This window comes from Diceros bicornis, chromosome 1 (genome assembly GCF_020826845.1).
Source record: "Diceros bicornis minor isolate mBicDic1 chromosome 1, mDicBic1.mat.cur, whole genome shotgun sequence".
In the NCBI taxonomy this organism is placed as follows: Eukaryota; Metazoa; Chordata; class Mammalia; order Perissodactyla; family Rhinocerotidae; genus Diceros; species Diceros bicornis.
This window is the reverse complement of record NC_080740.1, coordinates 89696541-89803495: the sequence shown is the minus strand read 5'-3', so window position 1 is coordinate 89803495 and position 106955 is coordinate 89696541. Positions and strand designations below refer to the sequence as shown.

The 106955-nt window shown below is 44.0% G+C and overlaps 3 protein-coding genes across 9 annotated transcripts; 1 reads left to right on the top strand and 2 right to left on the bottom strand.

Annotated features, from left to right (window-relative positions):
- Positions 1-5975: 5975 nt before the first annotated feature.
- On the top strand, positions 5976-22419 carry RNF44 (ring finger protein 44). 6 transcript variants are annotated; one of them, XM_058546369.1, is made up of 11 exons: positions 5976-6074; positions 16883-17034; positions 17221-17410; positions 17796-17981; positions 18400-18573; positions 18663-18824; positions 18904-19028; positions 19295-19382; positions 19470-19591; positions 19726-19825; positions 20021-22419. In XM_058546369.1, the coding sequence occupies exons 2-11, from the start codon at positions 16928-16930 to the stop codon at positions 20081-20083; spliced, it is 1317 nt and encodes a 438-aa protein (XP_058402352.1). In that variant the 5' UTR covers positions 5976-6074; positions 16883-16927; the 3' UTR covers positions 20084-22419. The 6 variants fall into 6 exon arrangements, with proteins under 6 accessions (XP_058402352.1, XP_058402346.1, XP_058402358.1 ...); XM_058546363.1 differs by lacking the exon at positions 5976-6074 and adding an exon at positions 10249-11935; XM_058546375.1 differs by lacking the exon at positions 5976-6074 and adding an exon at positions 12269-12708 and having other exon boundaries at positions 18409-18573.
- Positions 22420-24759: 2340 nt separating this feature from the next.
- On the bottom strand, positions 24760-25980 carry LOC131412147 (mitochondrial import receptor subunit TOM7 homolog). The gene is given in 3 exon segments (XM_058551708.1): positions 24760-25014; positions 25016-25071; positions 25927-25980. Coding segments are annotated over 3 exon segments (204 nt in total). The 3' UTR covers positions 24760-24920.
- A 10874-nt stretch (positions 25981-36854) lies between these two features.
- Positions 36855-106574, bottom strand: FAF2 (Fas associated factor family member 2). 2 transcript variants are annotated; one of them, XM_058546342.1, is made up of 11 exons: positions 106459-106574; positions 62897-62965; positions 55768-55902; positions 53958-54034; positions 51271-51409; positions 49571-49656; positions 49165-49256; positions 47564-47741; positions 44362-44533; positions 42767-42910; positions 36855-37703 (listed from the first exon to the last, which is right to left on the bottom strand). In XM_058546342.1, the coding sequence occupies exons 1-11, from the start codon at positions 106519-106521 to the stop codon at positions 37521-37523; spliced, it is 1338 nt and encodes a 445-aa protein (XP_058402325.1). In that variant the 5' UTR covers positions 106522-106574; the 3' UTR covers positions 36855-37520. The 2 variants fall into 2 exon arrangements, with proteins under 2 accessions (XP_058402325.1, XP_058402331.1); XM_058546348.1 differs by lacking the exon at positions 106459-106574 and adding an exon at positions 105721-106394.
- Between the last annotated feature and the right edge of the window lie 381 nt (positions 106575-106955).

Here is a 106955-nt window from a genome sequence, read left to right as displayed (position 1 = left end):
CTCTGGATGTAGCCATGCCTGAAAACCTCCACCACCAGACTCTTCAGTTATTAAATCAATACATTCCTTTTTCTGCTAGGCCTGGTTGAATTGGTCTGTCCTGACTACAATCTGCCTCAAGATGGGAAGTCCCCCATCCCTACACCACCAAACCCACATGCTAAGGAAGGGGCACAGACAGAGTTGAGGTAAACAGGCTGCAGTTTGAACTTGGCTGGGCCATCTCCTAGCTGTTAAGCTTCTTGAAGTCCCCACCTCTCCCTGTAGCATAATATCAGACATCCACATTCACAACTTGGAGAAAATAATATTATTTACTTTGTGGGATTCTTGTGAGGATAAAACCAGATAATTCAGATACCATTCCTGGCACGTAGCATAGAACCCCCCACCCCCACCCTGCCACTTGTCCAGGCTCCCAGGGCAGCGAATCCATAGCTTTCCCAGGGCACGTGCCCACAGTCCTATCATAACCCTGAGCGGCCTCTCCAGACTCACACTCAGTAGATATACATCGAGTGGTTACAAAGGCCAGGCCCTTTAACAGAGAAGTTTGTTCCCCAACCTCCCCAATTTAAAACAGATTATCAAAATATATATGTTGTGTGTACACCTATGTTCGTAGAAGCGTTATTCACAGTAGCTACAACATAGAAGCAACCCGAGTCTATTGACAGATGGATGGACAAATAAAATGTGGCATATACATACAATGGAATGTTAGCCTTAAAAAGAAAGATCATTTTGACACACGCTACGACACGCATGAACCTTGAGGACATTATGCTGAGTGAAATAAGCCAGACACAAAGGACAAATCCTGTATGATTCCACTTACATAAGGTATTTAGAGCAGTCGAAATCACAGAGACAGAAAGTAGAATGGCGGTTGCCAGGGGCTGCGGGAGGTGGGATGGGGAGTTGTGGTTTAATGGGCACAGAGTTTCAGTTTTACAAGATGAAATGAGTTCTGGAGATGGATGGTGGTGATGGTTGCACAATATTATGAATGTACTTAATACCTCTAAACTGCACACTTGGAAATGGTTGTTAGTAAATTTTATGTTATGTATACTTTACCACAATAAAAAAAATTGCAAAAAATATATGCTACAACAAGCTCAAAAGGAACCTGGATTAAGGGAAAACAAATGAGAAAAACGAGGAGAATTTAGATCGGAATAAAGTCCATAAAATATTTAAATATTTGCCTTGAAATTCTAGGTAATTGTCAGAGGTGGGCCATGAATTAGATTCTGAGTTTCCTAGCAGGTGAGGCAAAGAGAGAAACAGGATCCATTAAGTCTAGCATCCAGCACCCATCCATTTAAAAAGGTATATATACAAGCACACACACACATACAGAGAGAGAGCCAGGATCTGGGAGCCATGGTGCAATTCTGAGTTCTGATACCTGAGAGGAGTTTTCTCCTGTGTGTCTCCAGGGAGAGGATGCTGCAGGAGGTGGACGGCACTTGACATAACTATTACGATGTAGTCGTTGAGAGACAGGGCTCAGGGGTCAGGAGCTGAGTTCAATTGTGGTGGAGCAAGTTACAGAACCTCTCTCAGCCTGTTTCCTCATCTGTAAATTGGGGATAATGGATGAAACCTACTCAGAAGGTGGTGGTGAGAATGAAATGAAGTCATGCGTTTCAAGTCTCGAGCACAGGGCCCGACACAGAGTCAAGTCTCAGCGCGTGCTAGTTTTTGCAGTGGCGTGGGGGAACTGCTGGTGGACTAACTGTAGGAGGAGAAGCAGGCGACTCTGCCCGAGGCTCCAGGCTCCAGGTCTGCCCCAAACCCAGGGAACCAGCCTGGTCTCTCTGCCCAGCCCTCCTCTCTGTCCCTGCTCTGACTGCTGGGGCCAACAGCTCTGAGTCACTGTTCTGGCCCCCGGAGGGCGTGTGCTGGCCTGCCCAGACCTTTGGACAGCATCTGGACGAGCCATGTGTGACCAGATGGTGCCCTGCCCATCTCAAGGGGCACCTGTCTACCTACCACAAGGCAGCCTGAGCAGGTCACTGGGCTCTGGGCTGTGATGATCCAGGTCTGAGTAACAGGCCAGGCCTGGGGTCAGCCTCAGCGAGCAGCGGGTTGCCAGGCAGAAAGTGGGGCTAAGAGGCCAGGATGTGAACTTAGATGACCTGAGTTCTAATCTCTTCCCCACCACTTACTAGATGGGGGCCTTGGACAAGGTAGCTCATCTCCCTGAGCCTCAATGTCCTCATCTATAAAATGGGCATAACAGCAAAACCCGACTCACAGATTTGTTATAGACATTGACACAGGGAGGTGATGCAGTAAAGCCCTTAGCACAGGGCAAGGGATAGAGAGATGTGCACATGAGGAAGTGATTCAGAGCCACTGTGTTAGGCGTGTGGTTTTTAAAAATTTTGATCAGAAAAAGTTCTCATTGCCTGTCTTTGCTAGCAACCTACTGTGTGCACCACCACATGCCCAGACATTGATCAAGCTGAAACCAAGTCCTCAGTTTCCTCTGACTAGCTGTGTAACATCAGGCAAGTCACTCGTCTCGGAGCTGCCACTTCTGCAATCTGGAGACCTCCCCTCCCCCCACCAGTGTGTGGCTCCAGAGGTGACCTGGGGAGCCCGGGCTGAGGGGGGGGTCTTTGCTGTGAATGTGTCCAGTCCCTCCTCAACTTTTCATCATTCCTCCACGTTGCAATGGCTTTGCAGAGTACAAGCTGCCTTCATTGCTGTTTTATAGCTGAGGGACCAGCCCAAGAACAGCCCCTTGGTGTCAGAGACTCACAGCCCCCCACCCTAGAAAGAACTTGGAGACCCACAAGACCGATTCCTCCTCATCCCCCAGTCCCCTGAGCCCCTTCTCAGAGCACACATTCCCTCTAAAGGACCCCTTCCAAGTGGTTGGCTGTTCTGCCATGGCTTGCACACCTCCAGTGATGGGGAGCTCACCTCCTCCCCATGGCCTCCACTCCATGGCCCCAGCTGTCTGTGTTTTATTGAGTTGAGAGCTGCCCCGGCCACTTCCACCGGTCCTGACTTCCAGGAGCACCAGACCCTGCTTCCTCTCTCTGCTCTGGGATGGCTCCCCCAGGGCCTTCCCTTAGGTTCTTCCAATCACTCCCCACCACCACCATCACAGGCAGGCACTGCAGCCGGGCAGACATAGATTCACAGTCCAGCTCTGTCCCTTCCTGGCTGTGTCACCTAAGGCGAACCACTCTCCATCTCTGAGCCTCAGCGTCCACATCAGGAAAATAGGGAGAAGTCAAATAATCATGTGGCTGTTTTCTTTCAGTCCAGTTAGTGGACCTCTGAGATGGAACATAATGCCTCTGAGCCCTCTAGGAATGTGACCTGATGCCACAAGGCCCTCCTGGGCCCTCTGCCACTTGTATGTTCATTCAACAGACAGCGACTGAATGCTGACTTTGTGCCGGGCACTGTGCTTGGCTCTGAGCACTGGTGGGGGGGGGTGGACACGCCTGCCCCCACAGAGGGAGACTGTGTGAGAGACCCGGCCAAGAGCAAGGAAAAGGAAGCCCAGGCAGAGGACACACTGTGTCCAAAGCCCCACTCTGGGAAGAGCCCGGCCCTTGGGGGAACTGAAAGACCAAAGCAGCTAGAGCTCAGACATCATTTATTCAGAGGATTGGGTTTCAAAAACTATCGTACATTCATACAATGGAATACTATTCAGCAATAAAAAGGCACCCCCCCACATTAACTGCAGCATTATTCACAAAAGCCAAGACAAGGAAACAATGGATGCATAGATAAAGAAAATGTGGTAGAGCCAGCCTGGTGGCGCAAGCAGTTAAGTGGTCGTGCTCTGCTTTGGCAGCCTGGGGTTCGCGGGTTCGGATCCCGGGCACACAGTGACACACGGGTTGTCAAGCCATGCTGTGGCAGCGTCCCATATAAAACAGAGGAAGATGAGCATGGATGTTACCTCAGGGCCAATCTTCCTCACAAAAAAAAAAAGAGAAAAGAAAATGTGGTAATATATATACAATGGAATATTATTCAGCCATAAAAAAGATGAAATCTTTTTTTTTTTTTTTTGCGACAACATGGACAGACCTAGAGGGCATCTTGCTAAGTGAAATAAGCCAGACAGAGAAAGATAAATACTATATGATCTCACTTATACATGGAATCTAAAAAAAGAAAAGTCAAATACATAGAAACAGATTGTACAATGGTGGTTGCCACCATCTGGGGGGTGGGAAAACGGGGAGATGTTGGTCAAAAGGCACAAACTTTCAATTATAAGATGAATGAGTTCCGGGGATCTAACGTACAGCAAGGCCACTGTAGTTAACAATATTGTATCTTATACCAGAAAGTTACTATGAGAGTAGAGCTTTAATGTTCTCACCAAGACAATAACAACAAAATGGTAATTATGTAGGTGAAGGATCTGCTGACTAACCTTATTGTGGTAAACATTTTGCAATATATACATATATGAAATCATTACATTGCACACCTTAAACTTACACAATGTTATATGTCAATTATATCTTAATAAAGCTGGGGGGAAAAAGGACAGACTACTAATACACACAACAGGTTGGATCTCAAAAACATGATGCTGAGGGAAAGAAGGCAGCATTTACACAGCCAGCCATTCCACTGACACGAAGTCTAAACTGTAAAACTAATCTATAATGACAGGAACCAGACAATAGCTATGTCTGGAGGGGACTGACTTATAGGGGGCAAGAAAGAACTTTCTGGAGTGATGAAAATTTTCCAGATCTTGATCACAGTTTTAGTTATACGGAGGTAAACATTTATGAAAAATTCCCTAAGCTATACACATAAGATTTGGGCATTTTACTGTATATCTGTAAAGTATACCCTAAATTAGGCCTTAACGTAGTTCTGATAAACAACAAAATACCCCACATGTGTGTTGAAGGATGAACCAGAGTGAGGCAGAAGGCAGGCTCTAGATGTCAACCCTGAGTAGGAATCCTGGGCCCCGCCACTTCCTAGCAAAATCCCTTCACCTTACTATGCCTCAGTTTTCAATAATTTTCCCTCTCCGGTTGTTAGACTTTAAGGAATAACCAAGTTAATCCATGTTAAGCACTTAGTATACTGCTTGGCACATGGTAACAGCTCAACAATGGAAGCTTTAAAAAATAAGTCAGCTTCGAGGCAGGGGCCTAACCAGCCCTCCGCAGACAGGCCAACGCCCGGACTGAGAGAAGGTGTCCTCTGCGGGCAGCCTCAGGGAGGGTAAGTGTGGAGGGACTACAACTCCCGGCATGACCCGGCCGGAGCGGGGCACGCTGGGAGTTGTAGTCCTCGCTAGCCTAACAAGCCAAGGGATGCGGAGAGGCGAAGATGCCTTCTGGGCCTGGGGATGCCTGGGCGGAGCAGGTATCGACCATGCTCTGGTCCAGGCTGGCCCTAGCGATGGGCAAACGCGTCCTCTTGTCACTGTAGTCTCTCAACCTCCCGAAGGAGTTATCATTGCTCCCATTTCGCAGACGAGGAAACTAAGGCTCAGAAAACGGCCCAAAGAGGGGAACCAAGATCTGCTGACCCAGTCTTTGCCTTTGCATATCGATCCCTGGCCCCTAATCCGAGGCTGGGGGAGGGAGACAAACTCTCCAGGAAGCAAAGTTTCTTTGAACGGCCACGGAGTCGTATTATTTTCCCAATTTCACAGACGAGGAGACGGAGTGAGTCACTTGTCCAAGGTCACGCGGGCAGTAAGCCGGCGACTCGGAAGCCAGGCCAGGGCGCTTCGCCCTTGTGCGCCCTTTGCCGCCGGACGCTGCGTGGGCGTGGCCGAAAGACGCTCCGCCCCTTCCACCCTCCGCTCCAGGGCGCTTGGTGCAGTCCTGGTAGTTCCGTACGCTCGCGGGAGCTGGGGGTGAGGCTGCGCAGTCAGCGTGGGCCCCGCGCGGTGAGGTCCGCGGACGGTTCCACTGCGCGAGGCCGGGGGGAGCGGGGGGGGCGGGGGCCGCGGCAGGCGGCGCTCGGGCCGCAGCGGGACCGGGACCCCGGCTGCAGCGGGAGCGACGCGCCGGCCGCCCGGTGGGGGTGGAGCCCCGCCGCGGCCCCAGGTAACGCTCGACCCAGACCCTGCGCCGGGCGCCGCAGGTGCAGGGCCAGCGAGGACGGAACGACAGGGTGGGCCGCGGACTGGCAGAGTAGCGCAGGGACTTCCAGCGACGCCTCTGCCTGCGTCGGCAGGGCCGTACCTCGCTGTCCCGGGACCCGGAGCCAGAGCCGCTCCGCTTACCTGTTCACCCGCTGGGTCCAAGTGCCCCAGTTTGGGCAACCCCGGGGAACTACAAGTCCCAGCGTGCCCCGCGCCCCGCGCATGCTCCAATCGCAAGCCCCCTCGGGTCCGGGCTTCAGCTGGGGCCCAGGCGTCGCGCGCAGAGACTCGGAGAGGTGCTGCAGTCTTTTGGCCTCGTCACGTCCGTCCCAAACATTTTCCAGCGCTCCTTGTGCCAGCTTCTGGGGAGCCAGAGTGCCCTGGGCCCTGCCCTGAAGCGGCTGTGGGTCCGGGAAACAGACCACTGCACCCCAGCGCTGTCGTTACTGCTTTCAGGATGTCAGAACGCCGCGGGGTCCAGAGAGGGTCTGTGTCTTGCCCAAGGTCAGACAGCTACAGTTGCCTGAGGGCCACTAAGCCCGAGTCGAGCTGGTGCCGGGGGTCAGGAGGGCGATGTGGGCAGGAGGAGCGTCAGGAAGCTGGCCCTCGAGTAGGAGAGACACTTAAGATGGAGGGAACATGGGGAATCTGGTTGGGCTCATGTCCCTGGGTCGGCTAGGTGCCGCGCTCCTGCAGGCCCCGGTTTTCATCTCTGGACGGTACCTGCTCCCTCCCCTGCAGACCCTGGGAGTTCCAGTGGTGAGAACTGCAGGAGGGAGGGATTCAGAAAGGGGAGCTCCTCCGAATGCCACACCCACAACGCTCACACGACCTAGTGCAAGAACCAGACCCGGACAGTCGGGCGGGTTCTCCCAAAGATGCACACGGTGAGAGCACTGCGGATTCGCCGGAGTAGGTGCTCCCCCGTTCTACCCCTGGACCAGCAGCCTCGCAGAGGTGGTGACTTCCTCCAGGTCACAGAGCTAGTGAGAGGCGGAGCCGGGGTCCCAGCCCCGGCAGGCTGGCCTCAGGGTCTGTGTTTAACCGTCGGTGTATTCCTTCCCCTCCGTGGCCCAGGGGAGACAACAGCAGTGCTGCGCACTCAGAGCTCAGGAAGCATGTCTGTCAGCTGCGTCGTTATCTGGTCCTGGTTTTAGAGGAGAGACAGGCGGAGAGAGGCCAAACACCTGACCCACGGTCTCAGAGCTGGAGCCAGGGCACTGCAGACCTGAGTCCCAGACCTGGGACACCTTTACAGACACCCTGCCCTCCCCATGCGCACAAACACAGCTGCTGCTTTTTAGGGGAGCCAAAGCTTGGGGCTCAGATGCAAGGGTGGTGTGTTCAGGCCTGCCCTGAGCAGAGAGGACTTGGCAGGGGGCCTGTCAACACCCTGCTCCCTAGTGGTAGGCTCTGTGGTAGCTGGGAGGTCTGACTCCTGAGCTGGCTCCACCGGGATGTGCTGTACATCCCTGGTTGGTCCCTCAATCTCTGTGTTCTGCCTGGAAGGCTACTGGGCCCTGCCTTTTTGAAGGAGAGTTTGAGGGGTCTTAGAAGCAAGGAGTGGGGTACTCTCTGACCCTGAGGGGTAGAGGGTGGCAGCAGCTGTCCAGGCTCGTGGGTAGGTGGATGGAGCAGGGCGGGGCCCCAGTGGAACAGGTGACCCTGCCTTCTTCCTGCCCAAGCAGAATCCCTCCCACCTCCTGCAGCGGTGGCCTTGGGGGGAAGCCGGAATGTAGCATCCAGTGCTTTGCACTTGGAGGAGCCAGGACTCGAATCCCTCTCTGCCACTCATCACCCTGTGGTCTGGAGCCACCCACTAGTCCCTGAGCCTCTGTGGTCTTTCTCCTCTTGCCCTGGGGATGTCTGTGCTTTGGATTATTGGGCAGCTCTTGGGGACCCTGTGTTGGGCTTTGCATTGCATGAACCAAGCTTAATGTGAGATTAGAATGTGATCCCAGGTTTGCTCCTGGATGGCTGTGTGATGGTAGGTGAGTCATAGCCCTTCTCGCCTGAGTATCCTCGTCTGTACAATGGGGCACATGCTGGTACCTAGCTCTTAGGTCATTGGGAGGACCAGTGAGACGATGATCAGGTTGGGATTTGCCCAGACAATGCAGGAGACTCTAGAACCCCGTTTTGTCCACAGAACTTCACAGCAGATGCCTAGGCAATGGTAAGCTACCCCAACCTGTGGTTTCTGGAGCCCACTGGGCCACACTTCCGGGATCTGTGGGAAGTCACTTCCTGAGCCACTTCCCTCTGTCAGATGAAAGTAACAGCCTGCCTTCGAGGGGACAGGGCTTGGGGTGAGGTGGGGTGGCCTGATGAGGAGCAGGCACACGGGAGGTGTGCAGGCCACATTCCCACATTGAGGCTCTAAGGCCTAAGACTTGGTGAACCTTAGAGGGGATTTCACAGGCAAGTCCAGATTTCTGGCTTCTCTGGAAAATTGGATAAAATTGAGCCTCCTTCCCACTTGCTCCAGAATGATTCTGCACATGCCCAGGAAGGTTTTTCAGGTCAGAAGAGATGTGCTGTCGGCCTCTGGTTCTGGGGGATCCCTGAGGGGCTGTGGGGATTTGCTAACAGCTTCCCAGGGGAGTAAAGCAGAGGGGCATGCATGAGAGAAGACAGGGCAGGAATTTCTTGGCCCTGTAGCATCTGGGGTGAGAGGCAAACCCAGAGCCCCTTACTTGGGCGTCCACCACCCAGTGTGAGCCAGGCCCCGTGGGGGCGCGGGAGCAGACTATGGGGATACGTGCTGCTGTCCGGAGGCAGTGGGGTAACAGTCCTGCTTGTACTGAAGAAGCCAGAGCAGCGGACCGCCAGAGGACAGGTCAGGGAGGCTCGAGGAGGTGGCCTGTGAGCTCAGCCCCAGCAGTTGTGCAGGGTTTTGCCAGAAGTGAATAGGGGGTGTTGAGGATGTTTTAGGCAGAAAGAAAGGTACAGTCAGAGGCTTGGTAACTGGATTGTGGCTGAAGAGTCACTTTCTGAGGGTGGGGAGTGGTAAGGTACTGTTCTCACTGTGTGGCCTCAGATCCTCACCTGTAAAATGAGGCTGGTAACCCCTGTGGTGTTTGCTTCCCTGTGAAGGCTGGACGATAGTGCATTCAAAAATGCTGAATCCCCCAGGCCAGGAGGGATTTATTGAGACGTGGAACGATTGTGACAGGGCTGTGTGCAAATTAAATGACATGAAGTGAAGATCGGGGTACATCTAGCCCTGTGTTCAGAGTTGGGGGAGTTCAGTACAAGCTGAAGACTTCACAAACAGCTTCCTGTAAGAGGTGAGATGGGAGCAGAGCCTCAAACAGCGGAGAAGAGGAATGGACTGGTAGAAAGGAAGAGAGAGGGCATCCCAGGCAGGCAGTCCAGCTGAGCAAAGGCAGGAAGGTGGCAGGCAGGGAAGGCTGGAGGGAGCACCGCCATGATTGTGGGAGAGGGGCTGGGGAGAGGTGAGCCTGAAAAGTTTGGTGGGGGAAGCTTGTTAAGTGCAGCCCCCAAGGCCAGGCAGTAGGGAGCTGTTGCAGGTTTTATCCCTACACAGGCGAGCATGGGGTGGTCTTAAAAATGTAGGCACCTTTGAATGTGGGGAGGATTTTCTAATTGTTTTTACATAGTGGGAAAAATAAAAGGTTGGAAGGCATATAGGATATATAAGGAGAGGCTTAGAGAAAGGCGTCACCGGTACATCCCTATTTATTCTCAGGCACACGTAGTTTTAACTGTGATGGGTAGACTTTGGCATTCCCGGTAACATCTGTAGCGCTGCATCATGAACTTGATCTCCTGTGCCTGGAGATCTGCAGACAACCCCTGGGTACCATCTTCAGTCACTGTGTGTTGCTGCCACACAGCCACAGTGCAGTGTCAGATTGTTGCTGGGCTAAACAACACTCTGATGGCATGTGTGTTCCTCAACTTCCTTCTGGATTGGTTGCATTGGATATCTTTCCTGAATGGGGATTTTTGACTCTAAGGGAACAGAAGTTTTTATGGCTCAAAAGACTTAAAACATACTCTTTTACAGTAATTTTCTTTAGAATTTTCAGTAGTTTATATGGTATAGAGTTTTTTTGTTTTGCTTTGTTTTGTTTTGTGAGGAAGATCAGCCCTGAACTAACATGCCAGTCCTCCTCTTTTTGCTGAGGAAGGCTGGCCCTGAGCTAATATCCATGCCCATCTTCCTCCACTTCATGTGGGGTGCCGCCACAGCATGGCCTGACAAGCGGTGCGTTGGTGCGCGGCCAGGATCCGAACCCCGGGCCGCCAGCAGCGGAGCATGCACACTTAACCGCTACAGCACGGGGCCAGCCCCCAGTATAGAGTTTTTTAAAAAGAGCAAATGTAGGGCCGGTCCGGTGGTGTAGTGGTTAAGTTCTCGCGTTCTGCTTCTGCAGCCTGGCGTTCACAGGTTCAGATCCCAGCCTCGGACCTATGCACGGCTCATCGAGCCATGGTGTGGCAGGCATCCTACATATCAAGTAGAGGAAGATGGGCACGGATGTTAGCCCAGGGCCAATCTTACTCAGCAAAAAGAGGAGAATTGGCAACAGATGTTAGCTCAGGGCTAATCTTCCTCACCAAAAAAAAAAAAAAAAGTACAAAAGCATATACAATAAAAAGTCTATCCTCCTGATCCACTGCTCTCTTCCAGTTCTCCCTGAGGACATTTGTTAATCAGTTTCCTGTATATCCTTCCAGAAATATTCTATGCACATATTGTGTATATCCAGTTTTTTAAAAAATTGAAACATACTGTTACACTCTGTTCAGCATCTTGCTTTCAATTTTTATGTTTAAATTTGGGATTATATAATATACCAAAGAAACATAGAAAATGACACCACCCCCAGCAGCCCACTACACAGATTTAACAAATAGTTAACATTTTGCACTGGCATCTTGTTTAGGACTGTCGTGAAGGTAGCCTTGTGTCAGTGCAGCTCGGTACAGAGGAGTCCAGTTATTGATTATATGCATACACCATTCTTTATTTGGCCTGTTCCCAGCTCTTGGATATTTAGCGTATTACTGATGTTTTTTTGCTTAAATTATCGATGTGGAGGTAATATCTTACTTGTATAATGTCTGCCCAAGGAGGCATCGAGGCAAAGGGGAACGAAGCTCGGCTTTGGCTTGAGTTCAAATACCTGCTCAGCCACACTTCCTAGCTGTATGACCTGGGGTGAGTGACCCCCTCTTGATCCTCTTTACCTGTCTGTAAAATGGGCAGGTTGTAGTAATCCCTCTGTCTCCTAGCTGCTGGGAGGAGTACAGTAGAAAACTAAAGACTTCATGGGGCTTAGTTCCCCAATCCCCCTAGGCAGGGAGCTCTCCACGGGGACGCCAAACTCCCCAAGGCCCGGCCGAGACCAACTGCAGCGCCAGGAGCGCGGGACCACTGCAGCTCAAGCCTCAAAGTGTTCCCCGCCCCTCTCCAGGGCCACGCTGGGGGCGGGGCGGTTAAATGCCTCTGTGACGTCAGCCCGCGCAGGACCAATCCCCCTGTCCGGCAGGCGTTAACGCCTTTGCAGCTTGCCCGCTATTGGTCCGTTGGCAATCCAGGCTGTCCCAGCTTTTTAAAGCCGCCGCGTAGTATAAACACGGAGATGCGGGCGGCCAGGGCATGAAGTCATCGCGGCTCAGTAAGCTTTGGGGCTGACGTCATCTCCGGGGAGGTTGCCGGCCCAGGCTGTTAGAGCCTTCCTAACCATTCGGGCTGGCTTAAGAGGCCGCCCCCGCCCCGTCGAAGGTCAGCCCCATTGCACTTCAGTGTCCCAGGCGGCGCCCCGTCCCCGAGGAGGGGACCGAGACACAGTAAGTCCGGGCTGCGGCTCTCCCAGTGGGACCCAATTATCCGGCAGAGAAACTGAGCCTCAGAGGTGCGAGTGGTTCGCGATCCTGCATAGCAAGTTCGAGTTACCCCCGATAGGTCTTGCCCATCCCAGGGTCTCCCATCTTTAGGTCAGGCCATGTGGCCCCGCCCCTTGCCTATTATGGCTGCAGTCGCTTTAAGTGCGAAGGTGGGGGCACGAAGGAGGTTTAAAAAAAAAAGTCTGCCTTCCAATATGGCGGCCCACTAATCACGTGCTTAGTCGCGGCGAATGATTGGCTCTCAGGCCCGCACGGGGCGGGGCAGCCGCCAGCTACTGTTTGCCGGAACCTCCGGGCGCGCTCCCGCGAGCCCCCCTCCCGCCCGACGCGCGACCCCGCCGCTTCGAATGTTGTGAATCAAATGTGGGGTTTGTTACATTCCGCTGCCGCCGCGGACAGTTCTTAAAGGGCCAGCTGCAGGCAGCTGCGCAAACCTAGCTGCGTCCTGCGCCGCCTCCCGCTCCCAGAGGGCCTGGGCCGAGAGAGGCTGACCGCGCGTGGGCCTCGCGAGGCAGACAGCGGCGGACAGACAACAAAGAGAGAGGGCCCCAGAAGGAGCTGGACTGCCCCCGGACCAGGGGGTGGGGAGGGGAGCACATTGTTCCGCAAGGCGGGGGCTCTTAAAGGGTCCTGGCAGCTCCCCGCTCAGCCCCCTGCTCAGCTTGGCCGTCCTAGATCGGGAACAAAGGAGTCAACGTGTGGCCAGGAGGCTGAAGGTGAGTCGGGGCCAGAGCCCCCAACTCCCGATTTCCGCATCCCTGGAACTCCTGCCTCCCTCCCCTGGGACAGGGGGCTGTGATCTTAGAGCTGGCTCCGCAGGGGTTAATGGCGGGCGGTCCGGAGAGGGACGGCGAGACCTCTAGAATCGGGACATCCCCCCCCCCCCCGGCGCCCCCCAAGGCCAGGCCGAGTCTCCCTGCTCCGGAGGCTGAGCGCTGCGGTTGGAGAGGAAGGAGCCGCCCTCTCCCCCTGCTGCCGCCACTTCCTTTGTTGTTGCTTTTGTCTCACGCCGAGCACATGGTCCGGGATCCTCGGCTCTTAAAGTCACAGCACTCTGGCCCCGAAGCCGAAGTCCGGCCTCCCGCCCCCCGTGTCCCTCCGAGCGCGGCACAAAGGAGTGAGAGGGAGAGGGGGGAGGCCCCTCTCCGGGCTGACGCCCGCACCTCGGCTCCCCGTCCCCATCCCCCGGGAGGGGTGGCTGAGGAATCTCCCCAGAGTCCCGCAACCTGCGCCTGGCCCGCGTGGAGGAGGAGCCTGCCCCTCAGGGACACTGGTTTTCTTCCCCACTAATGTGACCACCTGCTTTCTTGCGTCGTGTCTCTTATGGCTTTATTTGGGCGCTCTGGGAAGGAGAGGCTTCCACCCCCATTTTACAGTGGTGGCAACTGAGGCTCACAGAAGCAGAGAGATTTCCTTGACCAAGGTCACTTGGAGACTCTGGACTAGCCAAGGACTCCTAGCTCTGAGCCCAGCAGTCCTGCCCTCACCTACCTCCAAGCATCATAGGTTGGGGAGCTCTGCATGCCCACCAGGCAGTGCTGGGCCTAGCCTGCCTCTTTTTGGGAGGGAGGGAGAGGAGGAAGTAGGGAGGTGGGCTTCTTATCCTGCCTGAGTCTACTCATGCTCTCAGGGGCTGACTTTGCTTATCTGGGAAAACAGCCCCTGCTGCAGCAGACAGCCTCCAGGTCTAAATGATGTGGCAGGGGCACCCTGCACCGCGATGGGGATAGTGCTTCGGGCACTGGAAATAGCGAGTTGGCTGTCTCCTGGGGGAGGGGGAGGGGCAAGGTACTGAGATTGGGTTTACACAGAGCTCCTGGAGAGCACACCACAGAGGAGTGTGGACAGCCAGAGCAGTTAGGGGTGGCCACCTGGCCACCCTTGCTGTTTGACCTTGAGCAAGTTGCTAGCTTCAACTCTGGGCCTCACTTGCTTCTCTCCATAATAGGGCTAGTCACGGGTGCCTGAAAGTTAGTTCTCCCCATTTCCTTTAGGACCTGGAATAGAGAGTTGGGATTAGGTAGTTCTTGGGGCTATTGATGCTAATGAGAGAGTCAGGGGTTGGCGGAATCTGGGCCTAGGGGGCCAGCCAGGACCAATTCAATCCCTCTCTGGCTTTGTGGTTTAGAGCAAGTTACTTCCTTTCTCTGGGTCTGTTTCCTCAACTGTGAAGTGGGTGTGACCCCTCTGTGCCACTTCTATGCCTAGTAGGACTTCGAGAACCAGGGGCCCCTCCCTTGCCAGCTGGGGTATTCCCCTGGGAAGGCGTATTTCCTAGCTGCCTCCTGCAGAGCTTGAAGTGGCACCTAGTTTCTGGTTGGGAGGTGGGGTTGGAGGTCAGCCTATCTTATTTTCCAACAATGATCAGTCACACCTAAGCTTTCCAGATCCCTTCTGCCGTGGTCTTTGAGCATCTTCGCCGGTCCACTGGGAGGTGGGTGTTGGGCTGTTCACATTTTACAGATGAAGGAGCTGAGGCATAGAGAGGGGAAGTGACGTGCCCATCTTCAGCCGCGACTCTGGCCAGAAGTCAGGGTGTCACGTGTGAGAATGCAGGGTTGACGCCGTCACCGTTGGCACCATCCTTCACAGCCGGAGGTCCTTCTGTCCGCTGGTTCGCTTTCGCAGCTCTTTGCCACTTCCCTTTCCTGTGGAGTGGGTGTCTCTGAAGGGGCTGGCCACAGAGCAGATTCCCATGGGCCTGGGTCTCTGTGGGGTCTGCACCCCCAAACCTTGACACTCCCCAGACTTCAGCAAGACAGCCTGGCACAAGAGGAGCGTTGAGGCCATTGCCTGGGTCGTGTCCCAGTGCCCTCACAGCTCCTGCTGACTGGCCTTGGACCTCACCTCCCTGACCCCCAGTGTCCCTACTTCTGAGAGCTGCTGTGAGGGCTCATCAGGATGGCACAAGGGAAGTATTGTGGTTGTTAATATTCCTCATGGGCAGGACCGTGGGCTCCCGGGACCTCTGAGGGCAGATGGAGCAGAGGTTCCCAAGCCTGGCTGGCTGTGCTATAGAAACTGCTGGGGATTGGGTAAAAATGCAGGTGCCCTTGTTCTCCAGCTCTCCAAAGATTCCGCTCCAGAGAGTCTGAGTGGGCCAGGAGTGTCTTGTTTAGTATTTGGGGGTTTCCTCTGAGTCTCTCTTGGCCCTTGTTTGCTGGGCTGGGTTGTCAGCAGGAATCAGGGAGGCTGTATGTGTACACATGTGTGTAAGGATGTGCCCTTGGCCCATGCCAGGGATCACAAACCCAGTCACCTCTGGTGGGCGGGCGGGAGTGGGCCTAGGGTGGCCTGGAAAGGAAGCTCGTGCTCCTAGTGACGGGGGCCAAGCAGAAACAAGATCCCAGTGGGAGCAGACTCCTGCTTTTCCCTCTCCCCAGGAAAAGCCAGATTTTATGTAATCTCTCATCTTTTAATCATGGGCACTAACTTCAGTGCTGTCAGACTGTGGCTTTGAGTCTATGTGATCAGCTCTCCAGCGCGCATTTACCACATCAGGCCTGCCCTGTGCTGGACACAAGCTGGTCAGTGGGCCCTGCCCACCCCACTGCCAAGTGCCCAAGCCTAAGTTGGGTGGGATAAGTGTGAATTCCGGCCCTTACATTTCCTGTGTGGCCTTGGCCGGCGCTGTCCGAGTGGAGAAGGGCCTCTGTTGCAGGCTTGTTTGAGCATTAGGGCCCAGGCTTGTAAGGCCCAGCACAGAGGAAATGTTCTTGCCACTGTTAGCAGGAAGGAACAAGGTGTTAAGGAGACAGTGTGCTGGCTCCCTGGCTGTGTCTTCAGGAGCCTACTCTTTTTAAAGCTGGGTATCAAGATGCGTAGGAACTTTGTCCGATGGAGAAGGGTTGGAGGGGGGCCTCCCTGTGGCAGGAACAGCAAAGGGCTGGTCCTGTTTGATGCACCCTTCAGCTTTGCTGGGCCTGACAGGTTCCAGAGCTTTCCCTGCCAGGGCCTCATCCCAACCTCTCGAGTTAATGAACGGTCCCCCAACTTCCCCCACCTGGACCCCCAGCTCCTAGCTGGGGGGAGACCTGCCCTGCCCCATTTCCACTCAACTTTCTCCCTGAGGTTCTTGCTTCCCCTTTCTTCTCAGCAAGCCTCGTCCCCTTGGGGGCTGTGCTGATTGTGTCCAGCAGTGGCCAGCTTCCTTCATGGACTCCCGTGAAGCCCTTGTGGTGGACCCCCTTCCTGTCGGTAACGGGACAGTGGAGGCTGTGGTCAGCCCAGCTCCCAGCTTTGACACTTGGGCAAGTCTCTTCTCTCTGAGCCTCAGTTTCCTCTTCTGTAAAATGAAGCTAACAGTATCTTCCTTGAAGAGTAGATGATGTGACACTTGGGTCGGCACTGTGGGAACAGGTTATAGAAAGAAAGAATTCTGACTTGGCTTGGGCTGTAACCCCCCGAGGGCAAGAACCAGGTCAGAACCTCTTACCTGGCAATAGTGGAAAGAGAGCTGGGCCCCAGGCCTGATTGGAGTCCCCCCAGAATCCCCATCTGCCTGGAGGCCAAAGTTTAGACCCCCACCCCAGGACAGGGTGCCCTGGGGACCCCACCCTGAGGGAGGCTTACCGGAGCCACCTTGCCCGAAATGGCCAGCCCTCTGAACTCACCACAGCCCTCAGGGGGAACTTGATCCCATTTCACAGAGCAGGAAACTGAGACCTGGGCTCCCTGCAAGGCAAGCCTATCCCTGGTCTGTCAGCCCTGAACCCCAGTGCCGAGAAGGCCATACCCAGAGTGCATGCTGCCCATGGGGCGAGGGAGCGTGGTGGACATCAGTGGCCCCTGGCATCAGACTGAAGAGGTTTGATTCTGTCTCCTGATCCCTAATGAGGCAAGTGACTGGACTGCTCTCTGCCCCACTTTCTTTGTCTGTTTACCTCCTAGGGTTGTGAGCCCCAGCCCAGCCCCTCCACCCCTCTGCCACCCCGGATGCGACCATGGGCTCTGGCAGTGACTAGGTGGCCACCCTCTGCCCCTGTGGGTCAGTGGCGATTCTCTGCAGGACCCGGCAGCACCCCAGGCCAGCTCCGGGGAAGGTAGGAAGGAACCTCCCAGTCCTGTGGAGCCCAGAGACCCTGGTGCGGGGGCTGTCAGCTTGGGCTGGGCACAGGGCCCTGAGTTGTTTTCCTTCCCCCAGCGGGTAGCGACTTTGGCCTCTCTCCATGCTCTGTGAGTGAGTGGCCCCCCCTCAGTCCTACCGGGGCTTCCTCTCTGTGGTGCAGCCCCGGCCGCGAGGGCCCCCTGGCCGGCCCACCTGCCCAGGATGAGCGCTTACCCTCCCAGCAGCCGCCGCCCCGGCCACCACACCTCCCCGTAGAGGAGCGCCGAGCCTCGGCTCCTGCCGGCGGGAGCCCACGAATGCTGCACCCAGCCTCCCAACAGAGCCCGTTCATGGTTGATCTCCACGAGCAGGTAGGCAGCACACGGCCCCCCCGCCCCGCGGCATCCCCCCGGCTCTGGCAGGCCAGTCTTCGAAACCAAGGCGCTAGATTCCTGATTTCCCCGTGGTTAACTCACTGCATGCTCAGGAAGGCATTATTAGCCCTCTTTTACAAGTTGGTAAATTGAGGCCCAGAAAAGGGAAGGATCTTCCCTGGGGCCACATAGTAGATGAGAGGTAGAGCTGAAAGCTCCTTCCAGGTTCCCAGAGGTTCTCTCTACCCTCTGGGGCCTGGGGCAGGAGGACAGCCAGGTCTGTACCTCAGTAGGCCCCAGCTAGAGTGACGGGAGCTGGCCCGGCAGGACTTTCTCACCTGGGGGCAGCCGCGTGGCCGGGCATCCTTTCTACAGTTGCCAGGTCTCTCTCTGCCCACAGGTGCACCAGGGGCCTGTCCCTCTGTCCTACACAGTCACCACAGTGACAACCCAAGGCTTCCCCTTGCCTACAAGCCAACACATCCCTGGCTGCAGTGCCCAGCAGCTCCCAGCATGCTCCGTGATGTTCAGTGGGCAGCACTACCCCCTCTGCTGCCTTCCGCCGCCGGTGAGTGAGCGCCTCCGCCTCCTACCCAGCCCGGCCGAAAGCCCCAGGCATGGGTCAGCGGCAGAACCGAGCCCAGCTTATGACCCCCATCCAGGCTGTCAGAGTGCCTCCCCAGCTCCAGGCCACACCCCTGCCCAGAAGAGCATGCGTGCATTCACTGCATTCCTGTACAGTGAGGGAACATTTCAGGGTTCAGGGACCTCCCTGCACCGCAGTGCCTTATGGCTTAGAGTCGTAATGGTGGTCTTCAAGAGCATAATGTCCTGCCTGGGTGGCCTAGGCCAGGGGTGGGACAGTCCAGAGGACTTCATTGGGGACCTTTTGCTGGATGGAGTGGCCCCTGGCCCTCACCATAAGCATAGGCCCAGCCCAGAGCCCAGAAGAACATTCTCCAGCCCCCTGCCCCCTCTCTCGGCAGCTGATCCAGGCGTGTACCATGCAGCAGCTCCCCGTGCCCTATCAGGCCTACCCCCACCTCATCTCCAGTGACCACTACATCCTGCACCCCCCACCGCCAGCCCCACACCCCCAGCCCACCCACATGGCGCCTCTTGGGCAGTTTGTGTCTCTGCAGACCCAGCACCCGCGTATGGTGAGTCTCGGTCATGGGTCCGATGCTGGGGAATGGGGGGGGGCTTCCCTGGTCACTGACTCTGGCTGACCCGCCTCTGCCTCTTCTAGCCCCTGCAGCGGCTCGACAACGACGTGGACCTGCGGGGGGACCAGCACCCCCTGGGGAGCTTCACCTACTCCACCTCTGCCCCAGGCCCAGCCCTGTCCCCGTCCGTGCCTCTGCACTACCTGCCCCACGATCCGCTGCCCCGGGAGGTGTCCTTCGGTGTGGTGAGTGCCACCCCCACCCAGGCTCTGGGACCTTCGTGAGACAGGCCCACCTGACCTGCACCTGGTCCCCCTCTCGCAGCCGTATTCGCACATGATGCCGCGGAGACTGAGCGCCCAGAGATACCGCCTGCAACAGCCGCTGCCCCCGCCGCCCCCACCGCCGCCCCCGCCCCCGTATTACCCCAGCTTCCTGCCCTACTTCCTGTAAGTACCAGACATCTGCCCCGGAGCTCGGGTGCTGCCCTCCTGGGGCCTGTCAAGCCATCTGGCACCCCCCAGACCACACACACACTCTCTCATACTCCGCTGGGCTCCCCGCCCTCCTGCCACATCCTGGGACAAGCCCTGGGCTCCCACGTGTGAACGGTGCAGGGCTCTGGGCGTTGTTTCATGGGGGGAGTCAGGAGAGCAGCTCTGTGCCCCCTGCGCCTACTGACCTGGACCCTGGGCCCCATACCTGTCTCCCTCAGCTCGATGCTGCCAATGTCACCAACAGCAGTGGGGCCCACCATCAGCCTGGATCTCGACGTGGATGACGTGGAGATGGAGAACTATGAGGTCCCATGGAGCCCTGTCCTGGGAGGTGGGGACTTGGGGGACCTCAGGCCCTGGGCGCTGCTGACCCTCCCTCCTGCCCGTGTCTAGGCCCTCCTGAACCTGGCGGAGCGGCTGGGAGACGCCAAGCCCCGTGGCCTCACCAAAGCGGACATCGAGCAGCTGCCGTCGTACCGCTTCAACCCCGATAGCCGGCAGTCGGAGCAGACGCTGTGAGTGCTGGCCCAGCTCCTGCCCTCCGAGTGCGCAGACAGCTGCAGGGGCCCTGCTTGAGGGGACCTGCGCTCTGCAGTGGGCCTCCCCTTAGCCGTCCGCATGGAGGTGACGCTTTGTGCCCTCCTCCCAGGTGTGTCGTCTGCTTCAGCGACTTCGAGGCGCGGCAGCTGCTGCGAGTGCTCCCCTGCAGCCACGAGTTCCACACCAAGTGTGTCGACAAGTGGTTGAAGGTAACGCAGCCAGGCCGCTCCCGGGGCTCCTCTTGAGGGGGAGGGCGGGCCTGGAGGGTGTCCCTCCTCATCCTTGTCAGCCTCTAGAAGTTCTGGCCCCATTCAGGGGGCTGAGTCCTTACCAGCCAGTGGAACAGAGTGAGGTGGGCAGGGGAACAGGTCAGGGTGGAGCTTGATATGTGGTTGCCCCCCCAGGCCAACCGGACGTGTCCCATTTGCCGGGCTGACGCCTCCGAGGTGCCCAGGGAGGCTGAGTGAGGCCCACAGCTGCCCAGGAGAACCCTGCCCGAAGCTCTGGAAATGGGGACCCAGGGAGGACGGGGAGGGAGCAGCCCAGGCCTGCTCCGTCTTTCTGCCTGCATCTCCAGCGCTGGTGCCAGGGTCAGCCCCGAGGAGGCCCCTGCAATAAGCCCCTGCGTTTGCCAAGCTCCAAAGACTCCTCTCCCAGTCTGCCTGCCAGTCCACCGCCACGGAGCTGCCTGTGTGTCACTGACTCGCTCTCCCTCCTGTCCGCCCACGGGTCTCTCTCCTGTCCTGCCCGCACCGGGAGCCAGGGGTCCGCTCTCCCGGTGTGGCTGGTGGAGATCCTTGGCCCCAGGATGGGCAAAGGGAGCACTGTCTCGGGTGGCCTGGTCTCTTGCACTAAAATGGTGTGCTCTCTGCCCGGGTGGCACTGACAGGCACGTGGACAGATGGTGGCATGAGGCCATTGCCTGAGCTCCAGGCCTGGGTCCTCCTGCCTTGACCCCCAACAGACTCAGGCAGCCAGTCCCGCCCAGGCTGCTGTGAGGGGTGGCTCTGGCTGCCTAAGGAACCCTCACCCTAGACACAACATTCCAGCCGCCCCGCCCCCCCCACCCAGGCTGGAGGGCATCAGAGCCAGCCCCCCGAGCAGATGGGCGGCAGGCCCTGCGCTGGGCAGCATGCATCCTAAGGGCCTGGGCCATGCTGAGGAGAGCGACCTCCGTGCTCCTGGTGGCCACCCCTCCCTGGCAGTGGCGGGGCCAGACCCAGGCCTGATCTCCCCTCCCTGTCGTTTTGCATGAACGTGAGGAACAGCGGTTTTTGTTTATTCATTTGGCCCAAAATTGCGTGTAGGATTTGGGGGTGTGGATTTTTAAACAACTTGTTTTCTTTTGGTTTAAATGGGGGAGGGTCTAGGGACCAACCAGGACCAAGTGCCCTGGGGGCCAGGAACGGTCCGGTGGTGCCGCCTGGTCCGCATGCATGTGCGTGGCTGGGGCTGGGCCGGGCGGCTGGCAGTCAGGGGCGGGATTGGGGGGTCTGTGCTCAGCTGATAACTGCCATGCACTGTACTGCACACATCCCCAGAGCCTACCAGGATCTACGCTTTTCAGGGCATTTCTCCCTCTCCAGCCAGGGCCCGGCTCCCACCAGCCTGGGCGAGTCGCCTCCAAGGAAGTCCCGGGAGGACAGGGACCAGGGCGGGCGTGGACTCCACCTCCAGAGGCCTCCTCCCAGCCTGAGCCCTGCTCTCCAAGGTCTGGAGGAGTCCGCTGCAGGATCTGGCTGAACTCGAACCCTCTCCCTCCCTGGTCCCATTCCTTTCCTTCCCCATCCCCAGCTGGGGTTGCTGCCCGAACGAACTGCGTGTGGGGCCGGCACATCCTAGCAGGCAGCCCCTGGCGCCTGCTGCCTCAGGGATGCTCCAACCACCCTCGTTCTCCCCGCAGCGCCCTGGCTTCCCCCCGCCTGCCATGGGGCCCCATCAGCCTGGCCCCACCCCGTGGAGAACCCAAAGTCTTACTGTATATAACTGCAGGTGACCTTTCTATATTTATAGCAGTGTTGAAACCCCACATGTTTTACACAAAGAACCACCCTCTCCAACCCCCGTCCCTTCCCCACCCCAACAACAGGGTTTCAAAACCCTTATGGTTCCTGGGGCAGGCGGGAACAGGTTCTCGGGCTGTGTGTCAGCTGCAGCAATGATTCCAATGAGCAGCTATTGGGGGGGAAACACAACATTTAAAAATAATTTTAAAAAAGATTTATAAAACAATTATTTAGGATGTTTGTGATTTGCCGACCTTGCTATAGATGCCATGTTACCAATGATTTTCTGTGGTGGGGGCTTGTCATTGTTTACTCTTATTTACCAACTTCTGGCCTAGGCATGACAGTGGGCACCATCCCCCGCCCTGGCTGGGCCCAGCACCTGTGTTCTGTGTTAGAAAGGTTCTTTATATATATATACTTACATATATATATATAAATATATGTAATTTGGGGGCCCTGTTCCTTGCACATTTTACAGTTACCTCATTTTTCCCATATATGTATTTGAGAAAATGCTAATATATAGAGAAAAAAATGGTTCTTAAAGCTTAAATGTGTGGTTTTTTCCATTCCATTGGATTCACATTGGTTTGTAGCATTTAACATAACTAGTATGTTGTATTATATATATGTGTATACTGATTGAAATTTTTAACAGATTTGTACTTTTTTTAAAATGAAAGTTGCTAGTTCTGCTTGACCAAGTAGTGCAATCATTATTTTTTTTAATATTGTTGCTGATTTCAGAGGGATATTCACTAATAAACGTATGATGTATATCAAGTATTGCCCCAGCTGCCTTTGGCTGCCTGTGTTCTTTTGGTGGGAAGTGGAGCGAGGAGGGTCGGGCACGAGGCAGGCAGAAAAGATTGTTCTCTGCTGTGGAACCTTGGGGGAATGAGCACCTCCTGATGGAGAGGGCTCTGCCAGGCCTGTTCACGGATCACTTGTTCTGGGCCGTCTGCTTCACACGACAATGAAGCAGGATTCTGCTGGCAAGTGACAGGACTCCCCGTAACTGGTCTGAGGCAAGTGTCACTTACTGGTCTGCCGCCGAAATCCTGGAGGTGGGTTCTGCCTCAGCATGACTGGATCGGGCTCACGCATGTCGTAAGGAACAAGGTCTCCCTTCATCTGACAAATTCATTGTGAAGGAGCTGTTCCTATGTGGTGGTTCGTGGTGGCTCTAGCTCCGTTTCCCCTAGTTGAGCATCATCTCCGTGGGAAAACCACTTATCCCAGGAATTCTAGGAGAGTTTCTGGGAGGAAGTCTTGTTAGACCCACCTGGGTTGTGTGTCCATACCTGAACCATTTGCTGCTGTAAGTGAGCTACGACAGCATGATGGGCTCAGCCTGCATCCCGTACCTCCACACACACAGGCCCCACTCACACTATGTGAACTCGAGCCCCTCACCCCAGGCTCGGTGGGGTAAAGGGCCTGAGAGCCAGCAAAGGGACCAGACAGGTGACATGCCGGGTGGCATATGATGCTGTAGGGATATCAGTTGGCTTGTTACATGTCAAAGCAACATGGTCTGGAGCAGAGCAGCGAGCTGGAGTCAGGAGAACTGGGACCTTGTGTCTCTGTGATGCCACTATCTGTAGCCTGGGGCAGGGCACCTCTCTTTTGACCTTGAGATCATCTGCAAATTAAGGAATAGAATCATTGAGTGGTTCCCCAAGTGTGTTTCAGAGAGAGTCCTGTGGGGGCATAACAGGGTTTGTGCAAAAAAAGGGCTCTCTGGTAAAATAAGTGGGAAATTCCACACTGAAGCTAACAAGAGCCTGTATTGCAGAGCTTCTCTGAGGCTTGGCTGTGCTGACATGTATTGTAAATCTCTAGGAATGAATACAAGTGTGGGCATTTGGCTTGTTTGGCCACGTGCAGGGTTCAAGTTGCATTCTCTGGAGCACACTGGGACATGGTGGACTAGACCAGTGGTAGCAACTGAGTGCCGAGGGCTCTAGTCTGAGAACATTGTCAAATGCAGAAGGCAAGGATATCCACTCTCACCACTCCTATTCAACGTTGTGCTGAGAGTCCTAGCCAACACGATAAGGCAAGAAATGGGAAATAAAATTAGGCATAGGAATTGAAAAGGAAGAAATAAAACTGTCCCTATTTGTAGATGATGTGATGAAAATCTACGTAGAAAATCCCAAAGAATCTACCAAAAAAAAAAAAACCAGAACTGAGTTCATCTGGTCATAGGATACAAGATCAATATACAAAAATTAATTGTATTCCTATAAACTAGCAATGAACACAAGGAATTCAAAATCAAAAACACAAGGATGCTGTTTACAATCACTTAAAAGAGAAATGATACACATGTATAAATCTATCCAAACGTTACAAGACTTGTATGTTGAAATCTACAAAACACTGATGAAAAAAAATCAAAGACCTACATAGGTGGAGAAATGTGTCATGTCTCGGATTGAAAGACCCGGCACTGTAAAGATGTCATTTCTTCCCAAATTGATCTGTAGGTTTAATGCAATTCTATCAAAATTCCAGCAAAGTTTTTTTTGAGATATATACATGCTTATTTTAAAATTCATTTGAAAAGGCAAAGAAACTAGAGTAGTTAAGACAATTTTGAAGAACAAGAATAAAGTGAGAAAAATTGCTCTGCCCAATTTTAAGACTTACTCTAGAGCTGCCTTTATCAAGACAGTGTGGTATTGGCAGAGGGATAGACAGTCTATAAAAAATAAGTCAGGGGGCTGGCCCGGTGGCATAGTGATTAAGTTGGCATGCTCCATTTCGGCGGCCCGGGGTTTGCAGGTTCAGATCCTGGGCATGGACCTACGCACCGCTCATCAGGCCATGCTGTGGTGGCATCCCATATACAAAATAGAGGAAGATGGGCACTGATGTTAGCTCAGGGCCAATTATCCTCACAAAAACAAAAATAAGTCAGCAGAGGGGCAGGCCCTGTGGCCTAGTGGTTAAGTTTGCTGTGCTCTGCTTCAGTGGCCCGGGCTTGGTTCCCAGGCACAGACCTACACCACTTGTCAGCAGCCATGCTGTGGTGGCACCCCACATACAAAATAGAGGAAGATTGGCACAGATGTTAGCTCAGGGCGAATCTTCCTCAGCACAAAAAAAAAAAAAAAGTCAGTAGAGGTTCCACTTTGCCATACATGCATCTGTGTAGTAAGAGCCTTGTACCATCCAACTGGTGAACATCTGAACGACGTCCCATCTCTTATCCCAGCCGTAGCACACACCTTCCATGTTGTTCCTGTCCATTGATTGCTTCCAAATCCAAAGACCAAATAGTCCCTTATCCCCAAAGTAAGCTCAGAATGGTTGGATCAGGCATTCCAGGATCTGCATGCCTCTTAAATCCCAGATAAACCATGAGAAGAACAAAGCCCAGCGGATTGGCTGCTCTTGAAGAGCTACTGCAGCCTCTGCTTGGCCTCTTTGCTCAGCTTCACATGGCAACAGCCCAGCAGTTTCTTATAAAACTACACATACACTTACTACATGACCCAGCAATTGTACTTCTGGGCATTCCAGAAAAATGAAAATGAGTCCACACAAAAACATATGCACAAATGTTCACAGCTGCTTTATTCATAATAGCCCCAAACTGGGAACAACCCAAATGTTCTTCAATGAGTAAATGGTTAAACAAATTGTGCTCCATCCATATCATGGAATACTACTTAGCAATAAAAAGGAATGAATTATTGATACATACAATGACTTGTATGGATCTCAAGGGAATTATGCTGAATGAAAAAAGCCAATCACCAAGGTAACATATAATTCCATTTATATAACATTATCAAAATAACAACATTAGAGAGATGGAGAATAGATTAGTGGTTGCCAGGGGTTAGGGATAGGCAACAAGTGGGGGTGTGTCCATAAAGGGGTAGCAGGAGGAAGATCTTTGTGATGATGGAAGTGTTCTGTATCTTGAGTAGGGTGTGGTTGCACAAATTTACACTTGATGAAATTGACAGAACTACACACACACACAAATGGGTGCATGTAAAACTGGTGAAATCTGTGGATTGTGCCAATGTCAATTTTCTGCTTTTATACAAGATATTATCATTGAGGGAAACTAAGGGTTCCTAAGACCTTTTTGTAATATTTTTGCAACTTTCTATAAATCTATATTTATTTCAAAATAAAAAGTTAAAAAAAAAAAAGTCTGCGGGAAATTGGATAAAGACCCGACATTATGAATCAGATTAAAATCCAATCATCTTTGGGCTGCAGTTCTCTTATTTTAAGGTGTGGCAGTGGTGGGGGTAGGAGGTCATTCTGCTTACCTCCTTCCTATCGGAAGCTCTGCCTGCCAGCAACGACAACAGTGCCTGGCCCATAGGGGCCATTTTTTGAAGAATGAATGAATTGGCAGTGATGGGTGTCTTTATTTTAGTAATGGTTGGTATAACAGGCAACATCTTTCCGAGGGGTACACACCACAAGTTGCCCTTGGAGAGAGGAGCCTAGAGCTCCCGGACTGGACTGTCTCACTGCTTTTCCCTCAATGTCCTTTGAGCTCAGCCTTTACACTGACAGGAAGAACTTGCAGAGTTCTCTAGAAGGGCAATTTAATTGCCACTGGGTTCTCAGGGCCTGGTGGGGTCTTGGCATGTTGTTTGTGCTAAATAAATTCATTCAGCAAAATTGGCAGAGTGCTTCTGTCCAAAGCCAGGTGCTGTTCTAGGCCTGGGAAACTCCAGTGACTGAGACAAACTTCCTGCCTCCAAGAAGCTAGCATTCCAGGAGAGACAGACAATATACAAGTAAACAATAATTTCAAATTATAACAGGGGACATGAAGGAAAATACAGGGGCGGGGCATCCTGACATAGGGATGGTCTCAGAGGATGTGACATGGAGATTAGTGAGTCAGGAGAAAGCATCCTAGAGAGAGGGAACAGAATTTGCAAAGGCCCAGAGGCAAGCATGAGTTTGGGCAGGAGCACGGGTGACGTTGGAGAGGTGACGTTGGAGAGGAGGGCAGGGGCTAGGTCCCAGGGGACCTTAGAAACCACAGTGTTTCATTTGCTCCTCAACATCCTGAGGTATTTATTATTTTCGGCTTCCATTTGGAAGAACAGAGGCTCAGAGATGCCCCAGTCTAGGCCCAGGTAGAAAATGGGAGAATCAGGATAGCTTTGTAGTCTCCACTCCTGCATTCTCCAGGTCAGAGAAGCCACTTTCGAAAAGCCCTAATGGAGACCTCCCTTCAGTCTCTTCTTCCCCCTCCAGGCTCCAGGCACGCCCTCCAGGCAACCTACAACTTCCTGGACGCAACAGCAAGTGGAAGGCTTCTGTCCCTTGTAGGGATTCTTGGGGAGCTGGCAGCCACAGAAGGAGTGGTTTATTTTTTCTTTTCCTTTTTTTGGAATGGGGAGACTGAAGTCAGACTGAATTCAGCCCTGAATATAAACCTCCTTTGTCATTTCAGAGGAAGATGGACGATGTAAAAAAAAATGAGTTTCCACACGTCTCTTGCCCTCCTCTCCCTGTCTTCTCTGGCTTCCCTGTGGGAGGGGATGGAGGCAGTGGCAGAGCAAGTATCCCAATCTAGCCCCGCTCCTGTCAGCACCCCCTTCTCCATCCTCCCTGCTGGCCACCCTCAGGTTCCCATGGTTTCCCCAACATGCCCTGTTCCACCCCTGTGTGTGCACGCTGTTTCCTCTGCTTAGAAGACCGCTCACATTTCGTGAGTGCCCACCATGCTGCCAACTTCTCTCATGGGATCCTTCTTCTGTTTTCTTGACTATAAAACTGTTACTACCTTCATCACAGTTCCCGCTGAGGAAGCTGAGGCCTGAGGCCCAGAGAGGGGAAGTGCCATCTGCCCCTCAACCCTTTGCTCTTGCCTCACACCACATTGCCTCACAAATGCCTGGACTTCTCTCCTCCAGGTAAGCACGTTCCTTCTCCAAAGCCCGGCTGGGATTTGCCCTCCTCAAGTGAGCTTCCCCAGGCCCCTCCCTCAAGCCAGAGCAGGCCACCCTCCTCCTCTGGACCCCACAGCACACCATGGGGTGGCTCCTTTCCACGTCTCACCTGTGATGATCAGCCCTGCTGGTCGCCCATGTCTCTGCTTCACTAGACCGAGCACCATCACATTCACCATGTCCCCAGACTCTGGTGAAAGGGCAAGGACACTACAGGCAACAGTGAGCATGTTCTGAATAGATGACTGAATAAGTGAGCAAATGAGTGAGCTGCTGGGAGGGAAAGCGTGTGGGAGGTTGACGCCAGTCCCACGGCCCAGGTGACCTTACGCAGGCCCTGCCCTCTCAGATAAGTGCAAAATTAACTTATCTGTCCCATTTCCAATTATTTTTTGTATGATGATGACTCCTTTTGTCCCCCGTCCCTGGCCTCCACAGTTCTGACAAGCTGGGACAAGCCGTGGGCCTTGGCTGTCATTTTGACCTCAGATAAAGTCTGACAGAGAGGATCATGCTGGGAAAGCCCTCTTCACAACAGAGGGCTCCCTGCCGGTCGTGCTCAACACAATGGCAGGTCCCTGGGGGGCTGGAACAGGAGCCCAGCTCAGCCAGAAATTAGCCACATCTGCTGAGCGTGAATGGATTTATTTTAGTAAATGTATAAAAATTTTATATTATTTTAACCAAAGTCCATCCAGAGAAAAAAAGCCGGAAGCAAATATGCCAAAATATTAATGTTAATCATTTTGGTTGGTGGGAATGTGAATAACGGTATTTTCTTTTTTATACTTTTCTTCCATTTTTAAATAGAAAAGGCTCTGCCTTGTATGGGGGGCAGCCAAGCACAGAAACCAAATTATGCTTGCCAGTTATATTTCTCCATCCCAAAGGTGCCCTCTACTTCTGACCACCTCCTGCCCACAACCCACTCTTTCTGAAACCCGGACCCCACCGTTTCTGAGGCCTGGCTTTCAGTTCTGGGACCTACCCCACAGTCTTCTAGCACATCCGTTTTTGCCTTAAATTAGCTAGAGTGGGTTTCCTGTTTGTTGCTTGCAACTAAAGACCTCTGATATGGGCCCCAAATGCAAGAGCTGTGTGAGTGTGAGAATATCCAGGTGTGTGCAGTTTCTACATGTCTAAATGGGTACCCATGCCAGTTATGCCAGTTCCTGGCTCATAATGAAGCCAGAATTAAAGCAGAGTCTTATAAATGTGACTCTGGGAGTCCCGAATCATGTGATCTAGGCCCTTGCCTTGCTGGCAATCACAGGAGTTTGAAAAATTGACAGCATCTCCTTTAAACCACTTCTCTTGAGTATGAGCTGTCTCAGTCTAGCTGTAGGTAGGAGAGTGCGTGGTGTGTCTGGGGAACAAGCAGGAGATGTGTGCGGCTCATTAGCGTGACCCTGCGGAGGACAGGAACCGAAGCTGTGAAGTTCTGCTTGGGCCCCGAGCTGAAGCCCTCAACTTTCAGGCTGGGAAGCTGAACTTTCTCTTCTGACAAAGAGGGTGCTGAGAGCTTTGAATGCCCGCATGTGACCTCTGCTTTCAGAAAGAAATTGACAGCAGTGAGGAAGGCAGACCGGTGACAAGTGGCTGACTTTTCATGCCTACTCCCACCGCGTATTCTGGCCTCAATCTCACCCGGGCCCTCAGTTTGCCCAGAAAGCCTTCTAAGTCTCCCTACACTCTCTCCTGCTCTCTACAACAGCTATTTCAAATCTCCTGTAGACCTCTGACCCTGTCACTTCCTCCCAACCTGACAGAGAGAACAGACGCCGTCACATGGGGACACCCTCAACTTCGGCCCTCAAACCTACAAATGCACTGCCTTCTGCTCCCATCCTTCCTCCTGAGGCCAGCCCCTGCCGCCACTCAGTGACATCTTCCTCTATGCACCTTCACCTCTTTCTCTAAAACATCATCGCTTTTAGCATTTAAACGTAATGAAGTCTCTCTTACCTTAAAACAAATTAATGGCCCTTCCTACATCTCGGCTCCTGTCTGGCTTGTCCTACTTCCCCCATACCCTTCACTGACAAATTTTGTGAGACCTGCCTATATTCAGTCTTTCCACGTCACCTCCCATTCATTACTTCTGACGTCATACTCCACTGATAAATCACCTGTCAGTCACTGGTGACTGTCTTTATTCCTAAAGCCAGTTGTCAGAAACCTGGCTGTCATCCTCAATCTTTCCCTCTCCTTCACCTCCATATCTAATCAGCCTCCAAGTCTTGGTCGTCGTGCCTTCTAAACGGTGCTCATGTCCAGCATTAGCTTCTCTCCATCCCCATGCCACTCCTAATCCGACTCTAGCATGTCACCTTAGTCTTGCCTGCTGTCTTGCCCCCTCCCACCCAGTCGCCCCATGGTGACAGAATAGCTTTCTAAAGCCCAAATCTGATGTGTCTCCCTCGCTTAAAGCCCCTCAATGGACCTCAGGATCAAATGGGGGATTCCTTAACCTCATTCACATAATCTGACCCCCCACCCTGTGGGAACAGAAACATGGGGACCCTCACTGTGTCAGGTACCAGCTGGGGAACTTCTACACTCGGAAATGTCTTGTAAGAGGCCAATGAAAATGGTAATTAAGAGGTCACAGGCGACCATAAGTGATGAAGGTACCATCAACAGGAGGTTAAGAAGGAAGTGGAGGCTGGTTGTGCAAACTATCGGGGCAGGGAGGGAGACAGGGAGGTAACTTCTTGGGTAAAGATTAAGATTTTGTAAGGCGGGAGACGCCAAACATTTTTTGATGGAAGACAGAGATCCAAGCAGTTGAAAGGGGACAGTTATTGTAAAGGTTCTGGCGATGGCGTCACAGATGGGAGACTGAGCACGCACTGCAGGTAGGAGTATAATTAACTTTTCTGGACTACAATTTGGAGATAACACAAACATTTTAAAAAGTGAAAATTTCCATTCCTTTTTGACTCAGTGACTTCACTTTTAGGGTTTTTTTTCCCCCCTGAGAAAATAGAATGGATGTGCACACTTAGCTACAGGGATGTTTATCAATCTGCTATCAAGAAAAACAAATCGAAGTTTAACAACCTAAATGTCACAAGAAGAGTTTGATGAATTTATGGTACATCATTCAGTAATTACAAAAGAAAAATGTGTAAAAAAGAAATATAGAATGTGTGAAATAGAGATAATACAGTATTTACAATATTACCCCATTTCTGTAGGAAAAAATGTTTTTATATGCAATGAAAAGCCTGGGAAGATATACATGAGAATATCAATGGGGCCGGCCCCGTGGCTTAGTGGTTAAGTGCGTGCGCTCCGCTGCTGGCAGCCTGGGGTTCGGATCCCGGGCGTGCACCGAGGCACCGCTTCTCCGGCCATGCTGAGGCCGCGTTCCACATACAGCAACTGGAAGGCTGTGCAACTATGACATACAACTATCTACTGGAGCTTTGGGGGAAAAAAATAAATAAATAAAAACTAAAAAAAATAAAAAAGAATATTAATGGACATCTCTGGACAGTGTGGTATTACACATTTTTTTTTGTTTCTTTGCACTTCCTAAATTTTCCTATCCTGAATAGGAATTATACTTGGATCAGGAAAACAATTTATAAAATCACACACACACGGTGAGTCCATTATATGAAGTTTAAGACCAGGCAAAACATCTATGGTGAAAGAAGTCAGAATAGTGGTTATCTCTGAGGGCTGTTGACTGGGAAGACACATAAGGGAACTTTCCGCGATGACGAAATATTTTGCATCTTGGTTTTGGTGTACACGTAAAATTTTATCAAGCTGTGGATTTAAGATTTGGGCATTTTACTGTGTGTAAATCATATCTCTTTTAAAAGAAAATACACCCACACAACAGAAGGGAAAGAGGAAGCAGGTGATATCACAGGACGGGTTTGGGGAGAAAAAAGAAGATGAAGTTCTGTGACAAGACCTCCATCGTCTGAGGAAGTAGGCTGTTGCAGTAACGGGCTGAGTGAGGAGGATGCAGGTGGGCTTGGACTCGAGAAAGGAGGACAGAGTGGAGCAGTGCTCACGAGGTAGAAAGGCAGGGGGAGTGTGCTAGAGCTGGAGCAAAGGTGTGGGTGCCAACCCCGAGGGCTCCCAGGGTCACTGTGATACATGCTGGGATGCAGCTGAAGAGCAAGAGGAGAGAAGTTAACCGGCTGAGTTTACTTCAGGAATTGTGACAGTGATACTGGCTTGTATTGGAGAGGGGCATGAAGCCAAGACAATTCTAGTAGGAACTGAGATGAGCGCAGAGGGACAGAAAGGCTTTGAGGGCAGAGTAGGGACAGTGACGTTGGAGCAAAAAAGGCTGTGCTCAGAGAGGGACTGGTTCTGAGGTCCTGAGGGTGAAGCAGTTCCAGGCGAAGGCCAAGGTCAAAGCGCAAAGCCCAGCACGGCGGTGGGGGGGGGGGAGGGGGGAAGGAAGCAAATATGTACTAAGCATCCAGCTACCCAACGCCAGGCACTTGCCAGATACCGGCTCATGTAAAGGGCACCTGAACTTTGCAAGGATGTTTATAGATGGGGAAACTTGCCCGAGTCAGCAAGCCGAAGAGTTTCAAATCCAGACTTGACTCCAAAGCCTCTTTCCACCATCCTCAGGGCCACATGAGTCCAATCAGGAGCAGTGGGACCAGAATCTTAGGGAATCCACACGTGCAGATGTTCGAGTCATCCAAGTTGCTGGTGGAGAGGAAAATCTCAGTTGCCAACATCTGGGGTGTGGCCAGTAGCGACCAGAACAGGATAAAGTAGTCCAGGCAGATAGCATGGGCTTCAGCAGCCCTGTCCTGGAGGACCGTGCATCAAAGTGGCAGAAGACAAGTACAGATACTGCTTCCTGGTGCCAAGAGTCAAAGGACAATGAGCAGCGACTGCTTAAGGGTTTTTTTAAGTGGTGTCTTCAAGGAGAAACCAGGTTTCAGCTTAAGGGGAAGAAATCTGGGGGTTCTGAGAGTGAGGAAGATGGACAGCAGGAGAGGGGAGGGGTAGGGCTGTGAGAGGGGGAGAGGCTCAGCACTGCTAGCTGAGCTCACAGGCGTGAGGAAGGGACTGGGGGCTCGTGGTGACATTAGGGTACAAGGACACATGGTATTTCAACTGCAACACTGGAGGCGCGTCGAGAGTCGGGTACCACCTGCCCATAAGCAAAGCCTCAGCTTACCCTCCCCTTCTCTCTCCTCCCTTCACCCACACTGAGGGTAAACTGTTAGCAGTGGGCAAACCACCATCTGTTTTGACAACAGCAGTAGAAGCTACTATTACCCAACATCTATCGCTACAATCGGCCCCACTTTACAGATGATGAAACTGAAGCCTAGAGAGTTGTCACTTGGCAGAAATCATGGCCACAGCCAAGCTCTGAAACCAGGTGTATCTGGCATCAGAGTTTGAATCTTCCTTGACTCCGTTAATTGATGGCAAAATCTTTATGTGTAAACTTTACAATCATGAAGTGTTCATTTTTAGTGGATTCTCGCCCCTTTAAGGTGAATAAACTCTTCTTGTACTCACTAGATTGAGACGACATTCTACTTTACACTTAAGATGTACATTAAAAAAATGAAGGGGGCCGGCCCCACGGCTTAGCGGTTAAGTGCGCGCGCTCCGCTACTGGTGGCCGGGGTTCGGATCCTGGCCGCGCACCGACGCACTGCTTCTCCGGCCATGCTGAGGCCGCGTCCCACATACAGCAGCTAGAAGGATGTGCAACTATGACGTACAACTATCTACTGGGGCTTAGGGGAAAAAAAGGAGGAGGATTGGCAATAGATGTTAGCTCAGAGCCGGTCTTCCTCAGCAAAAAGAGGATTAGCACAGATGTTAGCTCAGGGCTGATCTTCCTCACAAAAAAAAAAAAAAAATATGAAGGCCATGGGGCTGGCCCAGTGGCACAAGCAGTTGTGTGTGCGTGCTCCGCTGTGGCAGCTTAGGGTTCGCCGGTTCGGATCCTAGGCGTGGACCGACGCACTGCTTGGCAAGCCATGCTGTGGCGGTGTCCCATATAAAGTGGAGGAAGATGGGCATGGATGTTAGCCCAGGGCCAGCCTTCCTCGGCAAAAAGAGGAGGATTGGCAGATGTTAGCTCAGGGCCGATCTCCCTCACCAAAAAAAAAAAAACAAACATGAAGGCCCAACATCTTTGGGTAAGCAATAGGGCAGACTCTGAAGGTGACAGGAATCAGTAACTCACAGAAATGAGTTTTTTGTGCAAGGACAGACAGTGGGGAAGAGAAAGGCAAAGAACTGAGGCTTAAATTTCTTTGCAGAAATGAAAATAAGAGCAAAAATACCCTAGGAGGGGAGTTCCAATAGTCCAGAATCTGTTAGAGCCAAAGTGACCCTTCTCTAGCCACTCATTTGCAAGGACATGTGTCTGTTCCAGCAGGAGAAATGACATCCTTAAGAGACTGACAGTTGTTAACTGCAAGAAAATATTCCTTCAAAATACACTCCTGTGGAGAAAGCGAACATACATTTAATGACACCTCTGCTCGGGCGCTTTATCTACACTGATTTGCTTTAATCTACAAACCTATGGGGATGCGGATGGTCTTAACTTCATTTACAGTTGGGGAAACTAAGGCTTGGGGAAGTTGAAAAACCTGAGGTCACAGCTGACAAACCAGAGAGCCAGTTAAGTACCCAGACTTGCCTGCCCTTCCTACTACCCGACCCGGCCTAAGCTGCCATTTTGTCACAGGAATACACTATAGAAGATCTATTTAACTCCTTGCTTCTCAGCAATGTGATACCCTGTTCCCTCCCCCAATGTTTTCCTTCACACATAGAAAAATATCTACTACATCTCTCCTCAACAGAAAGACCCACAACCTTTTAAGAAATTTTTGTTATAAAACATTTAATGTTAACCTACAATACAATGTAAACTTTTATGAAAAAAATTTAAAGTACACTAGATTTTTTCAGTAAATTATCACGTAACTATTCAGGTGCAGTAAAAGTCGGGGCACTGCATGCCTTGTGGATGGATTCCCTGTTGCTGCGTTCCTCACAAGTCCTAAGAAAACCAGTTGCGAAGCAGAGCTCCTTGTTCAAGCACCAGATAACACTCCCCTGATTTTGCATTCTAGGGGTTATCACTCCTCCCACAGTCATTTTCTGAAACTCTTTCCTTGGCCTTGGCACCATTAGCAATTTTCATTATAACTGCTCTGTTGAAGATTCTAGGTTCATTTTAGTTTTAGTTTTTTTCTTTAAGAGCTAAATATTCTCCTCTGGCCATCTCTTATCCAAACATCATGGTGGAAGCAAGCAGGGAGAAAGAAATAATTGTCACAGGAAATTCTGCAGAGTAGAAGAAAAGACCAGAAGGGCCCCACTGAGGCTGCAGAAACACAACTGACTCCAACAGGGTGTCTTTGCTTGGTCATTTCCCAGGGTTATTCAGCTGCATCTACAACTTCAGTCTCGGGAGTGCGGAACGGAACTTGAAACAAGTGTTCTCGTTCAGATGACTTGCCATTTGGACACAACAGCTGAAATAACCCAGAGGTGATATGGAAACAAGAGCAAATGCTTGCAGATCACTGGCTTCTCAGTATTTTCTCCCTTGCAGGTCCATCAAGTTCCCAGAGGTCCTTGGGAGTAACAGAAAGATTGTACTGGCATTAAGTGACAAAACGTGCATCTTTCATGGAGGAGGAAAGGAGACGGCACCTAGGCAGCAGCTCTAGGGTCAGCAAGGAGACAGGAAGGGGGTCTGAGTAAAGCAAGGCTGTTTCAACATGGACTAGGAAGCAGCATGTGCTTCAGGCGAAGCCTCTTGAAACCTCAAGTAAATGGGTAGGCCATCCCAAGAGTTGTACCGACATAAGGAGACTTTTTCTCAATATTCTGGCATCTGACCTTCACACAACAAGTTATCAAAAGGCAAGAGGCATAAGGTGCACATTGTACAAGATGCAGATTGAATTATTAAGGAAAAAAATGTACAACTTCCCAAAGAGGTGTGGGCAAGACACTTAGTACACTCAGCCTAGCGCAGGGCCCTACTACCCTCCTGTGTCCTACCAGGAAAACAGCTGTGAATTCCAGACACGGAGGGAGGATCTGAGCTAACTGGAAAAATTCCTCTCTGCGTGGTTGTCAGCAGGAAGCAGACTTCACATAAGGTGGAGTGGAGAACATGGTTTAGCCTGGGGTTCAGTCCAGACACATTTTATGGCAACAGTCTGCGATTTCCCACTCACCTGGCCTTGGGACAGCAGGAAACCAAGCGGAAGAAGAAGAGGCAGCCAGGAGCAGAATTAAATTTTCCTAGAGATGGTGTTCCGGACACCTGTACCAAGGCCATGGGGAAATGCTCAGGCTCCCCAGCTGCCATCTGTGAGGCTCCTCAGCCCGCCCCTTGGTGTTTACCCCAACCACTGAGGGCTGCAGGGGACAGTAGCCATGCACTGCTATCTAAGAGTGGGCCTTAGGTTTTAGCTAAGCAAGACAGAAAACCTTTGGAGACTGCAAATCTAGCAAGTTATGCTTGCTCTTGAATAGGAAGCCCCTGGCCTCGCAGCATCCTCAGAGCTACAGTAATGTGAGTAGGCAAGTCTGCACCAGTCTAGCTATAGAAGACTTTGGAATACTTGTCAGCTCACACGGGCATCTGTTAATACACGGCCTGACCCATGTACCCATTACCACAACCAACCACAGACAAGACATCCAGAGGTTAAAAACCCTATACTTCAACACAGCAATGGAGAGGAGGATAAAAACTGCCTCCAGTAGGTTGCTACATCAGAAACTGGAATATGCCTTCCAATGGTTTACACAGGCTGAAGAGTTCTGTCTTGGCTCCGTTCAAGGCCTCTGGTTCTGTCCTAAAACACCACCACCAACACCACACTCCCACTGAGACAGGCAGGGCACTCTCACCTGGTTCTGCTGGTTCCACCACAGGCCCTGCTCGTCCTGTGGAAAGGCACCAAGCTTGGCAACTCAGGAAAGCTCAGGACTGGGCAGGAACAGCATGCATATGTCAGAAGAGGAATGAAGAGCTGCTATCCTTCCGTTCAGACCCCTAAAAAAATCTGGTACAGATTCCAAGGAAGAGCTGCAGTTGTGTGTACACATGAGTATATGTGGAGTTCACACTGCACATATGGGCATATCTATACATACAGTCTTTGTGGGGCTATGAACCCAGATTTCCTCCCACTGCTCCAAGTGGGATGCATAGGTGGCAAGAAAGGACAGCAAGAGTTGGACCAAAAAGAACGACCTCTCTGGGAACGTGAGAGGGACAATGGCAGAAATAAGCACAAACCAGCCCAGGGCACCTTTATTACACTCTTGTGGGCTAAGGAGCCCAGGGTATGAACTCATGGGTTTAAGAATTGGCTCTTTATCAAATAAAATAAAGTTAAGAAAAAAAATACACCTATGTCAGCCTCATTCCTTTGGTCATTACAAAGTAACAGAAAATATTTAAAAGTTATTCATAAATTGTGGGAAGTTCAAGGAACATCTCTGCTCTGTGCCTTCCCTTCCCTCTCTTCTCCCGAGGAGAAGCAAGTCCTCAGGAGATCCTGCAGTAGCTGGTTGATGGAGGTTTTTTCACTTTTATTTTCCATAAAAGCAAGAATGAATGAGAGCTAGTGGGAATGTCCCCTTCCCCGGTTGGGACAGCGGCTGGGTTGGAGGTGAAGAGTCTCCTCTCGCCGGAAGGTGCGTGGTGCAGAGGCAGTACGAAACGGCGGGCCTGCCAGCGGGAACGTTCACTGCCAACCTCGTGCACACACACAGGTGGTGACTCCTGCAGGCAGCATGGTTTCTGATCCTTCCTTAGGATGCAGCAGTCTTTTAAAAAAAATATTGTATTATAATAATAATAACATGAATTTCTCTTGCTTTTTTTTTTGTTTGTTTGTTTTTTCCATTTCTTTTAGGGATGGGGTGGGAGGGGAGAGGAAGAAAAAGTGTCATTCGTCTGTTAGGTCCTGAACAAAGAGAACTTCTGTGTGGCTGAGTCCTGCCTCTTGCAGCGTTGGGGGGTTGGGCCACTCCTCTGAAGGGATGCAGGGCAGCACCCGCCGGGGAAAGTTGGCTTCAATCTGAAACTTTTCAGGGCTTTCTTTCAAGGAGAATAAGAAGTCGTGGATTACCTGCAGATGTCATACATAAAAAGAAGGGCAGTGAGAAAAAGACAAAGACAGACAGACAGACACACTCCCCTATGAAATCAAATATCCCCCAGCTCTCCCCAGGATGACTCTGAGATATGAAGTAATCACATTACATTGGAATTCTATTTCGAAGTCCTCTATTTCACAGAGCAAATGCGTACGGCAGCTCTTTTAAGAGATTAATTACACAGCCCAATGCTAGTCCTATTCTGAATTGATTCATCTGTTTCTTTGACAACTTGTCTGATTATAAAGCTAAAAAATTTTTACTTAGAAATAATCAGAGTTACAGAAAAGTTAGAAGTACAAGACATAGAACCTTTTTCTTTGAATCAGTTGAGAGTGAGCTGCTGACCTGATGTCCTATCACCCCAGAACACTTGCATATGTCTTACAGACAGGATGATCTCCTGCATAACCCATAAGACAGCCCTCAAAATCAGAAGATTTAACTGATATGTTATTACTGTAGTATGATAATATATATTAAATTATTATTCAGGCCCCATTCAAGTTTTGCCAGTTGCCTTTTATAGCAAAAGGATCCAGTTTAGAATCGTGTGTTGCATTGCCATGTCTCCTAAGCCTCCTCCTTTAGCCTGGAACAAATCCTCAATCTTTCCTTGACTTTCATGACCTTGACACTTCTAAAGATTACTGGACAGTTATCATTTACAATGTCTCTCGATTTGTCTGATGTTTACTCAAGATTAGATTCCAGTTATGCGTCTTTGGCAGGAGTAGTACAGAAATGATGCTGCATTCTACTCAATGCACCCTACTCAGGTGGAGTACAATTTCCCTTTGTTCAATTACCTATAATGTTCACTTTGATCGCCTGACTAAGGTGGTGACTGCCAGGCCTCTCCACTGTTAAGTTATTCTTTTCCACTTTGTAATTAAAGAGTATTTTGTGCGGAGGGACTCTGAAACTATGGAGACAGGATGTTCCTCAAAATTCCAATTTATTTATTTATATTTATACAGAGTCATGATTTCCTATTTTATTCAATAGCTTATAATGTTACAATCATTATTTATTTTAATGTTCAAACTGTTCCAGATGGTGTCAGAAGGAGCCCATTCAGGCTGGCTTCTGTGTCTTTCTGACATGTCCCCATCGTTCTTTGAATAATTCCTTGCTTTCTCGCACAAGGTGTTTCAGGCTGATCTTGTGTTTTCTCTGCCCCAGCCCTGGAATCAGCCATTTCTCCAAGGAGCCCCGGTTCTTCTTACAGGACAACAGTAATTAAAAGTGACTCTCTAGGTACTAGGTATGTTCATTGCTATTAGGGTGTTGCTGCTTCCAAGCATTCTCTGTGGAGAAAACTAGAGTATGTGTACATACCCATACACATCTACATCTATATTTCTATACATATATAAGTATGTATATGCACAATAAAACCATGAGTTCATTCCCCCCTCCTCCTCAGGCTCTGGCTTTAACACCCTACCCAACCCCATGCCGCTTGGGCTCTGACTTCTCTGCACTGGGCAGCCCCCACAAGTAGACACTCTCCGTAACTTGATCAAGATCTGACACCCTCTCTGTAGGCCTCTCCTCTGTGGGAATGCCCCCCTCACCCTGCTCTGGCTCTGACAAGGTTCACATAAATTCCTAATAAGAAGTAAGGCAACATCAGAAAAACTCACATTGCTAAAACTTAAAATGTGAGATACCTGTGGAATAGGCCACCTATATCTTTCCCTGTCTCTTAATGTTACACATTAATAACAGGCACACTGGATCTGCTCAATGGCCCTCTTCATCTAGCATTCTGTTTCTGATGAAGAGTCTAAGGGATGTGTCGTGAAGGGTGTAGCTAACCTCTTTCAGGTCAATCCCAAAGATTAGGAAACACCATTCAAGTTACCCTTATTTTTTGAGGGAATCTATTTTCATTTTGTTACCTCTCCTCTGTTTATTCTCTTCTGTGTGAAGTAGTCCTTTCTTCATTTGTCTTCAACTTACCTCTTTAGAGCTGTTAGGGGGCGATAACTCCAGAATTCAAGGAGTCAATCTATGTTCTTATCTAATCCATTCACGATTTTATAAAGTTTTCATATTTTAGTCTATCAACCTCAATCATTTTCAGTTCCTTTCTCTCTTTTTCCATTAACATTCACTCTCCTTTTTTTCCTTGAGAGGCATCAATTAGATTTGCACCAAGTATTCTTGATATGAACCCAACGTGGGTTTTAGATAAGGGTGAACTAACATTTTGTTTACTTTTCAATCATTGCTTGAAAATACTCAACATTGGTACAAAACTGGCATTTTTGGTTTACCACCGACAATGGGCTAATCCTACGACATCACCTCCAGAGGTCCCTTTGGTTCATAATTGGATAGAAAAATGAGTTCTTGACTGAGTATAATTTGGAGTCTCTCTAATATGCATTCACTTAAGAGACAGTCAGCTGCCACTTTTCTGCCCATTCATGGGACCTGGAGATTTTTCCATAGTTTATCCTTTCTATTTTAGCATTTTACTACTATCAAGAGCTGAGCATCATGTGCACAACTAAATATTTCACTGACCATTCACTCTTTGAGATTATTTATGAAGGGCAGAGCTCAAAGAAGATGACAAAGTCTGCAAGAGCACTAAACAACTTTAAATCATTATTCAGTTATATGTTATTAACTCTCTAAAGGTGAAATTAAAGGCCAGCACTGCCAGTACACTTCTCTTCCTTCACACTTCTTTCCCCTCTCTGAGCCTCATCCCCATTTACAACCAAGTATTTCTCTCGGTCTAAGTGTGTGTGTGTGTGTTTTTTTTTTTGTGAGGAAGATCAGCCCTGAGCTAACATCCATGCTAATCCTACTCTTTTTGCTGAGGAAGACCGGCTCTGAGCTAACGTCTATTGCCAATCTTCCTCCTTTCCCCCCCGCCCCAAAGCCCCAGTAGATAGTTGTACGCCATAGCTGCAAATCCTTCTAGTTGCTGTAGGTGGGACGCGGCCTCAGCATGGCCAGAGAAGCAGTGCGTCAGCGTGTGCCCGGGATCCAAACCCAGGCCGCCAGTAGCGGTGCGCACGCACTTAACCACTAAGCCATGGGGTCGGCCCCTAAGTGTGTTTTTTAAGTAACTTTTAGTGAGCACCTATTTAAGAGTCTTCAAGGATTAAATAGTTAATAATAAATGGATTGGTTCCCCTTTGGCCACAAGCCTATTCTGTTCCACAATTCTAATAGATTTTCCTCCAAAACTCTAAAGAGAGTAAATTTTGGTTAGGTTTTTCACACACATAATGAGAGTTTGGGGAGCAGAAGCTCCATAAAGCTCAGCTGTACTACAGCAAAACCATTAGTGAACACGGTTGCAAGCTCAAATCCCTACATAAACCAGCAAATAGGAAACACACCAGAGGAAGGGAATGGACATTTAGCCACCACCTACTAACATGGTAGGTCCTGTGTGAGGCTCATCTGTGTTCTCCCAATTTAAGAATCCAAAGTCAGAGATGTGAACACCTTTCCCCAATATAAATAAATGCATAGGGGCTGGCCGGGTGGTGCAAGCGGTTAAGTGCGCGCGCTCCACTTCGGTGGCCCGGGGTTCACAGGTTCGGATCCCGGGCGCGCACCAACGCACCGTTTGTCAAGCCATGCTGTGGCGGCGTCCTATATAAAGTAGAGGAAGATGGGCACAGATGTTAGCTCAGGGTCAATCTTCCTCAGCAAAAAAAAAAAGGAGGATTGGCATCGGATGTTAGCTCAGGGGTGATCTTCCTCACACACAAAAAAATAAACTAAATGCATAAATGAGATAAACAAATAAAAGGAGAAAGCTATTTGCTTCTCTCTTGCCAGGATGCCTCACAACTTTTTACTCTGTATTAGCTCTTTGAGTCTCACATTCCCTACTAGCCAGTAAGCTCCATGAATTCCAGAACCATGTCTCACTCATCTGTATAACCCCTAGAGTGCCTAGCACAGTGCATGACAGATCTTCAGTTTAGTTACCACATGGCAGATTATATTTCCATTTTACAGACAGGATTAACCTGAGGCCACGTACAAGATTCTGTAACTTGTCCAGTGTTCTTCAGTTAAAAAAGCAAAAGTAATCAATGTGCTACCCTCATCTGCACTAGCCTCAACTGATTACAGTGCATCCTCATTTCTATTACGCAGTTTACTCTCGACTATTTCAAGTGATCAGGGAAATGGCAGAATCAGCTACAGTTGTAAATTTGGAAAGGCAACATATCAACTCTTAATAGAAACAGAAACTTCCTTTTAGTTATAAATACCAAAAATATTAGTTAGCACTTGAGTGTTTACTACGAACCAGGCACAATGTTCAGCACGTTACATATGAATTTAATCCTAACAACAATCCTAATAGAGAGTGCCTGTTGTTATACTCCTATTACGGATGAAGAAATTAAGTCAATTAAGTAAACTGACCAAGAAAACACATCTATTAACCCTGGAAGAATGAGAATCTGATCCTCATCCTGTGAGACTCGAAGAGTCTCTGCTTTTAACTACTTCCTTATGGAATGACAAACACTATTTACCTACAGGCACCAAATATACACGGTAGCCCCACAAAGTGGGGCTTCTTACGGGCTAAACGGGTGGAAAATGAAAGTGACAACTGCATGCAATCCACACGTGCACTTATATTCAGATGTGTAATTCCAGTGCTTCTAGGTCAGCGGAGACAGTGCGTTCTCTACAGAGCAAGGGGTTCTGGTGGGATTCAGAAGCCAGTGCAAGCCGAGCAGCATGGACGAGTCTCCCACCTCAAATACACAAGTCTTTTATGGGACTTCTTGGTAAGGTACCTTGTTTTCCAGCAGAGCTCAAACATGATGAAAGACAACCTTAGTAACTGCTCTGAGCTGGCAGCTAGAACTGAAGGAACCTCACAGTTCACTGCACTCTTCTCTCTTTCTGTCTCTGCCCCTCCCCACTCTGCCCCTGCTTATCAGAGCAGCAGATACACCACCAACACTCAAGAGGCCTTAAAAGCTTCCAAACCTGGAGCCCAGACTCTACATACAACTCAGGTGGTCCTTACTGTTAGAGACTGTGAAAAGTGGAATCGTCTCTCTACTCGAGAATCATTGGGTAATTTAAAAATGATCTTGACACTTTCAGGGTCATCAGGGGAAGGCTCCGGGGGCAGACACTCCAACTTTCTTTCCTTTTCCTCCTGTAAATTCTGTAGAGACACAAAGCAGAGGTGAAGCTAAGGCTCCGACAGGGAAATAGGAAACAAGAAAACACCATCAGCACGTAGGCTCACTGTGCAGTCACAAGAAAAATTAGCGCCATTACCATAAAGAAAACTGCTTGGCAAGAGTCAGAAACACCCTAATTCAAAGTACTATTGCATCATATGTATCATTTACTGACTACATTAAGGTATTTAGCTGTCCAAAAAAAAGGGAATGACTAAAAAGACACTGGCTATAATCAAGTGGTAATAAACGAAGAAACAAGATCATGAATGAAATGCCAAATCAACTAACAATGCTAAGAATGAATACTTAAAAACCACTGCTGTGGGGGCCAGCCCAGTGGTGCAAACGGTTAAGTGTGCGCGCTCCATTGCGGCGGCCCGGGGTTCACCAGTTCAGATCCCAGGCGTGCACCAACGCACCGTTTGGCAAGCCATGTTGTGGCGGAGTCCCATACAAAGTGGAGGAAGATGGGCATGGATGTTAGCCCATGGTCAGTCTTCATCAGCAAAGAGGGGAGGATTGGCAGATGTTAGCTCAGGGCCAATCTTCCTCACAAAAAAAACAAAAAAAACCCCACTGCTGTGAATTAACAGCATTTTGAACTGCTTATTATCTATTTCTATTTACTTTTCATGGAACAGACCTGTTTCGCCTTTTATTCACTGTTGTATTTGTTTTATTTATTATTTATTTATTTTTTTTTTTTGAGGAAGATCAGCCCTGAGCTAACATCCATGCTAATCCTCCTCTTTTTGCTGAGGAAGACTGGCTCTGAGCTAACATCTATTGCCAATCCTCCTCCTTTTTTCTTCCCCTAAAGCACCAGTAGATAGTTGTATGTCATAGCTGCACAGCTGTCTAGTTGCTGTATGTGGGACGTGGCCTCAGCATGGCCGGAGAAACGGTGTGTTGGTGCGCGCCCGGGATCCAAACCCGGGCTGCCAGTAGTGGAGCGCGCACACTTAAGCACTAAGCCACGGAGCCGGCCCCTGTATTTAACAAACTTTTAATTTTAAAATATTTTTTGTGAAAATGTCGTAAATATAAAAATGGCAAGGAGAATTTAAACCACCCATAATCCCATCATCTTCTAGTTATTTCCTTTCACATTTAAGAAGAGACCAGCTTGTGGGGCCGGCCCAGTGGCGTAGCGGGTAGGTTCACACGTTCCCCTTCGGCGGCCTGGGGTTCGAGGGTTCAGATCCTGGGCTCGGACCTACACACTGCTCATCAAGCCATGCTGAGGTGGTGTCCCACACAGAGGAACCGGAAGGACCTACAACTAGGATATACAACTATATACTGCGGCTTTGGGGAGAAAAAAGAAAAAAAAAGAGGAAGACCAGCAACAGATGTTAGCTCAGGGCCAATCTTCCAAAAAAAAGAAGAGACCAGCTTGGGAATCACAGGAGTAAAGACAGGCTCTTACCCGCCGCCGCCTCTCCTCTGCCAACTTCTGCTGTTGCACCTCCTCCTCCTTCCGCCGCTTCCGCTCCCTCTCCTCCCGTTTCCTTCTTTCTTTCTCCTGGTCAGCCCTGAGAGAGGCCAAGTAGGCCTCATCCTGCTGTTGTCTCAGCACCTGGGTCTGGTTTCGTTCTTCCCTGCAGACAGATCAGAAGCATAAAAGGAATAAAGCAATCTTACAAAGCTCTGTGTTTTCTTATATTGAAATTTTCGGGAGGATAAAAAAGTTGACAATCTTGGTAAATGACTATTTCACACCACCATAAGGGATTACAAAGCAGAGCATGGCAGAATCTGAGTAAGTCGTCTCTTTTCCTAGTTTAATTTGGCAGAAAAAGAAATGGCAAGCTTTTCCTTCCTCTTTTAACTTTTCAAAGAAACCTATCTTTTTCCCCAATTCTACCAAAAGTAACATGATACTATTGATATAACACGATCATCAAGATCTTATTTTATAGGGCCGGCCCCATGGCTTAGCGGTGAAGTGCGCGCGCTCTGCTGCTGGTGGCCCGGGTTCGGATCCCGGGCGTGCACCGACGCACCACTTCTCCAGCCATGCTGAGGTCGCGTCCCACATACAGCAACTAGAAGGACTTGCAGCTATGACATACAACTATCTACTGGGGCTTTGGGGGAAAAATAAATAAATAAATAAAAAATGATAAAAAAGATCTTATTTTACAGGTAAATATCCTTTTGGGTTACTGTATTTTTGTATATGTTGCTTTCCTAAAATCAAAAACTCACATATACACATCTTAGAAGATTTGAAAAATGTAGAAACATCTTATTCAGAGTTCTACTAACCAAAGAGAAAATACTAACGTTTTGGTGTAATTCCTATTTTCTCTCCAAAAAATTATGTATGTATTTGTTCCCATCAACAGGCTTGGGAAAACCTACTGTGATTGCTCGGTGGAGACTTCCAGCGAGTGTTCTAGCATCTTTCCAAAAGTTAGAGGTTCATTTTTCTAAATCCCTTTCAGGATGTTCCCATTGGGCCAGTTTCAAACCCAATGTTGGGCCTGACCTTCACCAACAAGCATGTGGATTAGCTGAGATAAATCTGAAAACCCTGGCTGGGAAGTCTGAATAACTATGTTAAATTCATCAGCAAATTGATGGGGGTCTTCGGTTGCCTTAGGAAAACCCTCAAATATGGCTTGCAATTTAGCTTCAGTCTAGGGAACAGAGTAGATGGCATGGGGGTGGAGCTGGAGACAAAGGAGGGGGGACAAGAGGCTTCCAAGCCATTTTGTTTTCCTTTAGTTGGTTATCTCGGTTAATTTAGACATGGTGTTTTGCAGAGAGGCAATTTTAGAGTCCTAAATATGCTTGGAGGCCTCAAGGTACCAGTTAAAATAGGCATCCCATTCAGTCTGATTGATTTTAGAGCCGTAGCTTTCTAATTTAGTTCTGAGAAAACAAGTGTGGGGAGATCAAAAATCCCCCATAATGGCCATCGGTGTTTTAAGTCATTTTTTATGAAATCAGTCCATTTAGTTAAAGACGTGCATGAGGAGGGATCAGAGTTTTTAAACAGAAAACCAGCCAGGGTCCCTGAAGGAGGGCTGCCCCTAGAGCATTTAGATGACTGGGATCCCACTTCTCAAATTTTCCTAAGAACAAAAGAAAATTCTTAGCCAGTCCAATTCCAAAAGGAACCTTACCAAAGTTTCAGCGCACTTCCAAAATGAAAATAACCGAGTACTCACCAAGAATGAAGCCTTGAACCAGAAAGGACAAAGCCTTTCATGATCCCAAATAAAGTCAGAGAGCTCAAAATGCAAGGAGAGTAGAGCTCAGAATCTGAGAGGAGAATTACCAACTGAAAGTAAGCAGCAACTCACGGAAGCTATGAGCACAAGGGGCTCATTGCAGGTACCTCACGTGATTTTGGGGGTCACTGTCTCTCAACCAGGGTCACCTCCTTTGGATCCCACTTTCTGACACCATTTAATGTCGACTTTATTTATTTTTATTTTTTTTGTGAGGAAGATCGGCCCTGAGCTAATATCTGATGCCAATCCTCCTCTTTTTTTGCTGAGGAAGATTGGCCCTGGGCTAACATCCATGCCATCTTCCTCTGCTTTATATGGGATGCTGCCACAGCATGGTTCAACAAGTGGTGCATCGATGCACGCCCGGGATCCGAACCGGCGAACTCCGGGCCGCCGCAGCGGAGTGCGAGCACTTAACCGCTTGTGCCACCGGGCTGGCCCCCTAATGTCAACGTTCAAGTAAAATAGCGTTAAAAAAAAAAAAATTATGTATGTATATAGGAGAGTGTGTGTGCATGTGTGTGTCTGTAACACTAAAAGAAAATATACCAGAATGTTAAAAAGTGGTTAAAAGTGGTGGTAGGATTACACATGGTTTATAAATTTCTTCTTTGCGCTTTTCTGTGTTTTCCAAATCTACAATTATTGTACATTACTTACGTAATGGTGTTGCTAGTACCGGTGAGTTGATTCTGACTCCTAGTGACCCTGTGTAACAGCAGAGGGGAACCCTGCCCAGTCTTTTTGCACCATCCTCTCACCTTCCAGTGCTGTATCAGACAATACTCCACTGCTATTCATAAGGTTTTCATGGCCAAGTCTTTTGGAAGTGGGTGGCCAGATCCTTCTTCCTAGTCTGTCTTAGTCTGGAAGCTCTGTTGAAACCTGTCCGCTATGGGTGACCCCACCGGTATTTGAAGAACCAGTGGTACAGCTTTCAGCATCAAAGCAACACGCAGCCACCGCAGTATAACAACCGACAGACGGGTGGTGTGGTTCCCTGACTAAGAAATGAACCTGGACTGCAAAGGTGAGAGCGCCAAGTCTTAACCACTAAACCACCAGAGCTGGCTTATGTAATGGGGAGAGGAGTGATAACCATTCCTCGTTTTTTACATTTAAGTTATCACATTCAGCTATTCTAACCAACACAATATACATTCTTGAGCATAGAACCCTATTTTTATTTTGAATCACATCTCCAAGAACAGATGATCTAATGAAGAGTTATTTAGGTCAAAGTATATAAATATTTTAACACTAAATGGAGACGGCTTTTAAAGTTGCCTAAGACAGAGAAAAAGTCAGGATTTGTGGAGCCCTGGGTCAGCCACCCAAATCTACAGCTGGTCTCTCTCTGGGTTCCAGAGAAGAATTGCCCTGTACCTTTCTAGACGTTCTGACATCAGGTAAGTCTGGTTTGCATCCATGATAAACGTCAGCTGGTTAATGAGGTCATCAGGTTGAATGAGGCCTTCTAGCCGTCCCACCACAGTCATCCTCCGATCCTTCAGCATAATCATGGCCAGGAATGGATAGGTGTTCTCTCGTAAAGCCTGCGAGACTAACAGAAAGAAGACCCAACAGATCAAGGGCAGGACTTAGGGATGAAACAGATCAACTCTTCGACTTTCCACAACAAGCAAGAGAGAACTGCTTTAGTCTCAGTTGGGAAAGAAGGGAGGTGTCATTTACTTTCTGCCGGCCTTTTCTTCCTCCTAGTTTCTTAATATTTTTGTTGTTGTTGTTATGTGTTTGTGTCCCTATTCCCAGGTAATTTGATTAAAGTAGGATAGCCTTTTCTGGTGGGGTGTGGTTGACATGATGCTGCGGAAGGCTGTGGAGTTCAAGGACAATGTCTATTTGACGGTAGGAAAAGGGTCTATAAAGACTGGCCATTGCTTAGCATGATTTTTCCCTATGTCAGGGGTCAGGCCTAAAGGGGGCAAGGCTGCAAGTCTCAGCATTATGCTACTGGTGATGACCTCCACCATCATCTTCTTCTGTCTTTTCTTCTTCTTATCCAAGCCCTTCCTCACACCTTTTCCTATGTCTTTTTTTCCCTCCCCTCCAAAAAGCCTAGCTTTTCTGTTCCAAAGGAGTTGAGAAAGTTGGTCTTCCAAATAACCAAGATTTTTACTATGAGAGTTTTACCTGTTTTCCTTAGGGTTTGAAAGAAGAAATTTTTATAAGCTTCTATAAAAAATATCCTATCAACCACCCCCCACCCTCAAAGCCATATTAGAATGGCATAACGGATGCTGCAGGAACTTATCAGGTATTTAAAAACCAATTAGAAGTAAAGATTCAGATTCCACGATGCAGGCAAAACATCTGCACATCTTTGTTCTCAGGATCCAGCACAGGGACTGGTATGCTAGTGTATACTCAGAAGTTGCTGAACAGAAATAGCTGCAAAGTATGACATTTTTCTTCACTAGATGCCTTTATACCTTATAGTGACTCCTAAAAATACTTACCTCCAGTTAAGAGTTATCGTCAGCAAAGATCTGAACTTTCTGAATCTCTGTCAGCACTCAAGGCACTCAAGAACAACTATCTCATTATGTAAGAAGCTCTGTTAAAATTGCTGATAATGAGAATAAACTCTTGAGTAAAAAAGCTCATTAAGATTAAAGGCAAGATGCTGGCCAGGTCTGGGTGTTTTTAAAAATAAAACAGGCTCTGGCAATTATTAACTGTAAAGAATGGGCTAGAGTCTGACAGACCAGAGCTTGCTCCAAAACTTGCTAACTGTGTGATCTTTGCCTAGTGGCTTAAACTCTCTGAGCCTGTTTCCTAAACCATAAAGTAGAGGTAATATAACCCCCACCTCTCAGGACTGCTGAGAGAATTAAATGAGATAATTATAAATAGCAGTTAGCATTGTGTCTATCACAGAATAATCACGCAATAAATGGTGTGTCTTTCCAGATTATTCAAAGATATCCCAACAATCTCAAGGAGGCAAAAGAAACACAACTTACCCCTGTATCCCTCAGGTTTGTTTGTGGAGCACGCCCAGAAGAGCATCCTAGTGTTTATTAGTGAAATAACTTCAGGTGCACAGAGTGTGTTGCTGTGGAGGGATGAAAAAGACATGAGAAGAACTTGCTTACTACAAACTATCAGCAGATAAGGTCAGAAAAGAGGAAGAGGGGCCAGCCCCGTGGCTTAGCGGTTAAGTGCCCGCACTCCTCTGCTGGTGGCCCGGGTTCAGATCCCGGGCGCGCACCGATGCACCACTTGTCTGGCCATGCCGAGGCCGCGTCCCACATACAACAACTAGAAGGATGTGCAGCTATGACATACAACTATCTACTGGGGCTTTGGGGGAAAAATAAATAAATAAAATTAAAAAGAAAAGAGGAAGAAAACGACCAATGCACTTACCGACAGAATTCATCAGAGTCCTGGTGATCATCTCCATGAAGATAAACCAAAAGAAAGCGAAGTTCCCGCTTGGCATCGTTAAGTGCCTGTGGGAAACAGAAAATCATTAATTATTATGATGACTGTGCCCTGAGCTTTTAAGTAGCCTAAGGGTCCTAATGGATACAGCTACGTATTGAGGAACCAAGGAGAAATGAGGAAAGAAAGGTGAGCAGGAAATCAGATCCCCGGCCTCCTACCTTCACACCCCTTGCATTTTTCTCCCTATAGAAAGTCCATGCTAATAAGCTTTAATGAAAAGGTTTTAGTGTTGTTAGGATCTAAATTGTATCAGGTACATGAGAGTAGACAGGCCGACAAATAACGGTCCCTGACAAATCACAGAAAACTCAGCTGTTCCCACAGCCTAAAGGAAGATAAAACAGGAGAATCTGACCTCGTGAAAAGGGAGGTGAGAATTTTGCCACTTTACAGCTATGACATCCCTGTAAATAAAAAATACTGCCAAGATGAGCCCAATCCCCGGCCACGTACCCAGGGATGAGGGACTATGGGACCCAGAGGCAGTCTAAAGAGCATGGGGTTTAAAAGATCTTCAAAGACAAGGCTGATATTCAAGATTCCTGTGTGTGCTTTTGCATTTGCATAATCCCGAGCACGTGACAGTTCAATTAAGATTTCCTGAATGACCAATGGTGGTCTACCCTCAGGATCATAGCAGAGAGGGTGCATGCGAGTGCCCACTTCATTCACGTGTGTATCTTGAGCACTGAGCACAGTGCCTGGCATCTAGTAGGTGCTTAATGCTTGCTAAGGGGGGTGGGAGCAGCCAGTGAGAAGACCAACTAAGAGAAAAAGCAGATGTGGGAGAACCAAAGCAGGAAGGAAGAGTAAGTATTTTACTCTTTCTCCAGATAGATTCAGAAATCCTGGAGGCTGCAGAATCACCCTTTTACTTATGCCCTCAGTGTTATTTCTAATTTTTCTCTGGGAAACTAGGGATATGCCTAACACCCACAGAAGTCTTAATTTTTTGCCTCCTGAGAGGTAACAGTCAAACGTCTGTGTGGCTTGGGTTGAATGAGATGTGCTGCCTTGAGCCTATGGTCTATGCCCTTATTCAATTCTATGAGGGATCAAAGAAGACTTAGGCTTTGCCTTTGAGGGGCTTATAGTCTGGTATAGGAGATAAGCCATAAACACAAATAACTAAAATATAAGAAAAAATGTGAAATTGCTACAAGTTTTAAAAAAAAGCTATGAGAGCAAAAAAGGAAAGATTACTATTTTAGATTGCAAGGTAGGGCACAACAGTCAGGCAAGGGTATAAGAAGGGAGTGACGTGAGCTGGTTGAAGGATGGGCAAGGTTCCAATTAGCAAAAATGTGAGGAAGGCATTCCAGGTGGAAGGAACAGCAAAAGCAAAGGCACAGAGGTGGGAAAGTACAGAGTATGTTCAGGGAATGGTTTACCTGGAACCTAGGGATGGGGAAACAAGTTATGCAAGAAAGACCTCAAAAGGAGATTGGGATTAGATCAAGGAGGGCCCAGCTAAAAGGTTTGGTCTTTTTCCCTGTAACCAGTGAACAGCTATTTAAGGTTCTGAGTAAAAGAATAACATGATCAGTGGTGGACTATGCTTTCCTTTGTCGATAGAATCATATCAATAAATTGGCATCTACATGGTTTGTGGCACTGACCTGGCTGTACGTTCCCTGGTAGAAGACAGGGTGTGCCCTCCCATATTTCTCTTCAAAAGAGTGCATAAATGAAACAATGTCCCCAACGGGGTCAGTGACCCGGCTGCGAGGGTCAGGCCGTATAAAACGAAGCGCAAACCTGGGGAGGAAGGAATAAATATCACATGAATCGGCTTACTGTAGTGCATATGGAGTGGGCCAGTTTGTAAAGATTCCTATAATGGAGCCAGAGGCATGGCAGCAAAGGGAGGGGAATGGTCTGTGAATGGATCGTCAAGCCTAAGAGTACAGTCTGGCTCAAAAGCTGCAAAGCAGCAAGTATTGTTCCGTTGCCTGTTCAAGAAGAATGCAAACTACTAGGATTATAAATTCCAACACTGGTCTAAACAAATTCTGAGTGCTTTTTGCAGAAAAATTTAGGGCTAGAAAAATGGGGAGAGGAAGACAGAGTATCCAAAAAGATCACGAGTCGGGCTGAGCCCCCAGACACTCTAGAGCAGCACTAACACAGCAGCCATTAGCCATATGTGGCTATCTAAACTTAAATTAAAATTAATTAAATGAAATACAATAAAAAATTCAGTTCCTCAGTCACTCTAGCCACATTAAGTGCTCAAAAGCCACACGTGGTTAGTGGCTTCCACACTGGACAGTGCAGATGCAGAACGTTTCATCATCACAGAAAGTTCCATTGGACAGCCCTGCTCTTGAACAGGGCTCTGTCTCCTTCTGGTTGTCCTACTTGCCTCTCTCTCTCCTTTCTGTTCTCCTGGGAGTTTGAATTTTTAGTGCATACTCCCAAGCTATTCAAATTATGAACAGGAACTTCAAACTTGAACTTGCAGTCAGGATTTACTTGCTCTTCAAAGGGGCAAGTAAATTCTGCTTGATGATTTATGGTTGATGGCATCATGGAGGAAGTTATAAAAGTGATCTAGAATACAGTGGTAGATTTGGAGACCTGGCAGCTACTGTAAGGTTAAGGATGGTACCACACACATCTGTTTTTAAAGAGCCCATCTTAACATATTTGTATAGCATCATTTATTTATCCTTTGGGTTTCTATGGAAGGCAACGGGGCAGAGGCTTGATAAGTCAATGTGCTACATAACAGTACACAAGTTGTTTGGATGATACAGTTGCATTAAAACTAGTAACATAGGCCATGCATACTTTTTTTCCCAAGGAAAGCAAACAATATTCATATACTTGAGGAATTCTCAGCACAGAAAAGGTGACTGAACTATGACACTTTCCTTACCAAATCTTGAGCCAATTCCTTATCCCCTCAACAAATTCCCCATGTGTATACAACTTCACTTGGAATTTCTCCTGAGTAATCAAATCAAATTCATTGACACAAACATTCCAGAGCAAATTAAAAACAAAGGGAAGAAGCTGTGTATGTGGGGGAGTGGTTAGAAATCCTTTAAAAGGTTGATGTTTTGATAACTTTCTCTGAAATTAAGTATTTTAGGATTATCTTAATTACTCTTTCAGTTTTCAAATTTTGATGAATGAATGCATAAAGGCTTTAACTTTTTTTTGTCTCATTACAATATATTCCTATGGCCTACATAATTTAGGACAATCAGCTTTTTAAAAAAATAAAGATGTCAACTCAGTCTTCATTATGATTTTAAAGATTTTTATGTGCCCATTCTTAAGTAAAACAGGGATGGAAAGAGTACTAACTGGTTAACTGGTGACTCCTCAGAACTTTGCTAAAGCAAGGAAGCCATTGAGCAGGCAGTCTCATAAAACACCAAGTGGCCAAGGTGGAAGTATTGTCCTGACCCTTGCACTTCTGCATCTGCGGGGTCCTCACCTCTCGCCTCTGCTCCCTAGAGCAAGGCAAAGGCTATCCCATATTTGCAGGGAGGTACAGGGTGCCCTATACACAAGGCCCATACCACATGTTCTAGCTCCATCTGTCGGCCTGGATGCCCACAAACATTTTAGTTCCTCATGAAGCCTAGACAGCGGTTCACTTACTACTTGGCTCTAGACCAGACACCCCAAGCCCGAAGTGCCAGCAACTCAGGCCCCCTTGACATTTGCCAGCCCTCGCCTCTCTGTAGCTTCCAGTGCTGAACTCTCTGAATGGTACATGCGGGAAGCAAGAAGAAAGGTGAAGGTTTCGTGAAGCAAGGGGGTTCCAGTGTCAGCAACCTGTAGGTTGCCAGGACAGAAGGAAATGTACAGAAGGAGTGTCTTGAGAGGTGAAACTGTTGTGGGAGGAATCTAGAGAAAAGTGGGTAATCTCAGAGCAAGAGAATTTGTTGGGATTATGAGTAGTCAGATGAAGTTAGATAGTTTAGGGTAAAAGTTAAAAGGAGTATGAAGCTAGTAGACAATGGTGGTTAGAAAGGAAAGGGTGTCAAGATTAACTCGGGAATGTAGGGGTGACAAACATGGTGGGAGGAGGGAGGAAAACGATAAATGTAGGTAGACTGATTCTTGAAAACGACAGGGAAGACTACCGTAAATTCCATTTCACAACATCTGTTATGTTTGAACAATATAAAGTATTTTCATACTATATTAAAAGATTGTCCAGGAAGAGTATTAAATCTGATGACAGACTGGCAAGTCAAAACTGATTAAATCATACACCTTATTCTGGTCTATGTTTCAGCTCCAGTCTACCTTGTTGCTACTAACACATAAACACAAAGGTACGTACCTAAATATGTCAAGTATCGTGCAATAGGTAAATCGGAATGGAAGCATTATCAAGTAATAACCCCATCCAAGCAGCCCCTGAAATTCCAAAAACAAGGTTAGACAGCATTCTCTCAATCCCTAATACCTCACAAAATGGCTCTTTCAGATTTTCACTCTTTTTTGTCCTTTCACATGAGTGTTCCCTCTGCAATAAGGCCCCCTCTTCTGGGCCACCTCATCCTTCTTAAAGACTAACTGCCTTTGATCCTATGTCATCTAACCCTATATTTTTTTTATCACATAATTTTTGTATTAAATCTGCTTCAACACTTTTTGTGCAGCTACTTATATTATTTAAATTCAAGTGCAAGTTTTCTTTCTTTTTTAATAATTTTTTATAATTTTATTTATTTATTTATTTTTCCCCCAAAGCCCCAGTAGATAGTTGTATGTCATAGCTGCACGTCCTTCTAGTTGCTGTATGTGGGACGCGGCCTCAGCATGGCCGGAGAAGCAGTGCGTCAGTGCACGCCCGGGATCCAAACCCGGGCCGCCAGCAGCGGAGCGCGCGCATCAACCGCAAGATTTCCATCACAACCATAAATGTTCATTCTTTCCTTTTTAGATTTACACATTAAAATAAAGTATACAGAAATAGCAAGAAAGATAACCACTATTACTACCTTGGACGTTTGTATATAAATGACAACCACAATTATAAATTATAAATTCCCATATAGCTGCTAACGTTAGTAATAATGCTAATTATTTTTTTTAACAATGTTGATTATTGCTGCTATTATTAACTAGCAAATATATACAGGGCTCTACAGTTTACAAAGCATTTCTTAGGTGTCATATTGTATTAGCCTGAGACCCTCCCTGCGTCCGTGGCCAGGGAGCCCTGGAGGACCGCGGCTGACATTAGGGTCCCAAACACTGAGCCAAGCCCAAACCAAGCTGAGGAAACACTGGGCATACACAGAACTACTCCTTTGGTCATAGAATTGCTCTAGGAATCTATGTTCTTCTACTTCAGAATACCCCAAAATAACTATGTGGAAACTCCATTGTTAAAATGTCATGCAGTACTCCACAAAAAGGTATGATGATGGAGTCAATTCTAACTGCTGCAAGGTTAAAGGAAGTGTGCTTTTTTGGAATTCTAAGTCCAAGTACAAGAGGTGAGTGTAACTCCAAGAATAAGAATGAGAAATTCCAAAAAGTCCTCTGGAGTTCATTATCAGCACACATATCTGACTTCTCTGATTAGACTGGCTCTTTATTCATCTCTGGATCCCCAACAGCAAAATACCAGGCACAGCGGAGCACTCTCTAGTGCCTGTTGAGTTTAACGGAATCACCTCCTTGCTACTAGCCCTTCAAGACTAATTTCAAAGATATGGCCAACAGCTCCACAAAGACTCCAAGTACTTCCCTAGAAGTAGCTTAAAATTCAGTAAAATGAAGCAACAAAGAACTCAGAAAACATTCTAACTTAAAAGTGGAAGATCTATTAAACATATAGCAAACAATTTTAGACATGTAAATAATAACTACTGTGTACCATTTAACAGTTTTCTTACTGTGCAGAAAACTCTTCAAATAACTAGCAAAGACTGAAAAAAAAAATGGATAGTTACTATATCAATTTATTAAGGAACCAAGGAAAAATGATAAACCCAATAAATCTACCAAGGAGCTAGGTCTAGCAAAGAGGTTTACATTCTGAGTATTTCTTCTGCTCCTACCATACAGAGATCAATATAATGAAGTGAATGGACTTATAAAATTACAAAGGGGGACATTCCAGCTATGAAGTAACTTGCCCTTGCTTGTGGTCTTGAGACAACATAGCTGTAGATCCTCTGGTCAGCTGTATTAACTTGCAGGGGTCGGGATGGAGGTGGGTTGAAAACACTTGGTACACCCTCTTGCTCATTTAATCTGTCCTGTACAGCAGCCTGAGAAGGAAAAAAGAGGAGTAAGAGTTTCAGTGATGCTCAAATCAACTCAAAGGAAGAGACGAGGCAACCACTGCTTGCTGTTTCAAAACAGGTAACCTGAGAAGTGTGTCTTCACAGACCTTTGACTTGCTAAGGTGGGCGGCAATGCATGGTGATGGCTCCAGAATTCACACATAGTAGAGGAGTCCAAGGAACTTGTCTGGAAGCTCCATTTCTGCAGCAAGCATACTGCTTTTACTCAGATAGTATGTGTTATTCAGGGTGGCTGGGATACAAGGGCCATCACTGCTACAAGCCTAAGGAAAGCCATCCACAGAGAATATACTGTAGACAGTGCTCCCAGAGCTGTGCGATGGAGGTGTTTGATGGCGGGCTTGGCTTTGGAGTACAGAAACTTAGGTCTCAATCCCAGCTCCACCACTCAGAAAAGCTACTTGACTTATGAGCCTCAGTTTCCTCATGTGCAAAATGAAGGAAGAATATATCTTAGGGTTAATTTGAAAATTTAATGAGATGACATACATAAAGATCCTAATATAACTCCTGGCAGACAGACGATATTCAGTTTAAAAAAAAAACCTTCCTTCTTAACTCCGCCCCTGAAAATGGATTTTGTCCCAGTGTAGTAAAAAAATTTGGCCTTACCCAAAGAGAGGTCTGGTCTTTGCTTTCTGCTCCTGGGAGATAATCTATGTCATATCTGATGGGAGTATCCTTGTTACTGGATCTTAGGGTGGGGCTGGCCACCCAGAAAGACCAACCATGTGACTTAGGCTAATGCAGGATCAGTTGACCTGAAGACTGAGTTCAATCACACAGGCAATCAATCAAATCAATCATGCCTATGTAATGAAGCCCCAACGAAAACTCTGAACACTGAAGCTGAGGTAAACTTCTCTAGTTGGCAATACTTCATGCATATTGTTATATACATCTATGCCAGGAGGGTAACATGTCCTGATTCCATGAGAGAGGAGTCTGGAAGCTTTGTGCTTAGAACTCAGGACTCTGCCCTATGTGTCTCTAGTTGATTTTAATCTGTATCCTTTCCCTGTAATAAATTGTAACCGTGAGTATAATAGCTTTCAGTGAGCTCTTCTAGTGAATTATCAAACCTAAGGATAGTTTGGGAACCCCATGAACTTGCAGTTGCTGAAACAAGGGAGGGTGGTCCCTGGGAGGACTTCTATGCCCTCTAACCTTGATAGGCGGCTTTAAACTTTGCAGCGTGGCTAACTCCAGTTCTCTAGTTTTCATATTTTCAAGGATGAAGGCACAATTCAATGGGGAAAGAACAGTCTATCAACAAATGGTGCTGGGACAACTGGATATCCACATACAAAAGAATGAAGCTGAACCCCTAAATCACATTATAAAAAAATTAACTCAAAATACATTAAAGATCTAAATGTAAAAGCTGAAATTATAACACTCTTAAAAGAAAACACAGGTGAAAATCTTTGTGACCTTGGATTAGGCAATGGTTTCTTAGATATGACACTAAGAACACAAGCAACAGAAGAAAAAAAATAGATAAACTGGACTTCATCAAAACTGAAAACTTTTGTGCATCAAAGGATACTATCAAGAGAGTTAAAAGACAACCCACAGAATGGGAGAAAATATTTACAAATCACATATCTGATAAGGGTCTAGTACCTTGAATATATAAAGAACTCTTTCAACTCATCATCAAAAAGACAAACAACTCAATTTAAAAATGGGCAAAGGATATGAACAGCCATTTCTCCGAAGAAGATATACAAATGACCAACAAGCACATTGAAAAGATGCTCTAACTATGGTGGGCCATCAGAAAAATGCAAATCAGAATCACGAAATACTACTTCACACCCACTAGAATGGCTATAATATAAAAGACAGATATTAACAAGTATTGGAAAGGATGTGGAGAAAGGATGTGGAGAAAGCACTATTGTTGGGGATGTAAAACAGCGTAGCCTCTTTGGAAACAGTTTGGCAGTTCTTCAAAAAGTTAAACATAGAGTTATCATGTGATTCAGCAATTCCACTCCTAGGTACATATCCAAGAGGAATGAAAACATGTGTCCACACAAAAATTTGTACACTCAAGTTCACTGCAACATTACTGATAACAGCCGGAAACAGAAACAACCCAAATGTCTATCAACTGATGAATGGATAAAGATATTGTGGTATATTCATACAAAGTAATATTATTTGACAACAAAAAGGAATGAAGTACTGATACTATGATATAGATAAATCTTGAAAACATTATGCTAAATGAAATATCAGACACAAAAAGGACAAATATTGTCTTATTCCACTTATATGAAGTATCTAGAATCGTCAAATTTTATAGAGACTAAAAACAGAATTGTGGTTCCCAGAGGCTGGGGGGAGGGGGCAATGGGAAGTAAACGTTTAATGGGTACAGAGTTTCAGTTAGGGATGATGAAAAAGTTCTGAAGATGGATACTGGTAATGGTTGCACAACAATGTAAACGTACTTAACGTCACCAAATTATACACTTAAAAATGGTTAAAATGGTAAACTTTATGTTATGTATATTTTACCTTAACACAAAAAAGCGAATGAAGTACAGATACATGCTACAACATGGATGAACCTTGAAAACATTAAGTCAAAGAAGCCAGTCACAAAAGACCACATACTATGATTCCATTCATATGAAAGTCCAGAAGAGGCACATCTATAGACAAAAAGTAGATTAGTAGTTGCTTAGGGCCTGGGAAGTGGAGTGGGAGTTCTGGAAAGGAACAGGAAGGTAATAGCTAAGGGTGTGAGGTTTCTTTGGGGGGTAATGCTCTCAATATTCTAAAACATTTTGGGGAAAATGTTTTAAAATTGATTGTTGTAATGGCTACACAGTTCTGTGAACATACTAAAAACTACTGAATTTCACATTTTAAATGGGTGAATTGTTTGGTGTGTGAATTACATATCAATAAAGCTGCTATTTAAAAACCACAACTGATAGCATTTGCTGTCAATTATAAAATTAGAGCTTTCAGGCAAAAATTAGAATTTTGGAAAACATGTATTTGCCACTATAAGCTTGACCATTTCCTAATACCTTTTAAAAGCTTTTCAGATGAGTTTGGTGGTACTATTAACGAATGACAACATATAGCAGAATCTATCAACATTTGGAAGATCTGTATTAATTCAGTGAATTAATATTTTCCAAACAACCAATGCGTGAAGCTACAAAATCATGCACTGGTAAAAGATCCTTTCAAAGTACAGACAGACCAATAGATTTCAATGTAAGAGAGGATGAGAAGTTCCTTGATATATCAGGTTTCAAATTCCATATTTCAACTAACCTTTAAGAAACTATCACAGTAACAAGGAATATCCAGTTATCTGAAAAGGCTATTGAAATACTCCTCCCGTTTCCAACTACATATCTGGGGGAAGACAGGTTTTCTTCACATACTTCAACTAAAACTACATATCACAACAGAGTAAAGGCAGAAGCAGATATGAAAATCCAGCTGTGATCTATGAAAGAGATTTGCAAAAATTTATGTTAACATGTAATGAGTTTATTTTTTTAAATGAATTAATAAACTTTAAGAAATTTCTCAGTTTTAATTTGTAATATGGTAATAAATATCAATAGCTATAACCCATACAAACAGAAGCTCTTTGAAGGTTATCAATAATTCCTAAGGGTAAAGAGTGACACCAAAAAGTCTGAGAACCTCTGGTTTATTTGGGGAAAAATATACACATATATTTTTAGACAGGCATAAAAATACCTGGAGAAAAGAAATCCAAAGAAATTGTTAATATTGCTACATTTGGGGTGCGGGACTGAGAAATAGTGGTAGGGAAGTGATTTGAGTGGAATTTGTTTCATAGGTCACCTTAGGCTTGGTCTGAACTTTTATTTTTACACATTTTATGTATTATTTTTATGAGTTACTAAAATAGACTAAAGTGAAAAAAGCTGTAAATACAGCATAATCCCATTTGTGTAACAAGCAAACTATATATATCTATATAGCCATATAAACGAACATAAAAAGTCTGAAAGGATATGCACTAAAATTTAACACTAGCTATCTATGAAGTAGTTAAGGGTCAGCATTTTCTTTACACTTTTCGGAATTCTTTGCCTGCCTGGGTACGCACATGTGCATAGGTATTTCTGCAACAAGCTTTTAATATTTCTGTAAGTTGTTCCATATTAAAAGATGGTCGACACTATACCAGATAATAATAAAGCAGGAGTGGCAGTATTAATAAATCAAACCAGAATTTAAAGCAAAAGCATCATCTGATATTAACAAAAGATATTACAAGAAAGTTCTAACAGCCACATGTCTTTGTGCCAAATAAAAGGCAAACTATATAAAAGTCAGAAAGTCTCCCCCCAAATAGACAGAATTGATTAATGTATTTTATTTGCACCATGTACTGCCTTTCCAAAGCACACAGAAAAGTAAGCAGTCTCTTTGATATATTTGTTATTAACAGTAGAAAAGTAGATACATATTATCAGCACATTAAGCAGAGTTATATACATAAGGAAGTCTGGAAGGACACATACTAAAACATCAAATGTGGTTATCTCAAGTATGATTATCAAGAACTTTCATTTTCAACTTCACCAACTCTGTGTTTAAAACATTTTATAGACATGTATTGTTGTTGTAATTAGAAAAAAAAAGACATTACCAGTGGGAAATAAAGAAGTTTATAAAACCACATTCATCTTGTCAAGTAGTTTCATTAAGTAAACAGAAAAAAAAAAGAAATAGGTTTTAATCATACATTTAATAAGCTTGATTGAATATAGACACCAAACCTTTATCCCACAAAAAAACACATTCCTTAATAAACACCTAGTTGTCAACAGTGGTTACTTCCAGGAAAGAAGGAAAAGGAGACGCAGACACCAGCACAACATGCAAGCAACTTACACGGGGCTTCAATTTTATCTGTATTTGTTTAAAAGAAATCTCAAACTAGTATTGCAAAATGTCTGGCTTTCAGAAGCTAGATGGTAGGTACACGGTTGTTCCCTTTATCTCTACATTTTCTCTAAGTTTGAAATATTTAATTTAAAATATATGTATATATATTTCATAATGTTAACAGAACGTTATTAAAACACAAGGACCTCAATAGATACCTATATAAAATAAAATGAAAGATTAATATGAAAAGGATAAACAAAAAAAAAAGCAAGCTACCAGGAATTCCAAATACGTTCCTAAATAACTCTTGGGCCAAAGACGAAAACCTGAACTTTAAAAATATATTTTCAGGGGCCGGCCCAGTGGCGTAGCGGTTAAGTGCGTGCACTCCACTTCGGCAGCCCGAGGGTTCACAGGTTTGGATCCCGGGCACGCACCAACGTACTGCCTGTCAAGCCATGCTGTGGCAGCGTCCCATATAAAGTAGAGGAAGATGGGCACAGATGTTAGCCCAGGGCCAGCCTTCCTCAGCAAAAAAGAGGAGGGTTGGCATTGGATGTTAGCTCAGGGCTGATCTTCCTCACAAACAAACAAACAAACAAACAAAACAACCAATGAGAAGAGAGGATAATAGAATAGATACAGAAGAGAGTAAAGGACACGCTACTTTGTATAGGTTATGATAAAAAATTTAAAAATCTCTAAGAAAAAAGCATTTTCTAAGAAAGTTTATCAAGGAAGATGTAGGAAATACATTATGAATGATGGGGGAAAACATGAAAAAGTTAATAGAGAACAGGCAGAAAGTTTTCAAGTGCTTTCCTTCACATCTATGCTATTAACACTTCTCTACTCATTTTATCAAGTCAGTCATTTTACAAAGCCAGCATATGCTTGAAATCAAAATCTAACAAGGAAACAGCACAAGAGTATCACACAGAGCAACATCATTCCCTTTGCCTGAAATGCATTTCCCCAATGTTCACATTTGTCATTCCTTTTTATTGTTCAGGTGTCAGTTCAAATATAACCTTCTCAGAAAGGCCTTATTTGACCACCTTATTTAAAATAACTTCCCATATCCTTTCTGCTGCATTTCCTACACTCATCTTATTCATAACATTTATTACAAACTGAAATTATCTGGAATTAAGCTCCATGAGACTAGGGACTTAGTCTTGTTTGCTGGTATAATGCCAGAGCCTAGAATTTAATTGCTCAAAAATGCGTGTTGAATAACTAAATAACACTTAGGAATATATATTCAGAAATCCAGAATCCTATTCAAATAACATACCATAATTAAAACATAGTGATTTTAACAGAGATGAAAAGGGCGTTTGATAAAATTCAACATCCACTCTTGAGACAAGCTATTAATATATCAAGAATGGGGGTCAAGAGATACTTTATTGAGAGCCTATGACATCTAGAACCAGTTTTAGATGCTGGGAATACAGCAGTTAACAAAATAAAAAAAAAAATCTCTGCTCTCATGGAGCTTACATTCTGCTGGATCTATCTCAAAACAACAACCAACATCACATTAGATAATAAAACATCAGAGGCAGTATGGTAAGGACAAGAGGTTTGCTATTACCACACATTGCTCTGAAGTTCTAGCCAATTCAATGACCGAGTAAAGAAACAAAAGATCCATATACTGAAAAAAAATCACTGGAATTGCAGATGACACAATTACCCAGAAAATCCAATAGAATAAACTATAAAATATGGAATAAGAAGATTCATATTAAGGTATCTGGTTACAAACCAAATATATAAAAACCAGTAGTTTTCCCAAAGAGCCATTAAGAAAAAATAAAGAGGGAACGGGACTATATTGAAGGATTTGGGCACCATTTTTCTATGATTTTACAAACTTTGATCATAATCTTCACCTTTCTCACACATTTATTTTTAAAGACCAAAGAGTTGTAAATTTGAAAAAAATCCGTTGAGAGAAAAGATTCCTGCTGTAGAAAAAATATGTCTTTGATTTGTTATCAGACCAAGGGAAAAAAAAGAAAGCTCAAAATGAATCCTATTATACCTCTATGTTCCAGTTATGCTGTTCCAAGGTATGGCGACACTGATCCATAGATTCTATGCCAGTCAGATCCTGAAAAGAAGGACAAAAACAAAAAGTTACTTAGGGAAAAACCAATAGTACATATGTGGATTGTTACCTCTAATAGAATTCCTACAAATACTGCTGGGAAGATACACTAAAAAGGGTTGAGGGTAAATGTTCAAGTATGGTTAAACATCACTATTCAGAATTCATCCAGTCAGTTATAGCAGACTGTTTTTTTCTAATTACTCCCACAGAACAAAAAAATGAAAATTTGTCTTTTAAAACTTCAAGGCTTTCAATTAAGAAGTCTACTGACTAAAATCAATATTCTCTCAAATTCAAGTTTAAAAAGTTAAAGATTTCTTCGACCTCTGGAATCCAGCAAAATATTCTTTAATGCTAACCAACTATACTGTTTATAATACATAATGATATAATAATTGCAGGTTTCTGCAAATGTAATGCCTTTCATTAACTTACGCCATTTCACCTATTCGCATATAACCTATCTTATATGAACTGTGTAAAACTTTCTAAAGAAAGTCTGTAATTCAGATGTTTCCCTACGATAAGTATTTTTCCTACTCTTTCTCCTTGGACTGTTCTCAGGTTTCACTTTGTCTCTGACCAAAGCTCCTTCTGTAGCTCCTCTTCTTCCATTCCTCTAAATGTAAGAATTTCCCTAAGAACGAGTCCTTGGCTTTAGTCTTTCTATACCTCCCTCCCTGGCAATCTCATTTAATCCTCAGCCTTCAACCACTCTATCTACTCAGATGACTCCTATTTCAATTTCGGGACCTGCTATCTCTTCTGAAGTTTAGCAGCACATTTCCAACAGCCTCTGCAACATTCCCACCTAGATGTGGCACCAGTATTTCAAATGCATCATTTTAAACCACTGTATGTGTCAACAACACCAACCACCCTCCAAAATACACAGGCAAAGATGACATCTGGAACCTCAGCCTCATCGAGTACTCTATCCCCTGAACTCCACATTTCATCAGTAATCAAGTTCCGACCATTTTCTATAGCACATCTGTAACCACACTGCCAGCATCTTTAATCAAGCTTTAATAACACCTCAAGTGAATCGTCAAAATAATTTGTTTTGTGTGTGTGTGCGTTACTCTTCTGCTCAAAACTTTCCAGCTGACTGGATAACAAATTCCAAAATCCTTAGCTTGGCATTCAAGTGTTCCTATAATGTGGCCCCAGCTTTGCTTTCTAGATTTTCTATTTCCCTTTAAACGACCAATATTCAACAAATCTAACAGTTCATGTGTATGACGAGTAACCAAAATTTCCACAGAACTAAATCCTAGCCGTCCTTCAAGGTCTAACAAATCCACTCAACCAAGCTTTCATGCAACAAATATCTACTCTATGTATTACTTACTATGTCCAAGGGATATAGAAATGAATATAATATAGTCTCTATCCTCAAGAAATTCCTCTGAACAACCAGCAAGCAACAGGAGAAAGAGATTGATTTCAATCTGACAAGAACGTGGTAAGATGCACTGGTGAGTCAGGAGCCTGAGGTTCTTGCGTTCATTCTGCACCCTGTAACCATGAACCAGACATGTTTTAACTCTGGATTTCAGCTTCCTTTATGTGCAACATGAGGGATTTAATTTGGACTGGATATCTTTTCCAGAGCCTAAAAAAATAAAAACTGAAGTTTGAATTCTTTAGGTAGGCAATTGTTTATTTAAAAAAATTACATGAGTAGTATATAAACTTTGCTAATAATTTTTATGTTTAAAATATGTTAAAAATTTCAATACTGAAATTCAAAAGCTCTGCTCTATTAAGAACCACTGACTTTGACAGCTCTGACAGTCTGGACTTTTGTTCCTGACCACTCCAGGCCTCTTATCAGTTTGGCTATTGCCTTCTGGCTTGTATTAGGCTCCCCTTTAACTTCCAATTTCCTTTCAGCCCACTGCAGAAGACTAGGATGTCCAGGGTTCCACCTCCTCTCTGTACATTCTCTTTAAGAATCAGACTCTAGTTTTACTTTCTTTTCAGGCTATGAATGACCCCTCCATCTTTAAATATCAAAACTATTTTCTCTCTCTCTGTGTACCTATTATTTTCTACCTTCTATTATGATTATTTACATTCATTCTACTGCCTTATCAGAGGATGTAGGTTCCTTGAAAGCAGTGTCTGTGATTCATCTATATTATATAATGCTCCCAGTACCCAGCACACAGCAAGGGCTTAAAAAGTTGCAGAAAAAGTCCAAATTAAAAAGACCTTTTTGTACAAGCTTCAATAATCGTACCTATAAACTGAAATCCTCTAGACATTTTCACCAAATCTCATTGTATGTTAAAAGCTTGGGGGTTTTTTAACTCCCAATGTTCTGACTAGATGCTAAGCTGGCTATTACAATTACAAATTTGCAGAATCTTCCTGGAGATCAATAAGTCAGGGATGGAGCTGGGGAATCTGCTTCTTTTAAACCTCCTCAGCTGGTTCTAATGCATAGCCAGGCTGGGAAATCCATAATATTATGCAATTCTACATAGGATCAGAGATAATAAGTCACTAATAACTTTTTTAAAAAAAGGTTATAAACATTGTAGGAGAGAACAATCAGGGTAATTGCACATCTTCAGTATGCTGAAATACTTAACCTAATTTGCAAGCAAAACTCTTTTGTAAGTAGTAAATCAGGGTAAGCTGGAAGCCCAACTGAACAAGCCTGTTTCAATCACTACTGATGAGCATTAAAAACATGCACTAGGAATAAGCAACACAGCATACAACTAGGACAGGACTATTCATTCATATATCAACAAATATACACAGACCCAGTATTCTGGATATCCAGGATACAGATACAGTCCCTGCTCTCATTAAGTCTGTATCCTACTAGAGGAAGACTGACCAAAACAAACTACACACACAGAGCAAATAAATGAACAAAATTTTGGGCTAGGGCATTCCTTTGGATTGGCTGCTCAAGGAAGGCCTCTCCAAGGAGATAGTAGAGATCTGACGAGAGATAAGGGTCCAGCCATGGGAAAATATGAGGGAAGGGTATTCTAGGCAGAAGGACAACAAATGCAAACACTCTGAGACAAACGGATATATGACACCATGCATTTGTCAAAACCCACAGAAGTTTATAGCATAGTGAATCTTAGTGTATGTAAGTTTAAGAAATCATTTAGAAGGTCAGAGGATCCCAGGATGGAACACAGACAGACTGTGACAAAAGAATCTAACTGTATTACAAATATATGAAACAACTTCACTGAAGGAGGTGGGGGGAAAAGGTGCTGATCTAAGTAACTCTGGAAATGAGTGGAGTCTGTAAGACTATGTATGTTGTAGACGTGTGGTGTTTTCCTACCTCCAGACAGTATTACCAAATTAATGTGTAAAGAGCTCTATTCAATTGGCTTAAAGACAAACAAGCACCATACAAATTGTTTACTCTCAGAGGTATGGAGACTGACCCAGGTGTTTTTCAGGTTCACATGATCTGGGATAATCTTTGATAAATAAAAGCTAGTTTAAGTTTCCTGGTTTGGTGAAAGCAGGCATGTCTTCGAAGTTGTCAATATTGAATGTAATGCAAACTAATAAAATAAGCTCATGCTATTTCTGTGTTACAAAATTTTGTCAACAAGAAAAATAACTTAAGGTGATGGTTAGCTGTTTAATCTAAGCATAACTGTTAAAAACAAGTAATTTAAGCAGAATTTGTCAACAAGCCAAATAAGATAACATATCAGGACACTCATTGCTGGACAAGGGTCTATCTAGTTTTGGCTTTTTAAATCTTTTTGTAAAGAAACAAAGGATGTTTGGGTCTGTTGATGAACATGTTTTACACCACATTAAAACATTTTACTATGCGGAAGAATATACTTCTAAAAATTTTGATAAATTTGCTAACTTACTACAGGATGTTAATATACGATAGGCAGTTTACAAAGTTTTCTTAGATCATTGGTTTGCCCTTAATAAGAAACTGTAAACAAAGATTTTTCTTTACCTTTAATGTAATCTGCCTAGAAAACAAAGATTCTGTGTTTTTTCTTTATCAGGTCTTTGATTACTTAAAAATCACAAAACTGATTCTTACAACTATATAACTTACTTTGGTTACAATCTCATTTGACCAAATCTTTTGATATTTTTGACAAACTTTCCAAGATCAAATTCTAAATGAAGTCTTTTTGACCTTGAACTAACTTCAGAATTTTTCAGAGGGCCCCTGAAACATCTCAAAGGATTTGTTCTCTTTCCCTGTAATAAGGGAGATACTATGTTAAATTACATGGGAAATATTGTCAAATAAGCCTTCTTGGGGCCCGACTGGTGGCGTAGTGGCTAAATTCGTGGCTCTGCTTCAGCAGCCCGGGGTTTGCGGGTTTGGATCCTGGGTGTGGACCTACATACCACTCATCAAGCCATGCTGTGGTGGCGTCCCACATACAAAGTAGAGGAGGACTGGCACAGATGTTAGTTCAGGGACAATCCTCCTCAAGCAAAAAGAGGAAGATTGGTAACAGATGTTAGCTTAGGGCCAATCTTCCTCACCAGACACACAAAAAGAATAATAAAGCCTTACTAAAAAAAAAAAATAAGGCTTCTTTATGTTGTGTACATTATAGGTGTTCCAGAAATTATGGAAATTCTCCAAACTAACCTTTGTAAGCAGAGTTGAAACAATTACTCTTTCTCCCTACCTGATCCCTTCAGAATTTGGAAACTTGGTGAATATTCTTGATGGAACCTTGGTGAATATTCTTTATGGCAATATAGTTACTTGTGTAAGTTCAATAAGAATCTGTTCTTCTACCAAGACTTAGACTGGAATGTCATATTTGGGTGAGATGTGCATAGACTCAGATAGGACCAGACAGCTTTGGGCAACAAAGGTTGGCTTTGTGGAGCCAATAAAGCCCCTTGCAAATATTGGCCTGGTAACTTGCTTACAGGGTTCCCAACAGCCTTACCAGATGAGTAAGGAAAAACACTTCCTGGCAGGCTCAGGAACCTCAGGATGTTTTGGGGATCTTGAGAAGACAGGAATTCGCCTGAACCTATAGGGACTGAAGGTGATGTCCGATGGCAAGTCCATGGCTTGGCTTTCTGGCCTCAAGAGGCTTCTAAGTTCAATCTGAGATTCCTTATGAAAAGTTCCAGCAGAGTAGATATATATGGTCAATTGCTATTCTTGCTGCACTTATCTAAATAATCAGGCCAAGTTTATTGAGATTTGACTTATTTTGCAAACAAATTAGTCTTAATTTGGCTATCTTTGCTAGAAATGAGGGTGATTTTAGAGAGAAGATTTATATTTACTGTTAATTGTCTTTGCCTCCAATATTTGGCTAGAACTCTCCAATTTTCTCCCACCCACTCTTTTGACTTGGATTCACTACGAAATTAAAATCACTCTTTTCCCAAAGCCATGCAAGCTAAAGCTGGATGTAAACTTCAGAGAAATCATGACAGCTCACATGTGAAAAATCTTCATGCCTGTTGCTATGTGGCCACTCAGAAAGATCACTAGAGACATTCAGATTGCAAACCAAGAAAATCTCTGATTGCCAATGCTTGCCTTTACTCTACCTGAAGATGCTTTGAACCTGACTAATTTTCTCAACTGGCTGCTCCCCAAACTCAGAAAATAAATTTATAATTTGCTTGAACTATTATGATTGCTAATATTTAATTGGTTCCTGGAAATTTTTCAGTGTTTGGCTATTATTCTCCTTATAGTCATTATATTAACCTCTCTAATGCATATATACCCTCAAAGGTTTTTAATGCCTGTTGGCAGACATTCACACAACAAATGGTATCCACGAGGATTAGACAACTGGATGAAATCAACAACAATCATGTAAAGGATGAAGATGGTGAGTACATAGCCCTCTAGCCTGATGACGCAACTAATGGAAACAGCAAACGTGTGATCTTTCAGCCTGACTACATCAATGGTGCTAACTGAGAATAACTCTATGAACATTGGTCATACTCTCAGCCTGCTGAGAGAATGACCAAAAGGGGAGAATTGCTAAAATCAAAGGTAAATGGAGACCAGCCTTGAAGCTTCCCTGAGCAGACAAAACCAGTTTAGTCATTAATTTAGCTTAATTACCAATCACTGTGAAGACACTGCCTTCTCACTATATAAGCTGTTTTGTAACAATATACCTCCGAGCCTCATTCCATGTTTTGGTTTGAATGCTCCCTGTTTGCTAACTTTTTGGTGTACGCACAATAAATTTTTACTAGTCACTACTTTGGTGATTCATTAGTTTTATCTTGGCTATTTTTGAACCTCTGACAAGGTAGAACATAACTCTCCATTCCTTAGGTGTGGGTTGTGCACAGTGACTTCCTTCCAAAGAGTACAGTAGGGAAAAGGAGGAAAAGATTAACTTTATAGTGGAAAAACCTGACAAACACTACCTCAGCCAGGTGATCAAGGTCAACATCAATAGCGATAAATCATGTTGATAGTATGTTCCTTTGATAAAACGTAATGAAAAGGCACTTCAGCCCCATGGTCTTCTTCCTCAAAACCCATAACCCCAGCCTAATGATGAGAAAAACATCAGACAAATCAGACATTCCACAAAATACCTGACCGGTATTCCTGAAAACCGTCAAGGTCATCAAAAACAAGGAAAGCGTGAGAAACTAGCACAGCCATGAGGAGCCTAATGAAACATGACTACCAAATGCAATATGGTATCTTAGATGAGATCCTGGAGCAGAAAAAGGACATCAGGTAAAAACTAAGGAAATCGGAATAAAGAATGGACTTTAGTTAAAAATAATCTATCAATATTAGTTCAATAATTGTGACAAATGTACCAAACTAATAATGTAAGATGTTAACAGGGAACACTGAGTACAGGGTGTATGGGAAATCTGTGTTCTATTTTTGCAACTTTTATGTAAATCTAAATCTATTCTAAAATAAAAAGTTTATTTAAAAAGTGAAAAAACAAAACTTGGTGGGGGTACTTCTGAGACGGAACCATCTTGGCAAGTTAGCAGATAAGGTCTGAGCAGTAGGCGAGGGAGAGAGCATTTATCTAGGGCAGTGTTTCTCAAACTTACTTGCATACCAGAAGCACCTGAGAGGAATCTATAGCTGCCTAGACCCCCACCCTAAGCAATTTAATCAGATTCTCTGAATGTGCAGCCTAGGCATAAACGTTTTCTTAGGGGAGGGGGGGCTTCTAGGTGATTCTACTAACCCAGAACCTTAATTCTAAGTTCAGCAGGAGTGTCATGATCATATGTAGATTTTTAAAAAAGTTATTCTGGCTGCCATGTGAAGAATTAATTATAGAAGGCATGAAAAAGAGCAAGACACCAGCAAGGAAACTATATAGAAGTCCAAGGGAAAGAGAATGGTGGTTTAGAGTACGATGGTAGCAGTGAAGAGGGAAAGAAGAGGATAGATTTGGGATATTTTGTAAACGTAGAGCCCAAAAAACTGGATGATAAATTAAATATGTGGGGGTGGAAGAGAAATATTAAGATAGACCCATAGGCTTAACTGAATGGGATGATAGTGTCATTTACTAAGAATGAAGAAAACTGTTGAAATAATTTTGCTTATCTTTGTAAGAAAAATTTATTTCTGGTAAAGGAAAGTGTTTAAAAAGATTAGGGGAAAAAGTGGAAACAGACTGCCAAACAAAGATAAATGCACTCTTATTTATTGTATCTTGACCCCACGATGGTGTGTGAACAGAATGCCTGACCTCTATATTAGCCAGCAGGATCGCTAGTGATCTACCCAAAGAGTCAAATGAAAAACATGCTGAACTCATCTGGCACTCACTGTCTGAAAACTGTTGCACTCATAACCCGGATAAGGTTGGCTACCTGGGTTTTCTCTGTTTTGCATATATTTTTTTAAACCTAGTATAAGTTAGGTTGGTGGTCTAGTGGTTAAGATTCAGCGCTCTCACTGCCACAGCCTGGGTTCGTTTTCTGGTCAGGGAACCACACTACCTGTCTGTTGGTTGTCATACTGTGACAGCTGTGTGTTGCTGTGATGCTGAAAGCCATGCCACCAGTATTTCAAATACCATCAGGGTCAACCATGGTGGACAGATTTCAACAGAGCTTCCCAACTCAGACAGACTAGGAAAAAGGATCTGGCCACCCACTTCCAAAACGCTGGGCATGAAAACCCTATGGATAGCAGCGGAGCATTGTCTACATAGTGCCAGAAGGCGAGAGGATGGTGCAAAAAGACCTCACAGGGGTCCACTCTGCTGTACACAGGGTGGCTAGGAGTCAGAATCAACTTGATGGCACTACCAACAACAAGCTAAGTAAAGAAAGTTTAAATACTAGAGAAAGATGGGGAAGTGAGAGCTTTCCATGTGGTCCCAACCACTGTTAATACAACTGGTCTACATTTTAGTATATTTCCTTCTAGTTTCCTGTACTCTAAGAAAAGGATTTAGGGTTTTGATTCAACCTTTCCATTTTTTTTATTTTAATTATAGGGAGAAGTGGTTAATAGGCTTTGCTTCTCCTTTCTAGACTGTAAGCTTCTTGAGAATTCATTCACCTTTCCTTTTTTGATCTTCACAGGACTCTTCTGGCATTCTTTCCTGGCTTGGAACCAATCTCTCCACTAAACTCTTTCCACTAACCAGCCCCACCTCCCATATCACTGCATATAGTCAGGTTTGAGGAGCTTTCTGTACTTTCTCTTCTCTGTGAGACTCCTCTCTCCAAGATATGTATTATATAATATATATAATATTCCAATTGGCTAAAACAATTTACATATAGATGTCACCATTGCTTCTGATTTTCCACTATTAAAACAGCACTTTGATAAACATTTCTGTTTATAAAGTTTCTCTGTATTTAGAATCTTTTCCCCTAGGATTCAATGAAAATTATGGGCCAGGGAATATGCATATTTTTAAAGTTCTTGATACATACTGCCAAAATGCACTCTGAACGGATGATTCCAATTTATACTGGACAGGGCTGGTTTCAATGTGAGTCAAAGTGAGTCTCAAGACAATATTCATTACCATTTCAGTGCCAATGTGAGTTTTGCAAAATGCCAGCTTTGTTCAGAAAGAAAGAATATTGCAGTTCTGGCCAGAGACTCTGCATTAGCTTTGCTACCAATTCTTTCCTCAGCAATTATGTAATGTTTGGCTATAAGCACTTATGGAAGAGAGGTGCAACAGAGAAGTCGAGGGAATGTTAGATTTAATAACCTCAATCATTGGTTTCAAGCTCCTCCCAAATTAAGTTCTTTAGAACTCAACAGGTTGTAATTTGCTTTTAAAAGGAACTTTTTTTGAGGAGAGAACCCATTTATCTCTATATCCCCAAGACCCAGTGCAGTGCCTTAGCATACAGTTGAAAATGTCTTAAATGAATAAATGAATGACTCCTACCTCATGCCAACAATCAACTTTTGTTTCTTTCTCTCTAGTTTTTAACGATTGTTCTCATTATCATTCATTTATTCCTACTTTGTGTCAGGAACTATTCCAGCCATCTTCACTACATTTTCCCCAACAATCATCTGAGATAGATATCACCATCATGCCCACTATCAGGTGAGAATATTGAGACTCTAAAAAGAATTATGTGAAAGCACCCCACACCAATCCAGGTACACAGTAAGTGCTCAATAAAGGTTAGCTAAATCTGCAATCACTCCTAACTGGCTTGCTCTTCAGAATTCTGGTTTACATTCAGATCTACTGACACCTGAGGTGACTGGAGATGACAATGGACAGAATAGCTGCAATGGATATAAAGGTTAACTTGGGCACCTCCTTCTCCCTCTAACCTTTCAGGCCTAGTGTCTAATGTCAACTGCTACCACAAATCCCCTGTTAGGCAGGTCCACCCAGGTCTCTCTTACTGAGAAATATTCCTTGCTCCAAGAAGATCTTTCCTTCCTTCCTCCTCCCCTCAGAGCTAACTCCCCTTCCACGAATTACCCTCCCAAGGATTTAGGACAACACTGCATTTAATTACAGCAGTTTACACAAAAGTGAAAGCATTACACTAATGAAAGCATTAGTAAGAGAAGAGCAGTATTTATCTTTAGGGCAAAAAATACCCTGAACCCCAATCAATACCTAACTAGTAAAACGCATACGGGAGATTGGAGAAAAGTGTGTGAACTATTCTATACCCTTCTCCTACTCTAGCCGTGGTCTAACTTCCTCCTCTCCCAAGTCAGAAGACAAGAGGATGTCAATACTACTTGGCAACCGACTTCCAAAATATTGTGATCCCTGATCTATCTCTTGCTTATGTATGATTCCAGGAAGGTGTCACAAACAATAGATGGTGCAGTATTTTAACCAGATGTCTCATTCAACTATCTAGATAGGAACTGGGTAACTAGAGTAATCATCTCATCCGTTTATACTAACAAATACTGTAGGAGGATGGTGTGAAATCTCAATTGAAATCTAAGTACTCTTTAAACTCCGGTTGGCTTGTTGGCTCTAGCTTGCTGAGGATCCATACTTTTACTTTTGTTTTCAGTTACTCTCAGAGAGAAACTTGGCAAAAACCAGGGATTTCTGTTCTCTCCTTTCTACCACAGAGATAACTTTGCTTTATGCAATAAGCAGGAGTGGCAGGAGAAATGGAATTTGAAGTCCCTTCAGGAAGTCAAGTGATCACACCTAGTCTCTGATGGATAACTAAAACTCTTAGATTCAGATCTTTATTATTCACATTTAATTACAGACTTCCCAAAGTAAATACCAGCAGGTTCCATTTACTAAGCACCTATTACTATGTAAAAGGCACTGTAAGTAATAAAGGCCTCAATTTCACCACTGAGAAAGCCGAGGATTCAAGAGGCTATGGACTTGTCTAAGACTAACGATAATTGGTGGAGCTGAGACTGAAACCTAGAATAGCTACCTCCAAAGTCCAGGTTGTCTCCTATACCACACTGCCTCCCATTATTATTTGATTAGTTCACGCTAGAAAACAAGAAATTTCAATAAATTCTCAATTCAGAAAATTTCAACAAAATTTTTTTCCAATTGACAATAAAATATCTGGAGTTTTTCTAATTTTCACACTAAAGAGTAAAGATAATTGAGGACATTAATTCAACCCCTGATTTTTCACAAAAGGAAACTGAGGCTTAGCAAAGTAAACAAGCTTTCCCAAGTCACAGAGCATCAGGGTGGCAGAATTGTCCAGTCTTCATATTCATAGTCTCTTCTTTCTTCACTGTACCTACTTGTATTAAATATCAGCTCACAGATGTATATAAAATTGTTCTCCTTTATGCCCAGGGTCAACAATTTATTGGTATAGTTTTGCTATATGGACACAGAGTTTGGTGTCAAATAAGACTGGAAAATGTTATATATCAAATCTCCATTTTGGAAATTCCTAATACATCTTTTAAAGGCTTTGAAAGGTCCTGCCTTTAGATAAAAAGAAAAGAAAATTTAACTTTACAACTTCACATAGCGGGAGGTCATTTTTTAAAGAACACTATTAATATCCATTGACGAATTTTCCCATAGAATTGGCTTGGGAACCACAGATTTAGATCATCACTGAATGTTAAACCAATGGTCCAAGAGATAACCATAACCACATAGCAGATTCTTATATTTGATAACTGATTGACACAATGACAGTACACAAATGTGAATGTTTTATGTGCAAATATTTGAATCTACATTAAAATACCACACGGATGAACATTTCCCAAAAGAAACTCACAATATTCTTTATCCAAGCAATTAAGAGTAGGTGGAATAAGTGGTTGAGCTTTGTTGAAAAGTCAGACACCAGAATCTTCAATAATAGTTCATTCTAACTCTACCACTCATTAGCTTGGTAACCTTAGGCATCTTTCTGAGGTTTAGTTTCTTTACTTGTAAAATGTAAATAAAAGTAGTGATTAACCCACTGGGTTGTAAAGATTAAGTGTACAATGCTCAATTTAGTTATTAAGAAACATTAAAAATGAGAATGTTATCATAAAACTTTACTTAGTTTCAGGTGGACAAGAAAAAGACATTTGTACATTAAATTGAGATGATCATGTGGATTTTTTCCTTCATTCTGTTAATGTGGTGTATTACACTGATAGATTTTCATAAGCTGAACCAACCTGTATTGCAAGACTAAATCGTACTTGGTCATGGTGTACAAAATCCTTTTAATGTACTGCTGAATTCAGTTTGCTAGTCTTATGTTGAGGATTTCTGCACCAATGTTCATAAGGGATATTGATATGTAGTTTTCTTGCAGTGTCTTTATTTGGTATATCAGGGTAATGCTGGCCTCGTAGAATGAGTTAGGAAGTGTTCTCTCCTCTTCAACGTTTTAGAAAAGTTTGAGAAGGACTGGAATTAGTTTTCTAAATGTTTGATAGAATTCACCAGTGAAGCCATCAGGTCCAAGGCTTTTCTTTGTCAGGAGATTTTTGATTATACATTCTATCTCCTTACTAGTTATAGGTCTATTCAGATTTTCCACTTCTTTGCGATTCCATCTTGGTATGTTTTGCATTTCTAGGAATTTGTCCATCTCATCTAAGTTATCCAATTTGTGTGTGTACAACTGTTCACAGTACTTCCTTCTAAACATTTCAATTTCTGTAGAATCAGTAATATTGTTTCCATTTTCATTTCTGATTTCAGTTTTTGAATCTTCTCTCTTTTTTCTTAGTCCACCTAGCTAAAGGTTTGTCAATTTTGTTGATCTTTTCAAAGAACCAACTTTTGGTTTCATTGATTTTCTCTATTATTTTTCTATTCTCTATTTTGTTTATCTAGGCTCTAATCTTTTTTATTTCCTTCCTTCTGTGAGCACTGGGTCTTTTTATTCTTCTTCTAGTTCCTTGCATTATAAAGTTAGGTTGTTGATTTGAGATCTTTCTTGTTTTTTAATGTAAGTGTTGAATAGAAATAAATTCCACCCCCTTAGCACTTCTTGCTGTGTCCCTTAAGTTTTGGCATGTTGTATTTTCATTTTCATGCATCTCTACATATTTAAATTTCCCTTGTGATTACTTTTTGATCCATTGGTTGTTTAAGAGTGTGTTGTTTAATCTACACAAATTTGTGAATTTTCCAGTTTTACTTCTGTTATTCATTTCTAATGTTATCTTGTGGTCAGAGAAGATACTTTGTATGATATCTTTTTAAATCTATTAAGACTTAATTTCTTATATGTAGAATACCATAAAGATTCCACACACAAAAAGACTTGTTAGAATAAATGAATTCAACAAAGTAGCAGAATACAAAGTCAACAAACAAGTTTCAGTTGCATTTCTTTACACTAACAATGAGCACTCTAAAAAGGAAATTAAGAAAACAATTCCAGGAGGAGTGATGTCAGCATCATGGCAGAGTGAGTTGTTCCCTTGGTCTCTCCCCTCTAAGTTACAACTAAATGGACACTCATTAACCAGCAGAGGATTCCCTGCACAGCACAACAGGATGTCCTAAAGATCCACGCAGCAGTGCATGTGGAGGTCGGTGGACTGAATCCCCAGAAGGCAATGGAACTAGGTGAGCACACCTACCCCCACCACCACTGGGTGGCAACGACCTGGGTCATGGGTCCTCATACAGTAGCTTGTGTGACTGTAAGAGGAGGCGGGGGCAGTCTGGCCTGTGCTAACGCTTTCAGAGTGGTAGCTCGGCCAGCGGGAGAGCCCACCTAGTGGCGAGGCTCAGCCTCTGAGAAAGAGCGCCCAGAAGCACAGCAGCTCAGCTCGTGAGCACAGAGCCAGCATTGGTGTGCAAGAAAGCACCCCTCCCCTCCCACCTACCACAGTGGCTTGGCCGGTCCCCTGCTGAGTGCAGCAGTCCTGCACAAGAGGAACCCACTGAGGGAGCATAGGGGCCCTGCCTGTGCTTGAGTGTGTGACCTGCCAAGCAGCTGTAGCCAGCGTGCAAACCATAGAGAAGTCCTACCAGCACAACTTCAGGCACATGGGGTGGGATCTGAATACACAGCTCCTGCCCACCACCAGCAGTGGCAGGTGGAACCTGTGACTTGATACTACCACAAATGCGCCAGCAAAGGATCACTTACAGTAACATTTCAGAGCAGAAGAAAAATGCCAAGTCTCCAGAGACCAATCCTGAAGTCACAGAAATTTACAATCTAAATGACAGAGAATTCAAAATAGTTATCATAAAGAAACTCAAGGAGTTACAAGAAAACTCAGAAAGACAGTTCAATGAGCTTGAGAATAAAATTAATGAGCAGAAGGAAGACTTCACCAAAGAGACTGAAACTCTAAAAAAGAACCAAACAGAAATTCTGGATATAAAGAACACAATTAATGAGATAAAAAATAATCTAGGATCCATAAAAAATAGAGCTGATGTTATGGAGGACAGAAATAGTGATTTAAGAGGATAGAAGTACAGAAAAGCTTCAGGTGGAAGAGGAGACAGAACTAAGATTTTTAAAAAATGAAAAAATTCAAGGAGAAAAGTCAAGATGGCAGCGTAAGCAGACTCTGAACTCACCTCCTCCAGTGGACACAGCCCATTTACCACTACTCGTGGAAAAATTACCCCTGAGACAGAACTGACAACTGGATAAGAGGAACTCCTGCAACAAAAGACAATCCTAATTGAGGTGGAAGAGGCAGAAACTCCCTTCTGAAGAGGAAAAACGCTTTCACAAGCCGCCAGCTTCACGGCTGCCTGGGAGCAGCCCACAGGTCCGCAGCCCTCCCTGGAGGAGCGGGGCCCTGAGCCGGGGAGCGCCCCCACTGTGGGCATTTTGTGGACCCAGCACAACTGAGACGAGTGGCATACTATCTGACTTTGCCTGCTACTAAAACATTGGGGAGTACCCCCAGAAAAGCTGGTTCACAAAGAAATTAAAACTGGCTCTTAGAGGGCCCACACGCAAACTCACCCGTTTCAGAAAGCAACCTAAAATCACCAGAAAGAAAGGTGCACAGTGCTTTGGTGAAAAGAGACTCACCTGATAGGCCCTGAGTGCATCTCGGTGAGAGGTGAGACCTCTCCAGGGACTAGGACATTGGCGGCGGCCATTGCTGTGGCCTGGTGTGGGCGTGCTGACACAGACGCCATTGGAGTTCTCCCTGGGGCCTGCTAGCCCAGGTCTGCCCCACCCACTAGAGCACCAATTTAATCCAGCTTAGCCAGGGCAGGCAGCCCACCCTAGAGACTGGCCCCACCCAACAAGAAGCCCTCAGGCAACTTGTGGGCCTGCATAGATTGGTGACTGGATTCTCTGCAGCCTGGCAACTGAGCCCACTTCAGTGGGGCAGGGCGTGCACAAGGAGTAGGTGGAGAGTGTGGGGCAGGGGTGGTGTGTGCGGGGCTCCTGCCTTGGAGAGACTGGGTCCACTTCAGGAGGTCGGGGCGCGCACACGGTGCAGGACTGTGTTGACTGTGTGTGTGGTCCTGTGGGCGGCAGGGCTTGTCAGCTGCAGAAGACTTGTGCTTCTCAAAGACCCACATAGGGGGTTTGCCTCACCTTCCAAAGCCTGAAACAATTAGGTGCTCCCGTGCCTGAGGCCAGCCCCACCCAGCTGCAATCCTCAGAGAGCTGACAAGAGACCTAAAGGCTGGAGGCTTATAGCAATTGTAAGCCCCTGAGCCTAACAACCTGCCATGCTGGGGACCTACTCACTTAAAAGAAATACTGCAACACAAATGTGGTATTAGAACTTGCAGCCAACTGTGCTGGCGCTCCCCACACCTGATAAAGAGACTGAAGGGCGCACAACAACTACAAGCAGCTGAGCATTACAACAGCTGGCCAGGAGCATAACTCAGCCTCCCTGGGCACCTACAGGGAGAGCAAACAGGCCACAACAGAAGGACACACATAGCCCACATAGGGGTCACCCCTGGAACATTGAGAAGAGGGAAGCACATGGCAGGCCTCCTAAGCCATCACTTACATAAGGTCACCTATCCAAGAGCAGGAGACGTAGCTGACCTACCTAATACGTAGACACAAGCACAAGGAAAGAGGCAAAATGAGGAGGCAAAGGAATACATTCCAAGTAAGGGAACAGGACAAAACCCCAGAAAAGGAACTAAGTGAAACAGAAATGAGCAACCTACCTGACAGAGAGTTCAAACAAAGAGTATTAAGGATGCTCACTGATCTGGGGAGAAGAATAGATGAACTCAGTGAGAATGTCAACAAAGAAATGGAAGATATAAGAAAGAACCAATCAGAAGTGAAGAATACAATACAGGAAATGAAAAATTCACTAGAGGGACTCAAAAGCAGAGTAGAGGATACAGAAGAACGGATCTGCAAGCTGGAAGAAAGACTAGAAGAAATTACCCAAGCTGAACAGGTAAAAGAGAAAAGAATTAAAAAGAGTGAGGACAGTCTAAGGGACCTCTCGGACAACATCAAGCGCACTAACATCCGTGTTATAGGTGTCCCGGAAGGAGAAGAGCGAGACAAAGGTGCAGAGAATCTATTTCAAGAAATAATAGATGAAAACTTCCCTAACCTAAGGAAGGAAACAGACATCCAGGTACAGGAAGCACAGAGAGCCCCAAACAAGATAAACCCAAAGAGGCCCACACCAAGACACCTCATAATCAAAATGTCCAGAATTAAAGATAAAGAGAGAATCCTAAAAGCCACAACAGAAAGACAAGTTACATACAAAGGAAATCCCATAAGGCTATCAGCTGACTTCTCAGCAGAAACCTTATAGACTAGAAGAGAGTGGCACGATATATTTAAAGTGCTAAAAGGAAAAAACTTACAGCCAAGAATACTCTACCCAGCAAGGTTATCATTCAAAAATGGAAGGAGAGATGAAAAATTTCCCAGACAAGCAACATAAGGATTACAAGCATTCCAGAGGGAGAAAAGAACAGAGAGATTTGTTCAAAGAAATGATAGCTGAGAACTTCCCAAACCTGGGAAAGGAACTGGACTTACAAGTACATGAAGAGAACAGAACTCTTAATTACATCAATGCAAAAAAACCTTCTCCAAAATTGATGACATAAAGAAATGGAAAGACATCCCATGCAGATGGATTGGAAGAATAAACATAGTTAAAATGTCTATATTACCTAAAGCAATCTACAGATTCAATGCAATCACAATCAGAATCCCAATGACATTCTTAATGGAAATAGAAAAAAGAATACTAAAATTCACATTGGGCAACAAAAGACCCTGAATAGCTAAAGCAATCTTAAGAAAAAACAACAAAGCTGGAGGCATCACAATCCCTGACTTCAAAACATACTACAGGGCCGGCCCCGTGGCTTGGCAGTTAGGTGTGCGCGTTCCGCTGCTGGCGGCCCGGGTTCGGATCCCGGGCGCACACCAGCGCACCGCTTGTCCGGCCATGCTGGGGCCACGTCCCACATGCAGCAACTGGCAGGATGTGCAGCTGTGGCATGCAGCTACTGGGGCTTTGGGGGAAAAAAAAGGAGGAGGATTGGCAGTGGATGTTGGCTCGGAGCCGGTCTTCCTCGGCAAGGGGAGGAGGACTGGCATGGATGTTGGCTCAGGGCTGATCTTCCTCACAAAAAAAAAATACTACAAAGCAATAGTAATCAAAACAGCATGGTACTGGTACAAAAACAGACACATAGATCAATGGAACAGAATTGAAAGCCCAGACATAAAACCACACATATACAGACAGCTAATTTTCGACAAAGGAGCTAAGAACATACAGTGGAGAAAGGAAAGTCTCTTCAATAAATGGTGTTGGGAAAACTGGACCACCACATGCAAAAGCATGAAAGTGGACCATCTGCTATCGCCATTCAAAAAAATTCACTCAGAATGGATCAAAGACCTGAAGGTGAGACCTGAAACTATAAAACTCATAGAAGAAAATATAGGCAACACACTATATGACATTGGTCATTAAGGAATCTTTTCAGATGACTTGCCTACCCAGACTAGGGAAACTAAAGAAAAAATAAGCAAGTGGGACTTTATCAGATCAAAGAGCTTCTTCAAGACAAATGAAACCAGAATCAAGATGAACAGACAACCCACCAGATGGGAGAGAATATTTGCAAAACATACATCTGACAAGGGGTTAATCTCCATAATATATAAAGAACTCACACAACTGAACAACAAAAAAACAAACAACCCGGTCAAAAAATGGGCAGAGGAAATGAACAGACACTTCTCCAAAGAAGATATACAGATGGCCAATAGGCACATGAAAACATGTTCAACATCACTAATCATCTGGGAAACGCAAATCAAAACCACACTAAGATATCACCTCACGCCCGTTAGAATGGCTATAACCACCAAGACAAAAAACAACAAGTGTTGGAGAGGATGTGGAGAAACAGGAACCCTCATACACAGCTGGTGGGAATGCAAACTGGTGCAGCCTCTATGGAAAACGGTATGGAGATTCCTCAAAGAATTAAAAATAGAGATACCCTATGATCCAGCCATCCCACTACTGGGAATCTATCCAACGAACCTGAAATGAACAATCCAAAGAGGCTTATGCACCCCTATGTTCATTGCAGCATTATTCACTACAGCCAAGACATGGAAGCAACCTAAGTGTCCCTCGACTGATGAGTGGATCAAGACAATATGGTATACAGATACAATGGAATACTACTCAGCCATAAAAAAAAGACAAAATCGTCCCATTTGCAACAACATGGATGGGCCTGGAGGGTATTATGTTAAGTGAAATAAGCCAGAAAGAGAAAGACAAATACTGTATGATCTCACTCATATGTGGAATATAAACCAACACATGGACAGAGAAAACTGTATTGTGGTTACCAGGGGCAATGGGGGTGGGGGGTGGGCACAAGGGGTGAAGGGAGACACATATACGGTGATGGACAAACAAAAATGTACAACCCAAAATTTCACAATGTTATAAACTATTAAAACATCAATTAAAAAAAACCAAAAACAAACAAAAACAACAACCAAAAAAAAAAAACCTTCTCCAAGACATGTAATAGTAAAACCGGCAAAAATCAATGACAAAAAAAAATATTAAGGGCAGCAAAACAGAAGAAAACAACCTACAAAAGAACCCTCATCAGGCTTTCAGAGGCTTTCTCAGCAGAAACTTTACAGGCTAGAAGAGAATGGAATGATATATTCAAAATACTGAAAAACAAAAACTTTCAGCCAAGAATACTCTATCAACTGAAACTATACTTCAGATAAGATGGAGAAACAAAAGCTTTCCTAGATAAACAAAAGCTAAGGGATTTCACTGCCCCAGGCCTACCTTACAAGAAACGCTAAAGGGAGTCCTCTCATCTGAAACTAAAAAGCAAAGGTTTACAAAACCTTGAGCAAGAAGATAAACAGAATCAGAAAACTGCAGCTCTATATCAGAGTAGGTTAGTAAACAATTATAACATAAAAGACAAAGGGAAGGAAAGCATCAAAAATAACTATAAACACTTCAATTTAGTCACAAACTCGCAACACAGAAAAGAACGGTTTGTGACAACAATAACTCAGAAGGGGAAGAGGAAACAGATGGAACCTGCTTAAGCTAAAGGAGATAAAAGGCTATCAGAAAATGGACTATCTCATCTATGAGATCTTTTATACAAACCTCATGCTAACCACTAAATAAAAAATTAGAGCAGAACCACAAATCATAAATATAGAGAAAACTCAGAAAACCACCAAATTGAAATGGCAGTCAGAAATACAAGGGAAAAGAAACAATGGAAATATGTAACAACTGGAAAACAAGAGATAAAATGGCACTATTAAGCCCTCATATATCAATAATCACTCTAAATGTAAATGGATTAAATTCTCCAATCAAAGGACACAGAGTGGCTGGATGGATTAAAAAATAAGATTCAACAATACGCTGCCCCCAAGAAACACATCTCAGCTCTAAAGACAAACATAGGCTCAGAGTGAAGGGATGGAAGATGATACTCCAAGCAAATGGCAAGCAAAACAAAGCAGATACTTTGCCATACTTCTATCAGAAAAAGCAAACTTCAAGATAAAAAAGACAATGACAGACAAAGAGGGGCAGTATATAATGATAAAAGGGACATTCCACCTAGAGGACATAACACTTATGAATATATATGCACCCAATACATGAGCACCAAAATATATAAAGTAACTATTAACACACCTAAAAGGAAAAACTGACAGAAACACAATAATAGTAGGGGACCTCAACACCCCACTTACATCAATGGATAGATCCTCCAGACAGAAAATCAACAAGGAAACAGTGGCCTGGAATTAAATACTAGACCAGATGGACTTAATAGATATATAGAGAATGTTCCATCCAAAAACAGCAGAATACACATTCTTCCCAAGTGCACATGGAACATTCTCAAAGACAGACCATATACTGGGAAACAAAGCAAGCCTCAATAAACTTAAGAAGACCAAAATTGTATCAAGCATCTTTTCCAACAACAATGTTATGAAACTGGAAGTCAACTACAAGAAAAAAGTTCGGAAATTCACAGTCTCTTATGTGGAGACTAAGAAACACACTATTGGACAACCACTGGATCAATGAAGAAATCAACAGAGAAATAAAAAAAACCTGGAGACAAATGAAAATGAAAACACAACATACCAACTCTTACCGTACGCAGCAAAAGTGGTGCTAAGAGGGAAATTTACAGCAATACAGGCCTACCTCAACAAAGAAGAAAAATCTCAAATAAATAATCTTAATCTAACAGAAGTAGAAAAAGAAGAAAAAACAAAGCCCAAAGTCAGCAGGAAGGAAATAATAAACATCAGAGCAGAAATAAATGAAATAGAGACTAAAAAAACAATAGAAGGATCAACGAAACTAAGAGCTGGTTCTTTGAGAAGATAAACAAAATCGACAAACCCTTAGCCAAACTCACTAAGGAAAAAGACATAAGGTTCAAATAAATAAAATTAAAAATGAAAGAGAAATTACAACAGATACCACAGAAATACAAAGGATTCTAAGAGAATACTATGAAAAACTATATGCCAACAAATTGGATAACCTAGAAGAAATGGATAAATTCTTAGACTCATACAACCTCCCAAAACTGAATCAAGAAGAAATAGAGAATCTGAATAGACCAATCATAAGTAAAGAGATTGAAACTGTAACCAAAAACCTCACAAAAAACAAAAGTCCAGGACCAGATGGCTTCTCTGGAGAATTCTACAAACACTCAAAAAAGATCTAATACCTATCCTTCAAACTATTCCAAAAAACTGAAGAAGATGGAATGCTTCCTAACTCATTCCATGAGGCCAACATTACCCTGATACTAAAACCAGACAAGGACAACACAAAGAAGGAAAATTATAGGCCAATATCGCTGACGAACATAGATGCAAAGATCCTCAACAAAATATTGGCAAACTGAATACAGCAATACATTAAAAAGATCATACACCATGATCAAGTGAGATTTATACCAGGGATGTAGGGATGGTTCAACATCCATAAATTGATCAAAGTGATACCTCACATTAACAAAATGAGGAATAAAAATCATATGATCATCTCAAGAGATGCAGAGAAAGCATCTGACAAGATCCAACATCCATGTATGATAAAAAACTCTCAATAAAGTGGGTCTAGAAGGAAAGTACCTGAACATAATAAAGGCCATATATGACAAACCCACAGCCAACATCATACTTAATGGTGAAAAACTGAAAGCCATCCACATCATATTTAACGATGAAAAACTGAAAGCCATCCCTCTGAGAATAGGAACAAAACAAGGGTGCCCACTTTCGCCACTCCTATTCAACATAGTACAGGAGGTTCTGGCCAGAGCAATTAGGCAATAAAAAGAAATAAAAAGTATCCAAATTGAAAAGGAAGAAGTAAAACTCACTGGTTGTGGACAACATGATTCTATGTATAGAAAATCCTAAAGAATCTACCAGAAAACTATTAGAAATAATCAACAACTACAGCAAAGTGGCAGGGTACAAAATCAACTTACAAAAATCGGTTGCATTTCTATACACTAATAATGAACTAGCAGAAAGAGAACTCAAGAATACAATCCCACTTACAATTGCAACAAAATGAATAAAATATCTAGGAATAAATTTAACCAAGGAGTGGAAAGACCTATACAGTGAAAACTGTAAGACATTATTGAAAGAGAGCAAAGAAGATATAAAGAAATGGAAAGATATTCCATGCTCATGGATTGGAAGAATAAACATAGTTAAAATGTCCATATTACCTAAAGCAATCTACAGATTCAATGCAATCCCAATCAGAATCCCAACGACATTCTTCACGGTAATAGAACAAAGAATCCTAAAATTTATATGGAACAACAAAAAACCCCAAATAGCCAAAGTAATCCTGAGAAAAAAGAACAAACTGGAGGCATCACAATCCCTGACTTCAAAATACATACAAAGCTATAGCAATCAAAGCAGCATGGTACTGGCACAAAAACAGACACACAGATTAACGGAACAGAATTGAAAGCCCAGAAATAAAACCACACATCTATGGACAGCTAACCTTTGACAAAGAAGCCAAGAACATACAATGGAGAAAGGAAAGTCTCTTCAATAAATGGTGTTGGACAGCCACGTGCAAAAGAATGAAAGTAGACCATTACCTTACACCATACACAAAAATTAACTCAAAATGGATTATAGACTTGAATGTAACACCTGAAACCATAAAACTCCTAGAAGAAAATATAAGTAGTACACTCTATGACATCGGTCTTAGCAGCATCTTTGAAAAGATTTGAAAATACCATGTCTACTTAGGCAAGGGAAACAAAAGAAAAAATAAACAAATGGAACTACATCAGACTAAAAAGCTTCTGCAAGGCAAAGTAAACCTGAACAAAATGAAAAGACAACCCACAAACTGGGAGAAAATATTTGCAAATTATATATCCAACATGGGGTTAATTTCCAAAATATATAAAGAACTCATACAACTCAACAACAAAAAGATAAACAATCTGACCAAAAAATGGGCAGAGGATATGAACAGACATTTTTCCAAAGAAGATATACAGATGGCCAACAAGCACATGAAAAGATGTTGAACATCACTAATTATTAGGGAAATGCAAATCAAAACTACAATGAGATATCACCTCACACCCATCAGAATGGCTATAATTAACAAGACGAGAAATAATGTGTTGGAGAGGATGTGGAGAAAAGGGAGCCCTCATACACTGCTGGTGGGAATGCAAACCGGTGCAGCTACTATGGAAAACAGTATGGAGATTCCTCAAAAAATTAAAAATAGAAATACCATAGGATCCAGCTATCCCACTCCTGAGTATTTATCCAACAAACATGAAGTCAACAATACAAAGAGATCTATGCACCCCTATGTTCAATGCAGCACTATTCACAATAGGCAAGACATGGAAGCAATCCAAGTGTCCATCAACTGATGAATGGGTAAAGATGTGGTATATACATATACAATGGAACACTACCCAGCCATTAAAAAAAGACAAAATCATCTCATTTGCAACAACATGGATGGACCTTGAGGGTATTATTATAAGTGAAATAAGCCAGAGAGAGAAAGACAAACACTGTATGATTTCACTCATATGTGGAAGATAAACAAACATATGGATAAAGAGAACAGATTAGTGGTTACCAGAGGGGCAGGGAGTTGGGGGTAGGCGAAAGGGGTAAAGCAGCACATATGTATGGTGACAGACAGAAACGAGACTACTGGCAGTGAGCATGATGTAGTCTATACAGAAACTGATATACAATAACATACACCTGAAATTAGTTATAAACGAATGACCTGAATAAAATTTAAAAAATTAAAAAAAAAGAAAACTCCATTTGCAATAATATCAGAAAGAATAAAATACTTAGAAATTGACCAAGGAAGTCAAAGACTTGTACAATGACAACTACAAAATACTGCTGAAAGAAATTAAAAGAGACCTACATAAATGGAAAGATATCCAGTGTTCACGGATTGGAAGACTTAATATTGTTAAAATGTCAGTACTACCCAAAGCGACCTACAGATCCAAAGGAATCCCTATCAAAATCTCAATGACTTTTTTTTTGCAGAAATAGAAAAACCAACCCTAAAATTCATACAGAATCTCAAGGGACCTTGAATATTCAAAACAATCTTGAAAGAGAAGAACAAAACTAGAGGACTCACATCCCTTAATCTGAAAACTTACTACAAAGCTACAGTAATCAAAACAGTGTGGTACTGGCACAAAGACAGACATACAGACCAACGTAATAGAATAGAGAGTCCAGAAATAAACTCTTGCATATGTGGTCAACTGATTTCTGACAAGGATGCCAAGACCATTCAATGGGGAAAAAGACAGTCTTTTCAACAAACGGTGCTGCAAAACTGGATATCCACATGCAAAACAATGAAGTTGGACCCTTACTATGAAATAAGAAATATATATATATATCTCTTCTGCTCCCAGTTCCTGACATAAAGCTCCCAAAACCCTTGCAGGGCCAGCCCCGGTGGCCTAGTGGTTAAGTTCAGCGTGCTCCACTTTGGGGGCCTGGGTTCGGTTCCCAGGCATGGACCTACACCACTCATCTGTCAGTGGTCATGCTGTGGTGGTGGCTCACATACAAAAAGAGGAAGATTGGCAGTGGATGTTAGCTCAGGGCGAATCTTCCTTAGAAAAAAAAAAAACAAAAAACCCTGTAAATAGGGGTGCTAGGAGAATCTTTTCTTCTAACATTTAGTCTTTGACCCCAGTTCCTGATTCAGAGCTCCTAAAACCCTTGCAATTTCCTAAGTGATAAGAGCACTAGGACCATCTTTTGTTCTAATAATTGTTCTTTGACCCTGGGGTTCCTGACAGATCCTAAATCTCTTGGAAATTTCCTGGATGATAGCAGTGTCTTTTGTTCTAATGAGATGACTCCTGGAGGGCTCCTGGATAGGGGCTGGTCACCAGACAGAACAAGCTGTGATTAGCAGCTCGGAATTTTCAGCCCTACTCCTTATTCTACAAAGAGGGGGGAGGGGCTAGAAATGGAGTTAATAATCAATCATGCCTACATGAGGAAGCCTCCATAAAAATCCCAATAGTATGAGGTGCAGAGAGCTTCTGAGTTGGTTAACACATCTACACTCTGGTAGGGTGGTATACCCTAACTCCACAGGGACAGAAATTCCGGAACTCGGGACCCTTCTGGACCTCACCCTGTGCATTTCTTCATCTGGCTATTCTTCCACATCCTTTTTTATATCCTTTGTAACAAACCAGTAAACCAAAGTGTTTCCCTGAGTTCTGTGAATCATTCTAGCAAATTATCAAACCCAAAGAGGGTGTCATGGGAATCCCCTTTATAACCCGATTATGGTTCGTCAGAAGAACAGGTGATAAATGGGACTTGCAATTAGCATCTGAAGTGGGAGCAGTCTTCTGAGACTGAGCCCTTAACTTGTGGCATCTGTTGCTAACTCCAGGTAGATAGTGTCTGAATTGACTTACTGAGGAGAACTGCTTGATGTGTGGAAAGCCTACACCTCTGGTATCAGAAGTGTTGAGTGTGGTAGCAGTGTGACAGTAAAGGAGAAACATAGGAGCAGTGTGTTTTTCCTACTCATTTACTTAACACCATACACAAAAATTAACTCAAAATGGATCCATGACGTAAATGTAAAACCTAAAACTATAAAACTCTTAGAAAAAAACATAGAAAAAAAGTTTCCCCACACTGGATTTGGCAATGATTTCTTGGATATGACACCAAAGGCATAGGCAACAAAAGATAGACAAATTGGACTCAACGAAAATTTTAAAAATTTGTACATCAAAAGACACTATCCACAGAGTAAAAAGGCAACCCACAGAATCGGAGAAACATTTGCAAATCGTATGTCTGATAAGGGATTAAGATCCAGAATATATAGAGAACACTCAAAAGTCAACATCAAAAAAAAACAACCTGATTCCAAAATGGGCAAAGGACTTGAATGAATATTTCTCCAAAGATGATCTACAAATGACCAATAAACTCAGGAAAAGATGTTCAACATCACTAATCATTATGGAAATGCAAATCAAAACTACAAGCTACTACTTCACACTTATTAGGATGGCTACTATTAAAAAAAACAGGAAATAAAAAGTGTTGGTCAGGATGTGGAGAAATTGGAATCCTTGTGCACTGTTGGTGGGAATGTAAAATGGTACAACCACTGTGGAAAACAGCATGCAGTCTCCCAAAAAATTAGAAATAGAATCACTATATGATATAACAATTCCACTTCTGCGTATATACCCAAAATAATTGAAAGCAGAGTCTTGAAGAGATACTTGTACACCCACGTTCACAGCAGTATTATGCACAGCAGCTAATATGTGGAAACAACCCAAGTGTCCATCAACAGATGAGTGGATAAGCAAAATGTGGCACAGACATACAATGGAATTATTCAGCCTTTGAAAGGAAAGAAATTCTGTAATATGCTACAACATGGATGAACTTTAAGGATACTATGCTAAGGGAAACAATTCAGTCACGAAAAGACAAATACTGTATGATTTGACCTACATGAGGTACTTAGAGAAGTCAAAATCACAGAGACAGACAGTAGAATGGTGGTTGACAGGGGCTGCGGGGGGGGGGGAATGGGGAATTATTGTTTAATGGGTACAGAATTGCAGTTGTACAAGATGAAGAGTTATGGAAATGGATGGTGGTGATGGTTGCACAATATTATGAAAGCATTTATTATTACTAAACTGTACATTTAAAATGATTAAGATGGTAAACTTTATATGTATTTTTCAACATTAAAAACATTGGGGGGACCAGCCCCAGTGGTGTAGTGGTTATTCTTCTGTATCTGGTAGTTTGGTAGCATTCCGCTTTGGCAGCCCGGGTTCTGTTCCCTGGGCGTGGACCTAGACCACTCATGGCCATGCTGGGGTGGTGACACACATACAAAATAGAGGAAGACTGGCAACAGATGTTAGCTCAGAGCAAATCATCCTCAGGTAAGAAAAAGGTAAAAAAGACATTTGTAAAATTGTGAGATGAGGTTATACTTGCTTAAAAGGTTCTGAAGTACTGCAATCAGATTATTTTCTAGGAATCAAATAAATTACCTTTCATTAAATTCCTATTCCAGTATCTATTCTCTCATTTAACACATTTAATTTCACTAAAAAGCAAACAAAAACCATTTTGGCCTTATTCAACTTTTCCTAATGTAACTTACTACTCAGAGTCAAGCAGAAAAGTTGTTTAGAGAGATATGAAAGTATTACTGTTTTCTTCTTTATGAGAAACACTACAAGGCACCAAGCTTTACTAGTCTTCCAAAAGTCACCTGAGAGTCTGGCCTTCCTTGTTCCCTCCCCACCCTCTGGGCCCACAAAATCTACCACTATACTGTTTCAAAATAGCTTGAAATCACATTTCTAAAACTTGACATGCATAAGATGTGCAAAAAACTATATATACATATATATATATATAAGCATAATCTAATGTCAAGTCACAAAACGTTAATAATTTATTACCTCTCAATCTCAAAACTTGATATTGCAGAATGCTCTAGGATTTAGATTCAACTTATTAAGCATCTATGAGCTAAGCACTGTAGTATGTGCTTTCTTATCCACTCTTACAACCCTGTAAAGTTAGAAATACTAAAGTCACTTTACAGATATGGAAACTGAGGCCTAGAAGGATTAATTAACTGTCATAGATCTCAAATGGCCAAGTTCCTAACATGGAGCTCTTTTCCTTATACCATGCTGCAAAGATGAGAATGTGCTTAACTGGATTTTTTTGTTTTTCCCCTTTCTCCTAAAAGTAGGATACTTAATGCTGTTGGAATTGCTTTAACAAAGAAAGAGAAAACAACAAACATCAAGAACAACTACAACAAAAAGCCTCTGGTTAAGTGAGATTTCTGGTGAATTATTCAATTCATTCAACAATTATTAATTGAGCATCTAACATACAGCAAGTACAACAAACAAATCACAGTCCTGGGGCTGGCCCGGCAGCATAGTGGTTATGTTCAAGCACTCCACTTTGGCGGCCCAGGGTTAGCAGGTTCGAATCCCGGGTGCAGACCTACGCAGCCCTTACCAAGCCATACTGTGCTGTGGCAGATGACCCACATATAAAGTAGAGGAAGATGGGCATGGATGTTAGCCCAGGGCCAATCTTCCTCAGCAAAAAAAGAGGAGGATTGGCAATGGATGTTAGCTCAGGGCTAATCTTCCTGACACACCCAAAAAACAAATCGCAGTCCCAATCCCCAATAACTTTGTGGAGTAAAAAGACATGTAAATAATTATATTATGACAATGACCATATACCAGTAGTAAACAAATCCTTAAGTCTTTCAGGGAACTCAGGGAAGAAATCAAAGTTCTGAGCTAAAAACTAGTGGAAGATGTTTTAGGGCAAGGGAGGAGGATGTATGGAGGCACAGAGGCGTGAGCAAGAATGTCATGTTAGTGGAAACAAAAAGTGCCATTGGACTAGAAATGGAAAAGGCAGAATTATGCAGTTAGACAGGGAAGTCTGGGTTGGATCATGAGAGTCAAAGAAAGATTTCACACTACTCTAATCAATGCAGAGCAAAGGAAAAATCTTACAAGAGTGACACAATCAAATCTTTGCCAGAAAGATTATTCTGGAAAAAGTAGGAAGGCTGAATAGAAGAGGAGAGAGATTTGAAATTTGGGGCACCAATACAAAGTTACTGAAACAGTCCAAACGAGAAATGAAGTGGAGAGTCGAGGCAACACAGACAGAGTGGAGGGTTAATTGGGGGTAGTGGATTTTTTTGTTTGACTTTAACTCCAATAGGAATTTACACTTCTAAACAAGCAAACACTTTTTAAAAATTCCCCAGATACTTAGCATGAAAATATTTTCTCTTCTAAATATATTCCAGGACAGTGAGAAAATTTTCAAAATTCCCTTGGTGGGAAGAAAATCCAAAGGCAACAGGCACCTCAGTGCTCATAGTGATTTCTGCTATTTATCACTTCTGGCATTCCCACAAATGGTAGTTTAAAAACACACATACAAGTGGAAGCAGTTAACATCAAATCTTCAATTTTATTACTTTATTTTGCTATTCATTTCAAGCAAAAATGTAACTTTGGAGAAATGGCCACTAGAGTTCTTGAATATGTGAAATGACCCTCAAATGGCCCCCCCAAAAATTGAGAAAATTAATCTTTATCAACATCCACTTCAAAGATTTGCTTCTAAAAGAATATCTGCAGTACAGGTAATCCTCCATTTAGAGTAATCTGAATTGATACTACTCTGCCAATTACACAAATACTATTCCTTAAAACACTTAGAGGAATGCAGGGCCAGCCCCGTGGCTTAGCGGTTAAGTGCACGCACTCCGCTGCTGGCAACCCGGGTTTGGATCCCGGGCGCGCACCGCCGCACTGCTTCTACGGCCATGCTGAGGCCGTGTCCCATGTACAGCGACTGGAAGGATGTGCAGCTATGGCATACAACTATCTACTGGAGCTTGGGCTTTGGGGGAAAAAATAAATAAATAAAATTATAAAAAAAAAAACACCACACTTAAGAGGAATGCATAAACAAACACTGATGCCCAGCCCATTCTGAAGAAATAACCCCAAACTTGAATCAACTTGATCACAAATGCCTGTGCTTGTCACATAAAGATGTACTACTAAAAAAAAAAAGAACAAAAAAAAAACGCACAACTGTGTTCTTGCATACGAAGATTCAACAACATCAAGATGTCAATCACACTCCCTCAAATTCATTTACAAATCTAATAAAATTTCAATTTTGAAAAGCTGATTATAAAGTTCTTTTGGAAGAGTAAATAAGCAAGAAAATCTCAGAAAACCCTGAAAAAGAGCAATAAGAAAGACTAGCCCTCCAGATTAAAATATATAAGCGTCTATAAGTATAAGTAGTACTGGCATATTTAAGACCAATGGAACAGAGAAGAAAATCCAGAAACAGACCCAACTGTGTATAGAAATTTAGCTCTACTGATAAAGGCAGCATCTCAAAACAATGAGGAAAAGATAGTTTTTAAAAAAATTAATACACCTGATTTCTTAGAACAGTTTTAGGTTAACAGAAAAACTGAATAGGGGCCGGCCCAGTGGCGCAAGCGGTTAAGTGCGCACACTCTGCTGCAGTGGCCCGGGGTTTGCCGGTTCGGATCCCGGGCCGCACCAACGCACCGCTTGTCAAGCCAGGCTGTGGCGGCATCCCATATAAAGTGGAGGAACATGGGCACGGATGTTAGCCCAGGGCCAATCTTCCTCAGCAAAAAAAAAAAAAAGAGGAGGATTAGCAGATGTTAGCTCAGGGCTGATCTTCCTCACAAAAAAACAAAATAAATAAAAGAAGAAAAACTGAATAGAAAGTACGCAGTTCCCATATACTACCCCCTCACCCCCAGTTTCCCTTATTACTAACATCTTGCAGTGGTGTGTATGTTTGTTACAATTGTATATGATTATTAACTAAAGTCCACGGTTTACAATAGGGTTCACTCTGTGTGTTGTACATACGTTCTATAGTTCTTGCCAAATGCATAATGTCATGTACCTATAATCATAGTGTTATAAAGAATAGTTCTGCTGCCCTAAAAATCTCCTGAGCTCCATCTATTCTTCCCTCTCCTCTAACCCCCATCCCTGGCAGCCACTCTTCTTTATATTATCTCCATCCTTTTGCCTTTACCAGAATGTCATATAGTTGGAATCATAGTAGTATGTAGCCTTTTCAGACTGGCTTCTTTCATTTAGCAATATTCATTTAAGGTTCGTTTAATATCCTTTCGTGGCTTGATAGCTCATTTCTTTTTCACATTCCATTGTATGGATGTACCATAGTTTGTTTATTCATTAACACATTGAAGGACATCGTGGTGGCTTCTAAGTTTTTGGCAATTATGAATAAGGCTGCTATAAACATCCGTGTGCAGGTTTTTGTGTGGACATAAGTTTTTAATTCACTTAGGTAAATACCTAAGAGCATGATATGCTGGATCATATAGTAAGACAATGTTTGGCTTTGTAAGAAACTGCCTAACCGTTCCAAAGTGGCTGTACCATTTTGTATTCTCACCAGCAACGAATGAGTTTCTGTTTTTCCACATCCTTGCCAGCATCTGGTGTTTCACATTTTAGCCATACTAATAGGTGGGTGGTGGTATCTCATTGTTTTAATTTGCAACTCCCTAATGATATTTGATGTTGAGCGTCTTTCCATGTTTATTGGCCATTTTCTGTATATCTTCTTTGGTGAGGTATCTGTTCAGATCTTTTGCCTACTTTTAAACTGAGTTGTTTGTTTCTTTACTGTTGAGTTTTAAGAGTCTAATCATACAAGCATTAGAAGAAAATACAAGTGAATTCTTTTACAGCCTAGATGTGGGGAAGACTTTAACCATGATTCAAAATTGATAAGCAATATGGGAAAAGATTTTACTGTACACAAATAAAATTTTGAGTATATAAAAAGTTAAAAAAAAAAAAAGAAAGAAAAACTTCTTTAGGGCAAAAAGAAACACCATATGCAAAATAAAAGACCTGGGAATAATATTTACAAATTATTTCATACACAAAGGGTCAATATTCTTACAATATAGAGTTTTAAAAATAGAGAAGAAAAAGGTCAACAATCTGAAAGCAAGAAAAAATGGACAATACATAAAAAATAAACTCAAGTAGTCCTTAAATATATGAAAAGTTGATCAAACTCACTCAAAATAAAAGTAAATTAAAACTATACTAAGTGACAACACACTCTGTTGGTGAGGTTGTTGGAGGCCTCATACATTGCGAGTGGGAATACAAAATGGTACAACCCTCATGGGGGAAAATTTGGCAATATCTAGTAAAGTTACATATTCATATGCATATACATAAGCACTTAACTCTTTGACCCAGAAATTTAAATTTCTAATTTAGATTCCTTTAGAATCTAATTTAGATTCCTTTCCAGGAATCTAAAAGAGACACTAGCAAAAAATAAAAAGTCCTGTACAAAGCTACTTATTGCTGTACCATTTGTTACAGCAAAAGATGAGAAATAAACCAAATGTCCCTCAATAGGAGCCTAAATTATGGTATATCCATGCAACAGAATAGTACACACCTGTAAATATGAAACAGAAATAATTTCCTATATTGCTATGCAGTGATCATTAGGAGATATTAGGTATAAAAACAAGTTGGAGAAAAGTGTATAGTACATATCACTTTATCTTTTTTAAAAAGAGGGAGGGTCACAAATACATATACATATTACTGATATTAAAATAATGGAAGGATAAAAAATTTTTTTTATTTTTAAGCTTATTTGTAAGGGAAGGGAGGGAACACAGTATAAAAGAGGAATAGAAACTAGACTTCTCTAAATATATTGTTACATGTAGATTTGACTTTGAAATCATGTATAGTCATGCATTGCTTAACAAAGGGGATATGTTCTGAGAAATGCATTGTTAGGCAATTTTGTCATTGTGTGAACATCATAGAGTGTACTTATGCAGATCTAGATGGTATAGCTTACTACACATGTAGGCTATATGGTATAGCCTATTGCTCCTAGGCTACAAACCCATATAGCATGTTACTGTACTCACTATTGTAGGCGATTGTAACACAATGGTATTTGTGTATCTAAACATAGAAAAGATACAGTAAAAACACAGCATAAAAGATAAAACATAGGACAACTGTATAGGGTACTTACCTCGAATGGAGCTTGCAGGACTGGAAGTTGCTCTGGGTGAGTGAATGAGCAGTGAGTGAATGTGAAGCCTAGGACGTTACTGTACACTACTGCAGACTTTATAAACATTGGACACTTAGGCTACACTGAATTTATTTTAAAAATTCTTTAATAATAAATTAACTTTAGCTTATGGTAATTTTTACTTCATAAACTTTTTAATTTTTTAACTTGTTGACACTCGTACTAACAGTTAGCTTAAAATACAAACACACTGTACAGCTGTACGAAAATATTTGCTTTCTTTATATCCTTATTCTATAAGGTTTTTTCTATTTTTAAAATTTTTAGCTTTTTAAAAGTTTTTAAACTTTTTTGTTAAAAACTAAGACGCAAACATACACATTAGCCTAGGCCTACACAGGGTCAGGATCATCAATATCACTGTCTTCCTCCTCCACATCTTGTTCCACTGGCAGGCCTTCAGGGGCAATAACATGCATGGAGCTCTCATCTCCCATGATAACAATGCCTTTTTCTGGAATACCTCCTGAAGGACTGCCTGAGGCTCTTCTTGAGGAGGGGTCACTCTTTTCAGAAGTGTGTCCATGGTGGTTTGCTTGCTTTGTTTCTTTTTTCATCACAGATTTGCTTGTAAGCAGATAATGCAAGATGAACATTCCTCTCTATTAATGAAAACCTTCCAGTGTTGGGGTCCATGTCTTTAAACTTTTTAGGGAGCTTCCTGAGGTCTGCAAAAGCTTCTGCTAAACCCTTCACTATGAATTTTCTTGGAGGCTCTTCTTTTTCTTCTCCTGCACTTTCCTTTTCTTTTGCCTCTTCTTCAGCTATGTGTTCCTGTTTCAGTTCCAACAACTCCTCATTAGTCAATTCCTCAGGAACCACATCTAGGAGCTTCTCAGTGTCATCCTCATCCACATCCACGTTCAAGTTGTTTGCCATCTCAACCACAGCCTTGTTGATTTTTGCAACCCCCTTCCTCATCCTTGGCAGATTCCTTGAAGTCACGGACAAACCTCTTGAGTGTCTTCTTCCAGATGCACTAGGTAATATGAATTTTCAGCTCCATTATAATCTTATGAGACCAACATAGTATATGCAGTCCCTCGTTGACTAAAACGTTGTTATGCAGCATACTACTGTAATAGCCAAAAAGTGGAAACAATCCAAACGGCCACTAACTGATGAATGGATAAACAAAACATGGTTTATCTACACAATGGAATATTATGCATCCATAAAAAGGAATGAAGTACTGATATAGACTATAACACAGATGAACCTTGAAAACATTATGCTAAGTGAAAGAAGCCAGACACAAAAGGCTATATAGTGTATGACTCTATTTATATGAAATGCCCAGAACAGGCAAATCCACATAGGCAGAATACAGATTAGTGGTTGCCAGGGGTTAGAAAGAGAGGAGAATGGGAAGTGACTGCTAATGGGCACAGGTTTCTTTTTGGAGCGATGAAAATGTTCCAGAACTAAATAGTGGTGATGGTTGCACAACTCTGTAAATATACCAAAAACTACTGGAATTGTATACTTTAAAAGGGTTAATTTATGGTATACAGATATCTCAATAAAATTGTATTAAAAAAAAAAAGCGCCCAAGACTATTAATAATGCTCAGAAAACACAACAAGAAACTAGACAGAAGATTGTTGTTGTTAGTGCCGTAGAGTCAATTCCGACTCCTAGTGACCTTGTGGACAGCAGAGCAGAACCCCGCCTGGTCTTTTTGTGCCATCCTCTCACCTTCCAGCACTGTATCAGACAATGCTCCACTGCCATGCACAGGGTTTTCATGGCCAATTTTTTGGAAGTGGGTGGCCAGGTCCTTCTTGCTAGTCTGTCTTAGTCTGGAAGCTCTGTTGAAACCTGTCCACCATGGGTGACCCTGCTGGTGTTTGAAATACGGGTGGCAGAGCTTTCAGAATCACAGCAACAGGCAGCTGCCACAGTATGACAACCAACAGATGGTCGTGTGGTTCCCTGACTGGGAAACAAACTTGGGCTGTGGCAGTGAGAGCACCAAAGCTTAACCACTAGACCACCAGGGCTGGCTGGATAGAAGATAAAAATCCAAAAACTCAAGACATATGTACAAAATTCAAAGGCATTTCTTCCTATTTGTTTTTTGTGTGTTTTTTTTTTGGTGAGGAAGATCAGCCCTGAGCTAACATCCAATGCCGATTCTCCTCTTTTTTGCCGAAGAAGAGCTGCCCTGATCTAATATCTATACCCATCTTCCTCTATTTTATATGGGACGCCACCACAGCATGGCATGACAAGCAGTGCACTGGTGCACGCCCGGGATCCGAACCCGCGAACCCCAGGCCGCCGAAGCAGAGCGCATGCACTTAACCGCTACGCCACCAGGCCGGCCCCTCTTCCTATTTGTAACCATTTCGAAATAAAGAAATATCTCATTTATGAGGGTGACCAAAACTACAAAACACCTAGGAATAAGCTTAGTAAGGAATATACAAAATCTAGATGAAGAAAGTTACAAAAAATATTTTAAAGGACATGTGACATCTGAATAAAGAGATGTACATGTTCCCAAATGTCAACCAGTCCCAAATTAATATATACATGTTATTCAATTCCAATAATCCCACAACTGCACAAAATGATTTTTAAATGTATATGAAAGAACTTGTATTACCAACAATTTTTCAAAAAAAAAAAAAAAGACAAGGATTCCTGTCCTATCTGATATTAAAACTTAGTACAAAGCTATTATTACTAATTCAGTAATGGTACCAGAAGAAAGGTTAGTGAAACACAATACAGTACCATAAAGAGGACCACAGCTGGCCCTCCGCACCTGTGGGTTCCCCATCCACGGATTCAACCAACCTTGGATAGAAAGGCCTAAGAAAGGTGTCTGTACTGAACATGTACAGATTCTTTTCCTCGTCATTATTCCCTAAACAATACAGTATAACAACTACTTGTGGAGCATTTACATTGTATTAGGTATTATAAGTAATCTAGAGATGATTTAAAGTATATAGGAGGGTAGGTGTATGTTACATGCAACTACTATGCCATTTTACAGATCGGACTTGAGTATTCTTGGATTTTGGTATCCATAGGGGTCCTGGAACCAATCCTTGTGGATACTGAGGAATGACTGTACGCAAATCAGTGGGGGAAGGGATGGATTATTCAGCTAACCTATAGTCTCTTCTGGAAAAAAGTGAAGTTAGAGTCTTATCTCATACATAAAAAAAATAAAATTCCACGTAGATTAAAGATCTGATAAATAAAATTCCACGTAGATTAAAGATCTGATTAAAAAAACTATAAAATACTTCCAAGAGAACATTCATATAACCTCGTTAAGCGGAAAGCATTCTTAGACAGAACAGAAAAATCCAAAAGCCAGAAGGTAAAAAATGCCAATTTGATAACATAACAACTTTAAACAAACATTAAGAGAAAAGATATCAAAATCAAAGACAAATGATGTCATAAAAGAAAATATTTGCTTAACTCAAAATGAATCAAAGACTTGAAGGTAAGACCTGAAACTATAAAACTCCTAGAAGAAAATATAGGCAGTACACTCTTTGACATTGGTCTTAGAAGGAACTTTTGGAATTCCATGTCTACTCAGACAAGGGAAACAGAATTAAAAATAAACAAGTGGGACTTCATCAGACTAAAGAGCTTCTGTAAGGCAAATGAAACCAGGATCAAAATGAAAAGACCAACCCACCAGCTGGGAGAAAATATTTGCAAATCACATATCCTACAAAGGGTTAATCTCCATAATATATAAAGAACTCACACAACTGAACAACAAAAAGACAAACAATTCGATCAAAAAATGGGCAGAGGAAATGAACAGACATTTTTCCAAAGAAGATATACAGATGGTCACCAGGCACATGAAAAGATGTTCAACATCACTAATTATTAGGGAAATGCAAATCAAAACTACACTAAGATATCACCTTACACCTGTCAGAATGGCTATAATCACTAAGACAAAAAATAACAAATGTTGGAGAGGTTGTGGAGAAAATGGAACCCTCGTACACTGCTGGTGGGAATGCAACCTGGCGCAGCCTCTATGGAAAACAGTATGGAGATTCGTCAAAAAATTAAAAACAGAAATACCATATGACCCAGCTATCCCACTACTGGATATTTATCCAAAGATCCTGAAAGCGACAATCCAAAGAGTCTTATGCACCCCTATGTTCACTGCAGCATTGTTCACTATAGCCAAGAAGTGGAAGCAACTTAAGTGCCCATTGACTGATGAATGGATAAAGAAGACATGGTATATATATACAACAGAACACTACTCAGCCATAAAAAAGACAAAATCGTCCCATTTGCAACAACATGGATGGACCTCGAGGGTATTATGTTAAGTGAAATAAGCCAGACAGAGAAAGACAAACACCATATGACTTTACTCATATGTGGAAGATAAACTAACACACGGACAGAGAGAACAGTTCAGTGGTTACTAGGGGGAAGTGGGTTGGGGGGTGGGCACAAGGGGTGAAGAGGCACATTTATATGGTCACTGACAAATAATAATGCACAACTGAAATTTCACACTGTTATAAACTATTATGACCTCAATTAAAAAAAGAGAAAATATTTGCTATGTATGACCATTACCCTTTTTTATATAACAAACTCTGCAAATTGATAAGACGACGTCAAATAATCCAACAGATAATGAACAAAGAATAGACATGCAATTTACACAAGAACTAACTGTAAATAGCCACAAGAAGCTCAATCTCATCCATAATGAGGAGTTTACGGAACAATGAGATTCCACCTTAAAATCAGCACTTTTATTCTGATACAAGTGATATTCAGAAAGCAAACCTTCCATACACCAGGTGACATCTGCATTATCTCTTAAAAAATAGAGGCTCAGCTTCTACAAGACAAACGAAACCAGAATCAAGATGAACAGACAACCCACCAGCTGGGAGAGAATATTTGCAAAACATACATCTGACAAGGGGTTAATCTCCATAATATATAAAGAACTCACACAACTGAACAACAAAAAAAACAAACAACCCGGTCAAAAAATGGGCAGAGGAAATGAACAGACACTTCTCCAAAGAAGATATACAGATGGCCAATAGGCACATGAAAACATGTTCAACATCACTAATCATCAGGGAAATGCAAATCAAAACAACACTAAGACATCACCTCACACCCGTTAGAATGGCTATAATCACCAAGACAAAAAACAACAAGTGTTAGAGAGGATGTGGAGAAACAGGAACCCTCATACACAGCTGGTGGGAATGCAAACTGGTGCAGCCTCTATGGAAAACGGTATGGAGATTCCTCAAAGAATTAAAAATAGAGATGCCCTATGACCCAGCCATCCCACTACTGGGAATCTATCCAACGAACCTGAAATCAACAATCCAAAGAGGCTTATGCACCCCTATGTTCATTGCAGCATTATTCACTACAGCCAAGACATGGAAGCAACCTAAGTGTGCCTCAACTGATGATTGGATCAAGAAAATGTGGTATATATATATACAATGGAATACTACTCAGCCATAAAAAAGACAAAATCGTCCCATTTGCAACAACATGGATCGGCCTGGAGGGTATTACGTTAAGTGAAGTAAGCCAGAAAGAGAAAGACAAACACTGTATGATCTCACTCATATGCGGAATATAAACCAACACATGGACAGAGTAAACTGTATTGTGGTTACCAGGGGCAATGGGGGTGGGGGGTGGGCACAAGGGGTGAAGGGAGACACATATATGGTGATGGACAAACAAAAATGTACAACCCAAAATTTCACAATGTTAAAAACTATTAAAACATCAATAAATAAATCAGCAGAGTGTGCATCACAGACCAAAAAAAAAAAACACTAGAGGCTCAGAAACCAATCCCTCACTCTTATGTCCCTACTCTTTCCTATTTGAAATAGCTTAAAACAAGTGTTTACATTAGCTAGCCAGACTCAACTGATTGCAAAACAAAACCAAAAACCACAACCACCACTACCACTAGAAATGCAAATCAAAATGAGAACTTTTTTTTTTTTAATTTTATTTATTTATTTTTCCCCCCAAAGCCCCAGTAGATAGTTGTATGTCATAGCTCCACATCCTTCTAGTTGCTGTATGTGGGACGCAGCCTCAGCATGGCCAGAGAAGCGGTGCGTTGGTGCCCGCCCGGGATCCAAACCTGGGCCGCCAGCAGCCGAGCGCGTGCACCTAACCGCTAAACCACGGCGCCGGCCCAAACTGAGAACTTTTTGAATTTAATCCGATCAACAAAAACTGAAAAAGATACCATCCAAAGCTGGAAAGTATGGGGAAACAGGCCTATCACATCCTCTTGGTGGGAGTATGAGCTGCCAAAACTCCCTGGAAAGTAGTCCTAGCAGTAGCTATTAAAATGTACAAAGTATGTTTGCTTTGACCCAGTAACACCACGTTTTTAGGATTCTGTTCTACAGAAATAAAAGCTCTGCCCTATCAGCAACAACCCCTATATCCTTAACTGCCTTGAACAGTTCCTTCACCTTCATGTTCTGACTGAAACTCGGCTTTTCCCTGAAGACACTCCCCTTGAAGCCCTCTCTCTCCTATTTTCTCTCTCATACCCCGAAGTGAGAGAACTGTCCTTCTTGTTCATTCCCACCTTTAGAGATTCCTCTTCCCTTCTCCTTAAAAAGTGCATCTTCATGTAGAGGAGATTAAGAGAATTACCTCAGTGATGACATCCAGGCTTAGAATCACACTTTTCGACTTCCTTTGCTATGTTCTCTTTCTTAAAACTGCCACATAGCAATTTCTATTGGCCCTACTCACTTAACCTGTAGTTGAAAACAAATCAACACTTAGGGCCAGAGAGGCAGTGCTAGGTGGTAGGAAAGAGAATCCAGAGTTCTGGATTCAAATCTAAGCTCGTTCACTAACCTTGGGTAAGTCACCTACTGATCCTAGTTTACTCACCAATACCAGAACGTACACCATTTGTTTATTGGGAGGACTCAATAAAATAATGGATCTAGAGCACTTTGGATAAAGTAAATGCTCAATAAGTGTTTAAACAACATCAAAAACAAAAACACCTTCAAATCTCCAAATTTCTTACTCCTGAACAAGCAGAAAGAGCTCATTTCTTCCTCCACTGGCCATGCATAGCTCCTTTAGTCCCTTCTCTCTCTGTCCATGTCATCCTTCTCCAGGTGTTCAAACAGCAACCTAGAGGCAGTAAACCAAGGCACTAGGGGAGACTACTATATTTGGAAATTTGGGAAAATGGACTTCAATAAAAGTAACTTTCCCCATACCTGCACAGCTCTTCCTAAAACCTATTCTTTCCCATTTGAAACAGCTTAAAACAAATATCTGCATTAGTTATTCATACTCAACTGGTTCCAAAATAAACAGGAGGAAAGGTTAACTAGAAAAATCTTAGAAGACACCAAACGGACTGAGAAGCATGATAAACAAACTCTAGGGAGTTCAAGTCAAATCACACGTCACAAGAAAAAGTGAAATAATAGGAAACCTGAGATTTCTAAAATATTTTACTTTTGCTAATTTCAATATATCAAATGAAGCAACATACTGAGAACTAGCTCCTAGCTAGTGTCACCCTGTTCTGTCCTGACCCCTGTGGAGATTCCAAGCTTATGCTCCACAGTCAGTGAAACAAACCTGAAATCGAGTGTTATGCCACTCCCTGGTTGAAAAAACCTTTGATGGCTCCCCAAGCTTAAAGTTTAAACCATGTGCACAGCTCTGAAAGCCCTCCAAAAATCTGGTTCTAATTTACCTTTCCAGTCTTATTTTCCACTTCCAACTCTCTAAATCCTTCGCAACAAACATACTCCACACTATTGCATCTCCATACCTTGCTTGAGCTGTTTCCTCAGCTTTGAGCATCCTCCTGCCCACCACCTGTTGAAATTCTATTTCTCCTTCAAAGTAGCAAAGTATACTTGAAGTCCAGATGCAGACCCACTAGACTTCTAATTCTATCTCCACTACTGAATAGCTTAATGACCTTGAGCAAATACTTCAACAGATCTGTTTCCTCATCTAGGAGCAGGCATACCACCCATGGCACTTTACAAGGCTACTGTGAAGATTAAGCATAATGGTTATAAACTATCTAGCACTATGCCTAAGGCACAATAGATACCTAATAAATGGTAACTACTAAGCCTTCCCCTCCTTCTCCCATCCCCATCAATACTCCTATCCTTCCTCAAATTCCCACAGCACTGTGTTGTACCATATTACATTATGAACACTAATATACTGCAGGATACTCATTATTCATGTATGTATCTGGCTTCTCCATTAGGTTTTAGACAAGATGGTTATGGGTATGGATTTCTAAATCTCTGCCTCTTACTACTTGTGCAAGTTATTGGACCTCTCAGAACCTGTTTCTTCATTAACAAATTGAATCGGGGTTAAAACCTTACAGTGTTAAAAGGTTTAAAAAGAGTTAATGCACATCAAATACTGGGTATAACCCCTGACACCTGGTAAATTTCAAAGAATGTTTAATGGCAATCCGGATGATGAACCTGATCCAGCAACTGCTTAAAAGAACACATAAATGTAAAATGCATTTGCCTTTTTAAATCCAATTTCATAAAGCAATCTTAATATAACTGTAACCTGCTACTCACCTCTTACTGATAGAGATGTCCAGTGAAGACAAAAATGGAGGTTGCTATGCACTTCACCTCAGAAATGCTATCATATACTCATGTCCTTCCAGTACTAGACTAACTAAATCATGACTTATAACTCACAGCACCTCATTACACTTAAACAACATGGGGGCTTACTCTTGAAGAGTTGTAAGGGGTAAAATGGTCTGCCCAAATTAAACAAAACCCTGAACTTAGTGATCTACCAGGAAGTGAAAGCTAGTTGTGTGCTCTTTATTCATTCTGATTCCGATTTGTTGTGTCATCAATTTCTCTCCTCAAAACTCCAATCAAACATCAACCACTATGATAGTTTTTTCCCATTTACACTCTTCCAACCCACTGCTCAATTTACGAGGGAAAAAACTTCAAAATTATGGGGCCGCCCCGTGGCTTAGCCGTTAAGTGTGCACGTTCCGCTACTGGCCGCCCGGGTTCAGATCCCGGGCGGACGCACCGCTTCTCCAGCCATGCTCCCACATACAGCAACTAGAAGGATGTGCAACTATGACATACAACTATCTACTGGGGCTTTGGGGAGAAAAAGGAGGAGGATTGGCAATAGATTTTAGCTCAGGGCTGGTTTTCCTCAGCAAAAAGAGGAGGATTGGCATGGATGTTAGCTCAGGGCTGATCTTCCTCACAAAAAAAAAAAAGCAGAACTCCTGCCTCAAAAAAAAAAAACAAAAAAAAACTTCAAAATTAACTACAGTGAAATCTAATCAAGGAAATTATAGAAAAGTGAGAACTTGCAAAGAAAAAAAAATATCACAGCATTTGCATTTCACTCTCAGTTGTACACTGATACTTACACAGGCTGTATAGCACACACATCAAGAGCTCAGGAAAGGTTCTGGAAAGATGGACCTGGCTTTAAATCTGACTACCACTCACTAGCCATGTAAACTAAGCATGTTACTTCTTAAGCCTCGTATCCCTCATTTGTAAAATAGGGACTGTAAACAGTATGAATCTCATAGGGTTGTTGTAGTAAATGCAATAATGTATGCTAAGTGTTCAGTAAAGTATTTACAACCTCACACTCAATAAATGGTATTCTAACTAGCAGTGCCTGAGAACTAAGGTTTTTGGTAAATACTACTGAATTAATGAATATACAGCACATTTTATACTAGGAAATAACTGTACCACTAACTTTCATTCTATCCTAAGTTAAATAATGATTAACAACAGCAATACTGTTTGGGAGCATTTTACAGTTTACAAAGCCCTTCAGACACCCATAAACTCATCAAACTCATCCTTACGAGGTTAACGTTTTTAAGATACGTAGTTTAGAAATAAGGAATGTGGTATTCATCAGGGCAACAAAGAGCCAAGGTTACCTACCCTAGTGGTCTCCTCCATTCAGATTCTCCAGCTCAGAAATAAGTGCTCAGTGCCAAAAGTTCTTAACCCAACATCCACTAAAAGGAGGCAGATTCCTGCCAAGTTCCCAACCTCCTCAAGCACAGTCAAGCACGTGATTCCAGGAACAAGCCCAGGGTAATAAACCCGGTCGGAAGCCACGGATGACACTTATAGCGCCGCACTGTTTCCTAACGTGGTGTCTGTCCTCCCGCGCCTTTCGGGCGGGGGCCACCCTGCCCTCTCCCCCACCAGAGCGCCCAACACAGGACCTGGCACCCAGCGGCCTTCAGTCAATGTTTGTAGAAATGGTAGAGGATGCTGCTAGGAGGCTTTCCAGACCCGAAACGAGACCAACTCCGCAGTGGGGATTAAACATCTTGGTAGATCCAGAGTCGTTGGGCGGAGAGGGTCCCAGCGGTAACGTCCTCGGGCTGGGAAGATGGCTGAGGACTGGCGCCGCTAACGGAAACCAGGGTGGTTGACCCGAGGGGACACGGGACAGGGAGGAGGCGGGTCTGACTGCAGCCATGCTGGAAGGCCGGGGACCGACAGAGGCTCGGGGCCGGGGGCAGCAGGGCAGTTGGCGTCTGGGGGGGAGGGGGCCGCCTGCTGGTCTGAGAAAAATCTCGGGCCCAATCTGAGGAGAGTTCTAGGCTCCTCTAAGGGCCCGCTCCCCAGCCCGCGACGGCATTTGCTGCACCGAGTACTCGCTGCTACCTGAAACTGCAGCAGCTTCTCGGTCTGCTCCTGGGTTAGATCCCGATCCTCAGGCGCCGCCATTTTGCCGCCGCCTCTACGCTTCTGACCCGTCCGCACCGTCACCCGCCGGAACTGACCTCAGCAGCAACCACGTCCGGTCTGAACGGCCGCTGGCGCGCAACTGCGTCTGCGCGTGCTGGCCCAGTCCGGGGGTTGGTGGTGATGACAGTTCCCGCCGCCAGAGGGCGCCACCCTCGGGCCGATCCCGAACACTTCCGGAAATTGCCGAGGGACTGTCGGCACCAGTCGCCCTCACGATTTAGGCGAGGAACGGGTCTGCTGTAGAGACCCAAGACCCCTGAATAGACCGCAAAGAGCTGAGAGGTTCCGAATGCGGCACGAGCAGCTCCGGAAATTCCCGAATGCCACTCGGCAGATTTCGGCTGCTCTCTAACCGTTTTCCCGTAATCTCTAATATTCCTGAATATTTTTTAGGAGATTGTGGCCGTTCCAAA

Bases quoted from the DNA above. Each gene is read 5' to 3' on its own strand.
- FAF2 (XM_058546342.1), bottom strand. From the start codon at position 106,521: ATGGCGGCGCCTGAGGATCGGGATCTAACCCAGGAGCAGACCGAGAAG. The intron at 62,966-106,458 runs GTAGCAGCGAGT...CCTTCTTTTCAG, and splicing joins AGAAGCTGCTGCAGTTTCAG to GATCTGACTGGCATAGAATC. The intron at 37,704-42,766 runs GTAAGGACCACC...TGACATCTGCAG, and splicing joins ACTTTTCACAGTCTCTAACA to GTAATCCACGACTTCTTATT.
- RNF44 (XM_058546369.1), top strand. From the start codon at position 16,928: ATGCGACCATGGGCTCTGGCAGTGACTAGGTGGCCACCCTCTGCCCCT. The intron at 17,982-18,399 runs GTGAGTGAGCGC...CTCTCTCGGCAG, and splicing joins TCTGCTGCCTTCCGCCGCCG to CTGATCCAGGCGTGTACCAT. The intron at 18,825-18,903 runs GTGAGTGCCACC...CCCCTCTCGCAG, and splicing joins GGGAGGTGTCCTTCGGTGTG to CCGTATTCGCACATGATGCC.